The 111566-nt window shown below is 51.4% G+C and overlaps 3 protein-coding genes across 16 annotated transcripts; 1 reads left to right on the top strand and 2 right to left on the bottom strand.

Moving 5' to 3' along the window:
- The first annotated feature begins 26827 nt into the window (after positions 1-26827).
- On the top strand, positions 26828-92289 carry PLA2G2C (phospholipase A2 group IIC). Of its 14 annotated transcripts, none has more exons than XM_079147281.1 (6): positions 26828-26916; positions 32455-32546; positions 80111-80211; positions 82394-82538; positions 84452-84555; positions 91466-92289. In XM_079147281.1, exons 3-6 carry the CDS (start codon positions 80175-80177, stop codon positions 91630-91632), a joined length of 453 nt encoding a protein of 150 aa, XP_079003407.1. In that variant the 5' UTR covers positions 26828-26916; positions 32455-32546; positions 80111-80174; the 3' UTR covers positions 91633-92289. The 14 variants fall into 14 exon arrangements, 13 of the variants coding, with proteins under 13 accessions (XP_079003407.1, XP_079003412.1, XP_079003411.1 ...); XM_079147286.1 differs by having other exon boundaries at positions 32455-32612; positions 82413-82538; XM_079147285.1 differs by having other exon boundaries at positions 26831-27332; positions 32455-32612; positions 82413-82538.
- Positions 64705-72523, bottom strand: UBXN10 (UBX domain protein 10). The gene is made up of 2 exons (XM_079147244.1): positions 72409-72523; positions 64705-67537 (listed from the first exon to the last, which is right to left on the bottom strand). Exon 2 carries the CDS (start codon positions 67520-67522, stop codon positions 66677-66679), a length of 846 nt encoding a protein of 281 aa, XP_079003370.1. The 5' UTR covers positions 67523-67537; positions 72409-72523; the 3' UTR covers positions 64705-66676.
- A 6225-nt stretch (positions 92290-98514) lies between the features above and the next one.
- On the bottom strand, positions 98515-106566 carry PLA2G2F (phospholipase A2 group IIF). The gene is made up of 5 exons (XM_079147357.1): positions 106123-106566; positions 105474-105523; positions 102060-102204; positions 101085-101194; positions 98515-100498 (listed from the first exon to the last, which is right to left on the bottom strand). The coding sequence occupies exons 1-5, from the start codon at positions 106236-106238 to the stop codon at positions 100308-100310; spliced, it is 612 nt and encodes a 203-aa protein (XP_079003483.1). The 5' UTR covers positions 106239-106566; the 3' UTR covers positions 98515-100307.
- Positions 106567-111566: the final 5000 nt, after the last annotated feature.

The following is a 111566-nucleotide window of genomic DNA, read 5'->3' as shown; positions in this document are numbered from 1 at the left end:
AGATCTCAAGGGGAGCCACACGATGACAGGGACTAAGTGAGCATGGCCCACCCACAGGCCCCTGGCAGAGACTGCCCGTGAGCTGCAGCTACCTGGAATCTTGGTTTCTGGCTCCTTCTGTTTGTTTCAGCATTTCCTTTTGATCTGAAAGCTTTCCCACATCTTTCCAGTGACTTTTTCCTTTAAGTGAACCCGGGTGGACTTCAATCAATGTCATCAATGACCCGTAATGGCCGTCTTGGCTGCAGAAATCTGACCTGGCACTGTTGGCCATGGTGTCATGGAGAAACTTTGCCTCAGGGAAAAACAAACTCTTCAAACTGTCCTTTGCAGGGAAGGAGTTAAGGTGGCTTGGAGGCAGGCCTGGCTTTCTCTCCTGCAGTGTCTTGATCATATGAACAAAAGATAGAGTGTCCACTCCCAGTTGCCTTGGAGGCCACTGCTGGCCTATGTATGACAATGCAGATGTGCAAGGAAACGAGGGCTTCAAGCAGAGTGAAGGCCACGGTTGGCCCCTCTATGGGGGTCCTGGCAGAGCAGCTGGCCTGGAACCCACTCTCCCAGGTGTGACCTGGGGGAAGTCGCTCTCCCAGGCTCAGACTACTCCTTGTCCAGTGGAGTCACGGCAACCCACCTGCAGAAGGGTTCTGGGGATCCTTAAGTATAGATAGGTCAGATTTTTCTGGAATTTGGTATACCTATCATTGGTGGAATGCTAGGTGCTTTCAATTGGTACTTGAATAGCTATCTTTTAATAACAGTTTTGTGTTTGTTTCTATGGATAGCAATATGAATAAAAAGTACACCCTGGCTGTAATTTTGTGGAAATCATTCTTTAGGATGAGGTCAAATTTTATTAGTGAATCACTGGAGATGGAACATTAATTAAGCAATAGAAAATGTGGCAAAGGGTAGGGAGATCATGGAGTGGGAAATGTGCCGTGGGAAGGTGCCCACGGAAGAGGGTCTGCAGAAGAGGGACGTGGTGGGTGAGCTGGACAGGGAGGAAGGGCAGCCAGGGCTGGGCATTCTGGGGTCTGAATTGGAAATTTCTGGAGTATTCCACATGATGGTGAGTAGGTGTTGGAAGTTCCCCCAACTCAGGGTCTTTCAGACTGGACTCTGTCCACCTCCTACTGCCATAACGGCTGCACCTGCTATCCTTGGGAAGAGGAACTTTGTCCCCCACCCCCAGGAACAAGCTGGGCTGTAGCCACAGGGGACAGCGAGGGTGGCCTCTGTCTGTGCCCCATCTGCCTCTGAACTCCCTGAAGTGGGGTGATGGCAGGAACCACCGGTTTGGAATCAGGCAAGCTGAGTTTCCACCCTGGCTCTCCCATGCCCGGCTCTGAGGCTTCTGAGAAGTCCCTCTGCTCCTCAGTTGTCTGCTCTGTAAAATGGGGGTGATAAGAGTTTTGATAAATTGTTCCCCACCTGAGTTCTAAGATCTGGAGTGGCTGTTGGTAGGGGACGTTAAGGCCAGGGAAGCTCATGTGGCCGAGGGAGGACGAGATGAGACCCCCACAGCACCCCACACGGTGTCTGTTAATGCCCCTTTCCTTCCCTGGGGGACCCCCGGGCTCCGCTCAGGCACGGCCTCCTCCCACGGGGCCCTGAAGGCTTCTGAGGCCCTTGCTGGTGCGATTCCCCCTCCTCAGCGCTGGTCTCTGCTCTGCTCCGAACAAAGATAAGTTTGAGGGGTCTTTCTTTTCCCTCTTCCCCTGCCTGTCTCAGAAATACAGGAAGACCTCTGCTGGAATCCCAGCCCTGTCACCCGCCAGCCTGGCGACCTCACACAGACCCGCTCCACGAGCCTCAGTTTCCTCCTCTACCAAAGGAGGCTAAAAATCATGGCTTCTTATGGGGTGTGGTAGGAAGTAAATGAGATGAGGCTGTAAGAGGTCCAGGAGGATTCCCAGCACGTAGTGTGCAGCCCTGACACGTTCGTCCCTTCCCGTCCCTTAGGAGCTCAGTGCCACATAGTCCAAAATTATGTTCCACAGTCGCACCCCACCCTTGACCAGGGTTCCAGCCCCAGAGCACTCTCCCTCCCCTCCTTCTGTGACAGATGCAGGAGGAGGTGAAGAAGACAGGAAGTTACTGGTATGTGTGTGCAGGGCTCTTGGCGGGAGTGGATCAGGAGTAGGCCAGAGGCCTGGAAGGAGGCTTTGGCACTGGCCCCTGAGTGCAGTTAGACTGACGGGACCTGGGGTCTCTCTCCATACAGGCCTCTTCACTTGGCCATTGCCACCAGGCACCGTGGAATACACCCCTGATCCAGGCCGCTCAGGAGGCTGAGGCAGGAGGACCTCGAGTTCAAAGCCAGCCTCAGCAAAAGTGAGGCCCTAAGCAACCCAGTGTGACCTTGTCTCTAAATAAAATACAGAATAGGACTGGGGATGTGGCTCAGTGGTCGAGTGCCCCTGAGTTCAGTCCCTGGTACCAAACAACAACGACAACAACGACAGAAACCTTGGCCATTGCCTACTCAACAACATTGGTGAGAGTTTTCGCAGTGTACTGGCCCAAGGTGGGGTGGGCTGGAAAACAGGGCAGAAAGTGAAGACTAGCAACAATGGCAGCTGTCATCTTCAAGGTGCTTAGCAGGGTTATTCTAAGAGTTTTTGTACATTACTTTATTCAGTCTCACCTTTGCTCTTTTTTTTTTTTTTAAAGGGGGGAGGTTTATTTTGGTTCATCAGAGGTCACTTGGCTCCATCGTTCTGGGCCTGTGCTGAGGCAGGACATCATGGCGGGGAGGGCGTGGTGGAGCAAAGCTGCTCACCTCATGGTGGCCAGGAAGGAGGGGAGAGGGAGGGGAGGGGAGGGGAGGGGAGGGAGGGCCAAGGACGAGGGCACCCCACTCCCATGGACTAGGTCTCCCCCCACAGTTTCCACCGCCTCCAGGAGTCTCTCCAGCCACGGGTCCATCAGTGGATCCAGCCTTTGATAAGGTCGGAGCCCTCACGATCCCATTCCTGAGTCACTCTGGGGACCAACCTCAACACGTGAGCCTCTGGGGGACGCTGCGTGAAAACCATGACGGCCTCCCACCTCAAAGCTAGAGAAGTGACCGCAGGCCTGAATTCCGCGTGGGGAACACAGGATGGGCGTGGGCGGGGAAGGGCGCTGACCCTGGAGCAGCCCCGCTGACAACACGGGCTAAGAGGAGAGTAATTCACGGGGGCTCCTGGGGACCGGCCACCAGGAGCAAAACACCCAAAACCCCGGGCCAGGGCTGGAAGCAAGTGGCCGCCCACCGGAGCTTTTCCACGCCTGCGCTCTTACCTCCCCGGTGCCGTCAGGGCCTCTGCTCTTCTCACTCCAGGCCTTTCCTCCTCCGGTGTCTCTGCAACTGTGGAAATGGCCCCCTGGTGGACCCTCACCAGGGTCATGAGCTGTAGGGAGCCTTCGGACCAGACAGCCTGGGTTCCAGTCCCCCAAGGGCAGGGAGGGCCACCACTGTCCTCCCAGGAGGCTGCCTGAGAGGGGCATTTCCGCTGCTCTGCTGGGCCTGATCACACCCATTTCTACTCCCTGGCAAGTGACCTATGCTAGGTCACTCAGCTAAGGCCTGGCCGCAATGGGACTTAAAGTCAATTCCACTCTTCTCCCAAACTCGGATTCTCTTAATTCTACCGTAATGCCACGTTTGAGTTCTAGTCCGAATAGAAAATGTCTAAAATTTTCCATGAAATGTGAGTTGGAGGCCTTTACTCATGGAGAAGCTGGTTTTAGAAATCCTGGTTCTTAGGTTTTCTCCTTCTTTCTCCCTCCTCCATTGTCTGTTCTTTGCTCCCATATACTCCTCTCTCTCCCTTTATCTATCCCATCCTATTCCATATCCCACTCCATTCTATTCACCTTTTCTGTCTTCCAGTCTTAAGGGAAGCCTTAGCCTCCATTCCTTAACATCTGGCCATCCACGTCTCCGATGTGGACAACTGAACTTTCCTCATCATAGGTCAAGCATGGCCTCAACACAAGTCCCCTGGATCCTGGTCCCCTGTCTGACCTGGAACCACCCACACCATCCTACCATCTTCTCTGTTTGGGCAACTTTATTAAATATTTAAATATTAAATATTAAATATTCAAGATTAAATATTTTGTCTTCATTGTCTGAGGTTCTGTCTTCCAAGTTGTCTAGTCTGTTGGTGATGCTTTCCATTGAGTTTTTTATTTGGTTTATTGTCTCCTTCATTTTTTTTGGGGAATCTCTATCTCTTTTTTTGAAATGATCTTTTGCTTCCTGCAGGTGCTCTTTCAGCTTATTGGTATTATAATTCATTGCGTGCATTTGCTCTCTTATCTCATCCTTTGCTTCACGAATCATCTTAACCATGTATAATCTGAAGTCCTTTTCTGACATTTCTTCTAACATACTGTCGTTGGATTCTATTACTATAGAATCTAGATTTGTTTGGATCATTTTCTTCCCTTGTTTTTTCATGTTGTTCATGTATCTTCCCCTCTAGCAGTGCAGATCTGGGGTATTGCAGATTTCCCCCTCTAGGTTTATAGTGGCCCTATAGGTTTCCAAAACCCTTTCTTTAAGGGGAGATCAATATTAGCAGTGCCCAAATCAGACACTATGCAATCCTAGACCAAATAGCCCCTATGGGGACAATAACAAAATTGTCATAGTAAACAAAATGAGTTCAAATGTTATCTTCGGTAAAACAAACAGGTTTGCAATAAGGTCTGCTCACTTTTGCTCTTTAAGAGGCAGTTCATGTTCATATTGACGATGATTACAGCTGCTGTTATTTAGTACATACTCTGCTCCAGGCAGGCACTGGATTAAGCACCATGCACACATCTTTTTCTCAATTATTTCTCTAACACCTCTCAGAGGCAGGTACTGTGACTACCCCAACTTCACAAGTTAGGAAACCGAGGCTCAGATAAGTCCCCTGTGTCAATCAATGCTTCTCACGCCTGATGTACATACAGAACACCTTGCTAAACTGAATTACTCAGCTTCTGCAGGTCTGGGCTGGGGCCTGAGATTCTTCATTTCTAACAGGGCGATGTGGCTGCTGCAGGTCCATGAATCACACTTGAGTAGGGAGCCCTGGATCCTGCAGCTGGGGCTGGTCTGGATCTGCCATAGATAAGTGTAAGGTCATCCATGCATAGGGGGTCTAAGTGGAGGATGATGGGGGTGACTGATTGGAGGGTCGAAAGAAGACTAGTAGGGTAGGTGGTGTGAGCAGGGTCTTGACAGATGGCTAGGAGCTTGACAGAGAAGTAAGAGAAAGGCCTTTGGTCAGGGAGCCTGTGGCAAGAACTAGAAATAGAAATGAGCGTAGGCTGCAGGGGGCAAGGTTGGTTCAATATCCGGAAATCAATAAACACAATTTATCACACCAGGAGACTTAGAGATGAGAATCACACAATCATCTCAATAGATGCAGAAAAGGCATTTGACAAAATATAGCATCCATCCATGTTCAAAACACCAGAAAAACTAGGGATAGTAGGAACTTACGTCAACATTGTAAAAGCTATATATAATAAACCCAAGGTCAACATCAACCTAAATGGGAAAAGATGGGAAACATTCCCTCTAATAAGTGAAACAAGACAAGGATGCCCTCTATCACCACTTCTGTTCAACATAGTTCTTGAAACTCTAGCCAGAGCAATTAGGCAAAAGAAACTAAGGGGATATGAATAGGAAAAGAAGATCTCAAACTATCACTGTTTGCTGACAGCATGATTCTGTATTTAGAAGACCCAAGAACTCATAAATGAATTCAGCAAAGTAGCAGAAGTAGCAAGATGTAAAATTAGCACCCATAAATCAATTGGGTTCCTATACAGCAATGATGAATCAGCAGAAAGGGAAATTAGGGAAAACTATCCCATTCACAATAGCCTCAAAAAGAAAAGAAAAAAAAAAAAAAAAGAAGTCAACAACTTGGGAATCAATCTAACAAAGAGGTGAAAGACCTCTATAATGAAAATTACAGAACACTAAAGAAAGAAATTGAAGAAGACCTTAGAAAATGGAAAGATCTCCAATGTTCATGGATAAGCAGAATTAATATTGTCAAAATGGCCATACTACCAAAAGTGTTGTACAGATTTAAGGCAATTCCCATTGAAATTCCAATGACATTATTCATAGAAATAGCAGTCATGAAATTAATTTGGAAGAATAAGAAGCCCAGAAGAGACAAAGTCATCTTTAGCAAGAACATCTTTAGCAGGAGGCATCACATACCAGACCTTAAATTACACCAGAGCTATAGTAAGAAAAATGGCATGATATTGGCACCAAAATAGGCATGAAGACCAGTGGAATAGAAGACACAGAGAGAAACCCACAAATTCACATAAATACATTTACCTCATACTAAACAAAAGCACCATAAACATACATTGGAGAAATGGTGCTGGGAAAACTGGAAATCCACACGTAGCAGAATAAAATCGAACCCCTCTCACTATGCACAAACTCAACTCAAAGTGGACCAAGGACCTAGGCATTAGACCACAGACCCTGCACCTACTAGAAAAAAATGTAGGCCCAACTCTCCATCATGTTGGCTTAGGAACCAACTTCCTCAACAAGACTCCTAAAGTGCAAGAAGTAAAATCAAGAATCAATAAATGGGATGGATTCAAAGTAAAAAGCTTCTTCACAGCAAAGGAAACAAGAACATGAAGAGAGAGCCTACAGAGTAGGAGAACATCTTTGCCACCTGTACTTCAGAGAAAGCATTACTTTCCAGGATATATAAAGAACTCAAAAAACTTAGCACCAAAAAAAATCAATAACACAATCAATAAATGGGCAAAGGAACTCAACAGACACATCACAGAATAAGAAATATGAATGGTCAACAAATATATGAAAAAATGTTCAACATCTCTAGCAATTAGAGAAACGCAAATTAAAACTCCAATCTCACTCCAATCAGAATGGCAATTATCAAGAACACAAAGAACAATAAATGTTGGTAAGAATGTGGGGAAAAAGGTTCCCTCACACATTGCTGGTGGGACTGCAAATTGGTGCAACCACTCTGGAAAGCAGTATGGAGATTCCTCAGAAAACTTGAAACGTAATCAGCATTTGACCCAGTTTTTCTACTCCTCTGTATACACCCAAAGGACTTAAAATCATCATACTACAATGACACAGCCACATCAATGTCAATAGCAGTTCAATTCATGATAGCTAAAGTGTGGAACCAACCTAGGTGCCCTTCAACAGGTGAATGGATAAAGAAAATGTGAAACACACACACACACACACACACACACACACACACACACACACAAGGGAATATTACTCAGCCATAAAGAAGAAATTATGGTATTTTCTGATAAATGGATTAAACTGGAGATTATCATGCTAAGTGAAATAAGCCAATCCCCAAAAACCAAAAGCTGAATGTTCTCTCTGATATGTGGATGCTAACACAATAGGGGGTGGGGAGGGAAGAATAGAAGTTCATTGGATTAGACAAAGGGGAGTGAAGGAAAGAGGGGGGATGGGAATGGGAAAGATAGTAGAATGAATCAGACATCACTTTCCTATGCTCAAATATGAACACATGACCAGTGAAACTCCACATCGAGTACAACCACAAGAATGGGGTCCTAATTAGAATAAGGTATACATACTCCTTGTGTGTACAATATGTCCAAATACACTCTAGTGCCATGTATATTTAAACAGAACAAATTAAAAAAAAAGAAAAAAGAAATGAGCAGGCTATGTTTGGGGGCCACTACGCTAAGTCATAGGTCAGACTGTCGAATTCATGTCCAAGTCCTAACCCCTGGCACCTCACTGTGTGACCTGGTTTAGAAATGGGGCCACTACAGATGTGATTAGATGAGATGAGATGTTATTGGGGTAGGCCGGGCCCCTGAACCAGGCTGGCTGGTGTCCTTAGAAAAAGGGGGGATTTGGGCACGTAGACACCTGCCAAGGGAGAAGGCCACATGAAGCCTGGAGTCACGCCGCCAGAGCCAGGGATCCGCCAGCGGCTGGAGGGGCCTGGGACAGATGCCTCCCTCGGGCCTTCGGAGGGAGTGTGGCCATGCCCACATCTTGATCCTGGGCTTCTGCCTCGGGAATACTGAGAGGATAAATTTCTGTCGTTGAAGTCACTCAGTCTGAGGTGCTTTGTCATGGCCCATTAATGCAGTCAGTGTTGGCGGGTGGCCCGAGAGAGAAGCTTTGCTCTGGGTCTAGGGGCAAAATACTTCAGCAATTTTAGCCCCAGGCAGATCCCTGGGCACAAAGGTAAATAGGCAGGAGAATGGCCAACTGGTTCAAGAGGACCGGCCACTGCACTGGGACTGGACAGGGTTAAGGCCCTCGAAAGAGAACGGGGCTTCCCCGCTAGGGGGAGTGACCTACACTAACGCATAAACTGAAGTATTTCTTTTACTTTTTATTATTTTGTGGTGCTGGAGATTCAATCCTGCTAGACCAGTGCTCTACCACTGAGCTGCATCCTTAGCCCTGAGGTAATTCTGAGCATCAAAGTTGGTGATTTACGTTTCTTGCTTTAATTGAGATGGTTGTAGGAGGGAGCACGGAGCACTATAGTGTACTGAGTTCTGCAACACGTCCAGGACTGTGCTAGGCACTCCAGGATGAATTCCATCCTCACTGCACCCTTACAATGAAGATCTTGTTATCCTCATTTCACAGAGGAAGAAACTGAGGGTCAGAGAGTTTAGTTCTGTTGGCCAAGGACTTACAGACAAGAAATAGTACAGCAGACATTGGAACCTGGTGGTCTAACTTCTCCAGGCCCTTCTACCATTACAGTGTGTGTAATGATGGAAAGGTGACCCAGAGCCAGGCCCCAATTTGAGGACAAGATGAAGCCCAAAGGGATCAGGAGGTTGGTGAACAGATCTGCCTACAGAATTCCTACCATGTGAGCCAACAGCCCTATTGTTCAGGCTACTTTTAGTTGGACCAACTGTTATTTGCAGCCACGCATATCCTAACAATCGGTCGTTAGGTATGAGGGCTGCAGGTCAAGGGACCAGTAAGTAGTAACCCTATTTTCCCGCCCACTTTCTGAACCAATTGAGAAATCAGAACCAGAGGACAGCAGATGGAGCCCCAAAACATCACCTGCACTAAAGATAGAGCTGCCATTGGACAGGGTGGCTTTATCTGCGGAAGTGCTCTCAGAATAGGCCGGCTGGCCTGCCCGCGGGTGTAGACAGCAGGGGCTGGGAGAGCCGGCAGAACTTGGTTCGCCGGGGGCAGCTCACTCCAAGACAGGGTGGGGAGGAAGGGGCTGGGCTGCTGCCACCGGTTCCTCATCCTGGGCTCCAGTGAGCTCAGACATGCACGCACGGGGGAGGCCATGAGAGGGGACAGAGATACCGGCAGTCACAGTAGCCTGGCCCCAAGGCTCATTGGGGGAAGACCTTCCTTCCGTAAGGGTAAAACAGAAAGAAAGGAAGGACCAGAAAGTGAATAACTATATGGTACGAACTCATTTATGCTGTAAAAACCAAGCAGAAACGCTCCCTGTGCGCGTTTGCCTGAGCACAGGCAGGCTTGGAAGAGATAATTCCAGGCTGTCCCAAGGGTCCAGGTGGCCAAGGGAGGGAGGAGGAAGCATGGGGTGGGGTGATGCCCATGAGGAGCTGCCAGTGCAGAAGCTCGGGGACCTGCAGGATCCCATCTGGAGAAGGAGGTGGGGCTATGGGCGTGGCTGCTTGTGGCCGGACCACGCAGACCCTGGGCGGGAAGAGACTGGCAGCCCAGAGTGCAGATCAGGGGTTCTTGGACTGGTCCCCAGGCTGGCAACATCCACATCACCTGGAAACTTAGTAGAAATGCCAGTTCTTGGATCCCATCCCAGTTCTGTGTACTGGAGACCTGGGGGGCTGTCTTAACAAGGCTGCTTAAAATGTGAGAACCACTGAGGCAGAAGACGTGGCTTTGTGGCCAATGCCCTGGGGTCGAATCCTGGCTCTGGGTCTATAACTCTGTGGCCAAGGACAATTCAAGTAACTTCTGCATGGGACATAAGAACGGCTGACCTATCTTACACCATGATTATCATAAGGCATGTGCCAAGCGCCATTCTTGGTACTGAGGTCCAGGGTTGTGACCCCTGATCCACGGCGCTAAGTCAGTGAGTGGCAACGAGATCCAGTGTGTACTGAGCGCCTGTCATGGCCGATGGGCCGCGTGTTTTGTGGCGATGCGTCATTTAGCCTCCCAACCCCAAGGAGGCAAGAGCATTGGTCAAGACCCTTTTCAGGTCTTCCAAGTCCACAACCCAAGGGGGAGAAACCTCCTGTTGCTGGGCAGGTGGGAAGTAAGCCCGCCATGGAGCCCCATTTCCCAGAGAAGAGAGGTAGGAGCTCTGAGGGGCTCCGGGGGGTGAGTGGTCTGCAGGATCCCCTCCCTGGCTGCGCAGGTGTGGATGTAAATTTTCTCATGATTTCACACCCACTTCCCATGTCCAAGGATCAACATTTCCAAAACGAATTCTAGAACAGTGATCAGGTAGACTATATTCTCCTAAAAAATCAAAACATCTGAGAAAGGACTGCATTGTGCAGAAGGTCCAGGAACAGAGCCACAACACCCTAAGGCTGACGGCACAGAGGTGCCGCTATGTTGAATTATTGGTTGTGTTTAACTTTGGTTGATCTGTTGTCTCCTCCCTACCTCTAATGTCCCTGGCTGGGTTTCTCATCTGCTGCTCTCTGACCTGCTCTGTGACCCTGGAGGCTGACCACGGCCAACTCCATCCATCAGCTGTCCTTGGCCACTGGCTTTGGGTTGGAAGAACAGGAAGATGGGAAGGCAGGAAGAAAGAGGGAGGCGGGCCTTGCGCTCCCTGCTGCCTCCTGCCTGCCTCCAGGTCTCCCAGCAGCTGCTTTCCTCTGTGGCCACAGCCCTGCCAAGTGCCTCTTCCATGGCTCTAGCTCCCCTAGTCCCTTAAGGTCTTGTCCCATTATGGGAAGAGCCTTCTGCCATCTCCAGTTCCTTCTCCCCATCCCTTCGGGCTTCCTTAACCCTGGCCACCCCTTGCCGTCTCTGTGGCACCCTTCCTGGTAAACCTTCTGAGCCTTCCAGCTGCATCCAAGCAAGACCTGGCTCACGGCACGAGGCAAGGAGCTGGGCGTGCAGCGAGATGGGCAGGCGTCCCCACTGTGGCCTTGTTTAAGGGCTGTCCTGGTACGCCAGTGACCTCCCCGTGCAGTGGGTGCTGCCTGGCATTGTTCTTAGACGAAGTCTGGTCACCCTCAGCTGGTGCCAGCTGGTGGCACCTGAGGGAGGCAGGCTGGGGACCCAGTGGAAGTGCTGATGTGATGGCACCAGACTTGTCGCCATGCCGTGGACGCTGACGTTGCAGAGGCTGGTGCTTTTCTTAGCGACAGCCTCCCCAAGCTCTTGGAGGGCTTGGAACCACATCCTCTGCTGCGGGTCCCCCAGGAGCCAGCGCGCGGTGCGGACCTGTCAGCCGAAGCTCTGGGAGGTCCTGTGGTCGGAGTGACTGGCTGGCATTTGTGGCTGAATGAGTAGAAGGTTTCAGAGCAGCTGCTGCCAGGGGAAAATATTATTATTAATTATCACGATTGCTCTTTCAGCTGCAGGCACTGTCTGCTTAGAAGGAAGAGATAAGGCATTCTTGCCAAAGTAAAAAAGACTGATTAATGCTGATGGATTTTTGTCCTCTGAGAGGACAGACTGTTATTATTTTCTTTTTAATGACTTCTAGACTGAAGTTTAAAAACAACAACAAAAAAATCCTAGATTAGAGACCCGGCTTGGCGCAAGGTTGTGTGACCTTGGGTGAATTACTTAACGTCTCTGTGCCTGAAAGTATTCATGGCTTAAATGAGAGGTTAGGACCAGGTAACTTCTAAGATTTGTTCTAGCAGTTCCCTAAGAAGCTGGGCAGTGTGGTCACAGCAACACGAAGGCTCCTGCTCGTGAACTCTCTGGGTTCATCCACTGTTTTTCCTACCAACGCAGGATTCTCAAATGCCAATCAATGCTTTCTTGCCTCCCAGGCTTTTGAGGACATGAGACCCGCACTTGTCCTGCTTTCTGAGAGGACAGCCACAGCCGAGGTGGGGAGCAGGGACAGATCCAGGACCTGGCAGAGTCCCTTCTCCCTCCTCCACCTCTTCATCCTGCAGGACCACAGAGTCAGAACTTGTGCAGCCAGGGCCACCACCAGCTCCCTGGCGGAGCCTGCATGGTACTCAAGCTGCTGCGCTTTGTAGAAACCAGTCCTCTTAGTCCTGGTAACACCCTGGGAAGGGACCCACAGTCTTGCTCTTTTTTTTTTTTTTAGCCAGTGAGGTTTTCTTGCTTCTCTGAGGTCACTCAGTGAGGAAGTGGCATTGGCCTCACGGCAGGAAGGATGGTCAGAACCCAGCTAGTCCTCGGTCTGTCACCGCGGCTGCAGGTTGTGGTCTGCTGGGGAGTTCGAGCACGCAGGTCCCAGCCGCAGGTCCCACCCACAGGTCCCAGCTGCAGGCAGGGACTTGGCCATCCAGCTGGGCCATCAGAACTCCCTAAACATTGAATTAGCCCGGGAGTCGCATTTAGGTTACATTTAGCCACAGACGTCAGAAGCCTGAGCGGTAGAAACTGAGGATTGTTTTTCACATCTAAAAACAGCCCAGGGAGGGAAGCCCAAGGTTGTCGCCACTGCGCAAGGAGGTCCTCAGTGACTCAGGATGCGTCCAGGTGTCCGCTCAGCTTCCCCCCAGTGCGAGTCTTTCCTCCTGAGGGCGCGAGAGGACTCCAACTTGGGGTGTGGTCCAAGGTTCTAGGTGGGAAGATGAGGTGGGGGGTTGCGAACAGCCCCGAGGTCTAACCCTGTCTCAGAAAAACAAAGGCCTCCTGACAGTCCCACCCTGTGGGATTCGACTCACACCTCATTGGTGCAGACAGGGTCACATGGCATCGGAGCTCCCAGGGAGTCTGGGGATGTGGATATTTTAATTAAGCATGGTACTCAGTTGGGATTCCATTAGAAAGGCGGATGGCAGGATGGGCAGGCAGGCCCCTGTCCTACGGGCTCTGGGCTGGGCCTGCAGGACATGAAGATGAACAGTATATGGCCTCTCTGCTGTCGTGGGGCACACTGCCTGCTAGAGCTGAGGCCTGAACCCCGCCTTTCACAGGTCAGCACATACAGGAGTCACAGGAGCTCAGAAAAGTCAGCTCAGAGCGAGTGAGTGGATTAGCCAGGCGAGGCAGAAGAGATGTCACAAAGAAGACGGGATTTGGGATTAATGACCACAGGATAGAGGTTTCCATGTAAACAGCCAGGGCCTGGCGTTTCAGAAGTTGGTGCCCCAAACTGCTGTTAGCCACAGGCCTTGGGATTACCCCACTCCGAATGCTTCCTACCACTTCCTTCTTTGGGATGGGTCTTGAAGGATGAATAGGAGTTCGCCGGATAGACACTGAGAGCTTGGCCTTGCAAAATCTGGTTTCGATGTGTCTTTCAGCTTCGGCTCTTGGATAGCTGCGCGCTGCCAGGCCCCCTGGCAACCTGCCTCTCCCATACATCCTGTACCCATCACGTCTCTGCTCCTTCCCATGAGCCCTTTTTTGTTGTTGTTGTTGTTTTTGTTTCTTTCTTCTACCCATAATGCTCCTCATTCTGGAGGATTGGCTCTCCTGGGGTGGCGACTCATCTTGGCCCGCTGTTTAGAGGCCGGAAAGGACTTCATCAGAGAGTAGAACGGCGGGAAGACGGAGGGCAGTCACAAGGCCGGCTGCAGAACTTGGCCTTGCTGGTCTTAGAAATGAGGGCAAAGGGGAAACTAACCCTGACCACACGAGGGATCAGCGAGGTGCCCGTGGATACCAACGGCCTGTAGAAAGGGGTATTTTTATCCTAGAAACCTGGGAAACTGGAACCCTACCAGCTAACGTGATCGGACCACTGTAGTACAGTGGTAAGTGACATCCCAGGTTCCAGTTCTGTCTGTCCAGCTCCAGTGGCCCCTGCCATCAAACTGCAAGGGCTTCCTGCTGGCGGTCCCTGTCCTGGTTTCTGCCTTCTTCCGAGCTCAGCTGCCATGCTTCTGGCTATTCAAGATGAAAAGTGTCTGCCTTGAGTCCCCTTCCTGTTCCTCACCCTCATTCTGAGCTTCAGCAGAGGCCCTAATGAGCTAATGGGAGAGGCGGGGAGCAATTTACCCCCATCTGCAGAACCTGGAGCCATTTTGGGTTGTACTGTGGGGCAGGTGGGTTACTACTGGAGTCCGGTGGGTAGACAGCAGGACCGCAGCAGTGCCCAGGACAGACCCCCACAACAACAGACTGACCCAGCCCCAAACGTCAGTAGTGCTGGGGTCGAGAATCCCGAGTCGGAGTTAGTCTCCTCTGGGCTTCCTGAACACTGGGAAAGCCAATTCTTTCTGGAAGATTTCATGAGCAGTTCTTGCCACACCCTTACCTCACCTCTTGACATCATGCAAAGCAGAAAGCGTACCTCTGCTTGTGTTTTCCATAGGTCTCCCTTCTCTGCCTGTTCCCTAAATTCTGTTTTTGTGGTTCCAGTTCTCTTGAAGACATTGAACTTCAGAGCTAGGCTGTCAGGGGAGCCTGTGACTTCCCTGGGACCCACTGTTTAACTCCTCCAAGAGTCGTGGTCCTCTTCTTTAAAATGGAGGGGACGACCCCACAGAGTTCTTCAGGGTGGTGTTGAGTACCTCCTGGGACCACTCCTGGGGGCTGCCGAGCCTGGGCAGATGGGAAGCCTTGTGCGTCTGGCGTGGTTATTGTGCTCAGCTTCTTACTTGCCTGTTGGCTTTTATTCTGAGTCAATTCATGTGTTTGAAAAGCATCTGGGATAGTGGGCGGATGAAGATGCTGGAGAGAGCTGCCCGGAGTGCCCACTCCAGCTCTGCTACTTGTCCGCTCTGTGACCTTGGACAATGGACTTCGCTGAGCCTCTGTTTCCTCATCGCAAAACAGGGATAATAATGTGACTTCCACAACGCTTGTGAGGACTAAGCCACTTAACCACCAGAAACTTAGTAGGTGTTCAGTAAATGTTGGCCTTTGTGCTTGTTTCTATTTCCGAATTGTCCTGGGCATTGATAAATAGCTTTTCTGAAGCATCTCACAAGGAGCTTGCCTGAGACCCCCTCAGGGAGGGCCAACTCAGCCCCAGGCGATGCAGACACTGAGACTGTGCTACCCTCCTGCGACACGTTATTAACAAAGCCTAGGAAAGAAAGGCTCAATAAATAGACTCATTTGGGGGTCTGAGCAGAATTCAATGTTGAGAGCGCTCTTTAGAAATGACATGCAGGGGGTGAAGATGAAAGCAGGTTTAGCAAAAGAGGGAGGCGTTGACAATGACAAAGAGAGTGTTGTGCTGGAATCTTCCATGGGGCCCTCCAGATCGCTGCTGAGCCCTCCACAGCCTCTGCACCCTGCTTCCACTGTGGAAAGCGGAATCCATGATCTGCTGTTTGTGAGGCATGGGACTGGAGTGGGGGTATTTATGTCCCTGGTCCCCTGATTTGCTGCAGGATGGCTGGTCTCAGAAGCCCGTGGCTTCTGGTCAAGCGCCTCTCTTTCTCTTTCTTTCTCTCTCTCTCTTCCTGCTGGCTGCCCCCCTCCCTCTCCCTGGAAGCCCAGGGAGTAACCGGTCCCCGCTGTGGCCAGCCCTGAGGTACTGCACTCCCTCACCTTGCTCCACACCCAACACCCTGCCCTGGTCTTTACAAGCAGTTGTTTTTTGAAACTGTCTTGAGATTATTTAAAGTAAGGGTGCTGACTGTTTGTGTTGGGGCTCAGATAAAGATACCCCAAGAGAAGGCCTCAGAAGTAAAGCTCCTCTCTGCCCTTCTGTCTCCCTCCCCTCCTCCTCCCCCAGGAAAGGCAGAGACACCAGAATTTCTCTTCCCCAAGGTGGTCACAGGAACCAAAGCCCTTTTCCCTAACTCCCACATTCTTCTGTGTAAGAGCTGGCGGCCATGGAGAAATTCTCTGACCTACCATGTTTGGTTGTAGGTCATAAGGCCCCTTCTAGAAGGGTCCTACCCCACACCCAGAAGGTAGGAGTGCTGCACACAGGCCAGGAGGAATCTGGACAGATGGGCTTGTGGGCCCCTCGGTCTGCCCCCGTTAGCTCACACCCTTCTCATCTGATCACATTTCCACACGGCTGCCCACATGTCACTGAACCCAAGGATCAGCATGGATAGTTCGTTCACATGTTGGGGACTGCCACCTAAGTCTCCTGTGTTGTGTAAAACTATAATCAAACTTGTCATGCTTTCCTCTTGCTGTCCTTTGCTATGGGGCTACCAGCCACGGCTCTTTAAGATGGGCAGAAAAGGGATTGTCCCCTTTCTCCGCCCCTATCCTTGCTAGTGTCTCAATGATAAAGTCAAGATCAATCTAGGACATTCTTACCAGTTCCTGGTTCTCTTTGTGGTTGTATGCATAAATTTGTTAGAGTTGTTGTAATAAAGTACCGTAGACCGGAGGGTTCAACAGCAGAACTTCATCTTCTCACGGTTGCAGAAGCCGGAAGCCCAAGATTGGGGTGTCGGCAGGGTTGGTTGTTACTGGCCCCTTCCGAGACGCTTCTGTCTCCCTTCTTCCTACATCAAGCACAGCTGCTTGGTCTGCGCATGTCCTGAGGATGCCAGCTCTACATCAGAGAGGTGAGATATCTGGATTCTGGGGGAAAGCAAGATAGACAACCAAGGGGTCGGTCTGCAAGCAGGGTGCTGAACTCAGCAGACCTCAACCAGTCTAAGCTGGTTTGGACGCCATCTTGACTGCTGTTTGCCCTCCATAGCAAACTCCCACCTGCTACCCCATGACAGTTTATGATTTCCATGGCAACCCCCTGAACTAGCCAAATAGGGTCAGTCATGTATGTGGAGGCAGACAGAGTTCCTGGAGACAAAGCTGGTGCTCTCCTGCTAAAACCATAAATCAGGCCATTCATCTGCCAGATGCTCTCCCATCCCATAAACCTACATGCGCCCTTTGCTCACTGGGGAAGGGAGGATACACTTTGAAAGAAGAGACATCAGTCGCCCCCTTCACTGGCCATCAAATAAAGGCTTGTCACTCTGGTTGCTCTCCGGTGTCATTACTGGTCCTGCTCTGAGGGATGGGGACCCCAAGATTGGGGGAAATAATTGCTGACAGTTCCTTCTGAGGCTGTGAGGGAAGAGCTGGCCCTGGCCTCTCCCCTGGCTTCTCAGTGACCATCTTCTACCTATGCCTTCATATTGCCTTCCCACCTCTACTTGTCCATGTCCAAATTTCCTTTTCTTGTGAGGACACCTGTCGAATTGGATTAGGGCCCCACCTGATGACATAATGTTAATTTAATTACCTCTGGAAAGATCTCATCTCTGAGTCCAGTTACATTCTGAAGCACAGGAGGACAGGACTTTAACAGATGAATTGGGGTGTGTGGAGGGTGGAGGGGCACAGTTCAACCCACAGGATGGGGGCTGAGAAATGGGAATGTGGTTATTGAGCAGGAATGAGATGTGTGGAAAGTCCTGAGGGTATGCAGCATTCGGGGGCAGAGGACTGTCTTCTCAGGGGCTTACTCTGTCCTAGGGAGCAGGGGAGCTGGGGCAGGAGAGGAATGGACAGTAGACAAACAAGTCAATAAGTGGAACTATTTCAATGTAAATGCTCTGGTTTAGACATGAGGTGTCCCCCAAAAGCTCACAAAAGAGACAATGCAAGGTTCAGCGGTAAAATGATTGGGTTCTGAGAGCCCTAACTTAATAGTGGGTTAATCCACCAATGTGGATTAACTGGGTGATAACTGTAGGCAGGTAGGGCGTAGCTGAAGGAGGTGGGTAAGCTGGGAGTGTGCCTTTGGGGTTCATATTTTGTTGCTGGTGAGGGGCGCTGTCTCTGCTTCCTGACTGCCAAGTCCTGAGCTGCCTTTCTCTTCCACAACCTTCCGCCATGTTGTTCTGCCTCACTTGGGCCCAAAGCAATGGAGTCAGTCGTCCATGGACTGAGACCTCTGAAACCGTGAGCTCCAAAAACACTTTTCTCTTTGGTTTTTCTTTTCAGGAATTTTGGTCACAGAGATGAAAAAGCTGACTAAAACAGTAACAAGTGCTAGACAGAAACACTGTGCACAGAGCAACTGGGATGTCCACTTTGCTTTGCAGGTTGGGATGGCCTCTCTGAGAGGGGTACCCTGAGGAGATGGAGCAAGACCTTTTGAACATCCATTTGTGGGGAGCCTTCCTGGCAGAGGCAGTGTGGGCAAACAAGAAGCAGGTGCTTCCATTTTTATTTGGGGAGCAGCTCCTCTGGGTGCAGAGAGGCTGGGGGAGGGGCATATTTGTTCTCCCTGGAGAGAAATTTTAGAAATTAGATTTGAGGACCCCCAGCAGCCAACTCTGTAGCTGAACTCTACCTTTCTTTCTTCCTTCCTGGGCTTACCCCCCACATAGGTGCCAGAAGAACCAAAGACAGATTGAGGCGAAAGCCAGGCCTGGCCCCATCCCCTTTCAGCCCTGGGGGGCCCTACAGGACAGGGACATGGCCTGTGTGTGCGGAGATGACTGGGTGATCCCACCACACCAATCACGGTTCCACTGGGTCTGCGGCGCTGCAGGGAGGGTCACCACGCCAGAGCCGGGTTCGTCGCGTCCGTGGGGATTGCAGCTCCATGTGTTTGCAGGAGCTCTGGGGTCCACAGGGTTTGATTTTGAGTGTTTTAAAATGAAGGCAAAGGTGACTCATAATAAAGCAGAGTCGGCAGCCACGTAGAGGCAAAGATGCCCTTCCCTCGATATTGACTTACATGAGGCTCTCTTCCCACAAGTAGCATCAGAGGCTGTTAGCTCGCAGTGGCCCCGGACACCGTGGCCTCCACTGGGCTCGGCCTCCACCGGGCTCGGCCTCCACTGGGCTCAACCTCTGCTGGTTCACACGCCCTTCCCCTGTCCTTCCTTGCCCTCTTCCCGTTCTTCCACAAATGTGCCAAGCTGACTGCCCGTTGTGTTTCCTGTTACTACTATTACAAAGTACTCGGTGGCTTAAAACGACACTAATTTACTATGTTACACTTCTGGGGAGCAGAGTCCAAAATGAGACCCCGAAGGCTAAGGCGGAGGTGTCAGCAGGGCCCTGCTCCTGCTGGAGGCGCTGAGGGAGGAGCGCCTTTGACTTTTCTGGTTCTAGAGGCCACCCATGGTCCACGTTCATGTCTTCGAAGTTGCCATGGCCAGTCAAGTCCTTCTTGTGCTCTGTCACTGTCACTGTCTCCTTTGGCTTATGTGGACCCTATCAGGCCCACCCAGGTGATCCTGGATAATCTCCCATCTCCCAGTCCTTAACCTGATCACACTGCGACGTCTCTTCTGCCTGGTGAGACAACATGTCCGCAGGTTCCAGGGTCAGTACGCGGATACCTTTGGGGGTTGTTATTGTGCCTAGCGTCTCCCCACATGCAGTTTAGGTTTTCTAAGTTATATTAGTTTTTAACACCTGTATTCCTTATTCACAGAGCCCGTCAACATTCTAGTTCTCTGCTTAGTTGGGAAGTTATTGATTTAATATCTGTCCCCTTTTGGATAGAAAGTTCTCTGAGGGAAGAGATTATACGTATTTTGACCATTTCTACAATTTTCCGAGAGCTTCCTAGCAGTCAGGGCAAAAAAGGAAACATGCCGAGAAGGGAGGAAGAAAAGAAAAAAAACCAACCTTGAATGATCACTCACCTCTGTGCCAGCAATTTTCCAAGTGCCTTAACCTACTGAATCCCCAGGTCATGACACCTAATTCAAGCAAGCGGCATAGCTGTTACTTGAAACTCATGATCTTGAAGCTACGACAGAAACAAATCCTCTTCAACATACTTCATGTGCTGGAACAGAGTCTGAGAAGCAGAAATGAAGGAGAGAGACCAGTTTCATAGGCGCGCTAGGCAAGACTTGGATGATACAACAAATCAGAATCCGGATTGTGGAAGTCAGAGATGAGTGTGCCCATAGTGGGGGTGGGGGTGTCTGAGTCAGCTATTTCACTGCTGTGACTAAAAGATCTGACTGGAACAATTGTAGAGGAGGAAAAGTTTATCTGAGGGCTCGCGGTTTCAGAGGCCTTAGTCCATAGAAGGCCAGCTCCATTCCCCGGGGCTCACAGAGTGGCTGAACATGGTGGTGGGAGAGGGTGGTGGAGACAAGCATCTCAAATCATGGTGGTCGGGAAGCAGAGAGACTCCACTCTCCAGATACAAAAGTATATGTACCCCACAGCCATGCCCCCCAATTAATCATGTCCTCCAGCCACACCCCACCTGCCTCCAGTTACCACCCGGTTAATCCCATCAGGGGTTAATCCACTGATTGACTCTCACAACTCAAATCACTTCTCCTCTGAACTTTCTTGCATTGTCTCGACGTGAGCTTTTGGGGGACAGCTCCTATACAAACCACGATAGAGGGATGCTAGTGGGCACGTGGAGCCGCATATTCTAGACAGAGGAGGCTGTGTGAGCAAAGCTCTGGGCAGCAAATGGCTGGGAGCTCTCTTGAAATTGAAGGTCATCCAGTACTGCCATGCCCAGGTGGTAAAGGCAGGGCACAGGTCTAGAGATGGGGTGGCAGAGGGAGGTGGAGATGCCATTGCTAGGATGCTGAAGGCACTCTTGGTCATGCATGGTCTTCAGATACGATCCCAAGGAAAAAGGGAAGTGGTCAAAGGACTTTATTTAGAAGCAGAGATTTTCACAAAATCACTCACTCACCACCTAGAGGGAACAGGGCAGCGTTGGAATGTTGAGGTGAAGTGGCAGGTGGGGTGGGTGGAGGGGAGGCTGGTACCGGACGCAGGAGGCACTCTGAGTTATACATCAGGGTCCCTCCAAGGGTCTCCCACCACCACCAAGGGAGGGCGGGTGGTGCAGCATGCCTCCTGCTGTTTGGAATGGCACCTGCCATCTCAGCCTCTGCCTGGAAGACGGTCAGAGGGATAAGTGAACCAGAGAGAAAGCATTTCTCCTTAACTCGCCCCTCCCTCCTGGCAGCCCGCCTGCTGGAGTCCTTCAGAAAGAGTCCTCCCCCTTGGGCCCAGCTCCCATGAATGTCCCTGCCACTCATCTCACTTAGTCCACAAATATTTATGGCACACCTACCACATGCCGAACACTGCATTAGGCACCTCGTTAGAAATGAACAATCCTGACCTGTTCTGTGTCTTCATGGAGCTCCTTATCTAGTGGAAGAATAAAACGTGAAACAAATACATTATTGCTGCAGGGGCACCTGGCTCTCCTTGCAGTGCTTGACAGAGTTCCACTCAAGGATGATTGCAGAGACTCATCCTAAAAGGATTGTAGCCAGATGTATGCCTCCCTAGCTTGGATGTTATTCTGTGGAGCTTTCCTAATAATATATTACTCACTTCAGTCTGAGGATCTTGCTAGAGGTGATGGGAATAATTCTACAAATTTCCAGAAAAACATCATGGAGACAAAAACACATGTTGAAACCCTGTGATGTTAACCTCACTACAGAAGAATGTTCTTATTATGTTAAAAATCAAACACTGCATTTACTGGCACAGCCAGACCTGTTGGGGCACAGAAACTTATAGATAACAATGTTTCCCCAAGTTCTAAGCACAAAGCACCTCCCACAGTAGCTACTAGATATGGACTAGCTTATTTTATCTATGGCAAGCCCTGGTAGCCCCCCTAAAGGCAAGCCCTTAGAGAAGGTAGACATAGATCTCCCCCTGTCTCTTTAATTCAGATGATGGTTTTGTTTATGTGTGGTGGCAAGGTAAAAGAATAAGGTTTCACCTCCTTCCTACAAAGAATATGTCACCCCTATAATACCCCTATAATAAACGTTGGTACATAATAACCATTGGGACCTCTGCCCTCCTGTAACCCTTAATTCAGCAATTTAGACATTAACCAGATGGACCTAGTAGAAATGGTCACGTGAGATTATTTGTCTATCGATTTACCGCAAAAATAGTAAGAATAGTCTTAGGTCATATAGAGTTTAGATATTAAGGAAATAAACATTGTATTAGCTCATTGACATAGTTAGATATGCTTAAAATAATTGTGATTAAGGATAATCTGTAAGGTTACTGTTTTCTCATAATCTTTCGGTAAAAACAATTTCTGCCTATGCTTTGAAAACTTGATTTTATTAATCATAAGCCTATCATCATAGCCTGAAGAAAAATGTATATAAACCCAGCCTTCCCCAGAATAAAGTGGGATTGATTGCACCAGAACTAGAGTCTGTGTCTTTCATTCTCCATCCATCGCCGACGCTGTCTCCCCGCACCCCGTTTACCAGTGTGGAACCCATGAACTCCTGCTAGGGTTGGACCCCGGCATATTGCTATATCCATGTGTGTGGTGCTCAGAGGGGGCGCAGCGGGAACCAATGGTAAGTTGCATTGCTGGCTCTGGTTCTTTTCCTTTCCTTGATTCTCAAACTCGTCATATGACTTTGCATTTTTTTTCCAAAACAGCAAAGTAGATTTTTATGGCCCTTTGTTTTTTGACTTGGCCATGTGACTGGCGTGGGCCAATAAGAAGTGGAGGTGACATGAATCAATTCCACGCATCGGCCTGAAGTCTCCGGTGTTCTCATCTGCCTGCTTGCGCCTCTGGTCTCACCTTGAGAGAGGCCTCGGCCAGTGCCCCGGGAGGTGGATGACAGGCATGTGCAGCAGCGTCAACCCCCTGAGCTCCGGGAGCTAAGTGGAGCAGGGCTGCTAGGCTGGCTGAGCCCCCAGCCCAGGTGAGTGGGAGAGCCCAGCTGAGGTCAGCAGAGCTGCCCAGTCAATCCAACCCGGGCCAGCAGGACTCTACCTAGCCTGAACTTTTGGAGTTCCACAAATGCTTATGGTATTTGCTGCTGAGATTTTTGTGGTCACCTGTTACACAGCATGACTGTATATAGCTGCCTAGTACACCGACTGAGTCTGAACACCCTATGGCTGGATTCCCTAAGGAAATGGCTGGAGAAGGGAGAGGTGGGCAACATTCCAGGCTGAGGGAGCAGAATGAGCAAAGGTCCTGAGGCAGGGAGGACACGAATATTTGAGAAGCTGAAAGAAATCAAGAGTTTCTGGGGGAGACCACATGGGGATCTAAGGGTGACCTGGCCTGGTGGAGGGAGAGCTGGCAAAACATCCCGTGTGCTTCTCTGCTCCCACAAGGCACCAAGCAAAATGATTGTGCTTTGTGCATTGTGCAAAAGTGCATTGTGCATTTTTGATGTTCCCAGCTATATAGCAATCCCCTAGGAAAAGGTCAATGATTTGTTTATCTTATCTCTTTTCACCCTGCCAGAGCAACACCCTACAGTACAGTTGGCACCCAGTGTTTCTAGTGCAAGAAGGAACTGAGCTCATGAGCGTGGTGCTGAAAGAACAGCGTCTCGGCTTCTTCCAGACTTTGAACAATTACTCATTTTCTTTTCATGATAATGAGTTCATAACACTATTGTTTGAAATAGGAGGTCCTTCTTTCACCCATCATTCTGTATTTTCATGTTGAAATTTTTGCTTTTATCATCATGTATGTTTATATTTACACAGTTAATTTCTAGTATCTGTCTCTTCCGTTAGAGGGCAGGGACTGTCTCATTCATGACGGCATCCCCAGCACCTAGGACTGTGCCTGACACAGATATAGATGCACAAGAAATGCTTGTTGGATAAGTGCATCATCAGAGGATGAAACAGTCAACACTGAAGAACTAAAAAAAGTCGAACACAGAAGTATATTAATGACCCGTAGGTTCAGTAAGGAAGTGAGACGAAGATTTCTTAGGTGGGTTGGGGAGAATACATGGGCAGAATAAGAGGACTGAAGTCATTTATGATTCTCAGCCTGATGGGTGGGGTTACAATATGTGACCAAAGCACAGGGTGCAGGCATCCGAGCACCTCAAGATCACAGCCTGGACCATGCTCGTCATTTTATAAGGCTCCTCCCTGTATGAAACCGTGTCACGTTCACCTATCCCTACGCTATCTGGAGTTGACTGTGAATCGTTCCCTTTTACAGATACAGAACCTGGGTTAGTAAAATCCTTTGCTGAGATGGACCTAGGCATTGTGTCTCTGAGTTCATTAATCTTCACATACAGCATGGAGCACCAGATGGTGCCTTTCCAAGGAGGTAGCTGGGCTAGGTGTGATCTACCTGATGCCAGGTAGGTGCATTTTAGCCCTGCATGTCTAATCTCATCTCCTGCCTCTTTCCCCATTAGCTTCTGCACTCTGGCTCCTCGGTTCTTCCTCATCAAGCTCCTTCCTGATCCAGGACTTTCTCGGTGCTGACCCTCTGCCTGGAAAACATGTCAGCCCAATGGCCACCTGAATAACTCCTTCTTCAGAACTAAATTTACATGCCACTTCCTCTTTTTCAACACTTGCGTTTTTTAAAACAACACTCTTCCACTTCGATTAGGCCCTGTTCATTTTCAAAGCATCCTATGATTATAATTATTCTTTTTATATCTGTATCCCAAACTGAATATGATTATTGAGGGCAGAGTTCTTATTTTACTTATTCACTCCTGGATGGTAAGCACATGATATAGTTCCTGGTATACAGTAAGTGCTCAATAAATATTTTCCAAGTGGACAAGAATTGGATAAGTGGTGGAGGAGGGCAAGGCCTTGTCCTCTTAAAGTTGGAGTTTATTCCTTAGTTTCTTTTTAGCATATTCCCTGTGGTTGAGGGGTTACTGCATTGTGTCAGTTATCTGTTGTGATGTAATGAACCACTGCTGAACTAGATGGCTTTAAAACAGTGAGCATGGGCTGGGGCTGGGGCTCAGTGGCAGGACACTTGCCTAGCATGGGTGAGGCACTGGGTTCGATCCTTAGCACCATAGAAAAAAACTAAACATTTCATTTGCTCCCAATTTTACAGGAGAGGAATGTGGACTGAGTTCAGCTGGATGGCTCTGCGGATCTCCCTTGAATCAGTTCACGTGGTTGTCGCCATCTGATGGTTGAACTGGGGCTGGATGAGCCAAATGCTGCTGGTGCTGGACATTGACTGTGCCACGCTCTCCCGGGAGCCTCTCGTCCTGGAGGACACTGCCAGGCTCAGGGCAGCCATAGTGCTTTGTCTAGAACCATCCTGATTTTAGCAGTTGAAGTTCCATATCCTGGAACACTCCTCAGGCCTGAGCAAATCAGGATGGTGGCCAACTTGGGGGCAAGAAAGAAAGACAGTGGAAGTTGCAAGGCCTCTGAGGTCTAGGCTCAGAACTTCTGCAGAGGAACTGCTGTTACATCCTATTTGTCAAAGCATGTCACAGGCCAGCCCAGAGTCAAGGGGGTAAAGAAATAGACTCCATCTACAAACAGAAAATGCAGCAAATGCAAATCGCAAAGAGGGATACACACAGGAATGGAAAGGTTTTTCGGGTTGTTGTTGTTTTGTTTTTCAATATACTCCAGATGTCTTATAGAGTTAAGATCACAGAAATGAAAATTGTTTTTTGTTAATTGAAAATTTGTATAAAGTAAGAGTCCTCATTAGCCAATACTGAGTGACAACTGCACTTCGGTTTCTTAACACATCAAAATGATAGGCTTTCTTTTACATATAGGCACAACCTGGGACACAAGCCTGCTTGGGAAAAATGCCTTGTGGTCAGCAGATTAGGAGAGGAAAATATTAAAGGTCTTCCCTGTTCATGTGCCTGCTGTGACCCGCTGGCACTTGATGGAACAGCTGAAGAATGCTAACTTCTTGGTGGGTTTGGCTCACCCACAGGAACTCACAGTCATTGACTAGCTCAAGGCCGTCACTCCCTCCCTTTGGGGATCTGGCCACACACTTCATCCTTGAGGGGATCACTAGGTCATGCGTGTAGTTAGAAGGCAGCTTTCTTTGTTCTAACTTGTATTTAAGGAATTCCACTGGGAGTAAGACTTTGGAATCTCACCTCTGGAGAGAACAACCTGTGTGGATTTCCCAGTCAGCACCCTGAAAAGCTGCCCTGGGGCTCCCCTGCTGCATGTCTTCAGGTCAAGTTGGTGTTTCCCCTGATCTGGTGATATATTTTCTCTTTCTCTCTCACCCATCACTTTTACTTTTGCTCTTACGTTCATATTATTACTAAAATAAATGCCATCTTGTAAAGAGAGTATCTTTATTGTCTAGCTGATCTGACCTGCCAAATTCAGCAGCTTCACACATATGTAAGCTTAACTGTTACAGAGAGCTGTGAAATACTTGGGCAAAGGAGAGAAGACTTCTTGGTAGTTAGGAGGAGAGGGGAGGCAAATCTTGTAATCATTTGTTAACAGTATAAAAAATTCTATTTCAAGGCAAGGCTAGCATTGATACCATGTTGTTCCATAAGATATTTGGACTAACACAACTTTACATTTACATAATGTTTACACTATATGCCAGGCACCGCTCTAGAATAGGTGATTTGCATCTATAAATGCATTTAAACTTCACATTAACAGATGAGAAGGACATCTAGGTAGTAAGTGGCAGATTTGAATCCAGGTAATTTGGTTCTTAACCTGTCTTTCCAAGTGCTACCATTTTGCTGGTGGGTTAACTTCTTTTCTCTAACTAGTAATTTAGGATGATCATCTAAAGGTCTATCTTTGTGGAGGTTGTTCATCCTCGCGAGGTTAGCGAGGAAGGCCGGTCCTGGACAGCATGGCGGACAGAGACCTAGACACAAAAGGCGCAGGTCCCTGCAGAGAGGCCCTAGAGTTTGGCCCCGGAACCAAAGTCCAAAGCGTGGGTTTCCGCCCGGGCAGAAATGGAGGCGTCTCCTGCGCAGGCGCAGTGGTCTAATCAGTTCCCGACCCGGGTCTGCGCCAGCCTACACTAGCTCGTGGGCGCTGTGGTCAGAGGGTCAGGCCGACCTCTCCCCACCCCGAATGTGACCGTCGAGGTGACCGGGGAGGAGGCCGCCGAGGGGACCCAGGGCGCACGGAGGACTGGGGTGGTGAGAAGGGTGGGCCGTGGGCGGGCCTGGAAGACGCGAACCCCCAGAAGGCCCCAGCAGGCCGGAGGGCGCCGGCCGCAGAACCGTCGGGCCCGCGCGCGCGCCCTCCGACGGGCCAGCCGAACCCCGTCCCCTCTGGGAGCCCTGGAGCCGGCCGAGATTTACTTCTCCGAGCCCGAGTTTCTCAGCTGTGAAATGAGCTGCACACAAGTCCTGCCCGGCCTTTGTTCGTTCATTGAATATTGACTGCACCCTTCACAGGCTCCGTGCTAAGTGCTTCCTATTCACAAGATTATTGTGGGGAAATCAAATGAGGTGATGAAAGAGAAAGCCCTTGGCATGCTTTTAAGAGTGTTATAAATGTGAGTTCTTATGAAAGCCTAAGCCTTATGTAATTATAGTTAGTTTTAATCAAGAAGGAGGTCAAGCTTTGCAGTTTCCCGGCCTCAGGACATCCCATCTCTCTCTGGCCAGATTTCTTGCAAATGGATCCAATTAGTCACTGGATGAGTTGAGAATAGAATTGGCTCAGTGCAAATAGAGAACTGTGCTATTACCCTTGCTATGCAGTATATCTTTAGGACCCCCTTCAAAGGAATTGAAGTAAGCTGGTAATTTGTAGCTGCTGTAAGTGTAGTTCTCTGGCAGGTTCGGAATGTATTTCCATTTACTAATTAATTTGGGGAGATTGGAAATTGTCGCTGTTGAAAATGGAACATTTGGCACCTGCTTCCCTTCTTTCCCCTTTGGTTGATAAAAAACCCAGTAATAGGAAAGGGGGCAGGGGAAGACTTGGCATCCTCATTACTGCCTCTTTTCATTCACAAGAATCATTGTTCTATTTGCTAATATATATGATATTTATTTTCTAATAGTTTAAAACACGTTTATGCAAAAACTAACACGGACAGGGCACTGTGCCAAGCCTTTGACACGTGAGAAAATGACCATATAAGTTCCCTTTCCTCAAAAATCTCAGAGTATAAGGGGAAAGAATGTAGTGGTGGATCTGATACCAGTAGAATTAAATCAGCACTAGAGTTTCCACAGATAACCTCCTTCATTTTATTAAAACCATGGGTGGTTTTATTTTACTCCTGGTTGGCGTCATGTCTTTCAGTGAACATCAAATTTAGCTCTCAAGTTACATACTTTCCCAGACCCTTAGTTGTCATGAAAAAGAACTTAAGTGCTTTACCTGTGCTTGCTCCAGTGTCCATCATCATAGACAAGCCACCTGACTCCAGGAAAGTATCCTCAAAGGACCTGCTTGAGGCACGTAGAAGGAGAATTTCTGAGGCTTAACTTTGCCTCTCGTGTTGGTGTCATGGCCTTGGGATTTTCTGTCTTGCCCCATGAACATGCATTCCCAACTCTTAGACTCTATTGTCCTTATCTTAGGGTCCTTTCTGACCCCCTGTATCATATTGATTCTTTCTTTAGCATTCACAATCAGGAGGTCTTCTCTTGCCATTCAGTGGTGGGCCATTCTGCATGGTTGGTTAATTTTCATTACAGGTTGTGAGTTGTTGTGTGGGGACTGAAGGATGGAGTGCAGTAATTGTGAAAACTCAGATCTAGGAGGTAAACAGATTTGAGCCTGAATTCTGGTCCCACTGCTTATTGGCTGTGCAACTGAAGCTTTGTAGATCTGTTTTTTAAGCTAGTGCATGTAAAACCTATCTTTTGTAGGATTGTTACTCATAGGCATGTAGTGAGAATTCAGTAAGTTAATTAAGTTGGGAAGCACATTTTTCTTTGTCCTTTGCCTCTATGTTTTTCCTTTCCAGTCTTATGCACTGTTTGTACCTTTAAGTTCTATTTAACACTAGCTGAGTGAATGAAGACTTGTAATATTCTGTTAAATTGCTAATATAGATTAAAAGTTTTCCTCTTTACCAGGAATCACAAAAATTTAAAATTCACATCTGATTCCTAGCTCAATGGCATGCCCACTTTTGGGTGTAAGTCACAAATATTTATTTCACACCTGTTAAGTTCAGATTGCTGGGGTTTTGTTTGTTTGTTTGTGTTTTTAGGAGAAAGATGAGGCAGATTTCCTCTCCTCAGGAAGTTCAAGTCTGTCTGGGAAGCTAGGAATTTCTGCCTTTTATCTGTGTTGCTTCTGTCCCAACAAGTAAACCTTTTACAATTGGAGTTCTTGGGAGTATGTTCCAGGTTATCCATTTACTTTATACTGTCCTTGATTAAATTCAACCACCCCATGATATTAAATACCCTCCGTACATCAGAGACTCCCAATTTTTTATCGGGAGATAGACTTTTCTTTTAAACTTAAAACCCATATATCTGTCTGAATAAATGCACTTATTTTACAACCTCTTCAGATTTAACCTATCTGAAACAAGCTATCTTTTCCAAATGTGCCTTACCTCTAGGGTTCCCCATCATGGAATGGCTGGAACTGGGGTGAGGAATCATCCCTCTCTAATTTCCCCATCCACATCCAGTAAATCACTAAGTCAAACAGCTCCTGCCTTCAGAATATTACTGAGACCTCCTAATTCCCCATCTCCACTGATGAGGCCAGAGTTCAAGCCACCGTGTTCTGTCGTCTGTACACTGTAACAGCTCTTGGGCCACTCCTCTAGTCCATTTTCCACATGGAAATGAGTGATCTTTTGAAGTACAAAGCTGATCAGGCCACTTGGAAAATCCCCCAGTGCCCTTGCTGGTGGAATTAAGGTTTAGGGCCATTTCCCAGCAGCCCTCTGACAGCCTATGTAAATCGCCTCTGCTGACCTCTAACCCCTGCCCACCATTCCCCACCTGATTGCCTTCTTCCCTTCACACTGCCTTTTTCTTTGTGCCTCGATGGTCACTTTTTAAGGGAGGCTTTCATCATTTAGGGTAGGGTCCCTTCTGCCTTTTTATAAAACCCTGACCTTTTTAATTTTTTGCGCTGCTTACCTTTTTTATGACTATACAGTACTCTTTGTATGAATATTTGGTCATTGATTCATCCATGAGTCAGTGAACTCCTGTTGTGGGGCACAACTTAAGAACAGATTGATCACCACTGAGTCCACATTTGAGAGTCTGTTAGCCAGCTGGCTGACTGTCTTACACAACACCCAAAATGGCTACTTGGAGAACAATCATGAGCATAGGGTTGTAGAGGTTTTTATACCATCAGTCAGTACCAATCATAAGTGTCTGTTGCCATGATTTAAAATTACAAACTAACATTATGAGTTAAAAAATCATAAGCAGAAAGGGAAGTGGGACAAAACGACCTTAGTTGAGTACAAGCTAAAGAATGGGCACTAACATCTAGACAGTCGTTGCTGACAGGGTATATTGTCCAAGGAAAATAGGAACCAAAGAGAATAATTTTACATTATATAAGAATTGCCATTTTGTGTTGCCAAACTCGCTATGCTAAGCAACTGTTGGTGGGTGCAGAGGCAGGGCGTTCCCACTGGAGAAGCATTTCCTGTATAACATGGAATCAGGGTTAAATGGAATCTGTTTAGTCATTGCCCATATAGCCTGGCCTGTAACATTTCCATGGCATCAAATATGTCAGCCTGTCACACTCCTTGAGCACAGATATCATATCTCACTACCCAGAGTCCCATGGTTATAGTATGAGAGCAGTAAGGCTGCTTCATGGCAGCTGTCAAGAAAAAGAAAAAAAGTGGGGTGCAGGGAGTGTGATGAAAATTGAGAGGAAGGAAGGTGAGATGCCTGGGGCAGGGCTGGATGAGGCTTGAGTTTTGTCTTAGAGAAAGAGTGTGCCAGTTTGACCGAAGAGTTTCATTTAAGATGGCAATCCAAAATAAAGGTGGGGAAGTAAACTTACGCCATTTTGTGGATGAAATGGGTGCAGGCTAAGGAATTTTGACTTTAGAACTTTGACTTTTAATTTTGGTAGCCATTGATAGTTTTTGAGGATGAGTGGTGACGTTTGCAAATCAGTGGCTTGAGAACTATCTAATAGACTCAGTTGCCAACAAGAGAGAAACCCGTTCTAAGTAGGCCTAATGGGAAGTGCAGGGATAGATCCAACTTAAGTCATGTCTTGATCTAACCGCTCAAATGATGTGACTGGCTTCTTCCCGTATCTTTCTGTTCTGCATCCTTTGGGTAAGCTTTCCCCTCATGGTGACAGAATAGTTATAGCAGCTATAGGACCACATGTTTCATAACAGATCTAGGGGAAAAGAGGTCATCAGCTTTCCCAGCAACTGCAATAACAATCTCAGAATTGAGTCAGGGTGGCTGGAACAGCCTGGTTTGGCTAAAGTGCACATCTCAGGAACAATATTGGTTACCAGAGAATGTAGTGTGCCAAGTGGCTTAGGCCTACTTTAAATTCACAAGTTCAGGGTTGGGTTAGCTCCAACAAACAACATTGAATAAGAGCAGGGGAGGAATGAATTTCCAAATGGAGACAGGATTGTTACTGGAATCAGAGTACTCGGAGGCTGGGCCCCAGAGTAACAAGTGTCCGTGACAGAAAGGAAGATGACCTGGCAATGCAGAGAGGAGTCCAAACTCAAGGGACCACTGCTGGGGTTGTCTGCATCTGCAGTGACCTGGGAGGATTGGCCTCTGCCGCTCGGTTCTTTGCACCATCAAATCCCCTCTTACGGCGCTCTGCTTGCTGGAGGTCCCCATCGCTCTGCTGCATCATCTTGTGGAGATAAATTAGAGGGGAAGATGGAATCAAGATGACCAAAGGTGTCTAGGAGGCTGGGCTCTCATCTTGTCTCTAAATCAGTCGCATTTGCCACTGAAGAAGGCCCTTGAGGTTTCCTTTTCCTTTCTGCTGTCACAGTGTGCCTGTGGGGGAAAGGCTGCTGACTTCTCGGATTGCTAATCTGCCCCAGGTTATGGTGATTTCATTCTTTTTGCATTTATGCGATAAAAATGGGTTTTAAAAAGACCAGATTCTTTTTTAACTTTCTGGGTTTTATTTATTGCACAAATCCTCTCACAAGAACAATAAAGGAAGAGTAAAGGGGGTGGGAAATTGGAGGATAATGTAGCTGTCTTATTAAAGAGACAGACAGCCCCTGGCAGATATATAAATATTGTCTTCAATTTATCTTGTATCCTTTAAATGTGGTCTTGTCAAAAAAAAAAAAAAAAAAAAACAAAAACACAAAACCTCTTTCTGTAATAGCACCAAGAGGTACATTAATACAAAAGTGCTACAATACAGCTTTGCTGGCTGGACAAGAAAAACTGAGGTCTGCACTCTTACAGTTTAAGGGCAAGCAGCATGTGATGTGGATGCGGGAATAAAAGAAAGGAATGTATATAATGTTTTATTTCCCTTTTGCCTACAGTCATTTCTTCTACAGTGTGGTCTTATATCTGAAGGAAATGCAGGCTCTAGACCATTTTCTATCTTCTAGTGTCATTTCTTGAGGGCTGGCTGGGTCATTAGCTTCTGAAAAATCCCTGAGCACCCAGAAGGCATTAACACATGGTTTTGTTTTTGGCTTTTTATAGTGCTGGAGATGGAACCCAGGGCCTTATGCATGATAGGAGCTCTGTTCTACTGCACCACACCCTGGCCCCTAAATTCACGTCTTTGAGTGAAGGTGATGAATTGTTTTGTTGTGGCCTTGGCTGAGAGGGCAGATTGGCTGGTGAGGCACTGTCTTGGGGTAAGATTGTCATCTGATGAACTGACCTATTTTGATAGTTTCCTTTTGTTTTCTTTTTCTCTGTCTCCCTTCTCCCCAACTCTCTTTTGTACCTCCAGCACTTTTAAGTGTTTTAAACAATTCATGACCCATCTATTAATTTCATGTGATTGAGACAGACATCAAATGCTATCATCTTAAGGCCATAATTGAAAGAGCGCAGCTTTTCCGAGTCTGTGGGAAGGCTAGTATTTGCAGAGCTCTGGACATCAGTAACATCTGACAGATCCGTAGGTGGTAAATTAAATGAATGGGATCTATCATGTGCTGGAGAGTGGCTTCTGTAAATAGGAAATTAATGTGGCCCACAGTGAGTCAGATCTGAAATAATGGCATTGAACACTATTGACTCCCACTCAGGTATTTTAAGGACTAAGTCAGCCATGCTTAACCCCTTTCAAAATGCAAGGTATGAGAATATGACAGGTGGTGACCCTGAAGCATTATCTGTCCCCTTTGGGTTCATTTGCATAATACACAAGCCAGTACAATCAACATTTATCAGCTCATGCCCTTGAAAACGAAGGGAGCCATTTCATGAATGCTTGTGTGGGATTGCCTGTTGCCCGTTTCCCCAGTACAGAGTCTCTGGTCCTCTTTCTCCCTCCTCCTGTTCCCATGAAGATACTGTACCTTCCTAGCAAAGCAGAGGAAGCTCTGTGCTCCATCCACAGCCTCCTTCATGGCCTGTGCTCCCCTAAGTGATCCAAGTTCTTCCCTTTCTGAGTTTAGTTTCCAGAAAACTGAAATATCATTACCCATCTATGGAGGTTTTAAGGCATTCTTTTAATGATTTAAAAAAAAAAAAAAAAAAAAAAAAAACTTCAAGCATTTAACCCTACAATGATGCTTTGATTGATTGCACAACACAAGCGCCTGCAATGGGGACCAGCAGTCGGAACTTCTTTTTCATTTGCATCAGGGCACTGCTCTGCTTCTGGGGTGCTCTCGTGGGGTGTAGACAGAGTTGCACCACTCATCAGCTCTCCTTCACCACCTTGTCGTGTTCGTCCTGCTGTTGGGGTCGTGGGGCTCTGAGCGCAGCCTCTCTGCTCCTCAGCACTGCACAGCCTGCACTTTGCGGGTCGGTCCCTGTTCTGGGTTGGAAGTGGGTAATTCTTGCCCACGGCACTCTCTTGTCAGCCTTGAGTGTTGAAAGTGCAAACGTGGTTGGCAGCTGCAGACGTGCTGTTGTTCACCCACCCTTGGAGCGCACCCATCAGCCGTCTTCACTCACAGGCAGTGTGCCAGGCCTGCAGTTCTGGTCCTGCCGCAGGTGCTGGGAGCTGGGTGTCACCTGTCGCCATTCCCCCAAAGCAGCAGGGGTTTCTCCTTTTCTCCTGTGCCTCTCTTGAAGCCAATTTTAAAACAATAACATCCCCTGATGCCTCTGCCAGGAGTGTTCTAAACTTCCAAGGAACAGCCATTTATCACATCTTGTCACGGGGGAGGCTGGCCTCTCTACTTTCAGTTCTCATATCAACTCTGGAGGTGGGTGTGGAGTCAGAAAGATCTGGGTTTGAATGTTAATGCTGCCATTTCCCACTGTGTGACCTGAGATACCTTAGGTGGCCTGAGTTTTATTTCCCCACTGTATAATGAGGATAATAATGCCCCCTCCACAGGGTTGTGAGATGTAAGCAGACCTTTTCCATGGCTCTGCAGCATATAGTAAGTGCCTAATAAAGGTAGCTGCTACCACAGTGTCTTTGAACTTGGCCACATTGCTTGACTTATCCAAGGTTACACATCTAGTAAGTGGTGGAATGTGGCTGAGAATTCAAATCTTTTGAAATGTATTTCCTTTCCATTCTTTCCTCCTTTATTAGAAAAGATTCTGTTGGTGCCAGAGCCCCATGAGAAAGGACCTGGAGCCCTTGGGGACTCTGGCAGTGAGCTGGGCAATTGAACTCCAAGGCTAAAAAAAAACCTGTCTCTTGAATTCCCACTATATAGTTGGCATGTGTGAGGCACTTGGCATGAGTTCTCTTGATCTTTTGAATGGTCCTTCACCCAATTCAGACTTTGGTGTTCTGTTTTTCCATTTTTGTTGCTTCTGTGTATCACCTATAATGTTATTTTACTTAAAAATTTCCTTTAAAACCGATTCATTATTATTTAAATAGATGTATTTTTAAATGAAAGTTTTCATCACCAGAGTGAATAAAAAGCCTGTAACATTGACAATACATGGAAGATACCCAGGAAAATGAATGCAAGTCAAGCCCTGTTGCCATGTTCCAGGTGGGTGGTATGCTGCCTTGTGGCCTGGACACTGTTAACAAGGGAGACTGGCCTAGTGTCAGACCCTGCGCACTAAAGCCAGCAGGTGTTTCCTCTTGCCTTATGGGAACAGCTGAGGAACTGGGCAAGAACAGCGCCCTCCCTTGCTGGTCCCTGGCACTGGTCTGTCTGCCACCTAGGTAATTTCACAGGTCTTTATTTCCTGCTGAGCTGGCCTGGAGTTGTTGGCTGTCTTATAGGTGGGACTGAAGCTCAAAGAGGGCTGACCCAGAGGGCTGACTTACCAGGGTTATATGTCAGATAAGTGGAAAAGATTGAGGTTTTTCTGAAGAAAACACAAAAGAGAAATGTGTCACACCTCAATGGGTCTGTCCCATTGAGGGCCTGTCCCGGAGCGTGGGTTTGCTGGCTGGAGTGTTCTGTTGCAAGTTCATTGACCATGAACTCACTGAGTGTCTCATGAGCTCGGGAGGAATGTGGGTTTCCGTCCAATCTGGGCAACATTATATTCTCACCACCTTGCCCAAATACCTGCTGGTCTCCACCCATATCTTCAAGGAAATATCAGTTGGGGGGATTGGGGCTGAAAAAACGATATCCTTGGGGAGGGATGGTGGCCCAAGGGCCTAGAAGGGGCAGGAGGGTCTCTTAACAGCTGGTAGCCCCGTGCCCGCTACAGCTCTGGCAGCTAGCTGGGCTGTAGCAGTGGGTGCAGCTGCCTTCCTGCTTGAAGAGCAACTGGCTTGGTGTGGGGAGCAGAGGGCTAAGAGGGTGTCAGGACCTGAGGCTGTCCCAGCCATGCTGAGGTCGTTGTCTGGAGAATATTGCCACCTGTTATTTACAGAACATCTTAGGCACTGGAGTGCTGGGAAGGGGCTGAACCCAAATTCAAATTCCAGTTGCTCTGTGAAGTTACTGAGTGTGGCAAACTCAGGGAAGACTCCCCTTGTGCACCCAGGCTTTCTAAGGTGAGAAGTGGGAGGCGCCAACCATCACTTTAGGGTTGACTTAAAGGCACAGTGAGCGAATGCCCGAGTCACTGGTAACATGCTGGTGTTTTCTTCCCCATCCCCCTCTTAGTCAGGTAGATATATGCTGCCTTTGGTCTTCCTTCTCCTTGCTGTCCCTGCCCCATCCCCAAAACTGATATTCCCTTGAAGATATGGGTGGAGACCAGTAGGTATTTGGGCAAGGTGGTGAGAATATAATGTCGCCCATATTGGGACCGAGGCCCACCTTCCTCCTGTGGGGAGTGCGGGTAGCTGACCCTTTTGACTCAGTGGGACGTGACCACAGGGCTGTCCAGCTCCAGGCTCCAACCTCAACCGAGACTCCCTCCATGACTCCATCACAGCCCATTTCTCTTGCCCTTCCTCTGCCACAGGTGTGGGCTGGCGCACACTAATAAACTGTGTGCAAATCTCTGTCTCAGGATCTGTGTCGCAGGGAGTCCAGCCTTACGGCAATCTCCACACACATCCCAGTGTCCCTGCTTTTGGTGCATGAACCTGCCTCCTGCTACCAGGAGTTGGGAGCGATTGGTCCAAAAGCCACATGGCCTATATTAGAGTCTTATTCTCCACTGCCTGTAGCATTGTGAACTTGCAGACTAATCTTCTCAGAAGCTCAGCTTCCTTATTTGTAATGTGAGCATGATAATAGTCTCATAAGCTGTGGCGATGGAGATAGCTTGGGTCATGCCCTTAGACTGCAGCCTGGCACACAGTGACAGGCAGCGGCGTTGGGCACCTGTGGGAGCTGGGACGGCTGGCACCCACTTCTCCATTCTCAGTTTTCTTGGTTTCCTAGGACTTATACGGTCCTGGCTCACCTACTTTTCTCTTCCCCTGCTTTGCTGACTCCTTTTCCTCTAACTTTAGACCCACTTCAGCTTCTGTCCCTCTCCTGCTCCTGCTGCCTTTCCTCCTCCATGCTCTCTCCCTTCTAGAGCAACCCTTGGTGGATGCATGCACTTGTTAAATGATGCAATGCAGTTTGTGAGGGGGAGCAGCAGACTTGTCATTTGCATGAATACCCACAGCAGTTCCCATTTGGGCTGCTCCCAAAGTCAGTCTGTCAAAAGCTTTTGAATTGTGTTAGTTATTTTGTTTGCAACTTACGCCCTTGAGAAAGGGCACCCGCTGTCTGGTAATTGTGCTATTGTCAAGGCTGATGATGCGGAGAAGGCAGGAGGAGGAGAGATGGGAATCTACCATCTGAGGTTCTAAGATGAGAGGCCAGGTCAAGTTCCAGAATAATGAGGAAGATGCGCCATTGTTCTCTTGGGTTTTTTAGACTGTTTTGGTAAGGACTCTAAATCTCAGTTGTTTACGTAAGCATTATAAGATTTCTAGGAAACCATAAAACCATGGAAATGACGTACACCTGTGTTGTTAGTCAGCTTACATTACTGCAACAAAATACTGAGATAATCAATACGAGAAAGGCTCCTTTTGGCTCCCTGTTTCAGAGATTTCAGTTCATGGTTGCTTGGCCTGTTTCTTTTGGCCTCTGGTAGCACCGTGCACCATGTTAGAAAACTTGGGGGAAGAAGCCAGCTCACACCAAGCAGGCCAGGAAGCAAAGAAAGAGAGGTGGGACCAGGGCCTCAATATCCCCGTCAAGGGCACACCCCAGTGACCTCACTTCCTCCCACTAGACCCTGCCTCCCAACAGCGCCACAGAAGGAGGACCCAACCTTTAACATGTGATTGTGGGGGACATTCAAGATCCAGAAAGTTCTAACAGGTACAAAATTACAGTTAAATAGGAGTAAATTCTAGTGTTCTGTAGCACAGCAGGGTGGTGACAGTTATCGTTTACTGTGTATTTCAAAATAGCTAGAAGAGGATTTTGTTCCCAACACAAAGAAATGATAAGTGTTCTCAGTGATGGATATGCTTGTTACCCTAATTTGGTCATCACATATTGTAGACATGTATTCAAATATCACACTGTGTGGCATAAATAAGTACAATTATTATGTATTATGTAAAAAAAGAAATTCTAGCTATGTGGGAGGCTGAGGCTGGATTGCATGTTTAGGGCCAACCTGGGAAATTTATCGAAGCCCTGACTCAGGAAAAAAAAAAAAAATCATTAGAAAGAGGATGTAGCTCAGTGGTAGAGCAACCCTAGGCTCAATCCCCAGTACCCCAAAAGAGGGAAGGAACAAAGGAAGCGGGGAGGGGAGGAGGGAAGGAAGGAAGAAAGGGAAGGAGGGAGGGAAAAGAAAAGAAAGGGAGAAGAGGGGTGGGAGGGAAGGAGAGAGGAAGAAATTCTACTGATGCCTGTTTTGGATTTAGTGTTCTGTACCTAAATCAATGAAAAATAGTTTCTGGCTCCACAGTTCTAAAAATGTGCTTTAGGAGGAGAAGAGGGAATGGGACTGTGAGAGGAAAAGATACTGCAGAAAACCCTGAAGAGAGAAGGAAGAGGAGAGAAGAAACATTAGTCATTGCCAAGTGCTCAGGACTTGACAAATGTATTCTCTTTAATAGTCGCCAAAGCTCTGTATGGATAGAGTGCTGTCTCCATTTTGCAGATAAGGAACCGGGCTCAGAAGAGAGAAATCCTTCCTAAGGCTGTGCTCTGGCTGCCCTCGCCCACGGCCCACGGCCCTAACTGCCCTGCTGGAAGAGCTAGCCTGCATAGGAGTAGGGCCCGCCCATACTGTCACCTGATGTAGCTCTGTGATCAACTTCCATCCCTGTCATAACCCTCGGGATGAGTAAGGTCAGTGCTACACGGTTGTGAGTAAGATGTACCAAAAAGTAACGATCTTGACTTGTTCATGGCAGGAAGCAGTGAGAGTCTGATAAGTCCATTCCTGTCCCTCTAGTGCCTCCTAACAGCAGCCACACAGGCCCTTTAACTCAGAAAACTTTCAGAGCTTCAGTTCTAGCTGTTCATTTTCATACTATTGATGGTTCAGTCCTTTGTGGTCACACGAAGTGAACCTACCTACAGTCGACCTTCTGAGCTTAGAAAACTCCAGAGGCCGGCTGAGGGCATGAGATTTGGGTGCTAAGACACAGCCTTGCGTTGCCAGCCAGGGTGATCATTTCATCTCACACACATGGACAATTCTTGCTTCATAAAGAGCCCACACCACCTGACTTCTTGCTTGATGCCCTCTTAGCATGGCTGCAAAGACAGGAGAAGTTGTTTTGAAGAAGAGAGTTTAGGAAAGAAATAAAGATGTTTCCTTTCCCCTGTGCTTGACTTAAAAAATATCTTAACAGCTGAATTGTGATCCTTGTGGCTTTGAAGAGTAAACTCCCCAAGGCTTTGTGTTGGACTTCTGTGGGTCTCTGGCTGGCTGTAGTTCCAATCCACTCAACTGAGTGTGACTGCGACTCTTCATATTGGCAGCCGACAGACATCGGCCACCACCTCAAAATAAACATCTCAAAAATGAGGCATTTTTAAAGTGGAGGGTGGGGTAGGACCTGCGTTCTCCTCGTCGTGGTTTGTGAGGAATGATGCTGGGTTTCCTTGAACCTCAGATGTGAGGGACCTTTCCAAGATTTTTCTCGGTTGCCTGAAGTGCCAGGGTTTCATAAGGTCAAAGTCATTCTAGAGGACGTCTGAGGACAGACAGAACCCAAAACATCAATTTTCCTTTCCCCCTTTATTTCTGCCTGTGAAATATTCTCCAGCAAGCAATTCTTTGTACTTTTCTGCCCAGACTTTCTAAGTAAGGGGCTGAACCATGTGCTTCAGAAAGAAAATGTTCACAGGTCTTCTTTCCTATGGAAACCCACTTGCAAGAATAAAGTTTGCATCCTCCTGCAGTTAAGAAACCCATGGAAGTGCCTTGCAAGTGGACCTGGCCATCTAGTCCCTACCCTCCCTTCCCAGTTAACACCCTTCTCAGGTTCTGATTTAGAAGCACTTAATTAGGGTGCTAATTAGAACCTAATCAGCTTGCTAATGAAGCAGCTGACAGCCTGGATCAATTTTAAAAGGAGAAAGCATCCGGGGCCTTTTATTTGTGCCTTGGACAGGAGATGACATGCTCTTTTTAATTGCTTTGAAACAGGCTTTGCTGAACAAATCAAACTCTGTCATTCCCGTTGGTCACATTGCCTGTGCCAGCAAGAGGCTGTGCTGCAGCAAGAGGGATGCCTTTGGACTTTGGAAAGCAAGGTTTTTCTCTCTTTGTGCCTGGTGTGTATACATCTTACCCTGTAAGGGGATTGAACTGCCCAGTGATCCCCCTTCTGAGCTCTGTGCTTCCGAGATAATGGCTATAATCCCGACTAAGCTGAATTATTTAACCAGCACATCTCCCATAGCATGTGTATGTTTATCTATCTGAAAATGTAACAGTGACCATTGAACCAGACAGATATTTGAAATGATTCCCCCTGCACCTTTGTGTGTGTGTGCACGCGCTAACCTAAATGCTGGGCTCTAGACACAGAACTCTAGGTTTTGATTATGATTTTTGCCGAAATTACGATAGTGGGTGTATTCTGCCATAGTGGACATGGCTCAGTAGGACATGAGGTTGCTTTCTAGGTTTTAGTCACCTCACGGAGTGCGAGGGTCATTGTGAAGTCAGGCCCACCTGCAGGTCGAAGAGCAGGGTCTGATGACAGGAAACCGACTGAGATACAGGAAAGAGGAGAACAGGCAGCCAGGGAGGCTGGAATCTGAGGGCCAAGGGGGCTTGCAGGTGCCATTCTGCACACCTCTGTGTGCCAGGCTCTGTGCTGAGCATGGGTGGTGGGCAGTGGAAAAATCATGACTCTCTAGAAGACAGACACTAAAGAAATGACTGTAAATAAACCAGCATGCCAGGGCTACCAAGGATCAGTCCTGTGTACAGCAGGCTTGTCCCATGAGGTCACTGCAGACTTCCTCAAGGAGTAAGTCCACGCTGAGAATAAAGGTCAAAGAAGAGGTGACCGGGCAAGGGAAGGCAGGCAGAGCAGGCCTGGCGCATGGGACGTGAGCAGGAGGAAGACAGCACATATTGTTCCAGGAACTAAGAAAAGTCCTGCATGCTGGAGCAGCGAGGAGGGAAGGATTTCACGATCGAGGCTGGAGAGGTGCCCACTCGCTCACAGCTTTCAAGCCATTTGAAGGATTTTGGATCATAAGGGAATGGGAAGCCATTAAAAGACTTTAAGCAGAGGATTTTTTATGATCAGATTTGTGTTCTTGAAATATCCCAGCAGCTGTGTGGAGAGAAGGTTTTTAGGAGTCTGGGTGGGAGGTGGGGATCATGAAGAGGGTCTCCCTGCTTCTGGTGGGAATGCAGAAGTGGGAGGCTTGAGAGAGCTGTAGAAGATATAACGAGTGAGGAGAGAGAGAGAACTGGTGACTGATGGCATGTTGGAGCCAGGAGGGAGGCAGAGCCAGGAGTAGTTCCTAAAGGTGTGACTTGAGCAACTGAGTTGATGTGGAACCATTTCTGGTGCAGAGCAGAGGTGGAGAGGAGAATTGGGCCTGGGGATGGGCAAGTAGGAGTTGAAGTCTTGGCCACATCGAGCTCGAGAATCAGTTGGCGATGTCACAGGGCTGGCTGGATCTGAAGCCCTGCAGAGCTGGAGAGGTGGGGCTCCTGACCAAGCAGGCGGGTTGTAAATCTAGGGCTCTAGGAACTCCCCCTAAGGAGAGGGGAGCCTGGGCAGAGGCTCGAACCCAAGCATCCAGCATTAATGGTCTCCTAGAAGATGATGAATCAGGAGGAGACTGGGAGACCAAGAGGCTGTTGCCGGAAGCAAGAAGAGACACTTAGAAGCTTCTCCTAGTCAAGTTTTGTAAGTTAGGAGATGGCCGTGAGTGGAAAGCCACTCAGGACCGACTATGCTGCTTTCAAAAACGAGTGGGTGACACCCGTCTGAAAGTAAAGCCTTCTGCAGGCGACACCTGGAAGGGAGGAGGCTGAGAAAGAGCGCTACTCACTTGACCTTCCGCTCCTGCCTCAGCCCCATCCCGCCTCTGAGCCCGAGCTCAGCCCTGCCCCAGAGGAAGCCCACTTGGCCTGCTGAGGCTGGGACAGCAAGATAGCCACAGACTGTGTTCTAGGGCTGCTTCCCACATGGCCCACAAACCAGCCAGAGCTCCTTGGCTCCTAGAGAGCTGTAGGTTAGCAAGTATGAGGGGGCCATCCAAGACACCTGTGCCCCTCAGCCCCACCCACCCATAGGTGCTTTGTGATCCTCCCACCTCGGGAGTCTTTCCAGGCCCACAGTTGTGCACTGATCATGCCTCCCCAGGCTGCTTCTCCCCTTACACACACCCTGTCACACTCACTCCTGGGACCTTCTGTTTACCCACCCTTCCCCCTGCTGAACTTTGAGTTTCCAAGGGCAGGAACCAAACTTAAAGCTCAGCCAGGATTGTGCCGGGCACTGTGTGTGTGTTCACTGGCGATGGCTGAGTCGAATTAAACCACATTGAGCTAAACCGTCCTCCCTTCTTATGCCTGGGGGGTGAAGGTGCCCTCCAGCTCCTTGCTGGCAGAACTGGTGCCAGAATCTGGACTTCCGGTCCAGTTTTCTCAAGATGGGTCTTCAGTGCTCAGAGCCCCAAAGAAGAATTCTCAGCACCGAAAAAATATGCAAATGTGGGAGAAATCTGCCTCCCTGTAAGCTGTAGGTGGCTCTCGCTGGTTTAAATGGTGCCATCTCAGTATCACCCACCAGGCCCTCTGCGCAAAGCTACTTTCTTTGGAGTTGCTCTTCATAAGCAGAAGTGTGACTGTCTCTGCTCCTTGTCCTCGCCACCTGTCACAGTGCTGGCTCCTTCACTTCTGATTCTTACCTTATAACATTGCCTAGGGGAAGTGCTTTGTTTTTACTCTCCCACGGGCTCTGGCCCAAGTGCATCTCCAGCATTAAGTCTCTGGGGCTTTCTTTGTGAGGAGAAGGGTTAGGAAATTCCTGGGGGACGTAACACTGGCCCCTCTTCCTTGGCAGCAGAACAACAGAGGTCCTTTTTCTGAGGACTAGCTGAAGAGGCTCCTGAAGAGCCGTCCTCCCGTGCACAAGCCCACACACTTCTCCTTCCTCCTTCAGTGTGCAGCGTGCTGGCCCTCCGTATAAAAGGAAGGGGCTGGAGGGCTCACTTCTGCCTTCCACTTACCATTTTCCAGCATCGGTCCTGGTTTCCCTTTGGATCTTTTCTTCTGCTACCTTGGCCCCCAGCTTCAGTCCAGGAACTGCTGTCACCTACCATCTTTGTTGGAGAGGCGGTAAAGGCAGCGGGAAAAGCAAAAGCTAGGGTCCGATCCTGCATTCAGAGCCCAGCTCTCAGTCTGTCTCCTGGCCTCTGTGAGCCTCGGTTTCCTCCTCTGTGAAATGGGGCTACCATGATGCTTCTCTCATAGGGCAGTCATGGAGCTAGTGACAGTGTCTTCCAAGCCCCAGCAGAACACTCAGCCCATGTGATCTCGTAATAAACGTCTGTTGTTTATAAACCAATGTTTTTTAGGTGAGACCATGACATTTTGCTTATTTTAAAGCTGGTTGCACATCCCAGGTGGTACAGTCGGTCCTTCTATCCACCATTTGCACATCAGCGAGTGTCTGGTACAAATAAATAGTGCACTGCTCTAATTATGGTGGTTGTCAATATTCCTATTGTGATGCTTATTGATGAGAAGTTCTCTTTGAAAGCTAGATTCCTGGGTGAAAGTACTTAACATCCAAAGAATGAAGCCTAGATTGCTTTATGTATTTTGTCTATTTTGTGTTTGAAAAATATGTATTAATCTGTCAAAATAAAAAGGAAAAATGTTTAACCAATGATGACTCTTGGGCTAGTCTTGATAGCTGTTCGGGGTATCCTTGGCAACTGTTTGGGGTGAGCTGAGTGTCTTTCAGAGGGAGGACATAGAAAGGTTAAACTTCAAAGCTCTTTGTGTCTGTCGGCCTGTGTCTGTAGGCAATGTGTGCTTTTTAGAGAGCCTTTTGAATTACAGGATGGTGTGGGTGGCCAGATTTCTTTTCTCGAATAGCAACATTGTACTTTTTAAACTAATGTCTGATCTTGATTAAATGGCCCTCTGGTTAAGTGGTGGCACATAATAGTATCAACCCTGGTTTAAGAGCAACCTGAAGAGTTTCTCTTTTTTATATCTTTACACCAGAAACTGTCGCTTTTCTATTTTCAGGCCCTCCCTGGAGGAACTCTGCTACTTGAGTTAGGCCATTGGCAACACCAGCTACCATGGCTCGATTCTCTTTATCTTTTATGCAGAACTGAGAACTTGCAGAATTTGTTTTTGTTTGTTTGTTTGTTTGTTTTGGTACAAGCTAGTTGCACATGAGAATATAGCCTAAGGAAATAATTAGGAACACCAAAAAAAAAAAAAAAAAAAAAAAAAAAAAAAAAAAAAACTGAAGAAATTAAGCTCAGCATTTCCTATAATAAGAAAACTTGGGAGATGCCTGAAATGTCCAGCAAGGAGGATGTGGTTAAGATCAGGGCACCTCATAAGGTAGGCGCTTTAGAGAGCCATTAAAAACTGTATTTCAGAGTAGAAGTGGGAAAATGTTTATCAAGTGATGTTAAAGTAGGACATAAAACCATGTGTTGGGCTTGTTCTTGACTTACAGCAAAAAAAGATATACGGAAGAAAACATGAAAGGAAAATTACTAAGCTGATCATTGTACCCAAGTTGTCACTTGGGCGTGGGACTGCGATTTTTATTTTATGCTTTTATTTCCCCATGTTTTCTAATTTTTCACAGCACACATAAATTACTTAAATTTAGGTAAAAGTTCTTTAACAAAAGCAAAGACAAAATCCTGTAAGTTCTGGGAAGTTGATAGTGATAGAGCCTTCGAATTAGAAATTGGCTTTGAGTGGCGGCTGTTGGATATTAATGCTTGGCACTTATGTAACATGCTGTGGGAGGGTTCTGGAGCATTTTATAGCACCTGAGCTCATTTGCATACTGTCCCTGTGTGGTAGGCAGCAGGAATTGTAACAATTTTATGGATAAAAAGGAGAGGGCGCAGAATGAACACTGCATTTTTGCCTCTGTGAGGTGGGTAGGCCATGACATCACAGTCCCTGCAGGCACAAGGTGCTACCGTCCTTCATTCCCTGAGGATTCTATGGGACCAGAGAAGTGGTGTGGAGTCTACTGCCTCTCCAAGAGGACGCTCAGGTGAAATTGGGAGCTAGCCTGCTGTTGGAAAGCCACTCCCAGGCCTTGTGTAGGACGGAGGGCGTCCTAGAGATTTGTGGTTTAGCATGTAGCATTATTCCTGCAGAGGACCTTAAAGAGAAGGGGGAGGACACCCTGAACTATTACACACAGACTGGAGACAGGTGTTCACAGCCAGGGGACTCCCTGGTGCTGAGTTCCCTGACTGATTAGTGGACCTTCTCATCCCCTTGTGACAGTCGAATTCTAGCCCCTCTTCTGTGAACCCTCAAACCCATTTCCTGGGTTTCCATGCCCCTTGGTGACTTTAGCCTCCCAGCCTACCTGTGATAGCTTTTGATTTTAGGGTTCATGGTCTACACCCCTTAAGGAGACGGAAGAATTCTAACCTTCTTTCCCTTCCAGTTTTCGCGTGTGTTTTTCTGAGGTGGCAACAGTCTCACGTCTGTGCAAATACACATAGTCCCCAACAGTCAGCAGCTTTGATATTTTTGTCAGTGATTCATGGAGGCTGAACCTTTTTCTTTTTCCTTCTTCACAGCACATAAGACTGTGCAGGGATTCAAGAAAGGGCAAGCATTGATTAACGTGGTGATACTCCATTTAGAGGTGAATAGATAGCTGGGCAGGTTGAATGGAAGGTCTCTCTTCAGTTGGTTACCCTTGGAGTGTAAAAATAAGGTAATAAGAATGATACAAGAGCAGCTTTGCTAGTCAGGGGAGGGTATGCAGAGCTGCAGTAACAAGCAAAGTTGGAAATGTTGGTAGCTTAGTACAGCACACACTGATATTTTTTCCCTCGTTTAAAATCTGATGTGAATCATTTGGGCTTTCCTGCATTGGGTGACCTGGAGTGCAGCTGTCTTTCCTCAAGTGTTGCCACAATCTCAACATGTGGCATCTAGGATTATAATGAGGCTAAAAGGGTCATGCACTGACTTTTAAATGTTGTGTCCAGAAATGACATGTTACCTCCAATAATATTTCATTGACTCCAACCAGTCACATGGCTCTGCCTCGCTCTAAAGGGATTGGAAATTTAGGAGCACACGTGGGCTACCAGATGACCCCCAGTTGTCTCTGCCACCTTCTAAAATTAATTGAGCCCTTCCTTTGTGCTAGACACCATCCTTAGCATTTTACATGGATGGTTCCATAGATTCCTCAACTTTATGAAGTCATTACAAATATGTCCATTATATAGACGGTAAACTGAGCCACAGAGAGGTCAGGTTACTTGCCAGCGTCTCGGGGCTAGTCAGTAACGAAGCCAGGACTGAAGCCAAACAGTCTGGCTGTAGGACCTGAGTTTTCAACCTCTGTTCCTATTACCTCCCTAATAATCTTTCTCAGAGGGATTTCTGTTAAATTACAGACGATGTAAATAAAATGCCTGATAGGCAGTGTCTGGCGTGTAACAATCACACACAAATGGCAGCTGTTTCCACTCTTCTCACTGTTGTCGTCTACCGCCAATCCTTTCTGAGTCAAGGTGGGGTATAAATAAATGGTGATGTCATTGAGCTTTATTAAAAGGTATTTCTTTTGTCTTGGCATCTGGGGTTGCATGGAATGCTTTAATATAACCTTGTAGAGAAGTATCAAGTAATTACCATCACACGGAAGTGTTTTAGCAGGCCTTGCCCATTCTTACCCTGTGATGGCATGAAAGCAAAGCCTACATTTTAATTACTGGCCTGCCATGTCTCATTACTGGTATCTGCAAGGCTTCTCTAAGCAGAATCTAAGGACACAACAGTAGTTTATTTTGTGTGTATTTAAATTAAACATTAGCACTGATCTTGACTTGTTCAGTAGGTGGTTAAAGCAAAACTACTGTGCTGTAAAGTGATTTCTGAACCTGCTTGTACAGCCCCAAATATGGTTGGTCTGGAAGTGACTCCCCTGTCTCTCTCCTGCCACAAGTTAATTGATATCACTCCTGCTCAAGGCTCGACAGCTGGGGACTGCCTGTTGTGTGGGTGAGTGAACACTCAGCCCCACCCCAGGAAGAGGAGCTGTTGGGGATTCTCTGGATGTGCTGGACCAGCAAAGGATCTCATTGAGCTGGTGGAAGGACGGGCCATCAATGGTATGCACGAGCCTGTGTGATTACGGTGGTCAGTGCCATTTCTTCTTGCCCAGTAGGAGGCAGCAGGCCAAATCTTGGTTCTGGACACTGAGGATTGGGAGATGGCACACTTTTATTCCTTTAAAAAAAATTTTTTTTTCAGATGTCGATAGACCTTTGATCGAACCCATTGCCTCACACATGCTGGGCAAGCGCTCTACCACTGAGCCCAGTCCCTACTTCTTCCCTTCTTTCAAGAAGCCCTGTTTCTTCTTTTTTTCCTTTTTTCTTTCTTTATTTTTACTTAAAAATTTTTTTTCTTCTTTTTCTTTTTTTGTGGTGCTGGGAATCAAATCCGGGGCCTTGTATGTACTAGGCAAGCACTGTACCAGTGAGCCACACCCCCATGCCAAGGAACCCAGTTCCTGCTACAGGTGGCAGCCCATCACCTCTGACAGACGATGCACCCCGGGAATCTCTCATTCATTAAACCACCCAGTGTAAGTAGGGTGCTGTGCTCTGCAAAGGGCCAGGATAGAAAGATAAGGAGACGCTGCCTGGCCCCACCACACACAGGTCAGCCAGGATCTCTGTGAGGCAAAACTTCAAAAGTGCTAGCAGAGCTACCCAGAGGAGCACAGAGGAGTGTGCCACGGATCACTGAATCACATACCTGGGTGCCTCAGAGTCCATCTGCACCAATCAAAACCCACAGGGATTTACTTAGTTCCTGAGAACTTAATAGCTCATGTTAAGTAATGTAATGACCCAGTATTAGTTTAACTTTTAATTAAATGTCATTGTGCAGGTTCTTTGGATGAGGTATTGACACTTTTGGCCTTGGAAGTATGTCAACTAGATATTGGATAAAATGTTTAATAAAAAGAAGTCTTAGATAAGATAACATGCACTCCATGATTACAGCCATATAAAAATACCTATGAGGCCAGCATCCAGATAGAAATATGCAGGGCAAGGGTGGTTATTTTACAGTGGTGAGATTATAGATGAGTCTTTTATGAAATGTTTTTAAATATTGTTTTGCCTCCAATTTAGAGGGAAGAGCAAATAATTATTCCGATATAGCTAAAACATTACACTTAAAAAATCAATTGGAAGAACATCAATGGTGAGATTCAGAAAGGGAATCTTTAACTCAAGAATAGTCACATTTCATGGAATTTCCAGCCTTTAGGAAAGGCTTGTAAAACAGAAGCACTTTTTTGGGGAGATACAGAAAGGCTTTTAGAAGTCGGTATATCCTGGTCATTAGAGGTTTGCTATTGGTATTTTTCAAACAGCAGAGCACAACTGAAAACATTGCAGGAAGGAAAAAAATCATCCATAGTTCCACAAACACCACAAACCAAACAACTCCTCTTTGTTCCTTACCCTCTGATATGTATCCATCTATATTCAAAAATTAAACAGCTTTGGATAGACACATTTTATTCTGTATCTTTCCCCCAATGGAAGACTACAAGTATTTTAATCAATACTGTTTTATCTCAAATACTTGAAAAAGGGCTTAGTGACTACATTTTAGAACCTGGAACACTTCTGGAACATTTGTTGAACTATTTGGGCTTCTCTTAAAAAACGAAAAGTAACATTGAGACTGTAGAAGATATGTCAGTCTTGTCGACTTGAACATCTGGGACATTAAGATGAGGAACGGTGTCGGGCACAGATGGACCTGCCTTGCCACCCCTCGGGGATAGGTGGCAGAGATCCTGCAGCCGAGGGCCCTGCCGTTCCTTCTGCTGCTTCAGAGCCTTTGACTCTGTGAGACTGACCTTGTAGAGTGTAGAGCTGTGTGTGGAGACCCAGCCCACTCAAGGCCAGAACCCTGTGGACTCTGGTGGTGACGGGGTAGCCATGTGGCACAGGTGATACTATTGGTTCGGGATCCGGGGCCTGCCTGCCCAATCTTAACCAAGTCTTGCTCTTTTAAAGTAAAATTGCTTTTTGAACTTTAAGCCCCTGACCATTTCCTGTTCTGCCCTGAACCAACCTCCAGAGCCCAGTCGCACCATCCTGGCCTGGCCCTGGTGGGCAGCAGCGTCCTGCTGACACTGCAGCCTGGAACACAGCCTTGCCACTGCTCCAGGCACGGCCTGCTGCAGTCGGGGGCACAGCACCATCTAGTGGAAAGAAGAGAAAGCCCATCATTGCTTTTTTTTCTAAGTTAGTGGAGAACTGTTGCAATGGTCTGCATCAACTGTCCTCATCCAATATTCAAGCAAATCCAGAGAAGGAAATGGATTTCCTGAATGTTACACAGCCCGCCAGTGGCAACACTGACACTATTGAGCCCCATGAGCTGAAGCTTGGTGCAGAATTCCTGGTACGTAAGGAAAACAGAAGGTGAGAAAGTTTCTAATTTCAGCTGCGTGGCCTTTCAGACCTCTGCTGAAGTAGAGGAAGACACATTCTGGGGCTGGGGCCTAAAGAAGAGGTGTCAGTGTCTACTGGCCTACAGCATGCCGTGGCTCTGCTCTGGGTGATGGGTCTAGGGCCCCTCCTCCCAGCCCTGAGACGCAGCAGAAGATAAGCCCATAGGAAGGGTGCTGGGGTGGGGAGCAGGAGATGCCAGAGAGGGCTGTTTGTACCTGAGGGTGGGGAAGGGGAAGAGCCCGTGGAATGCCAGCTAGCCTTCCTGTCCCTTCTCCCCAGCTCAGCAACATTTGAGCCTCTGGTCTCCGTCCTGCCCCCTTCTCCCTCTTACAAACTCCTGCAGCTCTGCCGAGATCATGGAGGAGGGGTGGTGGACCAGCACCCGCGCTTTCTGCTCTCTAGATACTGCGGTGCCACGGGGAACCCCACGGCACTCGAGCTAAAAGACACGAACGCCGCATAGACTGTTGCCCAGGATTGAGAAGGGGACTCACGCTGCATTATTCAGTGCTAGCTGGAGGGGTAGAAGGAAAGGTCAAAGCCACTGCCTAGCTCATTCCTTCAGCATAAAATCCAAGATGTTGACTTGAAACATACGGTGCACTTGGGGGCGAATCAGCCTGGTTCCTCCAGGATGTCCTACGACAGCATCCTCTTCCTTCAAAGGCTGGGCCTTCCCTTGACTCCTGGCCTGTGTCCCAGCAGGAAGGACAGATGGCCCATCTTGCCTTCAACCCAGGATGACTTGCAGAGCCTAAAACAGTGGGTGTGAGTGCGCAAGTGGGCTGTGACCTTTCAACTCACTCCTTTGATGTCATTTTTTTTAAAAAGCCGATTAGAGTTCAGGGAAGTTTTATGCCCTTTGATTTTCTATCCCAGAGAATCTGACTCAGGGACTTTTGTGAACTGGAATGTCCTGAACTGGCCAAGACTGGACAAAACCTTTAATGCCCAGGGCTGAGTCACGGTGCAGCATCTCCTCGGCCTGGTTTGCCCCAAGCGGAATGTTCTCGTAGTTCTCCAAACAACAGAACCTGCTGCCAGGCAGCCCCCAGCCAGAAAGCTCGGCCGGCCAACTTCCCTTTCGCCTGCTCCTTTTGCCTCTCCGTGGTTGCTGGCCTGTGCCCTGAAGTTCATTCTCCTCCAGCATGCTTGGTTGGAACTGGGCTTGGCTGCAGCGTCTGGGAGTCTGTTGAGATGCAGATGTGTAGGCAGGCATGCTTTCCAGCTCAACACATCCTGGAAGAGGCATTGTGAAGAATATCTTCACGCTGCAGACCCTGTTTCCCCACTGGAATGCAGTTATAACGGGGTGCACGTCTAACCAGAGGCCGGGCACCAAATGCATCGGTGATTCAGCATTGTGTCATAAAAGCCAGCACGCCCTGAAATCTCTGTGATCATCCATCAGAAGTCCACGACAAGCCTGTTTCTCTCCATCTGGGCCGGGCTCTCGGCTTATTACCCCGCATCCTAAACCCTGTGGTCCTGTCCTGTCGCGCCGGCAAGAGCACCTCCTTTCCTGGCCTGGCCTTCATCTTCAGGTTGTTAGCCCCGTAGTTGCTCCACAGGATCTGCTTCTTTTCTTTCCCCACCAAATTCCTTTTGTTTCAAGACCTTTGAACAAGGCCCAGATTCACTTGTCCTATCCACCAGCCCTATGCTGACAATCCTCACTGTGACCAGCAGCCCCCAAGATCATCTTGCCAGCCTCCCTCCCACCTCTGAAACCCAGGCTGTGATTAGCATGTAGAGACAACCTAAAACCATCTGAACATACCTCAGGCCCACTATGCCTGTCCCCTAAGGGGACAGGAGAGCTAAATGTGGCCTTCATTCTAACAGAAGGTATTTATTGAGTTCTTTCTGTGGCCAGTCACTTTGCAAGGCGCTCAGGATATAGGTGTGGCTAAAATCACTAAAAACCCCTCTCATGCGGAGTTCCAGAGGGGAAGCCTCCAAGGCATTGTGTAATGGCGGAGAGAATCGACTGGGGAGGCAGGACGTCTGAGGAGCACATCTAGATGCTTCTGCTAACCAGCTAAGTCTCGGCTCCTTCTCTGATCCAATCTGCTCATCTGATGAGTGGAAAGATTGGACTTGGTCGAATGTCAGTGCTCTCAGCTGTGACCTTCCTTTTCCAGCACAATCTTGGCTTTTCATCCAGGAGGGTAGAGCTCCCTGCCCCTCCTTAAGTGGAACATTCCAGCCAGCTCCTCTCTCCGCCCTCAGGATTGTTTGCGGCTTTGATTATTCTTTGGTCTTAAGAAAGAAAGAAGGCAGAGCCCTCCCTGCCTCCCTGCCTTCCTTTCTTAGTCCTTGTGTATCTTCCCTCTCCATCTCTGTGTGGGCGCAAACATTTTTCAAGAACAGTTAATTGATCCTTTCTTCCTAGTGGCTCTTAGGGTCACGGAGTTGCCTTTGGGGGCATCTGTTCCCTTGAGCATGCTCAAGGAAGCAGTGGACAGATCACAGGGAGGGATTCGGTGTGGTTGGCGCAGCAGAACCACTGGAAACCAATTAATGGGCTGAAAACCCAAAAAAGGACGGTGGCCAAAGAACAGGCACCCTGTGGTAGACAATTACCAGCGTGGGCAGGGACAGCGATGTAGGTCAGCTCTCAGCCAGGAAATAGTTTTGCAAGTGCAAAATGTGAATCCCTTCTGGAAAGAGAATCTAGGTAAAGGTTTTCTTTCTATATTTGGGCAGATGACCACCTGGTTGCCCTGCAACACCCCCTTGCTTTCTGAGACAGCTGGTCTTGGCTTCTCTCTCCCCTTAAAAAACAAAAACAAAAGAAAAAAAGAAAGAAAAAAAAGCTCAGGGCCCTTCTAACTTTGACCTTCTGGTTGATGGTTAAGAGGCTAGTTCCTGCCTTGGGGGCTAGGCCTGGGTTCCGGGGAGCGTACCCACATTGTACTCTACATTTTGAGGACACGGTATTTTTTGGCACTGGTGTGGTAGATTCTTTTTTTGTTTGTTTATTGTTTTCTGAGTGTGCCCTTTTCAGCAACTAGACTATGGTACTTGTAAAGATTTTACCAGTCATAACCAGGTTTCTGGGGTGTCTGAAATTAAGACCAACATCTCAGCTTTACAAGACTATGGGTCAGGAAATCGATCAAGGAGAAGGAGGAGATCCGGGGGTCAGATCTGGTTGGTTGGCAGGTCGAGCCCCCAGCCCTTTGGTGCTCCCGTGTGGAGGCTCAGTTTGGTGGGCGCCACAGTGGCGGTCAGCTTCTGATCCGCGTGGGGCAGGCTCTCGCAGGCCCTCGCCTCTCTTCTTCCTTTGCTCCTCAGAGAAGTTTCAGAGGCAGGCGGGGCCAGTCAGTTGACGTCTGTGCTTTGCAGATAAAGAAACAGAGGCTCAAAGGCTTAGGGCTTGCATCTGCTGGGTGTGCACAGGGCAGCCAAGGTCCCTCCCCACGCCACAGTGTGGTTGGATTGTCTTCTGACAGAGCTGTGGTCTGAGGAGGCAGTTGTACTCAAAACACATTTCTGGGACCTTGTTGTTAACCTTAGTCTAGGAAATACATGGGGCTTCTGTGATGCTGGACCTTGGTCCTGGTGCATAGCTTGATGGAGGTATTTGACCTCTGGATGCCACTTTCTCTGAAAGATCAGAGTCACAGACCCTGACAGGCATTCTTCTGTGTGGTTCCTGACTCTGCTTCTACAAGAGGAAACTGTCTCCTAAATATCCATGGCCCCTCAGGAAGGCAAGCTGCCATTCGGAAGTCCTTCAGAGACTCGATTCTCTGATCCCCTCTCCAGTACATCTCTGCCCGAAGGCTGCTTTCCTTGCTGACACGTCTTGGTCTCTGGACTCTGTGGGAGTGTTGGCTGAACCCCCAGATCTTTCCTGTCTCGGGCCCGGCCCACGGGGCAGCTGTCTGGCATGTGGCCCTAGTGATGGTGAGACTTCCTCCTGACAAAGAACGCCATCCTCCACTTAGCAACACAAACCTCCATCCCTGAGAAACACCTGCTCACAGCTAGACAGCTAGCATTTCTTAAGATGGTCCATGAGAAAGTTTGCAAAGACTGTTGTCTAGGATCCCTCTGGTCTTGGTTCACTCTGCCAGCTGAGTGATCTTCCTCCGTGAATACCAGAGAATCCTGCTTTGACTGACTCTTGACCAGTGGGACTGGCTGTAGTTCACGCTGCCACCCCCCCACCCCACCCCATATTGTTCCATTTGGGCAATGCTTGGCACGAAGCAGCTTCCAAGGCCTTCTCTAGGACTCATTATAGAGGGGTAAATGCTAGGGGTGAAGGAATTCATTGTGTGCCTGTAGGAGTCTAATGTCTTTTTTAGACTAGGAATTGAAAAGTGTGACTAATGAGCACCCTGTAAAAGCCACAGACCACCTCATTAAATGTTAGAGCCATTTCCCCGGGTTGGGTAGAAATGAAAATCCTCAAAGAAAGGCCACCTCATCAATTAATGAAGAACTTTTTTCTTTAAGCATGGTAAATATTCAACAGACTTTTCTAATAGTCAAAGAGCGTTTACCAAAGACTTTAAATAACAAAACCCCCCAAAACCTTGACTTCTGCTGGGCTGTGGAGGAGTGGAGGGAAGGCGGGGTGTCTCTGCACAGTCGCCTGCTGTCAAGGAGCAGCTGCTTGGTGATTTTGGGGTTCAGGTGCTTCTCAGCTATTTCTCCCTTCCCTGAGAAGACCCTTCTATTCTGAGGGTCTATGCTTATTCTTCTGGAACCTGCCATAGGGTTGACGTGTGGTTTAAAGAGAGATCTCACAGAAAGCACAGACCTGCGTGCCTGGTGCACAGCAAGGGTTTGGGTGTTTCTGCCTGGTGTTATGGAACATTATTGGGGTCAGAGATGTGTCCCTTTTTGGTGAATGGGGACAGAGGGGCAGAGGTCAGGGAGTGCCACTGCCCTTTGGCCACCGCAGAAGGCGCCATCTGCTCTGGGGCTTGTCTTGCACAGGCCAGTCTGACTCAGCAACTGTGTTGGAGGAGGCCCAGGCTGTACGTGGATGGTCAGGGGACAAGAACTTGATCCCAAGGCTTGCAGCCACAGTTCTCTGTGTATCCCTGTGGTCTGGGTTGTGCTAAGGCAGCAGAAACTCCGGCTGTGCTTTATAAAGAACCTCATTGGTCGCCCGGTGCCTTGGAGCAAGGCCACGCTGTACATCCTAGCAACCTCAGCGCTGGCCCTCCAACCCTGTCTGGTGGTCTCCCTCATTTACCCTCATTTACCCCTAAAAAGGCCTATATGAGGCCAGCTCCTGATTTGGACCACGACACACCCCCATTTAAAAATCTTTGCTGCTCCCCTTTGCCTCCAGGGTCAAGTCCACACACACACACACACACACACACACACACACACACACACCCCTCAGTGTGACTTCAGACCCGTGTTGTCTCATCTAACTCTCTCTGAGAAGGAAAAGTCCCGGCCACTCTGGACTCACTCACAAGCAGGGCAGGTCTCTCCTGAGTCCCAGCTCAGTGCATGCTCTGCCTGCCGCCTGGCAGGCCCTTCTCTGCCCTCTTCTCTGCTCCTCAAACTCCTGTTTCATCTTTTAGGACTTGGCTCTGGGGTGATCTCCTCTGTGTGGCTTCCTGCTAAAACCTGCTAGACCCTTTCACATACAAAGGGCTTTGTCTCCTGTGAAACAGGATGGATCTCCTCCAGGTAGGCGTGCATCCATCCCTGTGGGGCTAGGCTGGAACCTGGTGCTTACGAAACCTGTCCTGTTTGTAAAGTCTGTGTGCCCAATGCCATGATTCCAGCAATTTTCCAAATGGCCTGATAGGTAAGCTATCAGGCTTGAATCAGGTAAAAGAATCTATTTGTTTCTGTGGCTGAAGAAATAAAAACTGGTCCAGTGGGCAGGAGGGAGGACTTGGGGAGTTTCCTCATCACACGTGGTGTCTTAGGGCTCTTTTGTGCCCCAGTTCTGAGCGGGACCTCAGGGTCAGGGGGTTGTTGTTGTTTCTCCAGCTTCACATGCTCCTTTGTGAGCAGGAGTCTCCCGCCTGGTGGAGGCCAGCGTGTCTCCTGGTCAAGAGCTGTCCCGGCCACAGCTGCTGCAGGGGCTTGAGCGTTGCTGGGCCTGGCCTTGGAAACAGACTTGCTGGCTTCTCACAAGCTGTTTCAGCCACCGTTAGTGTGAACATTTACACCAGAAATCTGCCTAGATGTGAAAATGGTGTGACTGACAATTAAGAGCTGCTAACACGGCTGAACTGTCTCCTCCTTATCTTTATAATAACCACATGGAGAACCAGGCCCAGAACTGGAATGGCCTCAGAGCCTTCTGCAGGTCTCCCACCTAAAGGTGGTGGCCAAGCGTTTCCGAATCTCCCACGAGTCTGTCTCGCTGAGCGGCAGCTGCCCCGCTCCTCCTTCTGCGAAGCCCCCTCCCGCGCTTTGCCAGGCTTGGCCCTGGACTCTCTGGGTGTGCATATCCCAGACCTCTGCCGGCAGCTGTGTGACCTCGGAAGAGTCACTTTTCCTATCCGAATTTCCATTTCCTCATCTGTAAAATGGAGGGAAGACTTCTGCCTTGAGAAAAACCCTGAAGAAAATGAGCGTCCCCCTGTGGAGTTCCTAGCAGATGCCTGGAACCTGCCAGTTCGGGTCTCCTTGTCCCTTCCTCATTTCCGCTAGAAATAAACCCCAGTTTCCACAGAAGCACCAAGCCACAGTGGCCCTAAGGAAGTCCCGAGGGCACCTTCACCCTCGTTACAATGCAGGCCTCTTTGGCACAGAGACACAGGCCAGAGAGGAGAGAGGCCTCGGGTAACACCGTGCCCCTTTCCTCTTCTTCCCGAAGCTTCCCCAAGGACATGCCGTAGACCTTACTTTCTGTCTGGGGCAGCTCCTGTTGGCGGAAGTGTTTCCACTCATTCACTCCTGGGGGTGGGGGTAGATGGCCGGTGAGCGGTGGTTGAGCTCTTCCAGAAAACGCACCAGTGGCCCCATGGATCCCGAGTGCTTCCTGTGCATTCACTCGTTTGACTCTTGCAGCTCTGGCGGGTAAATACATGACCCTCATTTTAAACATGGGGAGATGAGACACAAAAAGGTGGAATACCTTGCCCTGGGTAGCCTGGGCAATAGGGGGAAACCTGGCATGAAGCCCTACAGGTCTGGCCCCTGGAGACACACATGTCACCGCCCCCACACCTAAATTCACCTAAAGGGAATTTTGCTGGTAGCTTGGATAACTGCGTGGCTCAGGCTGTCCCCCAGCAGTGAGGTCAAATCCAAAGCACTGGCTTAGAAAAGGTACTTCCTGGAACCCGAGGATTCCGCTTCCTCTTAGATAATGTACCATTAGGCTGCCATTTTCAAGAGGCCAAATCCAAGTGCACTTGGGTGTCTGCTGAGTCCCTGGGACATTCCTGTATGTAATCAAGACAAGCGCCACCCAGGCAGGCACTGGGTGCCAGGGGTACACACGGGAAGGATTCCTGCTCTCATGGACCTCACGTCGGAACTGGGGAAACAGCTGATAAGCAAATACATCCATAAAGAAAAATATTTAGGTAATAATTACAAATCAGCAAAGTAAAGGCAGGTTAATGGGGAGAGAAGGAGCCGTCAGAGGAGGAGAGAACCAGGAGGGTGGTAGACAAGCTGGCATAACAGGCAGAATTTTGAATAAACATTTCCTAATTCTGTGATTTCCTTTAAGCGGAGAAAATGTCATTTGACTGTTACAGCAACCTCACACCCACTTGTTCAACCATCCTGTCCTGATGTAGCCTCAGCTTGGGCACAGGCGAAGCAGTCAATATGCCACAGATGCTGGAAGTGGGCCGGGCTGTCTGGGAGCCCTGCTTGCCCACCGGGCCCAGGTGTAAAAGGTGCATGCAGGCTGGGCAGCTGCTGGTGTCAGAGGCTCTGAGGCAATTGTCGAACCTCAGATTTTTGCATTTTGAGGGGAAAAAAAAGAAAAGCCTTTTCTTGCTCCCAGTTTTGCTGTAGCGCAGCAAGGTCACACCATGGGCAGTGAAGACTAAGCCTCTGGTGCACCATGCGGTCACGGTGTCGAGAGGGTCCTGAGAGGCTGCCGGCCTCCGTCTTCACCCAGCAAGTATGTAAACCAACCTGGTCACAAGGCTCCGCTGCTCTTCCTGGATAGATCCAGGAGCAGAGATCATAGTGGGCCTCCAAAATGGAATCCCTAAGTGGATTCGGCAGGATCGCAACTCAGCCCTAGGTCTAGTCCCTGAGCCCAGGTCAGACGTATGATCCCTGAAAGGGACCGGAACCCGGGCCACAGGACTTCTGCTTACTGAGGCGGTCCTGTCTCATGTGCACACTGGGCTTCTGTTCTTGTGAAAATGGTTCAGAGAACAGAACCTACCTGTCTGTGCGGCCCAAAGAATCTATTCTCTTTATCAGGGCAGTAAGAGATCTGCTCCAAAACATGTGGATGAAGACTGCAGCAGGTGGACTGAACTCATCTGTGCTGGCCAGGTTGACTCGGAGGCCGGCCAGGAGCTTGGAATCACGCCTGGCTCACCGGGGATGGCATCATTGAGAACCGCGTCACTGGGAACTGGCTGAGCACTTGGCTGACCCGAATGACCTCAGTTTTACACCTGTGATGCTGAGCTGAGCTGGGATTTTGGGTTTGTTTGTTTTTTGTTTGTTTATAAAGTAGGATCTTCAACAGTTTCATTTGGGGTAGATTGGCACCTACTCTGTGCAGAGCCCATTCCTAGGCACCAGAAGGCCACAGCAGAACTGGTCAGAGGCTGGCACTGAAGGGCCTCACCGTGAACAAAGAGGCCAGCTGTGCGCTGGTCCTGGGTTGTGGCCTTTCTTCTGGCTGGTTCTCTCCTGGCCCTTGGAGCGCCGTTTCGCTTTGTGCCCCCATCCTTGATCTGTGCTTCTGTGGTACCCTTTCATGTATTCCCTCTCTCCGAGGACACTTACTGAGCCCCTGCTGTGTGTCAGGAGTGCTTTGGGACACTGGAGCTGTATCAGCACAGAAGAGGGACAATGTGCTAATCTCATGGGAAAGATGACAGTTTCCCGTGGGCCTCTGCGCCTCCCCACACTCGGCGGGGAGCTAGAGGGCAGTGAGCATGTCTTCATTTCTGTCCGCTCAGTGCCTGGAACAAAGCAGGTGTTTGGCAAAATCTGTGGGACAAGTGAGGAGAGAAGTGACAACAATGTAAGATAGGTAGTTACTAAAATTAAAACTAGCCTTCATGCATATTTTTACAGGTGTCAAAACATCCACCAAACATGGTTCCTCTGATGCTTGACGACAGCCCAGTGGTGGGAAGCAATTGTGTCTTTTCTGCATGGGAAGATTGAGGCTTGGAGATAGTGTGGACCGCCCAGAACAGAACATGGGATTCTGGTTCTGAATCCTATGTATTCACTATTCCACTGTGGAGGGTGGCTTTCATAAAAACTCAGGGGAGATAATGAGCTGGGGGATCCCAGGGGAAGGAGAGAGTGACAATCAGGAGTGGCAGAGGGGGAGGCGCCAGCCAAGATCTGAGACCAGGACACCTGGGGCAGGTCTCAAGGCCATCCCTGCTCTGACCTGGTAAGATCCAGAGAACCTGGAAATGACCTGGTCCAGCCCAGAAGTTCTTAGCCTGGCTGATCCTTTGGATCCCCTGGGGGTTCTGAGAGCAGTTCCCAGGGTCTACCCCGGAGACTTTAATACAGATCTGGGGCAGATCTTTTTAAACAGTCCCAGAGTCTTTGGGATGTTGAGGCCCCCTTTTAAAATTCTCTAGTCAACTTTTGCCTGTCCCACACAGTCTTAGAATTCGGAAGCTCTTTGGGAGTGTTTTTGGCCATGCTGAGTCAAAGCTTCCCTATCCCCACCTCGCTGCTTGGCCAGCAGCACACCCTCCACACTCCGCGCTGGCCTTCCATCTTCCTGAGAATGAAGGGACAGAGTCTTGGGTTGACTGTGAGCATAAATGCTGATTTGCTCCCTGTTGGCCTGGTGTCTATGACTCAGAACTTAGGCCTCTTGGAGGACGGGGCTGAGGGATGTAGACAGGTTGGAACCAGTAACCGTGGCCGCCCAGCCTGGTAGCGAGTGCTTGGAGCAGTGCAGGATATTTAATCGGCTGGGACCAAGTCCAAGAGCATTTCAGCAAGTGGCAGGAATGTCTCCTCAATGGGCCTTTTCAGAAGGAGTGGCTCTGGGGGCAAATGCTCTGTGGCATGGACTGGTTCTTGCTCCTCCCTGATTGGTCTTTGCCCCAATCTGCCTCTCGCACCTCCCCTATGCTCTTTGTAAGCATTCAAATTAGAAAGCACTAGAGGACAGTGACTTAGTAGCCCTGGTCCTGGTCCTCAGACTGAATGTTAATGGCGTGGACCAAGCTCCCGTGAGCATTCAGACATCCTGCCTGAGATTCCATCATAGACAAATAAGAAGATTTTCTGTCTCTTTGTGCTTAGTTTTGGAAGTTGCCAAGAGGTCGAAAGACTTCTTACTTACCCTCTGTGCTACTTTTTTATTTACCTGCCTTTCCTCACTAGATTGAAAGTCCCTTGAGAGCAGAGACCATCATGTCCCATGCCTGACAAATGCATGTGTTTAGCTTGTTGGTCCAAAGAAAAGATAGGCACGTAAGTAAGATGGGAATCATTAAAGTCCAGCATGCCAATAGTTCAATACCATATATATTCTGAAAAGTGTAAAGCTTCATTTAAATAGGAATAATAAGACAAAGAAATTTCCTTCTCAGGTCCCACAGTCCCTACCTTCCTTGGCCTTGGTCATGACCGTAAAGAAGCAGCACCTTTAGTTTTTCATTTTAGTCTTAAAAATGTGTCAAAAGACATGGTGATATTTAGTAGTGATCAATAACGTACATTTTTAAAGGTTATTTCCATTTTTGATGAATAAAATTTTAAGGAAAATTATAAAATGCAGTCACCTCAAATGGAAGATGCTGGCAAAATTGTCACATGCTTCTCTCTAGAACCCTTTGAAAAACAAAGCAAAATCCTTACCATTTTCCATATAATTTGGCCTACCAATCCTATTCCTGGGCATTGGTGCTGAAGAAATAATTCAAAAGATGTGAAAAGCTACATAAATAAGGATTTTAGCATTGATTTCTATGGTAAAAAATGGAAACACATAGATGTTCCAGAAAAGGGAAATATTTGAATAATTACAGGACATCAACATATTGAAATATTACTCAATCTTAAAATAATTATGAAGACTGCTGGAATTTGGAAAGAGAATATAAAACTGTGTTTGCTAGGATTACAAATGTTAAAAATACGCGTGTGTGCCTATTGGCAAGAAAGTAATGTGCAACATAAATTTAATCTCTAAGGATAAAATAATACTTGCCAAAATATTACCCACGGTTATTTCTGACTGAAAGGATTATGGATGGTTTTCCTTCCCTTTTCAATCTCTTCTCTATTTTCCAAGTTTTGCATTAAAAAAAAACAAGTGTTTTGTTTTGGGGGCAGAGTGTAATGGATTCTGTATGAATGAGACTTTTCTAACTGGAAAAATAATGTATGGTGATGATACAGATTGTGGCCAAGCATTGACTTTAATACTATTTTTACAATAAAATTAAATATTGCTTTTTTTTTTTTTTTTTTTTAAGTAAATGGATCGTATTCTCAGAACCTGGCCACTTCCCACGACCCTGGGCCTCACCTCTGGCTTTCAGGATGCTGGTAGCTTCTATTTGCTCTTCCGTCTCCCGCTTTGAGCCTGTTCTCATCCCAGCAGCCAGAGAGCTGACTGGAACACATGCCTGGGGGTGGGGGGCTCCCCACGGGGCCCACAGTGACAAGGGACAAGTCCGCCTCCTACCCCAGTCCGTGGGTGCTCCACCCACCTTACCCCAGTGGCCTTTCCTCTCACAGCCTCCACCTAGCCCCCCCTGGGACCTTTGCATCCCCTCTGCTGGCAGCCCTCGGTCCCCACATGGCCACGTGCTGACTCCCCCTTCTTCACTCAGATGCTCCCTGTCTCCCGCATCACCTTTGCCCACCCTGGGGTCTCCAACCCCTCCCTCCGCACTGCGTGTGTCCCCATCTACCGTTCTACATGAGGGACATGTGTATTGCTTACTTCTGTCTCCCCTCCAATGCACAAATGTAACTTCCAAAAGGACAAAGATGGGGGGGCTTTTCTGTTTACCGATGAGTCTAAATTGTGCCTCACATGCAGGAACTTGATATGTATTTGTTGAACTAATGTCTTCCAGGTGCTTTGAATATGATGGAGACCTGCTGGGAGCTCTGTTAAGAGGAAAAGAGCCAGCAGGGACCAAGTCCTGGGTCAGGGGAGGCCACCACAGAGGCCCGAGGGTTCAGATCCAGAGTCTTCAGGACATGAGACACTCGAGTCTGGTCTGGGCTGACATCTGTAGCATCCCAGAATGGGGCAGAAGTTTCTAGACTTGCTACCCAATTGGGTCGTCTACAGGTGGCAGGCCCTTCTCGCTAACAGTAGGCTAGGGTTTGAGCAGACCTGGGCCATCTGCTAGGGGTGCTCCCCAGCCAGTGGACCTGTGATGTCCACATCTCCCCATCAGAAGGCACAGACTGAGACAGGCACAGTCCTTGACTGGTCCCGAAGGCCCACAGGTCCTCTCATTATAAAGAACAGGCACAGACTTGGAAATGGGGAAGCCAGGGGCTTTACCAGCCAGGTCGCTGGATGGTGGCTTTATTTGCCCTTCCAGGAAGAAATGCATTCCAAATCAGCAGCTGGATTTCAACAAATGGAATGAAGGGTGGCATACAATGGAGGGACAGAGGCTGGGAGAGAGAGAGGAACAGTGTGCTGTCCCTGGAGCAGGGCTATGGTAGCAAACAACCTTGGTCAGTAATCACACCCCTAGAGTTAGATGGCAGCTAGTATTAACTAACACTAAGTGAAGCAGTGACCTCTCTAGTTGCCTCTTCTCAGTTACAGCAGACGATGGCTTTGCTCTTCTGTCACTCTGTCCACAACATTTTGTTCATTTCCTTCCTGTGAGCATGCTGCTGCCTCTGTCCCGCCCCCCACCCTGCACTCTGCTGCTGGCGTGTGTTTTGCCTAGTCTGTCCACAGTGGTGACACTGGTCAGCCATGTCCACTTGAGTAAATCCCAACTTGTCAAACTATACTTCCTTTTTTCCTAAAGAAAAGGGCTTGTGTGTCCAGAAGTGGACCACCTCTGTGACTTCTGTGGCTGCCACCCTGGCCCCAGCTGCCATCATCTCCTGCCTGGTTGCTGTGAACCTCCCCGAGTCCACCTTCTACCTCCCACCCTGGCCCCACAGTCTGCTCAGTGCAGCATGCAGAGGCCCCTCTGAGCAGGACAGGCTGGATGAGGCTTGCTTAATTTTACCTGCTGGCATTTGTCACATCAGTTATTCAGCTTCTTGGGATGGGACAGGATTTAAGTCCAGAAATAGCTACAGAGATTCGTGCGTCCTCGTCGGCTGTTCAGGAGAGCCGCTGCTGCCTGAGTATTTGAATGTGGAGGGACAGAGAGGACCGGAGGAGAGGGCTGGTAGAATGTTCCTATTCGGGAGAGGAGCCAGCATGTCACCAGTGTGGACAAAAAATAAAATACCCAATTTTATTTTTATAGTGTGAGTTACCGTCTTGCCTGTTGGTAACTGAGTCACCCGAAGTCTGCTCCACTATGGCTGCCAGCTGCTCCCTACTGGATATGGTCTTGCTGCTTTTAGGGTGGGTTTGGTTGGTTCCAGTTTGGGGTGGGGGCAAATAGGCTCTGGAACTTTGTCATTGCAGTGTGTCATCTCAGACTAAGAAAAGAGATGTTCCTGTTTAATCCACAGAATGACTTCCAAACTAATCCCAAAGCAAAAGAACATAATTTCCACTGTGATTTTGTTCAGAAGGTAGAAAAAGAGATCCTCTTACCACAGAAGAGGTTCATCCAAAATATGCCCCAAACTATAGGAAACCAAGTACGCTTTTTTCTCAACTTATTGTGAAGACCTTAAAAGAACTGCGTAAAGAGAAACTTCTTTGTCCCTTGGGTCTGGGTGGCAGGCATTAATGATGGAAACCCATTTAAAGTGGCCCATAAAAGCCCAAATGAGAGTCCAGTCCAGTGATCCATCACTGGTCTTTAAGGTCATTATTGGAGTGGAATACCTCGTGGTGTCTTTGTTTGTGAATTATCTGACACATGAGCTCAGGGGTACCTGCTGGCCTGTGGTCATGTTCACAGGCCATCTCTTCAGCAGGACTGCCCTGGCCTGATGGCTTTTGGCTGGGTCCCCGGGTACTTTCAGAGAGAGGAACATTATGCCAAAACCACCTGCCATCTGTTGGTGCAAATTTTTTGGATTCTAAATGATGAGTCACTTCTTTCTCCTGCTGTTCTTTATGCTGCCAAGACTAATTTACCTACTGGACTTAATCATGGAATATGCTTATAATAATAATGAGTGTCTTCTTGTGTGAAGTTCATGTCGCTAAGTGCAGTGCTCCAGCACCATCACTGGAAAAGGTGGGCAAGGTTCCTTTGCAGGAGGCATGAGAAGACATGGAATCAAGCCCAGTGCAGTGGCATGTGATTTAGAAGGCTGAGGCAGGAGGATCACAAGTTCAAGGCCAGCCTCAGCAACTTAGCAAACCCTATCTCAAAATAAAAAATAAAAGGACCAGGATATAGTTCAGTGATAAAGTCCCTTGGGTTCAATCCCCAGTATCAAGAAAATGAAAGTCACAGGATGATAGTGTGACCCTCCATCTGGTGTCTAGCCGTAGCTACTGACATCAGTAGGCTAGAGAGTCCAACACTCTCTTGCTAGGGCACCCATGTCTGTCACCAAGAGTGGCACAGGGTAGGCCCCAGTGACCTTTGTTTAAAATATGACCAGTTTTGTGACTATAAAATGGGTGGGCAAGGCTGGCCTGTCCAGGGCCACCAGGAATAGTATCCTGGGCCTAGTTGAACCCATTAGGTCAAGGTTCTTAAAATTGGTAATGCCACATGCAAAGCCACCAAGAACTCTGAGTTCTGAAATCATCTGTTCTCAGAGCCACTGGGATGACGTTCAGGAGAAATTCTGGAGCCGCTTCCCATACAGACCAGCTCAGTGCCATGGCAGGAGCCGGAAGCGGAGCCAAGGGGCTGCGGTGGTGGAACCTGAAGTGGGGGAGGAAGACTTGGTTATGAGGGTGGAACAGGCGACTTCCTAGGGAGAAACCCCAGTGAGGTCCACGCACCCCTGTCCACAGTGTTTGGTGGCCGATGGGCTAAAAGACAAGATGTGTTTCTCTATAGACCGTTTCACACAAATCAGCTTTTATTGTTAGCATTATCATCTTTTGTCCAAAAATGTTTATTATGATGGTTCAAATCTAGCTTTATTCACACATCCTAAAATATCCAAAAATATTTCTCTGTTTCAGGGCTCCCATTTATTCTCTACCCCCCAATTCCAACCTGCAGAGCAGAGCCCACCCCTAAGGGCGGAGGATTCTAATTTCTTCAAGCATGCCACATGGCACTCAAGCTGGCTAAGGCTTTCCTGTCTAGAGAAATGACCAAGTCGCAAGTGGGGGGGTCCTTCTTACCCTAGAGTAGGTGTGATTTTATGGGAGCCTCTTCCCCAGCCTAGTAGATCAGAGGCAGGGTAATGTGCTTGTATCCCGGGGGGTGGGGGGAAAGTGAACTTCCTGTGCCATAGTTCCAGGCTGAAGCCCCCAGTCCCTTCTGTCATGGTCAAAAATTGGAAGAGGTGTCCAGTTTTGTGACCCTGCCCAAGGCAAGGCCAGCCCCAATTGGTGTTTCCACTCAGAGGAGCTACCAACCAAACCAGGATGGTGGTAAGAAATTTTGTAAACTTTCAGAACTAACCTAGCCTTGAGTGACCTGGGTGGCGTGGGGTGGGGTGCAGCTGGGACAGGCCCGCCTTCTTCATAGAATGTGCCAGAAGTCACATTTCCAACCACCGGCCATATTTGTGCACAAGATGTCCTTGGGGCTGAGGCAGCAGTGTGTGTATGCTGCTGGAACCCGACTCCCACCTTCCCTGTGTACCCAGGAGGTGGGGGCTTTGTGGTGGCCTCGCGTCTGAGGGCGCGAGGGCTGTACAGGGATCCAGGTGAGTTGTGCGAGTCCTGCTGGATGCACGATACAAGAGAACTTTGGCAACTTGTCTGCATCCCCACTTCAGACTGGGAAGAACAGGATGCCACGGTCTTCGGGGCTTCTGGGGCTAAGGCACTTGGTGCGTCAGCCAGCCACATGGCCATGGTCTCAGCACAGCACAGCAAAGCAACCCCAGTAAGTTGCTGGTCCCTCCTCCAGCACGGGACCCAAAATCAGACCACCAGGAGTGCTGTCATTGCCTCAAAGGACCTTCCACGTTTGAAGTGGGCATGGCACTGAGACAGGGGACTGAAACTAGTTATGAGGGGCCCTTAGGACAAAGCTGTACAGACTTTTAGGTTTGTATGTTTTAAAAACAGAAGATTCCATCAGTGACCAAAGCAAAGGAAATCAGATTGCATTGGCTCTTCTCGGTTTTGGAGGAAGTCTGCCCAGAGAAGCTACGGAAGTGGAGGACCCAAGTGAACCGCAGCACTGGCCCGTCCAGGCTGTGGCAGCAACCTACCTCCAGGACTGTTAGGGAAGCTGCAATATTGGGGGATTTGCAATAGCAGAAGACCTGTTCTTCCCTTTGATGCCTCATCATGCAGGTAGAAATCCCTAAGAAACTGACCGTCCCGAGGCCCAGCAGAGGGGCTGCTTCTAGAGAGAAGGTCAGCAGCCTGTTTCTTAAAGATACTTGCAAGAAATACAAATGCCAGTTAGATATTTCCTAGATCCTGGTTATTTACCAGACTAGAATCCTCTCTAGTGTTTAATCCTGCATCAAGTACAGAGGGGCAAACCATTAGCTTCAGGAGTCAGAGTTTGTGTTCAGGGAGCAAATGCTGCAGAAAGGACCCAGCACTCTGGCCGCAGCTGTTTCAGGAACAGCCTTGGAAGCTGCCAGCTGCTCCAGTGGTGGAGAGCATGAAGGGGCGTTTCCGGGGTCTTGGCGGTGTGCTCAGCACATCAGCAGATGACATGCTGTGGAGACGAGACCCAGGGACCACAGCTGCACCGGGCTCACGTAGCACTCAGAGCCAGGCTCGGCACCGAAGCACGCTCCTTGCTCAGAGACCCAGGATCCCAGCTGGGGGCTGCGGATCAGGGCCACCCCTTCCTCTCCCCGTGGGAGATGCCCAGCACAGACTTGTGGGGGATTCCGCACTCCTGCAGAGATTTGGTGAGGTCAGAAAACCGTCGCCGGGGCACCTCCATGGTCTCAATGCTGCAGCCTCCATAGGTAGCTCCGTTCCTCTGCTCGGCCACGGCCACAACCGTCTGTAAGTCATCAGTTGGCCGGAAATGGCGGGTGAACCTTTGTCCTGAGGGGGATCGGACAGCGAGCAGCAGCCTGGGTTCTTGGTCTGATGGTTCCTCCAGGTTCCGAGCCCAGGAGGGGCCCTGCTTCTTGGTTCCAGTCATGAACTTCCTCTCCAGAACACCAGCTCGAGCGCTGGAATCTTCTTTGCTTGTCTTCACGGTGCAGGCCTCCTCTTGGTAAAGAGCCCGGATGCTGCTCAGCTGCAGTGAGCTGGCCTTTTTAGCTACTGTGTCCACAGCCCCCTCGTGGAGGCTCCTCCTGTGGATGGAAGGAAGGACCGGGTACTTGTTGAGAGAAGAGGAAGCCCCGATGGGCACCTGCAGCAGCAGTTCAGGGGTCTCCCCGGCGGCTCCCTGGGCTGGAGAAACGGGAGCACAGGCCCCTGGTTTCTGGCTGCCAGGAGGCTCAGAGGGGATGGCTGGAGGCCGGGGGGAAGTGGCGCGCTGAGGGCTGTCCTCTGTGCCCTGGGGTTTGTGCAGACTGGGCCGCGTCCGGCCCTTGGCAGACTTGGGCCTGGTGAGATGCATTCTGAGGGAGTTTGGCTGCCAAAGAAAGCTGTCAGTTGCTAGGTGGACAACAGCGCTGTGCTCGGGTGGTGCTGTGTTCACAGGGACTTCTGTGGCCATTGCTTCTCAGGACCCCTGAGGAAGCAGGGAAAAACAGGAGGCAGTGGGTTAACTGTCCCTGGACACCTGGATCCGTGCCATCGCTCCCCAAGTGCCCAGAATAAGCACCAATGGGCCACGGTCCAGGCGCCTTCTCTCTGGATTTCTGGCATCTGGAGAGGGCACCAGCTGTGTGATCCATTTATTCATTCATTTTAGGTAATTGGGATATATCAGCAAAAAACCAGTCCTCACCACCTAAAATTATTATAGTGAGGAAGGACAGGGGTTAAACCCACATATAAAAAGATCTTTTCAAAGAGTAACAACCGCTGCAAAGAAAGCCCAGGACTGCAGCAGAGGGAGACCAGGTGGAGGGTTAATCCTGACACTTAGGAGGAGGGCTCCAGGCTGGGGGACAGTGAGGACAAGGAGCGTGCCCGCTGACAACCCAAGCAGGGGTCAGCCAACTTTTTCCATAAATATTTTCTGCTTCGGAAGCCACATGATCTGTCACAGCTACTCAACTGCCATTGCCACACAAAATCAGCACAGCACGTAGTCAGCGAACAGCTGGGGCCGTTCCACTGCAACTTGAACTACAAAAATGGGGGCGCAGATTGGGCCCCGGGGGGAGGGAAGGGCACTGGTGAGGTCCCGAGGAGGGGGAGCTTGGGAGATTCCAGGGAATCTGCAGGTCCCGGGCAGGGGAGCCCTCCCTGGCATGGCCCCATCATCTAAGAACACGGATGCAACATCAGGAGGGTGAGTAGCAGCTGCTTTGGATCCAAGAGGAAAGTAACCCTGGGAAGGTGCTAAGCAGGGAACCAGGCTCAGCTCCACTCAAGAACAGGCAGCTTCTCCCTGCTGCCCCCTGCAGAGTGTCCTTGAACCCGGGACCAGCAGTCTGCCGGGCACATTGTCCACCGCGGATGCGCTCCCTCAGGCATCTCATCTCCCCTTTCCGCCTCGGCTCATCCTCCTTCCTCTTTTCCCATCTACTCCTGGTTCCTCCTTCCTTCTCCTTCCTTCTGGCTTTTCATCCCACCTTGCTGTGTGCTCTGCACGAACCACTTAACAGCCTTCCCTAACTCTGTCGCCAGGGCCTGGGGGAGAGGGGCAGGAAGGCCTAATGGCCCCTCCAGCCATCTGTCAGAACTCACAGGGGCTCCGATTCTACACCCGGGGTCGGCACGCTCTTCGCCAAGAGCCAGAGGGGGCTATTTGAGGCTCTGCCACCCGTCCAGTCTGTCATGGCCTCCCAACTCCCTTTGCAGTAGATCCAGAGACGCATGCATATGAACGCAGGTGACCGTGCCAATAAAACTTCATTGAGGGACTCTGAAATGGGAATTTCATATCGTTTTCACGTGTCACGAAATATTCTTCTTTTGATTTTTTTCAACGATTTAAACATGTAAACAAGCTCTTATCTCACAAGCCACACAGAAGCAGGTGGCTGACCAGTTTGGGCCTGATAATTTGTCAAACTCCATCTTAAACCAATGCTAAGGGAATCTGGGCACATGCTAATCCTATGGCTGTGAGCCAGAAGGTAGTGTTGCCCAATGGTCGCACTCCTGAAGGCGAGCTGGTAGCAGAGCCTGAAACAGAATCCAGGTCTTGTGACCGTCAATCCTGTGTCCTTTGCACCCAAACGAGCTGCTTCTTGAAGGAGTGGTCTTGGCTCTCTCCCAGCACACCAGATTCTGTCTCTGCCACTTACACTTCTAGCTTCCCAGCCACCTCGTAACCCCAAGGGCCTCTGCACTGGGTCTCACAGAGGCTGCTCAGGAGTGCCAGGGAAACACCACAGAAGCCACACGCTGACACGGGGAGGAGTATTTCTCTGTGCAGCCCCAGAGTCACTAAGTCATGTCACTGCCATCTTGGTGGCCCCTTCACTACACCATTACTGCCACTTCCTCCCAGTCCTCAGTTATAGGTTTCCCAGAATGCTGTGGGCTCCCTGCCTCCCTCTGAATCCTGACTACCATGGTGATTACTGCTTTCTCTACTCACTGACCAGGTCTCTTCCAGTCTTCTGGAGACCTTCTGGTGACTTCCTAGTGCCTCATGGTCCCCAAGAAACAGCATATTTGAGCACAAGAGCAGAGGACCAGAGTCACAAGACCAGAGTTCTATTTTTAGGCTCTGCCCCCAGCTAGCTGTGTGACCGTGGGGCAACAGCTCTACCTTTCTGGCACATAACTGTCCTCATTTATCGAATTAGCTATATGACTTTGAAGATGCTACTTAGATACCTCTGAACCTCAGTGTTATTCTCTCTAACACGAAGACAGGAACATGAAGTAAAGCGGGAAGTGGGAAGTACCGGGACTGGCACATAGTAGCAGCTTAGTTAAATGTCAACGGGGCTTGCTTTGGGTGCTTTGGGTTTTTCTAGGTCCAAAGGCTCATGTGTTGCTCTAGAGCTTTTCCAGGGGATCCTCGGCAGTCCTCCTCCCAGTCAGTGCTAACCAGCAGGAGATACTGGGACACATACCTACCCCATCCACTGCACAGGAATGCCAGGGTGGTTTCAGTGAGCTACCGGCTATGCAGTTGCCTCGGAAATGCAAAGAAGAAAAATCCAGAGTTGACCTCTTTCCTTCTCATTCCACACTCCAATGGCTTCAAATTCACCTCCTTCAGCCTCGCTTCCCCACCCAGTCCTCAGCAATGTCTCAAGCCTCTCAGCCTGTGTTCTCACCTTGCCACTCTGTGCACATTACCAGTGTCGCCTGATGATAGGGAGTACTCATTCCCTTGCCAACCAAACCTCCACCCAAACACACTATCCCTACAAATTCCTGACATCCTTCTCTGTTCAAAATCCTGGGCAAAGTTACTCCCGCCTTCTTGTTTTAAAGGCCTGTTTGCTCCACTCCACTCAGCAGCCAGGGTCTCTCTCTCACTGTCCACTTCTCACTCATCTTTCACACCCAGTCTGGCACTGGTAGTTCAGAAACCTTCTCCTTAGCAAAGTTTGGGCATTGAAAATGCCCATCTCCTGGTTAATTTGATCTATCTTCTCCCTGCGTTCAGTTCTAGAGTCTTTCGCTTGTAACGAGGCAGCTCTGTGCTGTGCCTGAGGACAACACGACAAGACCACAGCTGTCCAATTGCTGTGCTGAGGACAACTCGCTCCCCTCTCTCCCACCCTCCCTGCCCGGGAAGGCTATTAATTTGCCACAGCTTCTACAGAATTATCACAGGCTTGGCTTCTGACGCCCACACATGGCTCAGGAAGGTTTAACTGTCAGTAAGTTTGGTAACTTAGAAACCTCTTCCTTAACAACTTTGATGAGCGAAGTCATGTGTTCTCACAGGCTCTGCTGGATTATTTTTAACAGTAAAACTTGAGTATGTGGATGCACTTGCTATACCTTTTGGTACTATATAATTAGCCACGTTCAGGGGGTGTCATATTCGAGACACCCTGGTCATAAGATAACATGACTGCAAGCTATCTCAGAGAAAAACCTCAATTATGACTAATTCCCAGAAGCCCACTCATGGTTATTTAGAGACTAACACCTCCTTCAGGTAAAACCGTTATATCCAACCTGCTTCCATAACCCACGGCCTCCTCCCAAGTGGAAGGACCATCTGTCACATGGAGGGAACACCAGCTCCTAGGGTGGGGGGCATCCAGCACAAGGGCAGGGGAGGTGGAGGGAACAGGTGTTTGGGGATCTGGCCCAGTGTGCCTTATATTCACACCTTGGGTCCCAAACTCTGCCAGCCACCCCGGTCCAAGCAGGCTTCATTATCCCTGCTCAGAGCACTTCGCTACCTCTAGGCCTGGCAGACACTCAACCACAAAGTGATGTGACAAGATCTAGGCGTAGGAACCGTCAAGCTGCCAGCTGAGTAGGCAAGCGGCCTGTTTACTTAAACACAATAGCTGCACCACAGAGCCTGCTAGGAGGCAGGAAACAAACACCCCGAGCTGTTTCCAAGAAGTTGCCAGAGGGGCAGGTGCCCATTAGGATTCATCACCAAATCAACTGGAAAGTAGGAAATTCTGATGGGCGAAAGGAAAGCACGATTTCTGCTTTCTAAGGCGACCCACAACACACCACAGGGTCAGAGCACCCTATTTGACAACCCAAATCTAAACCTCCAGTAAAAGCAATAAAATATATCCACCTACATACCATCTGCTGGAATATAGCAAGATGCATACAGTGGAATTGGTCTTTTAAAACTGTTTACCAGTTAATTCCAACTCCTGTCCCCCACCCGCAATCATCGTTCAGAAGAACCAACAGGAGATGGTAGTCAGCCCCAGAGAAAACTTTGGGACTGTTCCCAGTTCTACCCTAAAGATCAGAATGCACTGTCCTGTGCAGAGTGCCACACTGACCCACAAGCCACCCAGTGATCAAAGGATTGGAAAGGAAATGGGAGGTGACTCCAGCCGCAGAAGGGCGGGGAGGGCTGGGGTTTTCCCACTTTCCGTGGCCCTGGCCGCAGAGACTGAAGGCACAGAAGAGGGACTTGGGGGAAGGGCAGGACAGAGGCCTGGACAGTGAGAGATGACTTGGGTGAGAGACACAGGTCTGGGGGAGGCTCCTCCGGTTCCGGCCGCTCGGTGAACCGGGACGTCCTCTGCTCTCTCTGGGTCAGTGTCCAGGGGCTGGCTGTGCGCGGAGGAGGGCATGGCCCGGCGGCTCCGAGGCCGGTGGGTGTGCTGCTGCAGAGCCCGCGGCCGGTCCGGCATCGACCGCGGGAGCCCGGCCAGGCGTGCTCCGTCCCCGGGGAGCAGCGCCTTCCCCGGGGGCTCCAGTCCCGGGCGCGCCCTGGGGCCGGGTGGCCCGCCGGGCTCCGGGGCTCGGGGACCCGCCTGCCCCGGCCCTTCCAGGCCCGCTGGGCCGCGGGTGGAAGCCGGCCGCGCTCACCTCGCCGCTCCGCTCCATCCGCCGCCCGCCGGGCGCGTCCCGCTGGTAAACAGCCCGGTCTCCGCGGCAACCGCGAGGGTGGGGGGCCACGTGCTTCCGGTCCGACCGGAACCGGCCTGGAGGGGTGCGGCCGGGAGGGCGCGGGTCAGCAGGGCTGGACTCCAGCGCGCTGCCTGCCCTTCCTCACCTGGCCGCCTGGTCCTCCCCTGGGGAGAGGGGGGTCGGGGGCCCCTGCAACCCCTGCTGCCACCTTGGGTCAGACCCTGGCCCTCCCAGTGACCCTGGCCTTGTTTTAAAATGAGGCTTGGGGACTGATTGATTCCGGCCGACCCTCGAATCCCAGTGGCTGCTTTTAGGGTGTCTGGAGTGGGGGAGCAGGGCCACTGGCCTGCTTCTCCTCCCGGGTACAGTGCTTTCATCCCCCGTCTGGCCACCCACTCTGGGCCCACATCCTGAACCTGGTGAGCCAGGGCAACCGCACGACTGAGGGCCTGACTACACCGGCCTTCACTTCAAACAAGGGCAGTCACTTCTAGTGTCACCTGCTATGAGTGTCCCCTACCGGGTTTAGGATCTGTGGCCCATTACCTCAGCCATTCTCTTGGCAAAAATCTTCCACACCTTGCCCTGCTCTCTTTCCGTCCCTTCTTTGGTGTGATGGAACCCCAATCTGTCTACCCACATCTGTGTCCTAAGAGAATCTTGGCAAGTCACACCCATGGATGTGATGGACAGTGTGGCCTCCAACCTCAATGGGACCCTCAGTCCTCCTTAGCCAGCCTTCCGTTCCCCTCAATTCTCTCTCCTTCTCAGTGGCTATTTCAAACCTGTCTTCCCTCCTGAAACCTCCCACCTCTCCCCCTTCCTCCTCCGTCTTGGAGGATAATCTTACTGCCCTCTGCGGAGAGAAAATAGAAGCCATCATATGGAAACTTTCTCAGCCGTCTGCCGTCAGACCCACAAACTTGCCTGCCTTCACTCTCTCCCTCCTGCTGGTTGAGATGGAAAGGGGCTGTCCTCGGATTCTGTCTGAGTTTTCCTGCGCCTCCACGGGGCCTGTCACGCCAGCCAGTCGCACATATACACACCCTCACTGTCCTCAGGACTTTGCACCTGCTATCCCCTTAGCCTGGAAGATTCTTCCCCTTCCTTTGCGTAACTCCCATTCATTCTTCATGTCCTGACCCTAGCAGGTGAAGCTTTTCTTGCAAGTTGACTTTAAAAGAAGCCCCAACTGGACCGCTGTCTGCCAGGTTCTATTCTAGGCTCTTGGAATATACAGATGAGTAATTTAGTGACTGTATTACTAGAAGATAAAGGTACTAGGCATGCAAGAACCGTAGATTCATCATCCAGCGCTGGGGCTAAGTATCTCCCATTGGGTCTGCTCTGGCCATGCAGGCATGGGGTTTGGATATGGGCATAACTCAGTCTTCAGAACATTCAGTTTTGTTGAGAAGACATGTTGTACGCTGATGGAGTAGCAAATCAGATTGTTTTCAATACAATTTGAGCCGGGGTAGAAGGGCAGGCACGGACTGAACGTGGTCATGTGTGAAGTGACTGGCACAGACAGCAAGGTTTTTGAGGGGGTGAGCTGCGAGAGGGGGATCATGGTGGTGTTTCTGCCCATCTCAGAGAGAAAGCGCTGCTCTGTGGTGGCTGCTGCTGAGGGCCTGGGCTGGGCAGGCCTCTCAGAAGCCCAGCTCTCGTTTACCCAGCAGGCATCTGTGGCCCCAGGCAGGTGCAGGATTTGGCAGTTTTAGGAATCCATGGTTTTGCAAGTTGGCGCTCATGGCTTATTTCTTGTTAATGATTCTGTCAGAAATATCTAAGCGATGCCTTCAGCCCTTCAGCACCCACTCAGAAAAGATTAAAGTAGATTCCTCATCAGCTATTTTAACATCACCTAGGAATTATGTAATCCTTCAGAGAAGCAAAGGCTTCTCACCCCCCGGTGTGCGTGCACCCTTGGCAGCGCACAGAAAAGTGGCCCTTATTCCTGTGGTCTGTTTCACGTTCAGCAGCACAAGCCTTTGGCTCTCCAGGGCCATGTCATGCACAGCCCAGGGGGAGGCTGGAGGGAAGGAGAGAAAGCCAGGCAGTCCATGGCTGGGACTCTGCCTTTAAAGAGAAAATCTTCAGGGCTGATGGTGTAGCTCAGTGGTAGAGCACTCGCCCAGCTTGTGTGAGGCCCTGGGTTCAATACTCGGCCCTGGCCCTGCACGGGTGCCTTCAAAGGATGCAGCCTCTAATGCCTCGTCTCTCGCACACACAATGGGTTCTTAGTAAACATGGGCAGGGGCTGCTGCCCGGCCATCTAGGTCTTACCCTCCAGTTCTCTCCTGGACTCCAGCCAGGCGTGCCCCACGGGGACCCTCAGCTTTCCCGTCTCCAGTCTCTTTGCTCCTGCCTGCCCTACCTTGCTCCCTTCCTGGCAGTGAACCCAAACTGCCTGATCCTTCTAGGCCCTTCTTAAAAGCCACGTCTTCCATGAAGTCCTTTCCTGACCACACCTCTGAGCCAGTGTCATGTGCTTTTGCTGGTTGCCTCTGGTCCAGTGGAACATGCCCAAGATGGTGGCATTTGGCTCCTTCGTGGGGACAACATTGACCTCATTGCTTTAGAAAATCACTGTGCTCCGGACCCCCAGCTAACCAGGGCACAGTAGTGTTGGAACTCATATCCAGCTGTTCTAAAGCCCACCCTGTACCTCAGAACCCCACCGCACCCCTCCCCCACATTCCCAAAGACACTGTGTGTGGACCTGCCTATTGAGCCGGTAATAGGGGTTGTAGGCCAGGTCCCTGGGGTCAAAGCTTGAGTTTCAGTCCTGGCTCCACCACTTGCCAGCCAAGGACCTTGGGCAACCAACTTCACTTCTCTGGACCTCAGTTTCCACATATGTAGAAGGGAGACATTAAGAACAGGGTCGCTGGGAGGGTGGGAAGAGATAGCACCTGGACAGGTCCTAGCACAGTGCCCAGCACACAGAGGTGCTTGAGGAGGGTTTCGTTGCTTTCACCTGACTGTGTGGCTCTCCTTGGTAGGTTGTGTGCTCCCCAAGGGCTGGACTGGCCTCTCCCAATCCTGCGCTTTGCCGTGAGCTGCCCGCTGTGGGGTGGGTGCTCATCAAATGAGAATTGGATTAATAACAATGGCATGCTCATTCCATGCTGGCTTTTTTACTGGGAGACCCCACAAAGTGACAGCTGATGCCCAAAGGCTAGCTGGCTTGAGGTCCCTCAGACCCAGCTGAGGGCGGGAGGTCCAGTTTCTTAGAAACTTATTCTGAAAGAGCATTTGACCCCATTTCAAATGAGTGATTTCTAGACTTCGGAATCTATACCCAGTGTGGTTTTTTGGTGGTGGTGTTGGGGTTTGAACCCAGGGGCGCTTAACCACTGAGCCATATCCCTAGCCCCTTTCATTTTATTATTATTATTTTTTATTTTGAGACAGGGTCTCACTAAGTTGCTTAGGGCCTTGCTAAGTTGCTAAGGCTGGTGTTGAACTTGCAATCCTCCTGCCTCAGCCTCCCAGGCTCTCGGTGTTAGAAGTATGCACCACCACGCCCTGCCTGTATCCAGTGTCTTGCTCTGCTGCTTCTTGATCCCATTAGACATTTGGATTTAGGTCCTGGATAACTTTCAGGAGAAATATGAACTGGGTGGATCATCTAGTAATGAGGCTGAGAGGCTGGTACCTTAGTCATATCTCCTGGTGAATCAGCTTCCTCAGGGCATCTGCAAGAGGGAAATTTCTATATAATGAAGCTTACCCCTTGAAGTACTCCAAGCTTTTATTGTTTCCCCATGTCATTGGAAAATATCCAAAAATGTGTTGCCTACTTTTGGGTCTCGTTGAGCAGAAGCCCTCAAGCACTGTCGTTACCTTGGCAACTGTCAGCCAAGCACATTCACCTTTGGGAGTTTGTTGAATTTGTGGCGCTGTTGGGGGCTGGGCAAGATAACTGTCTCCATCTCAGAGGAGGAAGCCCAGGGCCAGGAACTTAAATCCTTCTGACCAGCAATATGGCCAGCTCCAGGCCTCTTTTCTGCTGAAGGATCTGAGTTGCCTGCTGTCCCTCTTTTATCTCTTGCACAGGGCAGTGGCTGCTCCAGGTGCAATACTGCCGATGTGATGTAGCCATCTGTCCCCACTCTCAGTGGGGGGTTCCCAGGCTTCCATTCTTTCTGGACTATCTACCAAGAAAGCAACTTTTTTTTTTTTTTGTTACCTGGGTTTGAACCCAGGGGCACTTGACCCCTGAGCCACATCCCCAGCCCTATTTTGTTATTTAGAGACAGGGTCTCCCTGAGTTGCTTAGCGCCTCACATTGCTGAGGCTGGCTTTGAACTCACGATCCTCCTGCCTCAGCCTCCCGAGCTGTTGGGATTACAAGCATGCGCCACCGCACCCAGCAAGAAAGCTACTCTTGATTCCATTCCTGTTCAACGGCTGGGTCTGATACAAAGAGTCTGAGTGGCTTGTTAGAATTGCGAGTAAAACAAGAGTGTCGTGGTGTATACTGAGCTGTCGGGTCGTCTGGGCCTTGACTTCCCAGCTGAGTTTCGGGTGGAGGCAGCCCCGGGGCCAGTGACCCACCTAACTTCCAGGTGAGGAGGAGTGTCCACCTCCGCAGCAGTTGCTCCTGGGGTTAGTCTGGCAGCTGTCAGTTTTGCAGGGTAAGTGACCAGCTTCAGTTACCCTCACTGATAACCTGGGATTGATAACACAGGCCTCCCTGGGAACGTTCAAAGGGCTCGTGGAGACCAACTGCGGGCCGGGCCTAGTCGCACGTTGGTACTTGGTTGGTTGCAGTTATTGTTTTTGTCTGTGTGACCTGAAGTCTGATAGGACAGTAACCATTCCATCATCCATTCATTCCTCGAGTGTGTATGTGCCGCCCATCTCTCCCTGCCTCCTTTACTTCTCTGTAAAATGAAGATGATGTAATCATAATAGTAACAACAAATGCGAAGTGTTCAGAAACCTCGCGGGTGTTGAACAGGTACAATGGCTGCTTTGCCCTTTTCATCATCTGTACCCATTTGTGTCAGGGAAGGGGGTGCCAGGGATTAGGAAATGGGTTAAATGGCTCTGCCTGCGGTTCTCATGGGGCTCTGCAGTGTATGTCCACCTTGCTTGTCCTTAGGGAGAAGGGTCAGCAGGGTCCAGTGTTGTCTATTGAAAGAGGATATATGATTTGGGCTCATCACCCAGAGGGGCTCTGAGGGCCCCCGCCTTGCTGGCGGCTGTCGGGAGCCGGCTGGCATGGCTGCCCTTCAAGTCTCTGGCACTCTGGCCCTGCGCTCTTGGTTTTGTCTCAGCCCCAAACCGTAAGTCGAATGGAGGGAACCACATCTGTCTTCCCTGAGCCACAGCTGTAATCTGTGGAAATGCTGAGACCTTCAGAGAGGTCGAGGTGGGGACCTGGTGACAGGAAAAAGTCCTGGGTTTGAAGTTAGGAATCACAGGTTAAGTCCTGGTCCTGCCCAAAGGGCAGGGCTCTCTCCTCTGAGCCCTGATTTCCTTGTCTGTCAAATGTGACATTGATGGCACCCTCCTTGAAGGGTCGTAGGGAGGAGGAAATGGGAGCAGAATATACAAGCTGAAGTCATTCAAGTCCTCCTCAAGTCCCGCTCCTGTGGGAAGCGTTCTACGACCCTCCCCAGGGAGTGCCCTGCTCCTGCCTCTGAGCACCCAGACATTTATTTATGCAAGCCCTCAAGGGACGCTCCCGGCCACGTGTGCTTACACTGGACTCCCTGGATACAGACTCCGAGACAGAGAGATGCATTGTCGGGAGCCTCCCGGGGGTACAGCGATCGGGAATGGATGAGGCGAGACTGAGCAGAAGAGGTTGACCTGGGGGTGGGGCGGGGGGAGAAAAGGTTGACACAGTGGGAGAAGCTGGCCTACAAGGAGAATCTGACATACAAAGGGAGAAGCTGATGTGAACAGAGAAAAGTGGTTTTGATGGGAAAAGATGTCACATGAGGGGAGAATCTGACATGGTGGAAGAAGCTGGCATAGCAGGAGAAGCTGATGCATAGAGGGAGGAACTGACACAGACAGGCTTGCTGAGGTCTTGGCCAGTCTTCCAGGGAGTCTGGAGCTGGCAAGACTTCTCGTAGTCCTGAAAGAGGCAGCCGACAACCCTTTAAACATCACAGCCAGGCATTAACTAGAGGCTACTTTTTCCCTCGTCCCCGGAGGGGTCACAACCTTGAGACACAGGGTCCCCTGTAGCAGAATGCAGTTTCCAGGGATTGAGGATGGGGCGCAGCTGACATGCCCGTCCCGAACATGGAAGAACGAATGGAGAAGCGAACCTAGAACTTCAGCCCACATGGTGTTTAGGGGCTATATTTGGCCTGTACTTATTCAGTGTCTGCAGCCAGCTTGGCAGCCTTGCTTGGGCCAGAATCTTCTCATTAGCAGAGCACGCAGTTGGTGCTTAATAAGAGTCTGTCAGATTTCATTACCAGTAGCAAACTTTGACCCCTTTCTTTGTCTCTTTAAAATGTCATCGCCTGCCCATTCAAAAGATGTCTCTCCTTTGTGCACCAAAGCTGCGCACGATTATTCTTTTCAGACTCAGACAAGGGAAGCAAGAGCCTGTGGAGACAGAACCTAATTTTAAAACCATCTCGCGTAGCGACGAGATGAAGGCTGGCCAGTACTCGACCTGGTCAGGCCCAGCCTCACAGCATCCACCAGAATTTTGCCAAAGAGGGCAAGAGAGTAATCGTGCTTGGTCCCCTCTCGCAGGGACCTGCAGCAGGATGGCCGTTTTGAAGTTTCCCTGGGAAAGTTTCCCCCGGGTGAAAATGAGCACAAGCTCTGCCCCTGCCAAAGTCTCCAGGTTCAGCTGAGCTATTGTTCACGCTCCAAGTCCCCACGTTATCAGGCAGAGGCTGATTCACCATGGGGCCGGTGTAGGCCCCTGTTCTCCTCCATCGTCCCACAGGAAGCATGCCTCGTCTGGGTGTGATTCCCCCGGATGGAAATGAAAACGTGACGCTTGCCTCTCTCACTGTGGTTTGCAACCTTATTTCAACCGGTTCCCACAAGTCTGTGGAGTAGGCAGCTGATTATAAGGAATTGGTTCAACCTCTCTGGGCTTCCGTTACCCCAGCGCTATGGTGACCCTAGAAACTCTTAAGATGTGAGGATTGCATAACATAATCCCCACCGGGCCCGTAGCATTTATTTCTTAGTAAAGGCTTGACATTACTGATAGGGATTATTAGTCTCACTTTACAGGAGGAAGCCAAGTTTCGGAGGGGGCGAGTTTACAACCAAGGCACCAGGGTATCAACAGGGAAGCCCTGTGGACAGGGGGCAGTGGAACGGGCTTTCCTGAGCTGGATTCCCATCCTGAACAGTATGTGTGTCATTTGTATTTGGGAACAGAGGGACACCTGACTCCTCTAAAGGGAAAAAAAAAAATGTCGAGGAGATAGTGTGGTCAAAGAAAGAAGTTTAAAAAAAAAAAAAAAAGATACTTGGACTCTTCAATGGAGCCCTTATTTTTTTTATATCTGGGTCTAAATACCAGGAAGGGTATCATGTTCAGAGATAATTGAAAAGAAGTTCTGTCTGGGCCCTTGGCTGAAGGCTTTCCAAGGCCCCGCAGTGACTGGTTTGCCCTCTTATGGCTTCGGCTGATTCTAGTCATTTCCTCTCCAAACAGGAGTTTGACTGGCAGACGAAGAAGGTGGGACCCTGGGTCCCCGGACCCCCTGCTGTCCTTGGGGATGAAGGTCATTGTTCTTGTTGTCTTCATCTCCTGCCGTAAGTAGTAAGCCAGATGTGTAGTGCCAGGATGCTGTCCTCTCTCTGTCATTAGCCCCTCCTGACGTGGCATGGGGTGAGGGAAGGCCACAAGTCACTCAGAACAGGCTGCCACCAAAGTTCTGCTTCTGTTTCTGTGCTGATCCCAATGCTGAGACCTCAGAGAACTTCCAGGGTATCTGAGGTCGCTGGCCGTGTACTAAGAGGCGCTGGCTGTGGCTTTACCACGCCTGGCTCCGGAGGGTCTTCCTTTGGATGTTAGTTGCCTTTATTTAAAGTCTCATGACTTTCTGCACAAAATGGCAGGCATGTATCTAGCTAGTTTAGGTGTGATCCATTCTTATCAGGAAAGCCATTCTGATGATGACCCAAGGAATACCTGGTCACTCTAAGTCACTGCTGCCAGGGAATCAGATTGCATTCCTCTGCAAAATGGAAAAGGGTCCTCTAGGAAAGGGTCTGGGTCACAAAAAAATTCCTAGACTTACACTGGATTAGTTGAGTAGATGTTTGTCCACATCCATTTTTTAAAACATTGGTTTCAACTGTGTAGCAGTGACTTTTGGGTCCCTGAGTTTAAAAATGTCCAAACCACCCACGGTGGTGGAATTTATAATTTTCAAGGTCATGGTCTAACAGGAACCTCTACGCAGGAAGGGTCCCTTCTGTAGCCCCATGGTGTGTCCTGAGGATCTGCAACCTAAGGGCGGTCTCACCTCTCTCCAGGAAATGCAAGTGACCACCCCTTGGCTCAGATCTGATGTAACATTAATGAGAAGAGTTCAAAGCCGAGATGCCAGTCCCCCTGGTTATCATCAGGCATTGACAATTTCACAGAAAAAAAAAAAAAGTACAAGGTAGGAAAGACCCTCTCAAACCATATTTTTAAAAAGGCCAATACATGTAGACCCAGAAATTTTTCCTTCTCCAAGAGTAGAAGCACCTAACTGCTTCCCGCTGCCGTGTGCCACAGTAACAAGCTTCCAACTGGGCAGTGGGACAGGAAGGAGCCCCGGAAACTCCCCCAAACTCTGCCCCTCTTTTTCTTCTTCAAGGTCATGTTTTTACTGTTTTTTTTTTTTGTTGTTTGTTTGTTTTTTTTTTTTTGGTACCAGGGGCTCTTAACCACTGAGCCACATCCCCCAGCCCTTTTTAATTTTTCATTTAGAGACAGGGTCTCACAGAGTTGCTTAGGCCTCGTCAAGTTGCTGAGCTCGGCTTTGAACTCGTGATCCTCCTGCCTCAGCCTCCCAGGTCGCTGGGATCACAGGCATGCGCCACTGCGCCCAGCTTTACTGTATTTTTATTGTGAAGTCAGTAATGAGCACCTAGTAGCAGCCTCTCTCTGTCTTTCCAGGAGCCTAGTCCCTTCCTACACCCAGGTGTACCCCCTCCTAAAACTTGGGTACACATTCATTGTACACTCCCCCCACACACACCTTGAAACATCTTAATAGAAAAGTAATACATGCTCATTAAAAATAAAATCACACTGCATGGCTATAACAAGAGTGCTTCCTCTATCCACCTCTAAATCCCGTCACCTAGAGATATTGCTATTAAAGACAATATATTTTCAAGACTCCTAATTTTATCTCCCTGCCATCGGTGGACATTTGGGTGGTTTGCATTGTTCGGCTGTTATAAACAATGCTGCATAAATATATATCTTTGTATATATTTTTGTGCCCACTACAGGAAGCATTTTTTAGAAGCAAAAATGGCTGGGTCCACACGTATTTGCCATTTAAAAAAAAAATGGATGGCAGATATCTTCCCTACCTCGTGCATATTTTGCTTCGCTCGTGAGGTTGTGGATGCCTGATGATATCCAGAGGGACTGGCCTTTCTAACTTTGAACTTTTCTGGCTAATGTTGCATCAGACTGAGTGTCCTTAGCCTCACATGGTGGCATTCTGCTTTTGAGGGGAAGGTCCCGGCTGGCAGTAGAGCATTTGCCCTGAGTGTCGTGGAAGCTGGGTGCTCATCCCGGTGGGTTAGCTAGAAACTCTGTGTTATGGGGGTCAATCAGGTCCTGTTTCTCTTCCCAAGATCGTGGCAACGCCATCCCTTTGCTTTAGGGACCTGGTGACAGCCCCCAGGCAAGGCAGCCTGGCGGGGGATGCCAAGGCAGCGCCATGCTCTTTGCTGCTTTTCCTGTTTCTTGCTTCCTCGTTGGCAGTGACGGTCCCCACCCTCAGCAGCTTCTGGCAGTTCCAGAGGATGGTCAAACACATCACCGGAAGGAGCGCCTTCCTCTCCTACTACGGCTATGGCTGCTACTGCGGGCTCGGCGGCAAAGGAGTCCCTGTGGACGACACGGACAGGTGCGAGCCGGGCTCCAAGGCCACCTGCCATTCCATGTGCCCCGGAGCTGCTGCTTGAAGCCAGAGGGAGGGGCGGGGAGGGGGAGAGTTAGGATCCTTGCATGTCAAGTAGCAGAAACCAACTCAGGCCAACATAGGAAAAGACCGGAGGGGTCACAGGGCGTGTCTTGAAGAGCCCGTGACCAGGCAAGCTCCTTGAACACGTGGCCACCACGTTGCCCCGGCCAGCACTCCTGAGGGGCCAGTGTGGTGTCTGTGCTGCGGCCACCACCTCGCAGGTCTTAACAAGGGGCCTGCACTCTCCATACAGTTTCATATTCTAGGAGAGAATCCAAGTGGCCCATCTGGGTGTGTCACATGGCCCAACCTGGCTTCCGGGCCTGCTCCTCAGGAGGGGGTAGGCGAGCTCCGGTTCCCAGAAAAGGTGACGGCTGGTGTCATCTGGGGAGGGCGTGGGGAGGAAGTCGGATAGCGTGTGTGCTCTTGCACTTGAAGAAGGAAGAAGACAAAGTGCTCCTTGCCACATTCAACCTGGCCTCGATAAATACGTCCCGCACCTGGAGCCTGAGTCCCCCAGCTTGGTGGTGGGTCCGTGGAAGGGCCGTGACCCTTGTCAGATGCCCTTTATGTGCCCAACACTGGGACAGGTGGCCTGCACGTGGACTGGTGTTACCCGCCGTGACTGTAGGAGATGTCACCACCCTCACTTTACAGGTGAGGACAGCGAGGGTCCCAGACAAGAGCCGCCAAGCCTTGCCGTCCTGAGTGGCAAAGCCAGGACGGGAACAAAGATTTGCCTCTGTCACAGCCCGTCCCCTTCCCTTGATGATGTGGGCCTCCCTGTCCAAGTTCAAAGGCAGACTCAAAACGATGAGCCGAAGGTGAATGGCCAGGAGCCGGTGAATGGAGCCAGAAGCCCTGTCCTTGGCTTTTCTGGCCTTGGAATCTGAGCCTGGGCTTATTCTTCCTTTCTCCTGACTGTGCCCAGGGCCTCCGCAAGCCATCCCAGGTTCCTCCATTCCTGCCTCTGGTTCAGGGGTGCTAGAAACAGGCTGAGGCCGTGCCCCTGACGCTTGCTCTCCCGAGCCTGCCCCGCAGCCCCCAGCCAGCTCTGAGCCCCGTGAGAGCCAGGACTGCGCCTGCTCTTGTTGACAGTTATCTCCCCCGAGGCCATTACAGTGCTTGGCAAATAGAAGGCGCTCAGGAAACATGGCTGATGAACGGAGGAGTCACAGGGACCTAGCTGAGTTCTGGGTCTCTCATTCCCAGCTACGTCCTTTTGGGAAATTTGCCTTTCTGAATCTCTTCCTCCCCTACAAGATGGGGACAATGACTGTACTTCCCAGGGGGACCGAGTCACTAAGGAAAGAGCAGTAGGTGCTAGAGGGGGCTCAGTCAACATTATTGGTTATTTTTATTTATTTTTAATATCCCAACCAGCCGGCTGTATCCACGGGCTCTGCCTCCTCGATTCCACCAACCTCAGATGGAAAGTATTTGAAAAGAAAAAAAATGACGTCTGTACAGAATATTTTTCTTGTCATTATTCCCTAAACAATACAGAATAATGATTATTTTCATAGCATTTGCATAGCGTTAGGTAATATAAACCTAGAGATGATTTAAAGCATACAGGGGGACGTATGTAGGTTATATGCAAATACGATGCCATTTCACATAAGGGACTTGCGATCCAGGACCTGGGCATCCTCAGGGATGCCGGAACCCTTCCTCCCTGGAACCGAGGGACACCTGTATCAGTGATTCACTGCCCTTGCTCCAGGGCCTTCTGGAGGGGAGGAGGCAGGTGCGTCTCTTGCATTTCCCGCCTGAGGTCCTCCAGCCTGCTCCCTAGGGACCCACACACGCACACACAGGTGCCTTCCCTCATCTCCCTCTGGTCTGGCCCCCAGATGCTGCCTGACACATGACTGCTGTTACAAGAAGCTGAAGGAGTCTGGCTGCCAGCCGGTGCTGAACAGCTACCAGTTCCACATCATCAACAAGACAGTGGTCTGTGAGTAGCTTTCCCTGGAGGGACTTGCCTTTGACCCTGGTCCTTCCTTACCCGCCACCTCCTTGTTGACCCAGTGGTCTTTTAGGAAATGAGATTTTTTTTCCAGCTGCTTTGAGATAGAAAGGGGCAAGAACAAGGACCAGAGTGTCTTGGAGAGCGCTTGTTAGTCTTGCCCTGGTCGCTCTGCCCACAGCTGTCTCACGAGCACTCTCTGGGAGTCCAGAGCCTGGCTATAGTACACGCTCAATAAAAAGTTGTTGACTCCATTGCCTTTGCAGCTTCCCTTAGCAACGGTTGCTGTTGCAAACATTCTTCCTTATGTCTGTCATGCGTTAACAAAGCAGCTCAGCCATCTTTCAGTTGAACAAATACTCGTTAAGGGCAACTGCCTGCCAGGCATGCAGATCAGTGCCATGGGGACACAAAAGTAACTAGGAGGGGGACAGGAAAGGAATGCACACGATATTGAGGCCACAGAAAGAGGAGGAAAAGAGCCAGGGTGGGCAAGTCCACCCACAGGGAATGACCTGGGGTCGACCAGGCGTCGACAGGCTAGTGGGGTGTGGGTATGTGAGGGCGAGTGTGTCCGGAGAGCAGGTAGCTTTGGGCAGTAGCCCCCGTGAGTCCCACCCATTCCCGTGACTGGTGTCTGGATCCCTCTCACGGTGTGGGTGTAAGAGGAGTTCCCAGGGTGGAGTTGCGTGAGCCCCTTGGCTCCCCAGGTGAGATTTTCCAGCAGTGAGTGTTTCTGGAGCTCATCTGTCTCCTGTGAGGTCAGGGAGAAACCATCCCGAGGACACTCGTCTCCCGGGGCAGGAAGCACACCCCCATCCCAGGCTCAGGGCGCAGACCCGGGATTCTAACTCGGCCCAACCGGAGTCCCGGAATTTGGACTGCGAGGTTCCTGACACCAGCCAGGCAACCTGATGTGCGGTAGACTGGGGGCTCGGACGCTGGCAAGGGAAGCTCGGCTTGGGCTCCGGCAGCCGCCCCCGTGTGCCCCTGCCCGCCGTGAGCGCTCCCCTGAGCAGAATCGCCCCGTTCCCCATGTGAGCTCAGGCAGCCTTCCTGAGCTGAGCTTTCTGCCGGGATCATCCTCAGGCCTACAGCGAAGCATCTCTTCTGTGATGCCCCCGAGGCCACATTCGGGAGGGAGCAAGGCGGGGGTGCCCCCGTGGGTTGTGTGTTTCAACACAAGGATGTCACCTTCCTGAGGCCAGGGGCCATCTCTGCCCCATGAGGAGGGGCTGGCGGTTGACTAGTGAGGAGGGATGCTGAAAAGGCTCCCCGGACTCTTCCCCGACCTGGTTCCTGGTCTGGCTTTTACATGGCTCCCTCTCTTCATCCTAGTTAAGGTGACAGATGGCACCTTACGATGGCCAGAAAGGGCGCCCTCCTCTGACACCTCATGAGGATCAGGGCAGAAGGGGCAGGTGCCCAAGGGAGGGAAGTGGAATCAGCGAGTGGAGGGAGCTTCCCCACTGGTCAGAGGCCCAGACCAAGCCTGTGCCCTGGCCACCGCGGGCTGCCTGCTCTCAGGGCAGAAGCTGGTGGGGACACTCTGCACCTCCCAGCCTGGGACCCCAGGAGATGGGGAGAGTGCAGGAAAGAGACTGGGGGGTGGGAGGAGGCTGGAGCTCCAGCAGCTGACACATGTTCCCTGATTGGCATGTGCTGGCTGGTGACAAGAGCTGGATTGGCCAGCTGGTGGCCTGGGCTGTGCTTTCCTCATTGCTGTCCCTGAGCCTTGACCGGGGCTCTTGTAGCCTGGTGCCTCCCTGCCCGGGGAACTAGCATGGGAAGGGCTGTGTATCGGCATCAGGGCATCAGCAACCCCTGTGGTGAGCCAAGAGCTGGTCCTCTGGCTCTTGCTGGATCTGTGGCCACCAAGTGCTGAGACCCAGGCACATCTGTTCACCTGCCCAGTGTGCACTGAGCACCCACCAGATGCCTGTCCAGTGCCCACACTGTGCCAAGGGCCAGGTGCAGAGCAAGGGCAGACCGGGCTCCTGCTCTTCACAGTTTAATGGAAACTCCAGAGCAAAAAAAGGATGAACGCTTGACACGCAGCACCCTGAACCCCAACAACAGACCTCTGAGGTGGGAGTGTTTGCTCCCTGTCAAAGAAGATGCTGAGGCTCAGAGAGGTTAAGTGCTATGGCCAGGTCACACAGTCAGGGAAAGAAGAGTTGGGATTCAGAGCCAGGGGGCCCTGCCTCCCACCACCCGGCCCTGTGGAAGGTGACAGGCTCCTGTTTGGTGGAAGGACTCTACACCAATGTAAGCCTCGTGATCTGCAGCGAGCTGGTCAGCTGGTCGGAGGTTCTGCCCTGGCCCAGGGAGGGCAATGAGGGACAGTTAGAGTTGGGTTCTCTCAAAGGCCTTCATCCGTCTCCCTGTCCCCGTCTGTACAGGGCGGCTCATCATCTGGGAAAGTGACCTGCTACAGGGCCTGGCCTGCAGTGGCTAACGGTGAGGGCCCTTTGGGACATAGAGATTTCTTGTTTTGTCCAGCTTTCCTTTTCCCCTTCACTTGGTGGGAAAGCACTGGGCGGCCAAGGTCGCTAAGGCTACCCCCAGGGAATAGGACCTCTCCCCTACCTCTGACACCTAGTTCAAAGAGCTGCCCTGCAAGGGTTAGCCCCTCCCAGCCCCCTGAGTACTGAAATCCTGCACCCAAGCCTGGTCCCATGTTGCCTAGCAACCAGGGGCTGCTGGGGAGGGATGTGGTAGGTGAGGGGGGAGGGGAAGGGGGAAAAAACTCAGTCTGTCCATTTAAATGCCACCAGGAGATCAATGCAGAGAAAGGTCATGACAGAGCCCAGGGGCCAGGTTGCTGGGAGGGACAGCTGCCGTCCAGCAGCCTGGGGGTGGTTCTTTCCTCCTCTGAGTGGGCTTACATAAGTACTTGGCATTTGCAAGGGACTTTAAGATCACCCAGCAGTGACACCCTGCTCCGCCCACGCATGCATGCCTGTGTTGTGTGGGGAGGAGCCCAGCCTTGGAGACATGGTTGGTTCCAGCCACCTGTGCCGCTGTCACCTCCATCTCTGGGCCTCTGATGCCCCCTCTACCACAGCGGGCAGGCGGAAGGGCAGCCTTCTGAAGCTGAATTTGCAAAGACCTTTCTCAGCCATGTGAGCTGTAGATCTGGACCAGACCCTGGCTCCTGGGCCCTGGCGCACAGGCCACACGAGGGCAGCCAGTAAGGCCATCGGCAAGAGCCCACCATCTGGTCACAAGCAGAGATTCATTCTGATAGGGACAGGTGCTATGAGCAGCTCCCAAACACGGCCACAAGCTAAGGGATGATGCAGGCCAGGAGGGAAGGGTGCCACTCTACGTGGCCGAGGAAGGCCTTGCCAGGGAGGCCTGAGACCTGGAGCCAGCGTCCTAGCGCGAGGCCTTGGGAAGGACGGCAGCTGAGGCTGGGCGCTGCCCCGGAGGGGACCGGGCTCACCTTCCACTGCAGTGGCGGGGGAGCCACTGGAGCGTGTGAAGCGGGGCAGGGGACGCTCTCAATTTGCTCTGGAGAGGTCACTCTGGCTGTTGTGCAGAAGAGAGGGGAACGAGGAGCCAAGAGGAGACAGTTTCTGAAGCACTGGGAGGAGTGACCGTGGCCTGGACTGGAGAGGCGGCAGAGGGCTGAGCAGTGGCAGATGCTGGCTGCGCTTTGGAGGTGAAGTTGCCAGGACCTGCCAGGGGTTAGAGTTGCAGTCTGAAGGAGGCTAATGGAGAACGGAGGCTGGAGGCAGGACGGCCACGGGTAGTGGCGCCATCTACTGATTTTGCGAACATGGGGGAGGAGCAGACCATGAAGAGGCGGGGTTTGGTTTGAACCCCTGAAATGTGCAATGGTTTGGATATGGTTAAGTGTGTCCCCAAGGGTCCATGTGTGGGCAGCTTGGTCCCAGAGTGGCAATGTTGAGAAGCGAAGTGGTGGACTTTCAGAGGTGGGGCCCTGTGGGAGGTCACTAGGTCGCTGGGGGTTCTGGAAGAGACTCATGGAGTTCTCACGGATGCTGCTTAGTTCCCACAGAGGATTGTTTTTACAAGCAGGACTGGCCCCTCCCCAGTCTCTCCCACTTCCGCCCTTGCTGAGTGATCTCTCCCTCTGGCCACCTTCGGGCAGCCAGGCAGCCCCCACAGAACCAGCACCTTGCTGTCCAGACTTTCAGCTTCCAAAACTGTGTGCTAAGTAAGCCTCTTTCTTAGTAAACTACGCAGGTTCAGGTGTTTTGTTATAGCTCTGGAAAATGGACTAATAAAAAAGCATATCAGACGTCCTAGGGTATGGCACATAGACCCTTGCGTTGAAGTCTGAAGCTCAAGGCAGCGTCTGGGCTGGAGCTGGGAAATCCAGAAGATGTGAGGTCGCGGACTGAATAAGAGTTCCACTTAAGACTTTGGGGGAAATTGGGGCCCAGACTAGGCGCACAAACAGAGGCCTGGTGAAGGTCTGGGTTAGCCACAGGCAGGGGTGCAGAGCTGTTGCCTTGCCTCATTTGTGGAGAGGGAATGGAAACGGAATGGGAAAGAACATTCTGAAGCCATCAGTTCTTTTTCTTGCCTCAGTTTCTCCTTTAGCACACTCAAAGGTGCAGGACCTGGATTTAGGTTTGCTTCTAAGAGGAGGCTTCCACAGATGGCGTTTTTGGCCCAGGGCTCCCTCTTCTTCCAGGTCATGGCAGGCCTGGTCCTACCAGGGCTGAGAGATGCCATCCCCAGTGAAGGACCACTACCCGAGGTCAACTCCAGAAGAGCCAGAGGCTGGGTGAGCTAGGAGAGGTAGAGACAGGAGTCAGGGAGGATTTAGGAAGGACGGGAAGATGAGGCAGGAAGGGAGAGGGCAGTGAGAGAGGCCGAGGAGCCTGGGAGTTGAGATGCAGGAAGGACAGAGAGGACCAGAAGCAGGAGGAGAGGAGGAGGTGGGAGGAGGGGCCGAGGAAGGAGGGACAGGTTTCCAGAGTGACAGCAGCACCAGGCCGCTGGGAGGAGAGCAGGGCCACCAGCACGCGCGCGGGACCTGAGCTCCAGCAACTGCCAGCCCCAGAGGACGGGAGGGACAGCAGGGAAGAGAGTTGTGCGCGGGGAATGGGCTCAAGTGTCCGGAGCTGGGGCTTGGTGAACTTCGACAGCTTGTGGCAGATGGACGGGGGCGTAGAGGGCACAGGAGCCCAGGCGTGAGGACCAGTGGGAGCGGCGTGAACATCCCTGGCACATTCCCGAGGGCAGCTGGCCGTGGGCCGGTGTCATCTGCCTTGAGAAACCGCGCCTGCAGACTGGAGTGGGAGGACAGGAAGGTGGACTTTGCAGCACGGACGGCGGACAGACCGCAGCCGGCGCTGGCCCGACAGGCAGGCGCTGCTCCTTCCTCTGTGGACCTGGCTGCGCTGCCGTCATGGCCGCAGGAAGCGCTGCAGAGTGTCTGCCCAGGAGCGGCACCACAGCTGCCTGGCCACCACCCCGGGACGGAGACTTTGCTGCTCCACTTTACAGACAGACACCCAGATTAGAAACCAAGGCACGTGCTGACCGCCTTCCTCACTCCCAACCCTGCAAGACAGTGGGACTCGGGTGGAGTTAGATACAAAGGGAAGCTGTGCTTTAGACAGACAGACAGACAGACAGGCAGACAGACAGACACACACACACACACACACACACACACGAGCTAGGACCCTGAACACCTAAGAAAAGGTCCCATCCAGTGGCTGTTCAACCAAAGGGCAGACCCTGTGTCCCAGAGGCCCACAGAGCCCAGCACATATTGGTCAGCTGTTTCTGTGGCGACTCTGACGTGCCGCCATCTGTGCAGATGATGGAGATGCTACGGTGAGCCAGACAGGGACCCAGCTTCCCAGAACTTGCACTGCAGAGGAGAGGCAGCCCAAGCAAGTCCACCAACCAGTCAGTGCAGATGAAATAAACAGGGGGACACGGGAGAGTGGCCAAGTGTGGTTGAAGACAGTCTCTCTGAGGAGGTGGAACTTGATCAAAAGTGCAGATGGATCTCACCACTTGAAGGTCTTGGGGAGGATTTTAGACCAAAAGAAGAGCATGTGCAAAGGCCCTGGGACAAGAGAGTGTGAGACATGTGATTTAAAAGAGGCTGGGGTCCCTGGAGCAGAACGAGGGTGGGTGGGTGGAGGATCAATGAGGAAGGGGAGGCTGGGAGGGTGGAGTCAGGGCAAGTGTGCTCCAGGGGCCACCAGGGGTGGGGATGACTTCCCTGAATAATAGGAGGCACAGTGGAGCTTTAAGAAGAGCCAATGTATTCAGACAGCATTTCGAGACTGCCCCTGCTTATTTCCTTCCATTGAGGTGATGGCAGGGACTTGGGTATGGCCAGGATGGTGGAGAGAAGACAGAGCATAAAGTACTTTAAACATGGAAAATCCACAGGACTGGGGCTGGGTGTGGACACGGGAGGAGGGAGGAAGCCAGGGCGACTCCTAGTTTTCTGCTTCGAGTCAGAGTCGGTGCCATTTGCTGAGTGTGGAGGGAGACAGGTTTGGTGGGGGGCAGGGGCAGGTGTGCCCAGGGTGCCATTTTGAACCACCCAGTTGGAGGTGCCAAGCCACCAAGTGGGCATGTCAAGCAGGCAGTTGGAAATAGGGGGTGAGCTCTGGGAACGTGAGTCCCTCCCTCCCTCCCTCCTGGGGCCCTGGCCGCCCCTGTAATTCAGGGCTCCTCCACGCAGCTGGGCTCCCTGCCCCACCTTGCCTCTCACTCCGGCCTGGCTGGGTGCCCAGATGTGGTGGGAAGTGCTGACAGATGAAGGAGAGGTACTCCTGGCTCCTTCCCTTTCTGTCCTCAGTCTTTGGCCGGCATAGCTCCCTGCTCTCCCCAGCCTTAGAGCCGAGCCCTGGGTGGGCAGGGCACCCCGTGACCCTGTGTGTCTCCACAGGTGGATGCTCCCTGGGTCCTGGCGGCAGCTGCCTCTGCGGGCTGAAGGCCTGCGAGTGTGACAGGCAGTCTGCCTTCTGCTTCCGAAGGAGCCTGCCCACCTACGAGAGGAACTTCAAGCAGCTCTCCGGCCGGCCCCAGTGCGGCCGGCAGAAACTCCAGTGCTAGGAAGGCCCCAGCCCCGCCGCTTGCCGTCGGCTGTCCTGCTGCCCTTCTGGGAAGCCGTCTCCCGTTATCCCTGACGCCCACCCTGTGGCACTGCTCCCTCGGTGCACCCTTCACCCAGCACCGGAGGCCTGGAGGTCAGAGGGGAGCCTGTGGATAGAGAGGGACCGCGGACATCTACCGAATAAGCTAAGCGACTCGTCCAGACAGGAGCCAGTGCTGTGAGGCAAGAAAGGGGGGACGGGGGAGCAGAGAGGAGCGTCCTCTCCCAGCCGGGACCCAGACGGGGAAGCCCTCCACTCTCCCTCCGCCCTACTCCCAATCAAGATGCCGGGCAGACTTGAGAGGCGGCCCACCACAGATCTCCCTGGGAAGAAAGCAGAGAGATTGGGAAGTGGGGTCCTGGGGGCCAGGCCTGGTGTCTGGCCCTCATCTGCTTCAGGTCAGCCTGCACCCTGCGCACCCACAGGTGGGAACAGCTTGATGTTGGGTTCATGTCTCGGGGCCCAGGACACCACGTGTTAGCATGTGGACTCATGGCCAGGAAGATGTCAAGAAACGGGAGAGAGGGCCGGGAGGGTGCACCAGGGGCATCCTGGGTTCCCATCCACATCCGGAAGGCTCTGGTCACGCCGGGCTTGGAGTCTAATAAACGTCAACGTGATCTAATCTGGTGGATTCTGATGTTTACGGTCCCAGCTGGAATGGTAGGTGGCAAAACGTCTGTGATTGTCCTGCCTCCGCACGTCCTCACCTCTCACCTGACCACACTCAGCTCTCCAGAGTGCAATGCTCCTACTAGGAGGCAGAGGCTCCCTCGCTGCCCTTCCTCTGAATGGGCCTCTGCTCAGAGACGGCATCGGAAGTGAAGGCCTCCCAGCCACAGGCCTAGGCCTCAGAGGCCCTGGGCACTTTTACTCTCTAGGACGCCGGTTTCCACCTGGGAGAGGTGGCACCCACCTGGTCAGTGTGGTCAGCTCGGCCATCTCTGCTGAGGCCCCAGATCAGCCACACTGCCTCCCCGGGAGCCTCTGTGGGACAGCGGAGCCCAGGCCAACTGCCGACTCCGGCAGAGCTGCGAGCTGCTCAGAGGCCGCTGTTTGAAGCCGGGACGTTTGGGTGTGGCTCGTAATGTCTCTGTGAAGTGGAGATTCCCAGGTCTCAGCACTGCGGGGACTCAGAGGCCACTGGAACATTGTGCTGTGGCCTCTGCCCCTTCCCGGTAGGCTGGGAGGAGGGGTCAGCCATGCATGAGGAAGACACCGGGAGCCGTGTTCTCCTCAGGAGGCCACCCAACTCACATTTCCTGGGCACTCGCTTTGTGCCGGGCATGGTGTGGGCAACAGGGATTCAGAGGTGTCTCACACACACACACACACACACACACACGTACGCACGTACGCACGCGCGCGTGCGCATGCAAAATTGGGTCCAAAAACTCCTGGGGGCCAGGCTGAGCTACCGTGGCTGCTTGAGTTCTTCAAGTCTGGATTAAGGAAGATGCAAAGTCAGATGGGGCGCCAGACGGGACCTGGGAACAGGGCCCGGGGCTCTGCCTGGCTCAGCTCCACGGTCTGGCTGTCGCTGGCCCTCTTCCCCCTTCCCCACCTGTAGATGGTGCCACCACGGAAGGGGAGCTGGAGGCAGGGAGCATCCGAGAGGGTCCGAGGGGTCTGTGAGAAGGCAGGGATGGGAGCGGGGTGGCCGGGCTGGGCCAGCAGCACCTGCCCTGGAGGGTCCTGGGCACAGCAGAGACCAGCCCTGGACAGGGAAGGCATCTCATGGATAGCCAGGGTGAAGGAAGAGGCTCAGTGTGAAGGCCCAGACTCCATGGTGAAATCCAGGCTGCCCCTGGGGGCCGCAGCACCTAGTCTGGTAGGAGGAAGGATGCGGCCTGTTTGTGGGGGAGCCTGTTTGGTGTCGTGCCTGGTTCTGAGAGGAGGGGTGGGGCTGTAGAGGGACCCCGTCGCAGTTACTGGGAAATCTCACTGTCCCTGAAGAGCAGTCACCCATCTGTACTGAGGAGGACGCTAAGCCTGGCCCTGTGCTTAGGGTAGAGAAGTGAAGGTCGCCCTTGGGGGGCTGTCAGAGCCCAGGGTTGGGGGATGTGGCGAGCAGGCTGGGAAATGCTGGGGTGGGTGTTGGGGAGACAGGACAGCCCAGGAGGCCGGGGAGGCTTCCTGGAGGACATGTCATCTGAGACCCGAAGCAGGAGCAGGAGTTGGGAAGGCCAGGCGGGCGGCGGAGCCTCCCAGCCAGGGGGAGCTAACTCAGCGCGCACAAGCAGGCCCCTCCTGGCCGAAGCCCTGGGTGTCAGAGTCCCCTCAAATCTTACACCCACGCAGTTGGCACGACCTTCCCCATTCATCCATGTTCTATATTCATGAAATACTCCGTCAAATGTTACCTTAAAAAAAATAAAACCGGAGTAGAAAAATCTAGAACCTGAGCATTCTCCCTGTGTCCCACCCGCTGCCTGGGCCTGGTCACCTGGGCCCGGGCTGCTGCAGTGGCTCTTAACGCTTCTGTCTGCAGCCACCCTACCCGCTCCATCTTCTCCACACTGAGGGCAGCCAGCAGGATGCCGGGTCCCACGCCACCCGGCCCCCACCCTGCCACACGGCCCCGCCTCTGGGTCCTCTCCAGCCTCTGCCTGGGGTTCTTTCCCCTCCTGCCAGCGTCCCACATGCTCACTCATGTCCCCTGTTTATGGTCTCTCTCCCCCACCAGAATAGAAGCTCAGGAAGGGTCTTTGTTCCTTTTTGTCACCGAGGTGTATCTGGAGTAACTGGAGGGCAAGACAACCTGGCGAAGGTGAAGGAATTTCCAGGTGGCTCCCAGTAGGGACACGGAAGGCAGGATTTGGTGTTCAGGCAAGCAGAAGAGCTGAGGGGTCAAGGACAGGTCAAGCAGAGCTGTGGTCACTTGGAAGCCCCAGGGGTCAGCAGTGTTCCAAGCTTCCTGCTGCTCTCCACGTGTGACCTTGAGCAGCCAGCCTCCTGATGCCCCAGGGTCTTCCTAAGCAAGATGGGCAGCTGTGGCCGATGTGGAGGGACGGGGCGGTCGTGGGGACCCAGTGATTCAGTTCAGCTGCCGCAGGGCACTGCTGTTAGAGCACGTGGCCAGGCTTCGAACGCAGATGCGGTTCTCCGACAACTCTTTAGATTTTAACCAGCTGCGTTTCTCGGGGTCTGACTGAAATGACCAGACATCAGGGTGGGCTCTTTGTGGAGGGTAGGATTTGGGGCTCAGCATCTCACCCAGGAGTGGCCGTCACTCTTTGGGGTGGACTGTATGTGTGGAAGCTGAGGGAGGTGGAATTGCTATTACCCTATCCCTCCCTGGGACACTGCAAAACCTGGAAGGTCCTTCGACTGTTGGCCTGCGACATGACCAGCAGGCGAGGAGTGGGCGGTTGGACCTCTGGGTCACTGAACGCACACACTGGGGGCTCAGGTACTGGCCAGGCACTGCCGAGATCACTTCGGGGGCCTGAGAGCCTGGGCGAGGGAGCAGGGGAAGCAGGACGGGTCCCAAGCCTCCGTTGCTGGGACAGACAGCCTCCGGGTACCGAGAGCCCACACTGGGCCAGGCACATGGAATTCCCAACGATCTGCAGGCAGGGTATTCCCAGTTCACCAGGCCAGGAGGGGCTTGCTCAGGCCACATAGCTGCCACTCCTTGGAGCAAGCTCTTGAGCCCCAGGCTGTCTTCTGTAGGCTTGTTCCAGAAGAAACCCGGAACTGGAGACCCACGGGGAGGGCTGAGCTAGGAGGCTGCTTCAAGGGTTCAATGCCACCCTGCGGGGGCCTGGTTCTGGTTCTGGCGGGTGCTGGGGAGGGCAGGAATTTACCTGTGAAGCGGGGGTGAGAGGGGGTGAAGGGGCGCAGAGGCCTGGTCTTGTGTGAAGACAGCTGGGGTGGGCAGGGCCCCGTGCAAGTCCCCGCTTCTCCTGGGCCCGTTTCCTTACTGCAGTGAACATCGGCCCCTCCCGGCACCTTCTCATCCCTGTCTTACCGATTACCAGAGGGATCCCAGGAATTATTTATCCCCATTTCACTGAGGAAACTAGTCACAGGTGGCCATTTGGTACGTGGTCAGCTGGAAGGTGGCTTCTGATTCCTAATCTCTTGCTTCCTCTCCCCTTTCTTAAAAGGAGAGTATCGGATCCAGAGCTTTCTGAGGTTAAGGCTCAGGAGTCAGATGCAAATCCCCCACGACCTGGAGTAATTTACTTGGCTTCTCTGGGCCTTACGTCTTCCATGTATAGAGGAAGCTGTGAATAGCTTTGAACAGCCCCATCCCCGAGGGCCACTGTGAGGACAAATGAGAAGACACCGAAGCTCTGAGCCGTGCTTGGCAGACGGTAAGCGCGGATTGATCCTGCTCTTCCTCCTTTGTCCCCCCACATCATCCTGGGGAGCAGGGGCAGGCCGGTCCACAGGACTGCCCTTGGCAGGGTGACATTCTTTGTTTTTGTTTCTGCTGCACTCTCTGCCTCCCCAGGCTCAAAGCTTTGAGAACTTTCTCTCTAGAACTTTGCTTGTTGTCACAGTTGGTGGCACGTCAGCTGCTTGTTAGAAAGCCACAACTGGGGAAGCTGACAGCCAGTGCTGTCCTCCGGGAGGAAAGGGCCACCTCTCTGCATTCATGGTCAAGGCCAGGCCGAGGGACTGTGGCTCCTGGGGCCAGCCATGACCAGGGTCAGGCGAGACACCAGGGGCCTGCTGGGGCTGGGGCTAGTGGTGTCCCTGGGACCTTCCTCTCTGCCTCCCTCCCCGCCGCCTGCTGCTCCTCCCCACCCCACTCCGGCATGGAGGGAGTCAGGCTTTCTTGTTAAGCTACAGCTTTGGTTCTACCGGGTTTCCGGTTTGGGGAGATGATAGGCAATCTACTTCCAGCAACTCCTTCTCCTGCTCCCGTGTTCCAGCCTGACCCTGAGGACCTTTTGTCCATCACATGACTGACGGGCACCAGTCACCAGCTCTGACAGTTTCTGTCCCACATGCCAGGCCCTGTCCTGGGGTGCTCCTGATCTCGTTCAGGCCCCAAACCCTCTGTTGCGTGTGTCATTACTAGCTGCACTGTACGAAAGGGAAAATGTTGAGGCTCTGTCGGTGACAGAACCTGCCCAAGGTCAAGTGGCCTGTGAGAGGCAGAGCTGGGTGCTGCCGATTGATGCTCTCTGTGACAGGTGGCGTGGGTCATGTTAAGGTGGCGGAGGCGATGGTGAAGGTTTTCTGTATCTACTGGGCATTGTCTCTCCCTGGGTCCCCCCCCCTCACTGCAGGTCTAGGGCAGAGGAATTGTGGAGTAGCACTGGTGGTGACCAAGAATGTCCACGAGGTGTCGCCCAAGTCCTAGAAAACAGCTGGTCCTAACTGAGGCTCTGGAAGCTGTGACTATGGGCAAGAGGAAGGGAGGGGAGGCGTCTCCACAGGACGGAGAAGACAGACCTAGGTCTGGGCGGAGATGGCAGCCCCCAGGCCAGCGAGGAACAAGGCCAGCCCTGACCTCAAGCCCCGGCGAGGAAGGCTCTCCACCTTGGGAAGAGGGGCGGGAAGTCCTCAGGGAGGGAGAGCCCTTCAATGAGGTGACCTGTGCTCCTCCCTGGGCACCTTCACCTCCTGGGGCAGCCAGATACCTTCCAGGTTCCACCCTGATGGCCTTTGGGGCACCTTTGGGACTGCCACACCGGGGGTATCATCTGCCCCCCACACCCCGTGGCACCACATGTGATGGTCATGAGCTGACACGGCTACTCCCCTCCCAGGCCTGGGCTCCCCGGAGCAGAGTCTTGAGGCTCAGTCTTGAATGGCTGAGGAGGCCACAGGTACTGGGTGGCCCCTGAATGGACAAACCAACCGGTGGCCTGGTCCAGGGCTTTCCGCCTTTAAGGAATTCAGCCCAGGAGTCCCTCCTTCTTGCAGCGTCTCAGGAAAGCTCTGTCTACACTGCAGGACACATAGGCTGCTCAGCTGAAGGCTGTAGGTGGTGTGGGGAGCCCATCTGCTCAACCCGTGTTTCCCCAGGGGCCACCCCCAAATGTCCCCAGGAGAACCCATGGCTTTGGAGAACACCAGAAACAGCCACTCTGGCCACTGTCCCGGAGGAAACTCATTCCTATTCAGGCAGGAACCTGTGTTGGGAAGGGGCTGGGCTGGGACCTGGGACCTCCTGTCCTGCCGCCTTCTCATGTGGCTTCCCTGTCTCGCTGACCCACTTTCCTTCTAAGAAGTGTGTGGCCTCGGAGCTGGTGATCAGGAGGGCGACCCTCTCCTGCCCTCACTGACCCCTGCCCCACGGGCTCACAAAGCCCCACCTCCAGCTGTCTCAGTGGCTGGCACAACAAGCCTGTGACCTTTCAGGCCAGAGGTGTGGTTCCATTTCACAGATGTCACGCCCGAGACAGCCAAACTGGAAAGAGAAATGAAATTGGCTGGAACCCAGGACTCAGTCACTTCTTGCTGTCAGACTGCCCATCACCAGTCAGATGCTCAGAATTCCCAGCCTTTCTTACGGCCCGTGTGACTTTGGTAAGTTGCTTTCCCTACGTGGGCCTTGCTGGTTCAGCAGGAGAGGGTAAGGAGGGCATTACCGAGACTGGCACTGCAAAGCCCTTGGCCCAGTCTTGTTATCAGTGCCCCGTGGCAGGACCACAGGCCCGATGCCCATGGTTTGACCCCACTTTCCAACCTTCTCAGCCTCTCTCTGTTGGAGCAGGGTCACTTCAGCCCCAGAGCAGGGGACAAGCCATGACAGCTACTGGGTTTGGAGGAACCTGCCTTCCCCATGGCTGAAGATCTGGACGGGGTCCCCGTGTCCCCCTCCCAATGCCTGACCAAGGAGGACCCTACAGTAGGAAGTGAAGTCAGACCCTCAGGATCCAGAGCGGGGTCTTTATTAACTTGCGGAAGGGATGCTGAGTCCTGTGGGGTGATCTGGGGGGTCTGGGATGAGGGGCGGGACCCGTAGCAGCAGACACTCATCCCCGGCGCTGGCCCGGCTCCAGGACAGGGTGTGTGCACACGAGGAGGGGCCCACAGGCCAGGGGCAAGATCTGCAGGAGTCCCCTGGCACCCTGGCCCTGCTCTGCCCCTGACCTGGTGGGGCCCTCGACCTAGAGACTGGGGGGCCCGCCAAAGAGGGGTGAAGGGTGGCCTGTTGACTGAGCTTCTGGAGAGGGTAGACAAGGAAGATCCCGTGACCGGGCAGGTCTGGTCAGCACAACAGGTCCCCATCATGTCACCACTGCTGGCCTGGGAAGAGTCCCCCTGCCATTGCAGCCTCCCTGCTTAGTCCCACAGCTGCTTCCAGAGGCTCTGGCCTCTCCTGCCCTCTTCCTGGGTGTCTCTCCTGGCCTCCTCCACCCTGCTTGCTTTTCCTTCCTTAGTGTCAGTGGGCACTGCCAGGTGGCACTGCCGGGCAGGCTGAACTTGCTAAGAGTGGTCCTCAGTGTCCAGGCCGGGGCGGCCTCCTTGGGGTTGACATGATAGGAGGTGGGTGTGAGGCTGTCTAGCTGGAGGCCACTGACCCTGAGGGAACATGCGGCCAGGGGAAGGTGCACCTGAGGGACACCAGTGCTGGGCACAGCGGAGAAGCCGCGCCTCAGCCTGCAAGTCCCCAGATCCACATGCGCCCACCCCAGTGCCTCTCGCACTCCTGTCCTTTCTAATGAACTGGCCCTCGCCTTCTCACCTGGCTCCCATCTCCCGCTTTCTGTTCCCCACTCTGCTCCCTCCTGTTGCCTTCTGGAACTTTCTTCCCAGTGTCCTGCATGAGCACCTTCCCTTCCACCTTCGTGACTCCTGACGCCTGACTCTCTTAGGAAGACGGGGGCCTGCTCTCCTGCCTCTGGCAGCTTCAAGTGAGGGCCTGGAGGGCTGGGCCCTGCACGCTCCCTGCCTGGGGTGCTCAGAGTCCTCCTCAGACGAATGGTGTCCTCGGTGGGGGCTGGGTCAGACAGGGTGAGAAGAGGAGCTGTGGGGGTGGGCATATTGGGGCATGTCCCCATCCTGTCCCTGTATGCTCAAGGGATGACATCCTGCACCTGATCCCGGGATGCATGCGGGCTCAGGAGTCTGCTCAGAGGCACTTCAAGCAACAGGGGTTCTGGGGCTGGGGTTGCCCTGTGGGCCTGCACATGGAGGTGGGTGGGGCCACCTGCTGTGTTAATGGACTCACACGCCCCCAAAGCACAGAAGAATCATCCTAATCATCCTGCAGGGCTGGCCAGGGACCCCAGAAGCCAGGTTTCACAGCCCCGTCGATGCCTGAGAGCCGGGTCCCAGGACACAGCCAAGCATGTGCTGGAGGCCCAAGGGCCAGGTCAAGGAATCAAGCTGGGGCCGGCAGAGAGGACGCACTCCCATCTCCCAGGCCTTGACTTCCACACTCAGGGGAGACCCCAACAAGCCACGCACTTCCCACCAAGTCCAGGACCAGCACCGGGGTGAAGCCGTGCCCAGAGCTCTGTGGGACCAGCCTGTGGTCACAGGCAGGGCCAGGCCACCCGAGTCCTCTGGGGCCAAGCCTGCTGCAGAGCCCTGGGGAGGGGCCGCCGGGCACCTGGGCTCCTGCCCGGGCCCCACCCCTGTCTGCTCCATCTGTCGGGTCCCGGGACAGACCTGCTTCCCACTTTGCTCTCAGACCTCGGAAGTGCTGGGGCAGGGCAGGGGTCACGGGAAGCCGTGTCCGCAGATGAACTCGGGGGGCGGGTCATAGATGCTACAGTTGGGCGTGGGGCCCTGGCAGTAAATGTTGAGGTAGCCGCGGTGCTGCTCCCTGTACGTCTGCTCCCTGAGGCACAGAGCCACGCTCTTGTCACATTCACACGTCTGCTTGTCACACTCCGTCTCGTTGAGCTGGCCTGCGGGGGGTGGGGGGCAAGGCTGTGGGTGAAGGCCCCGGATTCAGGCACCTGAGGCGCAACCCCCAGAGCCCAGTGGCCCTCGGAAGGTGTTCTGGGGTCAGCGGCACCGGCACCACCCAGGGGCCAGGCCCCAGCCTGCAGGTCAGCTGCTCTGGGCGGGGCCCAGCCGTCCACATTGTCACAAGCCCTTGGGTGACTCTGGTGCAGGCCAAAATGGGGGAACCACTGCAGACCAACCTGTATAGCTGGAGTCCAGCATTGTTGGCTGGGGAAACTGAGGCCCAGAGAGGGGGTTGGGTCTGCCTAGGTCACCCCAAGAGGCCAGGGCTCACGCTGCCCGTGATGTCCCCACTCCGGGCCCACAGTAAGGACCCCCCAGCAGGAGGGAGTGATTGGGAAGGACTGCGGGGCACAGAGTGGCACTTCTGCCAACGCATGCTGGCGCTCGCCAGCACCCAGACCAGGGTGCTTGCGCTGCTGCTTCATCCTAGGCTCTTGTTAGTCTTCTGGGAACATTCATCTCTGGGGCAGTGCGTCCCAGCCCAATGTGTGCACTACGTGTGGGGGTCCGGGAGGGACTCACTGCACACAATCATGGTGTCGTTCTCCATGCTGAAGTCGTAGTGGTCCACGTAGGGGCGGCAGCCCTGGTCAAAGAGCTTCTGGTAGCAGCAGTCGTGGGCGTGACAGCACCTGGAGGCGGCAGAGGTGAGCAGCAGGTGCGGCCAGCCAGCCCGCCACCTCCCCCGCAGGGACTGTGGACTATCTGTGGGCTGCCGGCCACAAACGCATCCAACAGCCCCTCCTGGGTCAGACCTTTCTGGACTGCTGCCCAGAGAGGGGTTGTTATTTGCCCAAGGCGACACAGCCAGGCATAGCTGGGGCTGGTGCCCAGGGCTCTTGCTCTTTGTCCTTTCCCCAGGGCTCCTTGAATTAGAGCCCAGGAAGTGACCACAGTGAGTGTGTGGTGGGGGAGGGGGCGGGGGTGGATCGGGTGGTCTAATGATGTGGTCAGGGTGGATGGGAGAGGCCTGGGTCAAGGCAGTGTGGAGGAGCTGTGCCCGGCTGTGCCTGGCCTTGCCTGATGGCCAGGGAGGGCTGTGGTCTGGAAAGCCGATGGGCACTGGGAATATGGGGGACAGGAGGCACAGGCCGAGCGGCTGTCCCCACCACCTCTACAGGACTGAAGTCATTGTCAGCATGCACTTATTAAGCTCCCAGTGATACCAGACTTGGCGCTGCTGCTGCTGGGGAGATTGGAGCAGAAGCCACCGCTTCTGGGCGCCCCAAGTCCCATGGGGCTGGGTGTCACACCCCTTGCCTCCCAGTGTGTCTGGGGTCATATCAAGGGTTCCTTCCAGACAGGGGAGGGGTTCAAGTCCTCCCAAGACCAAGACCTTGGAGATGGATACAGAAAGCGTCCAGTATCAGGCTCCTGGCCACTAGCTTATCCAACAAGCCTGGTCCTCTTCCTCCTCGCAGAGGTGGAGATGACCTCAGCTGCCCCCACCTGGTCCCATCAGGAGCCCAGGCCTCCAGCACCTACCAGTCCACCTACCAGTCTACCTCATCCATGGGCAGGCCACGGCCCCCCAGCCCGCAGTAGCAGCCGTAGCCCACAAAGGACAGGATCGCGCTTCGGCCTGTGGTGGTCTCCACCATGGACTTCAGGTTGAGCAGGCTGCCCTGGGCTGCGGACAGAACTATGGGAGAAGCAGGGGGTGTATGAGTCCGGGCCCCATGGCCGCCCCCCACCCCCACCCCAGGGCACCCCAGGGCCAGGGAATGGAAGAGGGAAGCCAGAGAAGCAGGAGAGGAAGGGCGGTCACAGGGAACAGGAGGAGGAACCTCCTGAAGTCGGGCATTACCAGGTCCCTGCCTTAAGCTCTATAGCCTGAGAAACCAGACGTACAAAATCCTAAACCGGTCCACTCCCTGCAGTCCTCTGTTGCTATCCCACTTTTTGGATAAGGAGACTGAGGCTGGAGCGCTCAGCCACTTGCCCAGGCTTGTGTCAGAAGGAGCAGGAGACAGATCTGGGCCCAGGGGATGAGGGCTCCTCACCCACACCCCTGCCGCTTGGCGGTGCGGATGCTCGGGCTAGTCTGAAGTCCTGCTGAGCCCTTCGCAAGCTGAAAGTATCGTCAGTCACAAATGCATTTCAGCCGCCTAACCTACCAGACACCCCAGCTTAGCAACAGAGTCCACTGCAGGGCGGATGTTTCCCTTCATGGTCAGGGGCTGACCAGGAGCCAGAGTGTTACCCTGCATGTGACACAAGATTGTAACGCATGTCACTACTCCGGGAAGAGATCCAAATTCAAAATTTGAAGTCTGGTTTCTACTGAATTCATGTTGCTTTTGCACCATCGTAAAGCTGAAAAATTAAGTCAAGCCACGGTAGTTTGGGGACCATCTGAACATGCTCTTCACGGGGGCTGCTCGGTGCCTGGCACACTGGGAGGGGCTTTGCAAATGCCAGATGCTGTTCTGAACCCCAGGGGTTCATTCCTGGGTCCCTTTACTCCCTCCCTTCCTGGCCTCTTCCTAGTATCCCTGTCACCCCCTGTCCTGGGGTTGGAGCTTCTCAGGGTTATGCACACACAGAGAAAGCGAGAGAGCAAGGGCACTTCCTGCACCTCCGGCTGCTTCGCCCTGCTGGCCACTGCTTCCCTCCCTCTATGGTCCTGGCTGGTGTTGGGCTCTGAGCCACCTGGGCTGTCTCTGTGTGTCTTCCTGGGCTCAGCCTACAGTTCCTCCCTGGGTGAAGCTGCCCATGCACCAGTAAGAGAGCCACTCTGTCCCTATTTTACGGATGAGAACACTAAGGCTTGCCCAGTGTTGCAGGCTGGAAGAGGCAGAACCTGCTTATGGCCCCCCAGCTTGGAGGTCATCCAGCACACAGTGTGGATGCCGTTGGCCCCCTCCAGCCCTGGGCTCCTTCAGCTGCACCCGGAGTCAGTGACACAGCTGAGGGCACTGTCTCCTGCCCTCTCCAGACATTCCCCACCATGCCCTGCTGCACGAACGAGGAGATGTTCTGGGAGAGAAAGGAAGCCAGGGATTTCAGAAACTGGAGGCTAGATGCGCCCCCCACACCCCACTCTTGCTTGCTTCTTGAGACAAGTCATGCTTCTCTAGTGAGCAGAACTCAACAAAGATGTGCCTTAGTGGGAAAAGCTCAGACTTTGGAGTCAGACAGACCTAAGCCAATAACGAAAGCTCCCTGGAACTCCATTTCCCCATCTGTGAAATGGGAATAACAACCCTGACCATGAGAGATCGGCAGTTCAGTGTGCAGCTAGTGCCCTCACACTCTCCATGTCCCCTCTTGGGGCACGGTGGCCCCCAGTCAGGCCTGCCCAACCCTCAGAGGGCAGAGGCTGGCAATCCTGTTCCTTCTGAGTCTTCCTGGGTCTCAGCTCTATGGTTGCCATCATCACAGAGCAAAGAAGAAGAAAAGAGGGAGGACCAGGGAGAAATGAAAGAAGGCTTTGAAGAGAACAGTGGAGCACCAGGGGACTGTCAGCTGGGACCAGGGGGACCGCAGGAGAGACCCTGCATCCAGCGGCTGAGCCTGTCCTGAGCTGCAGATGGGGGACTGGCCTGGCAGGGCTGCTGAGAGGGGCCAGGGGCCCAGAACCTGGCTCCCTCCCTGCCTCCTCTCCAGCTCTGCGGAGCCTTGCAGGATAAAAGTGTGTGTGCAGAGCAGCCCGGGAGCCACCCAGGCCTGGCTCTGGTTTATCCATCAGTCCTGGCCCAGAAAGCACCTTGAGGTAGGACCTGACTGCCTTGGGTTCCTGGCCACCCCCTGTCCCCACCTGCTGCCCAGATGTTCCCCGGGGAGCAGCGCCAGGCTCCAGGCCCCCACCATCCGCCCACACAGGGGGAGAGGAGCGGGGAGCTTCCCGGTCACACAGGAAAGACCCCTCACGCGCCCTCTCTCACACGCGCCCGCTCACATGCTGTGCTCACATACTCACACACACACACCCCTCAGCTCGCGCATCTCACGCTGATGCTCCACACACCCAGCTCACACGCGCCTCCCGCGCACGCTCACACCCCGGCGCATCACCACTGCGCTCACACGCACTGAGCCACATCCAGCCAAAATAGTGGTTTGCCTGCGCCAGAGGTTTGGCGAGCCTAGAGCACGAGCCTAGTTTTCTAAGTGACAGGTCATTTCCCAACTGCTGCCAGTCCTTTCTCAGGTCTGACCATGTTGGGCCTTGTCTTTGTTTCTGGAATCTTTCTTTTCCTCAAACGGGGCTGGGTCCAGGCGGCGTGTAACTGGCTGCATGAAAAGCCAGCAAGAGGTTCAGCTGACCTCCCACGCGCCTGAGGCACCTGCCACGGGGACACCTGGATGTGTGGCGGGGTCCGATTTGGGTCAGGAGGCTCCCACGACAATCCTGCAGGGTGGCTGCACCCCACCCATGATGCCCAGAGTACCAGCCCGCGAGAGAAGTTCCCAGCAGACCCGTGGGGAGACTGCACTGTGTAGACTCTGCAGACACAGTGAACCCACACCCGGAGGCATGAGAGGCTCGGATGCCAACCCTGACACACACGGTCAAGTGTTGCACACGTAGACATTCCGTGTGCCTGGAACACACCACACACGTGTACGGACGTGCGTCTGGCTGCACATGAACTCATTAACTCCTGCCGACACGCACACCCACCCATACACATGCTTAGGTACACAAACGCCAACAAACACCATGTTTTACGATGCTGGCTCAGCCCTGAGCCTGCTCCCTCGTGGCTCATAAATGCTGAAGGCCCCTGGCGTGCTCACAGGTGACCCAAGGAGTAAACAGCCCCAGGGCAGAGGGGGAAGCCTGAGAGGGAAGTGGAGGCCCAGAGAGAGGAAGGGGACGTCCGGTCAGTGGAACAATAACGCAGATACCCAGGGATGCGGGAGAAAGGCTGAGCTAGGCAGGGGTCTCCCGGGGCCTGCGCTCACCACTGCCAGCCAGGACGGCGATGGCGAAGAACTTCACTCCCAGGCTGGACCTGAGAGAGAGGAAACCCCAGCCTCAGTTCATCCCCAGCTTCCTGCGGTTCTGGGCCTCAACAGAGGTGCCACCACTCTGTCCCTCGATGCCCCAGTTACTGCCACTCCAGCCCTGTGACAGCACCCCACACCGGCCCTGGGCCTCCTAGAGGAACACACCCAGGGTGGCAGAGCCAGGAGCCCCGAAGCAACTTCCCTCCACGCCTCCGCTTCTCAGACAGGAAGCCACAGTCCCAGCCAGCGGCCACCCCTGCCCTCCACACTCCAGAGGGGCCTGGGACCCAACCTGGCAGCTGGGAGCTTAAACCCAGGACCAGGAGACAGGGGTGGTCCCTGGATTCTAGTTCCAGCTCTGCTTTCAAAATGCAGAGTGACCACAAGCAGATCCCTCGGCCTCTCAGGGCCTCAAGTGCCCCATGAGGGTTGACAAAATGGTCCCACAGGCCCTTCTACGGCCGAAAATACAGTGACAGAGCTCAGCTCAGCACTCAGAGACTCACAGTCCCCTCTGGGGAGAAGTGGATTCTAGGAGCCTGTCCCTCAGCCGGTCCCAGCATCCCTCCATGGAGAGTTCCATCCCGGGATGGCAAACACCTACCTGAATGTTCTGGAAGGAGAAGAGGCCCTGCTGCTTGGACCCCTCCACTCAGAGCAGCATCTAACCAGCACCTTCTTCCTGAACCCTTTGGGGTTGGCCTGCGCCCCATCTGCCATGTTCCGGATTCTGGGGGTCCAGCGACATAGGCCTGGAAAAGTCTCAGATGCACTCCTCAAGGTCCAGGGAACAGGCCCCAGCTTCACGCTCCTCGCACACTGGCAGGGTAGAGCCGGGCGATGCCCCTGGGCAAGTGACAGATGCCCTAGAAAAAGGAGGCTCCACCTCCTCCTCCCACTTCCACAGCCCTGCCCACGGCTGCCGGGCGAAGTCCCCACCCTTGTGTTCCCTGGCCAGCCCCTCTGGGGGGTTCATGCACCTGATCGAGATTGGCCCCTCCCCAGGCACTGGAAAGGAAATGAGTCCAGAGGCCTCTCCATCCCCTGGGACGATGTTCAGTGACGTTACCACAGCGTGGGAAGGGCCCTTTATCCGAGGGCGGCCACCACGTGTGCTGGAGGGGCCACTGTACCAGGTTCCTCAGGCGGGGAGGCTGGGCTGCAGATACAGCAGGGAAAGCTGGTGGGTGGGAAATCACCAGAACTATCAGGGTCAGTGGGGATCTGGGGAAGATGATCCGCTGGGCTTCCTGCTGAAGAAGCTGGGTGACAGGCATCCCCAGAGGCGCTGGAGGCTGGGGAACTGCCCGGGTGTGGAGGATGGTCATGCACGGAGTAGGGAGACTCCAGCCAAATGGACTGGGCAGGACCTGCTAAGAATGGACGCACGTGCAGCGGGGCCTGGGCCAGAGTGGTCAGAGGGCTTTCCTCAGGGAGGCCCATGGGCACACGCTCGGGACCGTAATGTGTCCGTCTGGAGTGCACTTAATCCCGGATCTTCAAAGGACTCCCCGCCCGCAGCGAGAAGGGGCTCCCCTGGTCTGGATGTGGGTTGATGCCCGTGTCTACCCCGGCTGAGGCTGGAGGGCCCAGGCACCAGCTTCTAGCAGGAAGTCCCCCTAGCTGGCGTCTGAGGGGCGAGCTTGCTTGGCCTGGGGCAGGGCCTCTTGGTCTGGGCACCATTGACCCTGTGGGGTGAGCCCTCCTTGCTGAGGGGCAACCAGTGCACCCCAGGAGACTGAGCACATCTCTGGCCTCCAAGAGTTGCCCTCCTCCCTGACCTCTGAGTTGTCACAACAAAAACTGTCTCTGAACACTTCTAAATGTGCCCTGGGGGGCACCAGTGCCTCTGGTTGAGGACCTGGCAGACCCGGGAGTCCTCACCAGTTGCTCCTTGTTTGGGAGCGTGGGGTGCACGGAGGGAGGGACAGGAGGGAAGAATGCAGAGCCCGGGGCTCTAGGAGGCCCCTCTTCAGACTGAGCAGTTGCACTGATGGGGCTCCAACCCAACTCCCCTCTTCCTGGCTGAGAGCGCCCCCCGCGTGACAAGCCCTCCTGTGTACGGATTGCACTGGCACGTCCGGTGTCCAGTGCTGTGGGCACTTGATAGGTTCTCAGTTTTAAAGACCTGCTTTTTCCAAAGTAGAGGCCTGATCTCTGGCTCCAGGTGAATTGGGCTGCTTCCGGGAGAGAAGGAATGTCTTGGGAATCGACATTCCAATAATCCCCTCACTGCACGTTGCTCCTTCTTTCCCAGTGTCCCCAAACCTGCTGGCAAGGCACCTTTCCTACCCCCAGCTTTGCCAGCTTCCTCTTCTGGCTGTCCCAAACCAATGAGCCCATCTCAGGTGTCATTCATTCCCCTCACCCAGCCCCCGCCTTTCCTGTGTCCCACAGCTTCTGTGATGGAGGTCGCTCTCCTTCCCCAGGAAGTTATCCTGGAAGAACCAGCCCCCCAACCCCGCAAGCAACCAGCCTCACACGGGAAGCTGCTAATTTGCACCTGCGTGCCTGCGTGCGCGTTCTTCTGCGATACGAGTATGTGTTTCGGTGTGTGGATCTGGACACTTCCCTTAGACCGGGATGCTAGGGAGCAGAGGCCCCATTTCCTCCACACACCCAGGGGTTCCTCTTGCCACAAGGCTGGGAGTGGCAGGGCTGGTCTCTGCCATCTCTCATCTGTCTGCACAAAGTTATTTTCATTTCCATGTTTGCGTCCACCTCCCGATGAGATCGTCTTGCTCTGAAGAAGGAAGAGTCAAGAAGCAAGTGGTACAGTCCCCATGCTAAGGGACAGCCTCCCACCTGCAGGTCGCTGGGAGCCACTGAGATCTGTGTTAAGGAGACCAAGATCAAAGCCAGGGACCCCTGAGAAACCACGCGCAGCACCACCACCCCTGTCACGGATTCCCAGCGGAGCTGCTGGTCGGGCTGGTCTTCGGAGAGGCCCGATCCTCCAGGGGAAGGAGGGGCTCCCCACCCTCCCCCTACCAAGCCCGGTGTGCTCAATAATGAAGTCAATAATAAACTGGTCGGCCCAGAAATTCCACCTCTGGGCCTGCAAACCAAGAGGCAAACCTGAATGGTTCCCAGAGACAGACGGGAAAGGACGCTGACTGGGGTGCTTTCAGGAGCGTGCCCCCCAGATCAGAAACAAATTAAGTGAAGACAGTAGTGAAGCAAATTATTAACGATTCATCCATCATCATGCTTTTAAAGAATATTTGGTGATACAAAAAAAACAAAAACAAAAACAAAAACCCATGCCTGTATACACAGGGCACATCAATTTTTCTCTTTAGGAAAGGGAAGGGATTGGTGTACACATGTGTAAAATAAAGATAAACGGCAAACATTAGTAACCCTCATCTCTAGACAGCAGAATGACTTTTGGCTTTTATTTTCTTATTTTTGGTTGCTGTTTTAAAGTGAATATAAAGATAAATTCAACGACTAAGATACAATAGTCAATTTCCTGGAAAGACAGGAAATCATTCAGCTGGAAATAACCCCATAGCTATAACAGAAATTGAACATGAAGTTTAATTCCCGTTAACAAACTCCAGGTCTAGGTGACTTTGCTAGTGAATTTGACCAAATTCGTGAGGAAGAGATAATACCAGTTGAATTGGTTTGCTGGGGCTGCCATAGCCAGATACTGCAGACTGTTCTGGAAGTTCAAGTTCAAGGTGTAGGCAGGACTGGTTTCATTCTGAGACCTCTCTCCTCTGCTTGCAGATGGCTGCCTTTTCAGTGAGTCCCCACATGGTCTTTCCTCTTTGCTTGCATGTCCCCATGTCCCTTGTGTGTCTAAATGTCCTCCTCTTCCTCCTCTTATGAGGACATCAGCTCCCCTCATTGTGGAAAATCTGTGGATTAGGCCTCTCACTCTCTTTTAATCTAATCACCTCTTCAAAGACCCTGTCTCCACATGTAGCCACATTCTATGGTACTGGGCTTTAGGGTCTGAACACAGGAGTTTTGAGTTTAGCCCATAAGATCGATTATACACAAATTCCTAGTCACTATTATTTGGTACCAAAGTCTAATAAAGACATCACAAGAAAACTGCAGACTAATATCTCTCATGAACATAGACACAAAAGTTCTTAACAAAATGTTGACAAACATAACTTAATATATAAATGGGAAAATATATCATCATCAAGTTGTGCTTCTCCCAAAATTGAAAGGTTGATTTTTACATGAAAATTCAGTCAATCTGCATGAGGTGGTGCACACCTGTAATCCCAGCTAATAAGGAGGCTGAGGTAGGAGGATCACAAATTTGAGGCTAGCCTCAGCAACTTAACAAGACCCTGTCTCAAAATAAAATAAAAAGGGTTGGAGATGTAGCTCAGTGGTAGAGTGCCCCTGGGTTCAATCCCCAGTACTACAGAAAACAAGTCAGTGAATGTAATAAACCATACTAATCAACTAAAGAAGAAAATCCAATGCATGCACAAAATACAACAAAGCCAATCAACAACAAACACCATTTGACAAACTCCAACATTCACTCCTGATAAAGAGTTGTCAGCAAACTGAGAGAGAAGGGAGCCCCTTCAGCCCGAGGGAGGGATATACAATAAACCTATAGCTAACATCGTGCTCGATGATGATGTAAACCCCAATCCCACGCCCACAAGATCAGGAAGAGGTAGAATGTCCACCCCACCCTTCTATTCAACATGGCGCTGGTAGTTTTAGTTAGAAAAACAAGGCAAGAGAAGAAATGAAGCACAAAAAGAAATAAAAGGCATTCAGCCTGGAGAGGAAGAAGCAGGATCATCTCTATTGGCATCAATGTAAAAGCCCATGGAAAACATCCCATAAGCTCTGAGCTGCCTGGTCACTGCATCCTGGGTCACAAGAATGCTCCTGGGAAAGGCCTGTCCTGATCACCTCCGACCTATCATGGCAGTGTCCCCACCTGGCTAAAGTTGACATCTGGTGATGGAAAAACAGATGTATGAATGGCAAGAAGGGCCTGGTTCCCTCCCAAAGCAGCGTGATCCTGAAGGCCTGCTGTGACATTGCATGAATATGCCTTGTGGTGGGCAATAGGAGCTTGAGAGCAAGTCCAAGGGCGTGCTCCTGATCTTCCTGAGGACCTTCACCATTCAACTAAGAGAGCGGTTGCTATTCAGAAGCATCTTGAGAGACATAGAAAGAATAAGGATACTAAATTCTGCCTGGTTCTGATAGAGAGTTGAATCCACTCATTAACTCAATATGATGGAGTAAGTCCTCCCACACAATTGGGAATATGAGTCATCTCGTCTACGACCTCTGCCCCTGTTGCATAAATGTATCCATGGACTCAAGCAATAAAATCATTGTTTAACTAAGGGGGAAAAAAGTCCTGAAGAATCTACAAAAAAGCTCCTGGGTCTGTCAATTGATTATTTAGTAAGGTCACACGATATGAAATGAAAAAATACCAAATAAATAGCAATTGTACATATTACTCATGAATAATTGGGAGCTGAAATTTTACAAATTTATTTATAGTAATATCCAAAACCATGAAATATTTATGGGAAAAAATTGACCAAAAAATACAGAGTTCTTGCACACTGAAAACAAAACAGTGCTCAGAAAATTCAAGAAAGACCAAAATTAATCAAGTCATATACCATGCCCATGGATCAAGATATCCTTAAGATATCAATTCTCCCATTGGCTCTGGGGAGCCAATGCAGTCTCAATCAAAATCATAATGGACTTTGCTTAGAAAGTGACAAACTGATCCCAAAATTCATATAGAAATTAAAAAGATCTAGAATAGCCAAGTAAATAAGAAAAAGAAAAATAAAGTTGCAGGACTTATACTATCTGATTTTAAGAATTATGAAGTTCTGCTAACCGAGGCAATGTGGAATTGGTATAAAGATAGCCAATTAGGTCAGTGGAACAGAATAGATGATCCAGAATTAGACCCACATATGTATGGAAATTTTATTCTTGACAAAGACGGCCCGGGCAAGTCCATACACAAAGAGTACTTTTTTCAATAGGGCTGGGCTGGTTGTTTCTCATTATGGA

The sequence above is a fragment of the Sciurus vulgaris genome (assembly GCF_902686455.1).
Source record: "Sciurus vulgaris genome assembly, chromosome: 1".
Lineage (NCBI taxonomy): Eukaryota > Metazoa > Chordata > Mammalia > Rodentia > Sciuridae > Sciurus > Sciurus vulgaris.
This window is presented reverse-complemented; position numbering and strand designations above follow the sequence as displayed.

Bases quoted from the DNA above. Each gene is read 5' to 3' on its own strand.
- PLA2G2C (XM_079147278.1), top strand. From the start codon at position 72,169: ATGGCCCGGCGGCTCCGAGGCCGGTGGGTGTGCTGCTGCAGAGCCCGC. The intron at 80,212-82,412 runs GTAAGTAGTAAG...CCCCACCCTCAG, and splicing joins TGTTGTCTTCATCTCCTGCC to CAGCTTCTGGCAGTTCCAGA. The intron at 84,556-91,465 runs GTGAGTAGCTTT...GTGTCTCCACAG, and splicing joins CATCAACAAGACAGTGGTCT to GTGGATGCTCCCTGGGTCCT.
- UBXN10 (XM_079147244.1), bottom strand. From the start codon at position 67,522: ATGGCCACAGAAGTCCCTGTGAACACAGCACCACCCGAGCACAGCGCT.
- PLA2G2F (XM_079147357.1), bottom strand. From the start codon at position 106,238: ATGGCAGATGGGGCGCAGGCCAACCCCAAAGGGTTCAGGAAGAAGGTG. The intron at 102,205-105,473 runs GTGAGCGCAGGC...CTTCTCCCATAG, and splicing joins CGCCGTCCTGGCTGGCAGTG to TTCTGTCCGCAGCCCAGGGC. The intron at 100,499-101,084 runs GTGAGTCCCTCC...CACCCCCCGCAG, and splicing joins CGACACCATGATTGTGTGCA to GCCAGCTCAACGAGACGGAG.